General features: G+C 48.3%; 5 protein-coding genes and 1 pseudogene across 16 annotated transcripts; 5 read left to right on the plus strand and 1 right to left on the minus strand.

Annotated features, from left to right (window-relative positions):
* Positions 1–40,070: 40,070 nt before the first annotated feature.
* Positions 40,071–52,767, plus strand: KIFC1 (kinesin family member C1; the record flags this gene model as incomplete). The annotated part of the gene is given in 12 exon segments (XM_079712630.1): positions 40,071–40,086; positions 40,089–40,249; positions 44,757–44,897; positions 45,041–45,134; positions 45,657–45,710; positions 45,823–45,873; positions 46,081–46,481; positions 47,158–47,937; positions 48,736–49,026; positions 49,128–49,201; positions 49,335–49,410; positions 52,687–52,767. Coding segments are annotated over 12 exon segments (2,184 nt in total). The 3' UTR covers positions 52,732–52,767.
* Positions 52,768–54,986: 2,219 nt separating this feature from the next.
* On the plus strand, positions 54,987–59,179 carry PHF1 (PHD finger protein 1; the record flags this gene model as incomplete). Of its 3 annotated transcripts, none has more annotated exons than XM_079713864.1 (14): positions 54,987–55,157; positions 55,249–55,330; positions 55,431–55,526; positions 55,965–56,065; positions 56,161–56,309; positions 56,493–56,588; positions 56,786–56,854; positions 56,999–57,122; positions 57,233–57,300; positions 57,468–57,572; positions 57,680–57,869; positions 57,954–58,048; positions 58,321–58,401; positions 58,566–59,179. In XM_079713864.1, 14 exons carry the CDS (start codon positions 54,999–55,001, stop codon positions 58,852–58,854), a joined length of 1,704 nt encoding a protein of 567 aa, XP_079569990.1. In that variant the 3' UTR covers positions 58,855–59,179. The 3 variants fall into 3 exon arrangements, with proteins under 3 accessions (XP_079569990.1, XP_079569988.1, XP_079569989.1); XM_079713862.1 differs by having other exon boundaries at positions 54,999–55,157; positions 58,324–58,401; XM_079713863.1 differs by lacking the exon at positions 57,954–58,048 and having other exon boundaries at positions 54,999–55,157; positions 57,691–57,869; positions 58,566–58,777.
* Positions 59,180–59,302: 123 nt separating this feature from the next.
* Positions 59,303–60,799, minus strand: CUTA (cutA divalent cation tolerance homolog). 5 transcript variants are annotated; one of them, XM_079713086.1, is made up of 6 exons: positions 60,662–60,799; positions 60,187–60,395; positions 59,968–60,027; positions 59,813–59,858; positions 59,642–59,691; positions 59,303–59,524 (listed from the first exon to the last, which is right to left on the minus strand). In XM_079713086.1, exons 1-6 carry the CDS (start codon positions 60,701–60,703, stop codon positions 59,398–59,400), a joined length of 534 nt encoding a protein of 177 aa, XP_079569212.1. In that variant the 5' UTR covers positions 60,704–60,799; the 3' UTR covers positions 59,303–59,397. The 5 variants fall into 5 exon arrangements, with proteins under 5 accessions (XP_079569212.1, XP_079569215.1, XP_079569213.1 ...); XM_079713089.1 differs by having other exon boundaries at positions 60,593–60,799; XM_079713087.1 differs by having other exon boundaries at positions 60,577–60,702.
* Positions 60,800–63,056: 2,257 nt separating this feature from the next.
* SYNGAP1 (synaptic Ras GTPase activating protein 1) lies at positions 63,057–92,994 on the plus strand (the record flags this gene model as incomplete). Of its 5 annotated transcripts, none has more annotated exons than XM_079712299.1 (19): positions 63,057–63,123; positions 66,439–66,560; positions 68,679–68,784; positions 75,048–75,139; positions 75,587–75,708; positions 78,232–78,385; positions 78,611–78,709; positions 80,094–80,717; positions 80,848–80,992; positions 81,210–81,354; positions 82,896–83,132; positions 83,263–83,464; positions 83,667–83,845; positions 84,500–84,541; positions 84,914–85,988; positions 86,412–86,585; positions 87,710–87,921; positions 89,070–89,160; positions 92,848–92,994. In XM_079712299.1, 19 exons carry the CDS (start codon positions 63,057–63,059, stop codon positions 92,992–92,994), a joined length of 4,035 nt encoding a protein of 1,344 aa, XP_079568425.1. The 5 variants fall into 5 exon arrangements, with proteins under 5 accessions (XP_079568425.1, XP_079568426.1, XP_079568427.1 ...); XM_079712300.1 differs by having other exon boundaries at positions 87,716–87,921; XM_079712301.1 differs by lacking the exon at positions 84,500–84,541 and having other exon boundaries at positions 87,716–87,921; positions 92,849–92,890.
* Positions 92,995–93,970: 976 nt separating this feature from the next.
* LOC307058932 (GTP-binding nuclear protein Ran-like) lies at positions 93,971–95,723 on the plus strand (annotated as a pseudogene). The gene is made up of 2 exons: positions 93,971–93,992; positions 95,107–95,723. The product of its transcript is annotated as a GTP-binding nuclear protein Ran-like (transcript).
* Positions 95,724–97,077: 1,354 nt separating this feature from the next.
* Positions 97,078–98,490, plus strand: ZBTB9 (zinc finger and BTB domain containing 9; the record flags this gene model as incomplete). The annotated part of the gene is made up of 1 exon (XM_079713410.1): positions 97,078–98,490. The coding sequence occupies one exon, from the start codon at positions 97,078–97,080 to the stop codon at positions 98,488–98,490; it is 1,413 nt and encodes a 470-aa protein (XP_079569536.1).
* Between the last annotated feature and the right edge of the window lie 42,901 nt (positions 98,491–141,391).

Raw genomic sequence — 141,391 nt, forward strand, 5'->3', positions numbered from 1 at the left:
GCTCACTCATATGTTTGTGATCAGCAGCTGGTCAGTTGGACAGCTCTGCTTCTGAAGGTTGCCTGGGTGTTGCTGCAGTGATAAGAGGTGCCTGGGCCACAGGTCTTGTCATCCAGAAGACTAGCCTGAGGGTGTTGGCTGGCAGGGTTTTGGGATTGAGAGCAGAAGTGTACAGGGCTTTCTGAGGCCTTGGCTGGCACAAGGTTGATTCCACCTGGTTTTATTGACCTAAGCCAGTCACAAGGCCAATACAGATTCCAGGAGTGTGGCAACAAGCTCCACCTTCTGATGGAGTAGCTGCCAAGAGCACATTGCAAAGAGCTCAGATAACAGGAAGTGGGGAGAATTGCAGCCAATTCCACACCTAGATAAATGTGAAGTGTGGGATACAGAGTGCATGTGAGAGATAGCCAGCAATCATGGGGCTATACAAACCTACAAACATCCCACAGAGCAAAAGTCAATCTGAACATCTATCACAGCCAGAGGAAACCAAAACCACTTCTGGTCTGTGCTGGTTAAGTAAAGCATTTCCTCACCTGCATCTGGCACTGATGGGTATGGTGGGATGCTGCGGGAGTCTGGAAAGAAATTCACAAAGAATCCGGCGACACTGTCTTTGTTCCCCAGCACAACTTTCCAAGTCAAGCCAGTGATAGCTGGCCGAGGGAAGAAACTTAATTTAAAATGAAGTGTGCGGGCTTCCCTGGTGGCGCAGTGGTTGAGTCCGCCTGCCGATGCAGGGGACACGGGTTCGTGCCCCGGTCCGGGAAGATCCCACATGCCGCAGAGCAGCTGGACCCGTGAGCCATGGCCGCTGAGCCTGCGCGTCCGGAGCCTGTGCTCCGCAACGGGCGAGGCCACAACAGTGAGAGGCCCGCGTACCGCAAAAAAATAAAAAAATAAAATGAAGTGTGGAGGACTTTTTATAGAGAGATTGAGCAGATTCGCTCTGTGACCTTCCTGAGTATTGTTCAAAGGCAGAGAAAGAACTAGCTCCACAGGGCAGGTTACCAGGGACAATGGGGGAAAAGGATAAAGCTATTATCTGATTACAACCTACAAGCCCACAGACTCAATGTACTGCTACAGAGAGAAAAAAATTATAGATTGTAGTAAGTGATATAAAGGAAATAAACAGCGTGAGAGAGAATTAGAGCTATAGAGAGAAGGGAGGTATTGGGTTTCTTGATAGAGTGGCCTGGAAATGACTCCCTGGGGCGACTTGAAGTCGGAGAATGAACTGTCCCAGTGTTTCAGGCAGAGGGACTGGCTAGTGTCAAGTCGCAAGACAGGGAAGACCTTGGCACGTTCTTGGGCAATGACTTACTTTTTCTTTTTTAACTACAATTTATGGGATAAAAAACATTTTATTACTGCAATCCGGAACACATGCATCCAAAACAAAAATTTCATGAAATTCTCCTTCTACATAAAGTGCTAAAATGCACCCTTGTATTTTCTTTTACTTCAGGTTCATTGAGACATAATTTACATACAGTAAAATCCACCCTTGTTAGGTGTACAGTTCCATGCGTTTTGACAAATGTATGCAGTCGCAGACATCACCACAATCAAGATATAGGACATTTCCATCCACCTCAAAATTCCCTCAGGCTCCTTTGTAGTCAATCGCCTCCCCCAACATGAAGCCACTAGCAAGCACTGATCTGATTTCTGCTCCTACAGATTTTTAAAAATAGTTTTTCTTAGTGTCTGTCTATAGGTTTATTGATTTTAATGATCTTTTCAAATAACCTGCTTTTGGTATCATTGATTTTTCTCTATTTTTCTGTTCTCAATTTCATTGATTTCTGCTCTAATCTTCCTTGTTTCTTACTTATTCACTTTGAATTTAATTTGCTCTTCTTTTTTCTGGCTTCTTAAGATGGAACATAGATTAATAATTTGCAACTTTTTGTTTTCTAGTTTAATGTTTAAATTTCCATTTAGGCACCACTTTGGCTGTGTCCCACAAATTTTGATATGTTATTTTTCCATTTTTATTCAATTCAAAATATTTTCTAGTTTCCCTTGTGACTTCCTCTTTGACCCATGGGTAATTTAGAAGTGTGTTGTTTAACCTGCAAATATTTGGGAGATTTTCCAGATATCATTCTAATTTAATTCAGTTGTGGTCAGAGAACATACTTTTTATGATTTCAGTTATTTAAAATTTGTTGAGGCTTGTTTTATGGTCCAGACTATTATCTATCTTGATGAACGCTCCATGTGCCCTTGGAAAGAATGTTGTTCTTCTGTTGTTGGGTGGAATGTTCTATAAATGTCAATTAGGTCAAATCTGTTGATAGTGTGTTCAGATCTTTTTACCTTTGCTGATTTTCTGTCTACTTGTTTCATCAATTACTGAGACAGGAGTATTGAAGCCTCTAGCTATAACTGTGGATTTATCTATTTTGACTTTCAGTTCTATAAGTTTTGCTATATGTATTTTGGAGCTGTGTTCAGTGCATGAACATTTAGGACTATGATGTCTTCTTCATGAATTTTTGTTTGTTTTTGAGATTTTTTAAAACTTTTTTTAAACTTTTTTTTATTGGAGTATAATTGCTTTACAATGTTGTGTTAGTTTCTGCTGTACAATGAAGTGAATCAGCTATATATGTATACATATATCCCCTCCCGCTTGGACTTGCCTCCCATCCCCCCATCCTGCCCATCTAGGTTATCCCAGAGCACCGAGCTGAGCTCCCTGTGCTATTCCACAGGTTCCCCCTAGCTATCTATTTTACACATGGTAGTGTATTTGTGTCAAACCTAATTTCCCAATTCATCCCACCCTCCACTTCTGCCCCTGTGTCCATACATCTGTTCTCTACATCTGCATCTCTATTCTTGCCCTGGAAATAGGTTCATCTGTACTATTTTTCTAGATTCCACATATATGCATCAATATACGATATTTGTTTTTCTCTTTCTGACTTACTTCACTCTGTATGACAGACTCTAGGTCCATCCACATCTCTACAAATTACCCAATTTTGTTACTTTTTATGGCTGCATAATATTCCATTATGTATATGTACATCTTCTTTATCCATTCATCTGTTGATAGACATTTAGGTTGTTTCCATGACCTGGCTATTGTAAAGAGTGCTGCAATGAACATTGGGGTACATGTGTCTTTTTTTTTTTTTTTTTTTTTGCGGTACACGGGCCTCTCACTGTTGTGGCCTCTCCCGTTGCGGAGCACAGGCTCCGGACGCGCAGGCTCAGTGGCCATGGCTCACGGGCCTAGCTGCTCCGCAGCATGTGGGATCTTCGCAGACTGGGGCACAAACCCATGTCCCCTGCGTCGGCAGGCAGACTCTCAGCCACTGCGCCACCAGGGAAGCCTCTACATGTGTCTTTTTGAATTATGGTTTTCTCAGGGTATATGCCCAGTAGTGGGATTGCTGGGTCATATGGTAGTCCTATTTTTAGTTTTTTAAGGAACCTCCATACTGTTCTCCACAGTGGCTGTATCAGTTTTACATTCCCACCAACAGTGTAAGAGGGTTTCCTTTTCTCTGGGATGCTTGGTACGATTTCAATTTTCTTAAATTTTCCAAGGCTTGATTTGTGACCCAAGATGTGATCTATCTTGGAGAATGTTCTGTGTGCACTTGAGAAGAAAGTGTATTCGGCTGCTTTCGGGTGGAATGTCCTATAAATATCAATTAAATCTATCTGGTCTATTGTGTCATTTAAAGCTTGTGTTTTCTTATTTATTTTCTGCCTGGATGATCTGTCCATTGGTGTAAATGGGGTGTTAAATCCCCCACTATTACTGTGTTACTGTCTATTTCCCCTTTTATGGGTGTTACCATGTGCCTTATGTACTGAGGTGCTCCTATGTTGGGTGCATAAATATTTATAATTATGATACCTTTTTCTTGGGTTGATCCCTTGGTCATTATGTAGTGTCCTTCCTTATCTCTTGTAACAGTCTTTAAAGTCTACTTTATCTAATATGAGTATTGCTACTGCAGCTTTCTTTTGATTTCCATTTGCATGGAATATCTTTTTCCATCCGCTCACTTTCAGTCTGTATGTGTCCCTAGGTCTGAAGTGGGTCTCTTGTAGACAGCATATATACGGGTCTTGTTTTTGTATCCATTCAGCCAGCTTGTGTCTTTTGTTTGGAGCATTTAGTCCATTTACATTCAAGGTAATTATTATTATTATTATTATTTTTTTTTTTTTGCGGTACGCGGGCCTCTCACTGTTGTGGCCTCTCCCGTTGCGGAGCACAGGCTCTGGACGCGCAGGCTCAGTGGCCATGGCTCACGGGCCTAGCCGCTCCGTGGCATGTGGGATCTTCCCAGACCGGGGCACGAACCCGTGTCCTCTGCATCGGCAGGTGGACTCTCAACCACTGCACCACCAGGGAAGCCCTCAAGGTAATTATTGATATGCATATTCCTATTACCATTTTCTTAACTGTTTTGGGTTTGTTTTTGTGGGTCTTTTTCTTCTCTTGTGTTTTCCACCTAGAGAAATTCCTCTAGCATTTATTGTAAGGCTGGTTTGGTGGTGCTGAATTCTCTTAGCTTTTGCTTGTCTGTAAAGCTTTTGATTTCTCCGGTGAATCTGAATGAGATCCTTGATGGGTAGAGTAATCTTGGTTGTAAGTTTTTCCCTTTCATCACTTTAAATATATCCTGCCACTCCATTCTGCCTGCAGAGTTTCTGCTGAAAAATCAGCTGATAACCTTACGGGGATTCCCTTGCATGTTATTTGTTGCTTTTCCCTTGCTGCTTTTGATATTTTTTTCTTTGGATTTAATTTTTGTTAATTTGATTAATATGTGTCTTGGTGTGTTTCTCCTAGGGTTTATCCTATATGGGACTCTCACTTCCTGGACTTGGGTGGCTATTTCCTTTCCCACGTTAGGGGAGTTTTCAACTATAATCTCTTCAGATATTTTTTCAGACCCTTTCTCTTTCTCTTCTTCTGGGACCCCTATAATTCGAATGTTTGTGCATTTAATATTGTCCCAGAGGTCTCTGAGACTGTCCTCAATTCTTTTCATTCTTTTTTCTTTATTCTGCTCTTCAGCAGTTATTTCCACCATTCTATCTTTGAGGTCATTATTTGTTCTTCTGCCTCAATTATTCTGCTATTGATTCCTTCTAGAGTATTTTTCATTTCAGTTATTGTGTTGTTCATCACTGTTTGTTCTTTAGTTCTTCTAGGTCTTTGTTAAACATTTCTTGTATTTTCTCGATCCATGCCTCCATTCTATTTCTGAGATTTGGGATCATCTTTACTATCATTACTCAGAATTCTTTTTCAGGTAGGTTGCCTATTTCCTCTTCATTTATTTGGTCTTGTAGGTTTTTACCTTGCTCCTTCATCTGTAACATATTTTTTAGTCATCCCATTTTTATTGATGGGTGGGGCTGTATTCTTGTCTTACTGGTTGTTTGGCCTGAGGTGTCCAGGACTGGAGTTTGCAGGCAGTTAGGTAGAACCGGGTCTTGGTGCCAAGATGAGGACCTCCGGGAAACCTCACTCCAGTTAATATTCCCTGGGGTCTGAGGTTCTCTGTTAGTCCAGCAGTCTGGACTCGGCGCTCCCACCACAGGAGCTCAAGCCTGACCCCAGCTTGGGAGCCAAGATCCTGCAAGCCGTGAGGCACAGCAGAAAAAAAAAAAAAAAAAAGGTAGAACAATAACAAAAAACTAAAAATTTTTAAAAATTAGAAAAATAGGGACTTCCCTCATGGTGCAGTGGTTAAGAATCCACCTGCCAATGCAGGGGACACAGGTTCGCTACCGGTCTGGGAAGATCCCATGTGCTGTGGAGCAGCTAAGCCCGTGCACCACAACTACTGAGCCTGTGCTCTAGAGCCTGCAAGCCACAACTACTGAGCCTGCATACCACAACACTGAAGCCCACGTGCTGCAACTACTGAAGCCTGCGTGCCTATAGCCCATGCTCCACAACAAGAGAATCCACCGCAAGGAGAAGCCCGTGCACTGCAATGAAGAGTAGCCCCCTTGGGGCTTCCCTGGTGGCGCAGTGGTTGAGAGTCCGCCTGCCGATGCAGGGGATACGGGTTCGTGCCCCGGTCTGGGAAGATCCCACATGCCGTGGAGCGGCCAGGCCCGTGAGCCATGGCTGCTGAGCCTGCGCGTCCGGAGCCTGTGCTCCACTACGGGAGAGGCCACAGCAGTGAGAGGCCCGCGTACTGCCAAAAAAAAAAAAAAAAAAAAAGAGTAGCCCCCGATTGCTGCAATTAGAGAAAGCCCACACGCAGCAATGAAGACCCAACGAAGCCAATAAATAAATAAATAAATAAATAATTTTAAAAGGCTTTAAAAAAAAGTAAACTGCTGATCCCTACTTTTATCTCCTCTCCTGTTTAGAGGTCCCAACCTTATTTCACTTAGCTATTTATTTTGCTATTAATTTCATACTTTTATTATTTTTTAATCAAAGTTATTCATGCACATAGTCTAAAGATTCAAATAGTTGGGAAACAACATCCCTTCTCCCACCCATCTGCCCATTTCTCCAGTCCAACATAGCCCATTTTTAAAAACTATTTATTTATTTATTTATTGAATTATAATTGACATATAATATTATATCAGTTTCAGGCATACAACATAGTGACTTGATATTTTTATACATTATGAAATGATCACCATGATAAGTCTAATTATCATCTGTCACTATACAGAGTTAGTACATTATAGCTCATTTTGCTTAGATGGATATTCATCATTAACCTGTTACAACTGCACAAACATTACTCACTGAATAAGCTCTCATTTTCCCTTGACCTAATAATTGCCTTTTTGTATATTATTTCTATGTTCTTACCATTAATTCAACCCCCAAATATCTTCCAGTATGTATTTCTTCTCAATTTGTTCAAATACATCAAGTAGTCTATCACATCTTCTGAATGAAATTCCCTCTCGAAGCCTCTGATCAGCTCCAATGGGAAGTGGCTGCCCTCCAGTCCTGCCGGACAGCTCTGGTGTTTGGGGTCTCCCTTCACTGTCCTCCTAGGAATTTTCCTCCTCCCTTGTGTTTGACCTCCTGTTTCATACATATCAAGCCTTCTTTTTTGTTTATCTCCTAGTTGTGGTGGAGCACATCCTGTAAAAGTTTCCAGAGCAACGGTGCACAAGAAGTAAATACTTTGAGACTTTGTATGTCTGGAAATGTATTTATCCTATTCATACACTGATTAGTAGTTTGGTTTGGTACTGAATCTTAGATTCAGGAAAAAAAATTTCCTAAGAAATTTGAAGGCATTGCTCCACTGTGTTCTTGCTTTCAATGGATGGCATTCTTGCTCTTGATTCTTTGTATAAAACCTTTATTAGGGGACTTCCCTGGTGGTCCAGTGGTTGAGACTCTGTGCTTCCACTGCAGGGGGCGCAGGTTTGATCCCTGCTCTGGAAACTAGGATCCCTCATGCCACGTGGTGCAGCCAAACAAAACAAAACAAAACCTGTTTTATCTTCCTTTAGGAGTTGTTAGGATCTTCTCTTTTTCCTCACTGGTGAAATTTCAAAATGATATAACTCTGGAACGGGCATATTTTTGTTTAATGTGCTGGGCCCTGTCATTCTAGAAACTCATCTGCCAGTCCTGGGAAATTTCTTAAATTATTTCTTTGGTTATATCCTTCCAGCTGTTTTCCTTCTTTATATAACTCCCAGAATCAGGTACTGGATCTCTTGGACTGATTCTCTAAATTTTTTAATCCTTTTCTCCCCTCATTTTTCATATTGTTTTCCTTTTGCTCTACTTTCTGGGCAATTTCACCAAGATTATCTTTCAAATCTCTATGTTTTTCACTTCTATCATATATTTTTTTTCATTTTCAAGAGTTCTGTTTTCTGAATATTATTTTTTATAGTATTCTGTTATTGTTTCATGAATGTAATTTCTTTTCTTAACTCTCTTGAAGAAATTAATAATAGATATTTTGGCAAGTTTTCTTCCTCCTTTTTAGTCTCTGTTTCCTATGAGGTATTTTCTTATTTTGATCTCTATATTTCCAGTTAGAGATTTTTCTTAAACTTCTGATGATCCTTGGCTGTCTGCCTATATTTAAGAATGGTGGGACTTCCTTGGTGGTGCAGTGGTTAAGAACCCGCCTGCCAATGCAGGGGACACAGGTTTGATCCCTGGTCTGGGAAGATCCCACATGATGCAGAGCAACTAAGCCTGGGTGCACTAGGAGCCTGTGCACCTAGAGCCCGTGTTCTGCAACAAGAGAAGCCACTGCCTGCAGCAACTAGAGAAAGCCCATGTGCAGCAATGAAGACACAATGCAGCCAAAAATAAATAAATTTATTTTTAAATGGTGCACTAAAAAGCTGATTAGAAGATCTGTTCACTTTGCATGGGGCTTTTCAACTTTAACATGATAATCTTAGTTTGGGTTCTCCCAAAAGAGAACCGAAAGCCATGTATTCGAGTGGAAGTACTTGGTGGAAACATAGTAGGGGAGTAGGAAAGTGAGACAGGGAAGAGAAAACAGCTGTAAAGCTAACTATGATTGAGGCTGAATGCTATGGAGTAACTTTGGGAAAATGGTGTAAAACACACACCTCAATTATTGCATACAAGGGCAAGAGAGATGGAGCATTTATACATCAAATTCCGACAGTCATTGGTTGAGAGCTGCTCCTGTGGAGGAAGGTATTAATTCCCTAGAACCTCTGGCCTCTGCCTTGTACCTGGGCAAGGTCGCCTTACCTGGCTTTGGAGAGAGACTCCAGGCAAAAAGGCTCAGATTTTGGCAGCTGGAAGTCAGCAGGAGTACACTGAAGTGGGATTGCCCAGAGGATACGAGTGGGGGCAGTGATGTCTGCTGTAGTGACCTAGCTGGGCTGTTACTTGGGAACTTCCATCTGTATTTTTAGGTCTTTACTTTTGTCCTTGTCATATTTTCTGGACAATCTCTTGTCTGCAGGGTTACAGTCTGGTTGTCAGGGTCTGTGAGCCAAGTGGGGGGAAAGGCGGGGAATCTCAACTTTCATTGGGAAACTCTAAATTTTCACTTAATCCTCCTATTTCAGGATGACACCCTTGCTCTCTGATGTCCTCCAGTCTAGAGTCTCTCTAATTAGTACTGTTGACCTAAAGTAAATAGACTGCCAGATATTTCTCCAGCAAAGATAGGCTTATTAGGGATCCGCAGAGAGTTGCAGTTCGGGATCTGCAGTCTGGTGAGGCACGTGCAAGTCCCTACACAGCAAGGGAAGGAGAATTCTTTTACAGAGAGGAAAAGGAAGTTGGGAGGGCTATAGCAAACAAAGAATCCATGGCTTTTCACTGGAGGAGTCCTTGCCAGGAAAGGAGTCTTTCTTCTTCCTATTGGTCTCTGCTGTTGTCGCAGGGTGTGAGAGCTCCCCCTGCTGGTCTCCTGACTGTATTTAATTGAGGTTTCTATTTATTGATACTACTTTTTTTACATTTCTCCCTTTTGATCAAGATCATTCTCTGAAAGCATTGCAGATCCAGAGACAGGTTTTCTAGTTTCAACGGCATTTTGTCCCTCAGTATCAGGAAGGATCTTTCTTGGGTGTAGTGTCTTATGTCAGAGAGAAAATGCACAGATTGAAAACCTATCAAGGTCACATTTGAGCAACAAGGAGGGGCAGGAGGGAGAACTCTCGTGTGCCTTTTACCTAAAGTCCATATGTTATCAAGGTCATAGACACTGGATACCATCTGAAGTTTTTTTAAAATATAAATTTTATTTATTTATTTATTTATTTATTTATTTATTTTTGGCTACATTGGGTCTTCATTGCTGCTCACGGGCTTTCTCTAGTTGCGGTGAGCAGGAGCTACTCTTGATTGAGGTGCGCGGGCTTCTCATTGTGGTGGCTTCTCTTGTTGCAGAGCATGGGCTCCAGGCACGCAGGCTTCAGTAGTTGTGTCACGTGGGCTCAATAGCTGTGGCTGGCAGGCTCTAGAGTGCAGGCTCAGCAGTTGTGGAGCATGGACCCAGTTGCTCCACAGCATGTGGGATCTTTCCAGACCAGGGTTCGAATCCGTGTCCCCTGCATTGGCAGGCGGATTCTTAACCACCACGCCACCAGGGAAGTCCTGAAGTTTTTTTTTTTTTAATATTTACTTATTTATTTATTTGGCCATGCCAGGCCTTAGCTGCGACACATGGGATCTTTTAGTTGCGGCATGTGGGACCTTTAGATGCAGCATGTGAACTCTTAGCTGTGGCATGTTGAATCTAGTTCCCTGACCAGGGATCGAACCTGGGCCCTCTGCATTGGGAGCATGGAGTCTTAGCCACTGGACCACCAGGGAAGTCCCTATCTGAAGTATTATGTCATCAAAAAGGTTTGGGGAAAATTTTTCAACAGGCCTGGTCTGGATATCTTGGGAAAGCTGTCTCATCAGATGTCATCTGCTTCAATTCTGGGAATCTTTACTTTCAGGTCACCAAATGATGTGCAGATACAGTCAGGGTTCAGTACTTTCTTTAGGTGTGTCAGGTAAATCCAAGAGTCTGTTCCTTGGAGTTTGGCAGCACAAGGGTTGGTAGAAGTACCCAGTAAAAGCCTTTCTGGAGAGACTGAAGAGAGTCCTTCTGGAGGTTTCTTTTCCAAGAGATGATGTCTCCAGGTTGCAAGGTGTGATGCTTAAGGTCTTTCTCTCCTGAGTATGCACTGTGGAAAGACTGCTCTACCAAAGCACGGTTATTTTTAATAGAAGAAATTAGGCCTTTGCAATACTGGAGTGTCTCTCCTTTTATCAGTTGTGAGTCAAAAGAAGCAGAAGCCAAGTGCATTGGGCATCCTGTGACTATCTCAAAGGGTGAGTGCTTATGAGTTCCAAAAGGGGTGGATCTGAGACTTAGAAGGACCCATGGCAATGCTTTTGGAGGGTCTCTCCAAGGTAATTGAAGGACCTCTACAAATTTTTCCAGTTAAGTCTTAATGATGCCATTAGTGCATTTGACTAAACCAGAGGATTGAGAGTAGTAAGCACAGTGAAAGCATTGTAAAACTGGCCAAACAGTACAGACTTGTTGAGGTATCTGGCCAATATAGTGGGTTCCTTGATCACTAATGAAGTTTGAGAGGAGTTTCCTCAGGTAGGGATAATCTTTTCCAAATGGATTTTAGTCACAATAGAGGCAGTAGCTCATCTGCAAGGGAAGGCTTTGGTCCAGAGTGAAAACATACAGACCATGACTAAAACATATATCCATGAGATGGAGGAAGTTGTTTGAAATCCATTTGCCAGATCTTGAATGGTCCATTAGGCAGTTTAAGTGTAGGAGAAGTATGAATAGGCTTCCATGGGTTATACTTCTGACAAGTGGGACAAGTGAAGTGGGCACTTTTTGTGGCCTTGTTAATGCTTCCTCACCAATATTGATTCGTGAATGCTATCATTTTGTCAGTAGCCCAATGGGTTAATCCATGTACAGTGGTGAGGAGTGGGAATTTTAGAGTCAAAGCAACAACTGTTGAATTCCTAATCTTATTTTTCCTTTTCTGAGGCCAATTGGTTGGGCTTCTCTAGCCAGTTTTTCTAAGTTATCATTTGGGAGAAATATCCCTTTGGACTGTGACAGAAGTTTGGCTGCTGGTAGTCCCTTTAAGGGCAGCATTTCTTGCGGAAGTATCAGCAAGGTGGTTTCCCTTAGCTTCCAGAGAGTCAAGTTCAGAATGCCCCAGAATTTTACCAATAGTTAAAGTGGCAGGTAAAAGTATTGCACCTAATAATTTCTGAACATAGGGGCCATTTTAAATTTTATTTCCACTGGAAGTAAGGAAGCCACAGTGCTTCCACAACATTCCAAAATCATGAACTACTCTGAAAACATATCTACTATTAGTATAAATATTGGCAGTTTTGTCCTTGGCTGAAGTACAAGCCCATGTAAAAACATAAAATTCAGCCTGTTGGCCATAGGTAAAGATGCTGCCTCAACATCAAAAGGAGTTGTAGTAGCATACCCAGAACAATATTTACTGCTGTCACCTTTTAAATAAGAACCATCAGTAAACCATAAGAAATCAGAATTACCCAGAGGAATTTCCTCAAGATCATCAAGAGGAATCACAAGGTGGTCCATCAGCATTAAGCAGTTGTGAGGGATTTCATTGGTGAAAAGGGGAGAAGAGTAGCAGGGTTAAGATTACTAGAACATAAATGAGTTACATGAGACCATTTAACAAAAGGACTTCATAGGAGGTGAGGCATCTGGCTGAGAAATGTTCAATGTAATGAGAATTCAGGGGCGCTTCTACTGCATGAGGTATAAATGACTAAAGGGGATCCACAACAATTTTCTCAGTGGCTTCAACCTAAAGGGCAGTGACCATAATGGCTCTAAGGCAAGGGGCATGATGGGTCAATGGTGGTCCCCATGTTTTGGGGTGAATATCCCAAGGACATTCCCTTAGTTTTCATATACAAAAAGGAAAAAGGGAATCTGATAATTGGGATGCCTAACGGTGTGTGGGTTCATTACACTCTCCTTTAAAGCCTTAAATCTAAGTCCTCCAGTTCTTTCCATAAAATTGGGTTGGGGTTGTTATTATTGAGTAAAACATACTGAGGTTTGGCCATAAGAGAGAAATTTGGAACCAATTTTGGCAATAACCAATTATCCAGAGAAAACCTCACAGTTGGCACTTAGTTTTGGGTTTTGGGAAACTTAGGATACCATGAAGTCTAACTGGATCTAGGTGTAGCCCTTGTTCTGATAGCAGATGCCCGGATATCAAATCCAGGTTTGGGCAAACTGCATTTTCTCTTTGGCAACCTCATGTCCCTTTAAGGCTGAAAGCTTTAGCAAACTGGATGCTGTCTCCCTGGGAGGAGCCTTGAGAAAGAGAGCGAAGAAGCAAACCATTTATGTATTGCAACAAAGTCGAACCTCTAGGGAACTTTCTGTCATCTAGATAAGCCTTCAGGATTTGTGATAAATAAGGACTCTCAGTGAAACCCTGAGGCATTACTGTCCAGGTGAATTGTTTTTCTTCACAAGGGAAGGCAAAAAGACATTGGCTAGTTCATCAGGAATGCATTGCATGAACCAATTATAGTAAAGAATTTACTTCCAGTGGGAATGGATGTTAGTGAGATATGAGGGTTAGAAAGCAAAACTTCCTTGAGTGGTTCTGAGAACTGTGGGCATTGAAGCAGAATAGAAGAGGAAGAACATGGCAGATGCTTCAAGGTGGCCACAGCTGATGTTTATGAACACATGTAAGGCCTCTTGTGGGCTCATCTAGAAATACCGGGAGAGGGAATTGTTTGCAGGACTGGCCGATGCAGGTTGAGACCTGTGGTGGTCTGTGACATAGGTGATCTCCAGTGGATGCCTCCCAATATTCACAACCTCGTGTAGTTCCCTCTCCTTGAATCTATGCTGGCCCTGTGGCCTAATTTAATAGAGCACAGTGGGCGTGACTATGTGCCCGTTCTGAGCCTAAGCCTTCAGAAACCTGATAGTTTCTATTTTTCCTCTCTGGGAACTCTGAATCTCCAGGTAAGAAGTCTGTCTACCCTGTTGGAGTGACTGCACGGAGAGGCCACACGGAAAGGGAGAGACCCTGAGATTTCATGACAAAGTACTGAGAACTGAGGCCTCAGAAGTGTAACCACAGTTGAACAGTTCTAGTCATCCCCTGGCCACTGGGAGCCCTCCGACCTGAGGCTCTAGACACATGACTGAAGACATCCTCATGGACCTTCCAGCCCCAGTGGACACTACAGGGCTCAGAGGCGAGCTGTGACCTGCCAGAATTCCTGACCCACTGAATTGTGAGAAACAATAAAATGGTTACTGTTTTAAGACACCATGTTTTGGGGCAGTTTGTTATATATCAACAGATAGCCAAAACTGAACCAGAAGAGGAACTTTGAGTTCTCAGTGTTTGAGAGACTTCCTCTACAGACCAAGAAGGTCTGACAACATTTAGACTGTACTTGAAAAGAGCCAAACATACAAGGCAGCTAAAAGCATATGCTGGTCTGGAAGAAAAAATACATTTTAGAATTTTAAAAAATCTTTAAGAAGAATGAACCATGGGTATTGTTTTCTTCACCCACAGTTATATGCTTCAAAAGCCTAAGTTTAAAGAGAAGAATAGGAAATTCTCCCAAAAGTACCTCCAGACAGGGTGACTTTTGGACCCATCCTAGTATGAGCTCCTTCTAACACATGGCAAGGGAGCTGGGACCTCCCTCTCCACTTGTGATTTTTTTTTTTCAGTGGCTTAAATCTGATCCCTTTAGTTTAAAACCAGATTAGGTATACTTACTTTTATGCTTGTTTAAAAAATAAACTTCTACAAGGAAGAAAATACTCACCTATTTTTTTAAAAAAATTTATTTATTTGGTTGCACTGGGTGTTAGTTGTGGCAGGCAGGCTCCTTAGTTGTGGCATGTGAACTCTTAGTTGCGGCATGCATATGGGATCTAGTTCCCTGACCAGGGATTGAACCTGGGCCCCCTGCATTGGGAGCGTGGAGTCTTATCCAATGCGCCAACAGGGAAGTCCTGAAAATACTCATCTTTATAGAGTCCTCCCCATGTAGTGCCAGCACATTCTCTCAAGAGGCACCTTAACATAGGGAAAGGATGGTGAGGTTAGTAGTCACAGTGGATAGGGTTTGAATCCCACCTCTTTCATGTTTTAGCTGTGAGGCTTTGGAGAATTTATTCAACCTCTTTCAGGCTGTGCTCCCTCACCATTAAAAAGTAAGAATGAGGGCTTCCCTGGTTGTGCAGTGGTTGAGAGTCCGCCTGTCGATGCAGGGGACACGGGCTCGTGCCCCGGACCGGGAGGATCCCACATGCCGTGGAGTGGCTGGGCCCGTGAGCCATGGCAGCTGAGCCTGCCGCGTCCAGAGCCTGTGCTCCGCAACGGGAGAGGCCACAACAGTGAGAGGCCCGCGTACGGCAAAAAAAAAAAAAAAAGTAAGAATGATAATACCTACTGAAACCAAGCAGGACCCTGCAGGGCCTTCCTGGGGATAGACCTTCCCCCCACCACCCACTGTGTCCCCTGCCTCTTGTTTGTAAAAAAAAAGCCATAGCCTCCTAGGCCTTCCCCAAGTTTCAAAGAGCAAATTTCATCAGAGAAGTAAAAAAAAATGCAGAAACAAAGGAAAACAGTCAAGCAAGACAAAGTGATAATACTTTAGTCATAAAACAAACTCAAGGACATTTAGCTCCTCATGAGCTACAGATCATATCCTGAGCCATATCCTTGAGTTGTTTTGCAGATACTAAACCCCCCACCAGGTGGAAGACGTTAACTGCATTCTGACCACCAGCACAGAGACGGTTGGAAGATCCCACATGCCGAGGAGCAACTAAGCCCGTGAGCCACAACAACTGAGCCTGCGCTCCAGAGCCCATGAGCCACAACTACTGAAGCCCACACACCTAGAGCCCGTGCTCCACAACAAGAGAAGCCACCGCAATGAGAAGACCACGTACCACAACGAAGAGTAGCCCACGCGCACCGCAACTAGAGAAAGCCCACGCACAGCAACAAAGACCAATGCAGCCAAAAATAAATAAATAAAATAAATACATTTATATAAAAGAAACAGTTTTAGAAGAATAATTAGTTCATTTTTCTCAACACTGTCACACATTCGATGCATTCACACACATACATACGCACATATTGACACACGTGTGCATGCACACAATCAGAGGACTAGATAAAAATTCATTAGACTTTGGAGAAGGGAAGTCAGGTAGAAACAGGGAGCTGGAATGAGTAATGTATGGAGAAACTATACATGTGCTTTTCTCTTTGCTCTTAGCAACTAAATGACCTCCTTCTTATTTGGTAGTGGCGTCAATCTGCTTGTGAGAAGATTAGGATTGTTTCAGAAGGAATATAAAGAGAAGAAAAGAGCTAATATGCATCTTTTGAGACTCAAAATAGGATTGTTCAGCAAGACAGTAGACTTGAAATTGGACTCAGAGAGAAATCATTTTCTTTATTCATTTAGCTCCCATTTAACATAATCAAGATCCAGATCTAGATCCAAGTTTCTACCAAAGGAAGAGTTAATTTAATCTCTCGTCTCTGATTGCCTCATCTGTCCATAATGACAATCATAACATCTACCTCAAAGGATTGCTTCCAAAAGGAATTCCAGTCCTCTGAAGTGGCGACTAGAGCCAGGAAACCAAGGATATGGTATGAAAGGAATAAAAGAGAAGCCTGCCCCTTCCTGTCTTGGGGACTGAAGAAGAAAGCGGGAGGTGACAATGAGGTAGACATCAAAGAGGCTTACCTTGGAATTGGGGAAATGACTTCAAAAACAGCTAGAAAATAGAAGAAATCACTGAAGTTGGTACAAACTTGTGTCCAATATAGATACATGGGCAAACCAGGGTGAACAAGAGGGAGAGAGGTTCTAGTTTTCACTTTTAGTTCTTCCCTCAGTGGGTATTGTGTTGAGAGCCATGGGCGTGGTGTGGAAGGAAGGTGGTGAATGGGCAACAGAGGTGTGCAGTTTGGACAGCTTGGGTCAGGGGCTAGATTGGGGACATGGTAGATATTCAGGGGGTCCACTGGGCTCTCCAGAGCCACAGGGAGGTTGAGTCAGCCAGGGAGTACCAGTGAGATCAGGCCCAGCCATGAGAGACCCTTGAGATACTCTACGTGCTGACATTAGCCAAAGACCAACAGGGTGAACATGACCAAGTACATATTGACCCATACACCAGAGGAGCCAAAGGACGCAGTGAGAGCACGAGGACCCTGATTCTCCTCCTACACCTGTCCCCCACAAGAGAATTTAAGCCTCTTCTCTCTCTTTATGCACTCCCAACAGCTACTTGGCAAGAAGCCTGGGAGGAGGGAGGACTTCTGAGAAATCTGAGATTCTGAGCATTTTTACCTAGAGAGACTAAGAAGTATCTGAACAGCATGTTTATTCTATGGCATTGTACTGAAACAGCTCCAGCTTTTACTGCTACCAAGTAGATGAGGGTTGTAAGAAAGGCCACATTGCTTATAGATAAACTTCATTTCCTCACACCTCTGAGTTTTGATGTAAGATAATTGATCCTGATAAAGAGCTTAGACATTGGTAGGGCCCCCCAAATGGCCTGCAATAGTTAGTTTTTGCTGCGTAAACAAACATCTCCAAGATATCAATGACTTACCATAACAACCATTTATTTTTATGTTCATAGTGCTGGAAGTTGGCTGTGGTTTGGCTGATCCAAGTTGGGCTTGATCAGGATGGATAAGGCTCCAGGCTTCTGGTTGTGTTTAGTTCTGGTCCAGGGTCTTTATTCTGGGGCCCAAGCTGAAGGGACAGTAGAGGCCTGGATTTTACTTTTCTCTTGTCACATCACAGGAGTGTAAGAGGCCAAGTCAAATTACAAAAACACATCTGCTTATATCATGTCTTCTGACATTCTGTTGGCCCAAGCAAGTCATGCAGCAAAGGACAGGGATGTATACTTAAATGATAAGGGAACAAATAACTGGGAATAATAATCCAAATCACCATAAGGCCATTGTCCCCTGCCCACCCCCCAAGAAGTAATACTCCCAAATTGATCTGGGAAATCCAGGGGCAAAGTTTCTCATGTGCCAAGAGAATCGTGGAGTATCACAGGTGTCCCAAAAGCCAGCACACCAAGGGTGATGGAGCAGGATGAGGAGAGCCTAGGTCTTGTTGGATGATATATGTGAGGGGCTTTACCAGCTGCCTACCTCCAGACCTTTCTGTAAAATGAAACAATTTAATGTCTTCATTATTAGCTGAGTTTTCTGTTGCTTACAGCTGAATGCATCCTAACTGAGACAAGACTCTTATTAGCCCTATTTTTCCATGAGGTCCAGAGAAGTAAGTGCTGGAGGTTGGATTTGAACGCAGGATTTGTCTCTAGCGCACATGCTTTTACCTACTATGATAACCTGCCTTCCAAATCTTGTGTGAGGCCTTCAAGTCTACTCTATAGATCAACATTTCTGAGCCACATGGAAATAGCTCTCTAAGTAGATACCAGAGACTGACCCAACCATGGTTTCCCATAGAGGAGGTGCTCAGGCAGGGTTAATTGGATGAAGGAACAAATGGTCTAGGAGCAGGGCCTAATGAGCCTCATGGCAAGTCTAAAGGTCCATTTGCCAGTGTACTCAGTTATCGAAGCTCAAGGGGCTAACGGATGCTAGTCAAAGTCACATGAGACAGATAAGCTAGGACACCCGGATATCATGTCTTTCCACTGACAGAATTTCTTGTACCTTTGTACAAGAAATTACTGGTACTGAGGTGCAGGTGTAGAATAAACATAATAGTTACTGAGCATGAGTCAGTGGGGTCAGGACATGATGAGGGAGGGTTCTCTAGGGGTCCACAGAAGCCGTTGAGCCATCTCTGCCTTGAGTAGACTTGTGGATTTTTTTAAATTTTATTTTAGATTTTTTTAATAGAGGTAAGTTTCATGTGTACAACATTATATTTCTACTTCTGTTTACACTAAAGCGTGTTCACCACCATGGACTTGGGAATTTAAAAGATATAACCTAATTTCTGAGGTTTGGATATAATTTGGTCATACAGTACAAAAATATTTTTAAAAAACTTTTAAAAAATGTATTTTTATTGAAGTATAGTTGATTTACAATGTTGTGTTAGTTTCAGGTATACAGCAAAGTGATTCAGTTATATATTTTTCAGATTCTTTTCCCAATAGGTTATTACAAAATATTGAGTATAGTTCCCTGTGCTATATAATAGGACTTTGTTGCTTATCTATTTCATATATAGTAGTGTTATATGTTACTCCCAAATTCCTAATTTATCCCTTCCCCCCACCTTTCCCCTTTGGTAACCGTAAGTCTGTTTTCTTTGTCTGTGAGTGTTTCTGTTTTATAAATAAGTTCATTTGTATCTTTTTTTTTTAGATTCCACATATAAGTGATATCATATGATATTTGTCTTTGTCTGACTTACTTCACTTGGTATGATAATCTTTAGGTCCATCCACATTGCTGCAAATGGCATTATTTCATCCTTTTTTACGGCTGAGTAGTATTCCACTGTGTATATGTACCACATCTTCTTTATCCATTCATCTGTTGATGGACATTTAGGTTGCTTCCACGTCTTGGCTATTGTAAATAGTTCTGCTATGAACACTGTGGTGCATGTATCTTTTCTAATTATGGTTTTCTCTGGATATATGCCCAGGAGTGGGATTGCAGAATCATTTTTAGTTTTTTAAGGGGCCTCCATACTGTTCTCCATAGTGGCTGTACCAAATTACATTCCCGCCAACAGTGTAGGAGGGTTCCATCTTCTCCACACACTCTCCAGCATTTATTATTTGTAGACTTTTTGATGATGGCCATTCTGACTGGTGTGAGGTGATACCTCACTGTAGTTTTGATTTGCATTTTTCTAATAATTAGTGATGTTGAGCATCTTTTCAAATGGCTTTTGGTCATCTGTATGTCTTCTTTGGAGAAATGTCTCTTTAGATCATCTGCCCATTTTTTATTGGGTTAAAAAAAACAAGAAACTTTAACTGATATCTGGGGGACTCTGCCTGCAGTAATAAGAGAAATCTAATCCTGTCCAAGCCCCTCCCTCTGTCTGTGAGAGAATCTCGAGGAATCTCTGCTGTCATCCCCATGATCCTGCATAGCACTTGGCTCTCAGGTGGCATAATGACCCTCCCAGAACCTCTAAGTGTCCAGGGCCATCTTTGGTGGAACCCTGGGGTTCTAGCAGGCCTCCAGTAATGGTGGGGTCCCTGGTGCTGCCATGTCTCTGCCCCCCATCACTGTCTTTTCATACTGAGCTTCTGCACAGAAGGATCTGGATGGTGCCTCCACCTCCTTCCATTTCTCTGCTCCCACAGCTGGGGCTGCAGTCTTTCTTGGTTCTTATCTTCTCCCTTGTTCTAAAGCAGAAGCTCTTCACAGGCAGCTCAAATTTTCCCATATACAGGGATAACTTGATTCATGTCCCATTTTGTGGCTGTTTCTTTCACTCATTCATTTAATCAAACAGTCAACATACATTTATTGATGGGTAATGTTGTGCCATCCATGTGCCAAACACTGGAGTAGTAGTGAACAAAAATGAGGTCGCAGGGAATTCCCTGGCAGTCCAGTTAGGACTCCGCACTGTCACTGCCAAGGGCTTGGGTTCAGTCCCGGGTCAGGGAACTAAGATCCCATAAGCCATGTGGTGTATCCAAAAAAAAAAAAATGAGGTTGCAGCTTGTGGTCCAGCTGAGAATACTAACATTCAGTGAGACATTACAGTGAAATGTGAAGGGAGTTATGATAGAGGAAATAAAGTGTGCTATGAGAGGCGTGGAACACAGACATCTAACCTAGTGTGGGAGGCAACAAAGAGCTTTCTAAGGATGTGAAGTTCACGATGAGAACCGAAGGGTAAGTAGAAGTGAACCCAGTAAAAGAGTGGGAGGCTGAGTGGCTCACTGTTTTGTTTTGTTTTTTTTTAAAGATTTTATGAGCATGGCTTTTAATTTATTTATTTACTTATTTATTTTTGGGTGTGTTAGGTCTTCGTTTCTATGCGAGGGCTTTCTCTAGTTGCGGCGAGCGGGGGCCACTCTTCATCGCGGTGCGCGGGCCTCTCACTGTCACAGCTTCTCTTTTTGCAGAGCACAGGCTCCAGACGCGAAGGCTCAGTAGCTGTGGCTCACGGGCCTCGCTGCTCCGTGGCATGTGGGATCTTCCTGGACCAGGGCTCGAACCCGTGTCCCCTGCATTGGCAGGCAGATTCTCAACCACTGCACCACCAGGGAAGCCCGGGCTCACTGTTTTTTACAAGTTGTTTCTGATGGTAGAGGAACACTTCATCAGATTATTATTACCTGCATACAGAGAGTTACAACCAACATTAACAATAACAACAACATACACCTTTCCAGAGAAGAGATAAAAGAGTATATACTTTGGGCTTCCCTGGTGGCGCAGTGGTTGAGAGTCCGCCTGCCGATGCAGGGGACGCGGGTTTGTGCCCCGGTCCGGGAGGATCCCACATGCTGCGGAGCAGCTGGGCCCGTGAGCCATGGCCACCGAGCCTGCGCATCCGGAGCCCGTGCTCCGCAACGGGAGAGGCCACAATAGTGAGAGGCCTGCGTACCGCAAAAAAAAAAAAAAAAAAAAAAGAGTATATACTTTAAAACTCTTTGGGGGAATTCCCCTGCGGTCCAGTGATTAGGACTCAGCGCTTTCACTGCAAAGGGCCTGGGTTCAATCCCTGGTTGGGGAACTGAGATTGCACAAGCTGCGTGGCGCAGCCAAAAAAAAAAAAAAAACTATTTCATGAAACTCACTGACAAACATAGTGGGCAAAATCCTAAACAAAAGTTTTGCAAATCAAACCAAGCAGTGTGTGTGTGTGTGTGTGTGTGTGTGTGTGTATACTATCAATACTAACTTGACAATTTTAAAAAAACCATAAATAATGAGTATGTTGTTTATAAGGATTTGATTATCTACATAGAAAACTCAACACATGGACTTCCCTGATGGCGCAGTGGTTAAGAATCCGCCTGCCAGTGCAGGGGACACGGGTTCAAGCCCTGGTCCGGGAAGATCCCACGTGCAGCGGAGCAAGTCCCTGTGTCACAACTACTGAGCCTGTGCTCTAGAGCCCGCGAGCCACAACTACTGAAGCCCACGCACCCTAGAGCCCACGCTCCGCAGCAAAAGAAGCCACCGCAATGAGAAGCCCGCGCACCGCAATGAAGAGCACCCCCCGCTCACCGCAACTAGAGAAAGCCTGCGCGCAGCAATGAAGACCCAATGCAGCCAAAAATAAATAAATAAATAAAATAAAACCCAACAAATAAATAAATTAATAAATAAAAGAAAACCCAACACATTATTAGAATTTACAGGGAAGCTTAGAAACATTACTGAATAGAGATTAATAAGTAAAACAATTAGTTTCCTTTATAGCAGTAGCAGATAGAAAGAAAACATAATTTAATAAAATACAATACAATAAACATTTTAAGATAACTAGGAATAAATCAAAAAAAATTTCAAGAAATTTCTGAGAAAAATTACCGTATTTTATTGCAGACCTAAATAAATAGACATACGTGATAATGGATAAAAAGACATAATATAACAATGACGTCAACTCTTCCCAAATTAATCGATAAATCTAAAGCAATTCTAATAAAACTTCTCAGTAATATTTTTTCTGGACTTCATGAGCTGATTCCAAAATTTATATGGATGAACAAAGGGCCAAGAATAACCAAGAAAATAAGTTTGAGGGTTTGCCTTACCATATATTCCCTTGACCCCAACCTCTAATCTGATCTATATCTATGGATTTGCCTATTCTGTATATACTATATAAAAGTAATGATACAACATGTGACCTTTTGTGTCTGGCTTCTTACACTTACCGTAATGTTTTTGAGGTTCATCAAAGTTGTAGCACATATCAGTATTACATTCCTTTTTATGGCTGAATAATAGTCCATTCTATGTATAAATCACAATTTGTTTATCCACTTAACCAGCTGATGGACATTTGGGCTTTTTCCACCTTTTGGCTATCATTAAACGACGCTGCTGTAAACATTCTTGTACGAGTTTCTGTGTGGACATATGTTTTCATTTCTCTTGGGTATATGCCTAGGAGTAGAATTGCTGGGTTATTCAAAAATAAAAAAAGTTGGACACTAGTTAATATGGTAAGGACAGATTGTAGTCAGTAGTATACTAATGCATTAGGGGAAAGAGTCCACCATGAACATAACTCAACTTGGATTTGTACAGAGGTAACTGGGCATTTTAAAAGGAGAATGAGGGAATAGAGAGGGGGGTGAGTGGGAGCTCAGTAGAGTCAGAGAAGTGAAAAATTACAAAAAGCAGGAAGTGGGGGTTTGGTCCGTGTGAAATCCATTTGGGTTTGTTAACTGGTGCTTATCCAATTTAGACTCCTACCCTCCCAGAGAGGCCAGGAGACAGGGGCCCTATCTTCAGGTGTTGACTGGAACAAACAGAAAATTATTTTGGCAGTTTTGTGTTTTCTCAGGCAGACACTTTAAGGGGGGGCAAAAGTCATCCTGGGGATGTGGCCTTGAGCTGTTAGAAATTATGTTCATGTTTAAGTCTTTTTTAAAAAAACATTTATCTATGTGGTTGTGCTGGGTCTTATTTGTGACAGGCGGGCTCCTTAGTTGCACCTTCAGGGCTCCTTAGTTGTGGGATGCATGTGGGATCTAGTTCCCTGACCAGGGATCAAACCCAGGCCTCCTGCATTGGGAGCACAGAGTCTTACCCACTGTGCCACCAGGGAAGTCCTCTGTTTAAGTCTTTGCAGGCCAAAGTAGAAAAAGAGCTTAGAGGAACATGGCTAGAGTTTGGTCAAGGAGAGAATATTTTTCAGTCAACCCTAGTTATCATTGTGTACCTTTTGGAATACATGTGAATTATTGCTATTCCAAAAATTAAATGAATAATAAAAAGAACATTATAGTAGATGTCATATATAGGCATATAACCAAGAAAGAATTACCATCTAGAATTTATGGAGAACTTCCACAAATCAGTATGAAAAAGACAATCAGCCCAAGAGAAAAATGAAGACAGTATGAAAGACAATTCCTCAAAGAAGAAACAGAAAATGCAATTTAAAATAACAGTGAGGGACTTCCCTGGTGGCCCAGTGGGTAAGACTCCGAGCTCCCAGTGCACGGGGAGCTGGATCCCACATGCATGCTGCAACTAAGATTTCACATGCCGCAACTAAGAGTCTGCACGCCACAACTAAGAAGTCCGCATGCTGCAACTAAAAAAGATCCTGCATGCCACAACAAAGACCCAGCGCAGCCTAAATAAATAAATATTTAAAATAAAATAAAATAACAATGAGATAACATTTGACATCGATCATATTGGCAAAGATAAGTCTGGTAATATCAAGTGTTGCTGAGGTTATGGGGAGATTGGGACCCTCTTACATTGTGTAAGAGTGTAAACTGGAAAAACCACTGTGGAAACCATTTGGCAATATTTAGTAGAGTTGACAATATAATTCCACTTATAAACTTATATCCAAATTCTCCCATATTTGCATAAGAAGGCATAGAGAAGTATGTTCATTGAAGCATTTTCTTATATAGCAGTAATTTGGAAATAACTTCAATATCCATAAATAAAAGAATGGAAAAATTATTTGTGGTCTATTTATATAAGTGCATGTTACAGAGCTGTGCTGTCCAATATGGTAGCCATCAGCCACATGTGCCTATTTAAACTTAAATTTAAATTAATTAAAATTAATTCTAGGGGAATTCCCTGGCAGTCCAGTGGTTAGGACTCGGTGCTTTTACTACCTCCCGGCTCGCGGCAACTAGAGAAAGCCCGCGCACAGCAACGAAGACCCAACGCAGCCAAAGATAAAGAAAGAAAGAAAAGAAAACCCAACACATTATTAGAATTTATAGGGAAACTTAGAAACATTACTGAATAGAGATTAATAAGTAAAACAATTAGTTTCCTTTATAGCAGTGGCAGATAGTAAGAAAACATAATTTAATAAAAAGCCCTTTACAATACAATAAACATTTTAAGATAACTAGAAATAAACCAAAAAAATGTTCAAGAAATTTCTGAGAAAAATTACCGTATTTTATTGAAAGATGCTAAAGAAGACCTAAATAAATAGACATACGTGTTAATGGATAAAAAGACAATATAACAGGGCTTCCCTGGTGGCGCAGTGGTTGAGAGTCCACCTGCCGATGCAGGGGACACGGGTTCGTGCCCCGGTCCGGGAGGATCCCACGTGCCGCGGAGCGGCTGGGCCCGTGGGCCGTGGCTGCTGAGCCTGCGCGTCCGGAGCCTGTGCTCCGCAACGGGAGAGGCCACAACAGTGAGAGGCCCGCGTACCGCAAAAAAAAAAAAAAAAAGACAATATAACAATGGTGTAAACTAAAAAAAATTTTTTTAAGATAAAATATCAATTTGTGATTATGGTGTTAAAAGACATCTCATTATATATTTTTATTTTATTTTATTTTAAATTTATTTATTTTATTTATTTACTTTTGGCTGTGTTGGGTCTTCATTGCTGCGCGCGGGCTTTCTCTAGTTGCGGGGAGCGGGGGCTACTCTTCGTTGCAGTGCGCGGCCTGCTCATTGCGATGGCTTCTCTCGCTGTGGAGCATGGGCTCTAGGCGTGCGGGCTTCAGTAGTTGCGGCACACAGGCTCAGTAGTTGTGCTTCATGGGCTCTAGAGCACAGGCTCAGTAGTTGTGGCACACGGGCTTAGTTGCTCCGCGGCATGTGGGATCTTCCCGGACCAGGGATCGAACCCGTGTCCCCTGCATTGGCAGGCGGATTCTCAACCACTGTGCCACCAGAGAAGTCCCCAGGAGTTTGCAATTTAGACTTCAGCAATGAGAGGCAATGCTTCTTAATCCAGGGAGTGACGTGATGGTATTTGCACTTTTGAAAGATCACCCTGACTGCAAAGTGGAGAAAGAGTCAGCGGGAATTAGGAGAGGGTGGGCGAGGCAGTTGGATGCAGCTGTAGTAGTCCAAGGGAGAGGTGAGAGGTTGGAGATATGGAAGGATGCGCAGCAGGTAGAATCTGGAGGACTCGGAGGTGGGTGAGATAGGAGGCTCGCAGTAATTGTGGAGAGAGGGTAGTTGGAGGGAGAATGTTAGATTTCCGGCAAGACTGGTCAGAAAATGGGAGACAGGCACAAAATGAGGAGCAGTTGCTGGGGAAGCTGTGTTTGGTCATGTCGAGGCAGGGTCCCACCTACGGTGTGTGGCCAAAATCTATAAACAAATTGATTGTAAAATATACTACAAAATACATTAAAAAAATAAAAATAAAGGGCTTCCCTGGTGGCACAGTGGTTAAGAATCCGCCTGTCAATGTAGGGGACACGGGTTCGAGCCCTGGTCCGGGAGATCCCACATGCCGCGAAGCAACTAAGCCCGTGCGCCACAACTAATGGGCCTGCGCTCTAAAGCCTGCAAGCCACAACTACTGCGCCCACGTGCCACAACTACTGAAGCTCGTGTGCCTAGAGCCCATGCTCCACAATAAGAGAAGCCACTGCAATGAGAAGCCCGTGCACCACACCGAAGAGTAGCCCCCCGCTCGCTGCAACTAGAGAAAGCCCGCACGCAGCAACGAAGACACAACACAGCCAAAAATTAATTAATTAATTAATTAATAAAAAATAAATAAATAAAAATACTACAAAATACATAGGCCCAAGTGAAGTATAGTGATATATTGGTGAAATTTTATATTAATGGGTAAAATATGTACTTACATATTTTTTTAACTGTCTGATCTGTGCATATGAAGATTTTTTGTGGTTTCCAGGCATCATCTCTTCCCATTCAGGTCCAGGAACCATTGTTTCTTGTTCTTTACTGTTCAATGTACCGTTCCTGGATAATTTCATACCTCACGCCTTGAGGAAATACAATGTCATGGCTCTTTGGAATATGTTTGTATTGGAACAACATAGATCTCTCGCCTTTGACCTTCCCTCATATTTTTTACTTAATACTGGAACATCATTACCTGGGATGCTGTGTCACGTATGAATCCTGGCTTCCGACAACTCTCTCAACAGTTGTTACATAGCTTCACTGATTATGACCACAAACGCAAGACTTAGAGTACACAGGAAAAGGTAAAGGATCATTTGTTTTCTGGTCATGTTAAACTGATAGTTTGGAATTTGATAATCCACACATACGTCAACCCATGTTTCAACCATATATTCTCTCCGCCTCTCTAGGACACAATCGCTGTCTTCCTGGAATGTGATGGTTTTCAAGGATGTGGCACCTCTGCCTTTTACACACAGCCACCAGCAGGGGGCAGCAAGAAGAGCAGTCTCATTTATATGAGGTCCGTCCATCCCTTTGAGCTGCATGACTAGAGACTAACCTCGGACACCGCCACATCAGCTGAAGAGAAGTGCCGGCCTGCTTGCAGAGCTGAGGTCTTGAAAGCCTGAGGAGGAGCTAGGCAGAGCCACGCCCAAGGGACAACCTGGAGTAAGGTGCAGACTGTAGAGTAAGCGGCTGACTTTCCTGGGGGCCAGTGGAGCCAGTGGAGCAGTGCCAACAGCCAGGGACACACACAAGGTGAAGGACACCTTTGACCACCTTGCACCTTTTCCAGCCTCATCTCCCCAGATTGTTCTGTGCTCCAGCCCTTTTCAGTTCTGCTCACTTGAAGAGCCTGGCTCTGGCCTTCCATGCCCAGTGATGCAGTAACTCATAGTGTTGTACGTGCTGTGCTAAGTATGTCACATTCATGATCTCTTAGTTTTTGTCATTGCCTATCTGCTCATCTGTTTGTACTCCTCGCTGGCAAGAACTTCAGAAAAGTCAGGGACCATGTCTGTCCCATTCACTGCTGCATTCCTAGCACCCAGCACAGTGTGGCATGTTGGAGGAGCCCCAGGCTTCATGCTACAATTGGCCCAGGATCAAGAGTTTTTTGTTTTTTTTTTTTTTTTTTGCGGTACGCGGGCCTCTCACTGTTGTGGCCTCTCCCGTTGCGGAGCACAGGCTCCGGACGCGCAGGCTCAGCGGCCATGGCTCACGGGCCCAGCCGCTCCGCGGCACATGGGATCCTCCCAGACCGGGGCACGAACCCGTATCCCCTGCATCGGCAGGCGGACTCTCAACCACTGCGCCACCAGGGAGGCCCCAGGATCAAGAGTTTTTTACACTGAATTTGAGTCTTGCAAAAAATGAAGCAAGATGTTAACACTGATTTTCTTTAATAACTCAGTTTTTCTGAGGAGCAGTGACCAAACAAAGGAAGATGATTCCCTAGACTTACTTTAAAGGGCGTATCTTGCCTGGACCTTTGACCCCGCTTTTTGGAGTGGCTGTCTTCTGGGATGCCTGTCCATGCAGATGGAGGGTATGACAGTGGTGAGTGATGCCTCCTTGGCAACTGTTCCTGGAGACTGGAGGTGGATGTCTTCATGTCTAAGGCAGGGATCTTGAGGCAGGAGAGTGTGTGCAGAGACTCCCTGGTTTATTCAACACCTTCCATTTCCCATTAAAGACATGACAGTAGGATATAGAAAACCACATTTCTTTCTTCTAACCAAACTTCTAGCCCACTTAAATGACCACTTATTTCTAAGTCCAGATATGAACATTTCCAGCATGAGAAACTCTTCAGGACCTTCATTCATTACGGTTTGTCATAGTGGAATTTTGTGACACATGGTTAGAAATAAGATTCCCGTGCAGCTTGAGATGAAGCACGGATGACACCTGGTTCTGAAGATGCCCTAAAGCCCAGTGCCACACGGCCGTTCTCAGCCACAGTCTTGCTTCCCCTCCTATTCTAGATCTGTGCCTTTCGCTGGACTTGGGTAGTTTGGGAGAGCAGGGAGAGGAAGGAAGAGATGGCAAAAGCAACTCCAGCTGTCTGTTTGGAGTTAATGTCAGGAGGTCTCTTATCTTTCTGAAAACTGGAAAGCCACTGGGGAAGTTACCACATGGACTAAATATCTCTATTAGTCTTTGGGTAGAAAAATGCAAATTGAAATTTTCCAGCGTCCTCTGTCTGACTTTTGTGTCCTCAAAAACGTCAATTGATATCAATTGGGAGAGGTATCGTCAGTCTCAGGGAAGCTTTTTTAAAGTACTTTTTTCATATCTAGGTATGATAACCATGTTACATGACATATGTAAACATGGTGAAAAGTTTAGCATTTTTATTATTTTTCCCCACTCTTTTTTTTATGCATCCTTTGTTTTTTCTAAATATAATTTTGGATGTAGTGTATATACAAGATGGTGGTCTTTTTCACTTACCTTACATTATAAATGCTTTCCTTTGTGGAAGATCAAGATACAGTGATGTTGGGCTTCCCTGGTGGCGCAGTGGTTAAAAGTCCGCCTGCCGATGCAGGGGACACGGGTTCGTGCCCCGGTCTGGGAAGATCCCACATGCCGCGGAGTGGCTGGGCCCGTGAGCCATGGCCGCTGAGCCTGCGCGTCTGGAGCCTGTGCTCCGCAACGGGAGAGGCCACAGCAGTGAGAGGCCCTCGTACCGCAAAAAAAAAAAAAAAAAGATATAGTGAGGTCTATAAAACTCTTAGAGGAAAACATAGGCAAAACACTCCATGATGTAAATCACAGCAAGATCCTTTTTGATCCACCTCCTAGAGAAATGGAAATAAAAACAAAAATAAACAAATGGGACCTAATGAAACTTAAAAGCTTTTGCACAGCAAAGGAAACCATAAACAAGATGAAAAGACAACCCCCAGAATGGGAGAAAATATTTGCAAATGAACCAACTGACAATGGATTAATCTCTAAAATATACAAGCAGCTCACGCAGCTCAATATCAAAAAAACAAACAACCCAATCCAAAAATGGGCAAAAGACCTAAATAGACATTTCTCCAAAGAAGATATACAGGTTGCCAGAAAACACATGAAAGGATGCTCAACATCACTAATCATTAGAGAAATGCAAATCAAAACTACAATGAGGTATCATCTCACACCGGTCAGAATGGCCATCATCAAAAAATCTAGAAAGAGTAAATGCTGGAGAGGGTGTGGAGAAAAGGGAACCCTCTTGCACTGTTGCTGAGAATGTAAATTGATACAGCCACTATGGAGAACAGTACGGAGGTTCTTCAAAAAACTAAAAATAGAACTACCATACGACCCAGCAATCCCACTACTGGACATATACCCTGAGAAAACCATAATTCAAAAAGAGTCATGTACCACAATGTTCATTGCAGCTCTATTTACAATAGCCAGGACATGGAAGCAACCTAAGTGTCTATTGACAGACGAATGGATAAAGAAGATGTGGAACATATAAACAATGGAATATTACTCAGCTATAAAAAGAAATGAAATTGAGTTATTTGTAGTGAGGTGGATGGATCTAGAGACTGTCATACAAAGTGAAGTAAGTCAGAACGAGAAAAACAAATATCGTATGCTAACACATATATATGGAATCTAAAAAAAAAAAAAAAGATTCTGAAGAACCTAGGGGCAGGACAGGAATAAAGACGCAGACATAGAGAATGGACTTGAGGACACAGGGAGGGGGAAGTGTAGCTGGGACAAAGTGAAAAAGTGGCATGGCATGGACATATATACACTACCAAATGTAAAATAGATAGCTAGTGGGAAGCAGCTGCATAGCACAGGGAGATCAGCTCAGTGCTTTGTGTCCACCTAGAGGGGTGGAATAGGGAGGGTGGGAGGGAGACGCAAGAGGGAGGAGATATGGGGATATATGTATATGTATAGCTGACTCACTTTGTTATACAGCAGAAACTAACACACCATTGTAAAGCAATTATACTCCAATAAAGATGTTAAGGGCTTCCCTGGTGGCGCAGTGGTTGAGAGTCCGCCTGCCGATGCAGGGGACATGGGTTCGTGCCCCGGTCCAGGAAGATCCCACATGCCGCGGAGCGGCTGGGCCTGTGAGCCATGGCCACTGAGCCTGTGCATCCGGAGCCTGTGCTCCGCAACGGGAGAGACCACAACAGTGAGAGGCCCGCGTACCACAAAAAAAAAAAAAAAAAAAAAAAAAAAAAAGATGTTAAAAAAAAGATATAGTGATGTGTTTTTTGAAAGCAAATGTGTTATGAGATTTTTTTTTAACTTATACAGCCCACAAGGAGAGAAACTCGAGATTTGGAATCTAACTTGGCAAGATAATACACAGATATGATTAATTATAACAAAATCAGCAAGTTCCTGGCTGGGTTAACAATGGGATAAACAATGGGTTATCAATATAAGGTCTCTATACAAATGTAACTTCATATAATAAATATAACCTTAGCTCGAAATGAACAAACATAATTTGCTATAACAAACATTCTGACAAGTGCAATTTTCTGTAACATATAATTAGAGCTTTCAATTTTAGGTTATAATTTCTGGAGTTAGAAGTAGCTTAGCACAGGCCTACCAGACTTTATCCCACTTTTTAAAATGGAATGGTAGTTACCTTTACTAGAGACAGAGCATAGATAAAAATCTTAAAAAACCTTCTTCCCCTTGCCAAATATTGGTTGATTGTGACCTGGAGTCTGCCAGGATACTACTTACACCTGTACCTGTACCAATCCTGCACTGAAAAACCTCATGTCAACAAGTTCTTTTCTTGCAATATTTCCCATTATATATCACCATGACTTGTGTTACTGATTTGAACCAAGATTGAATGAGTTACAGTCTTTTTAAATTTGTAAAAATTTTTATGCCACACCTGTTACTGTCGAGTCTTCAAAATCACAATTTTCAGTGGCTACGTCATGTGCCACGTGTTCTCAAACGCCTTTCTTTCATTGATCCATCTCGCTTTACAGTCGTACACTGATATGGCTCTGTGTTTCATGTCTGTCCTTCCATTTGACTATAAATTCTCTAAGGGCAGGGCTGTGTCACTTTTTGGGTTTTTTACTTTTTATTGAAGTATGGTTGATTTACAATGTTGTGTTAGTTTCCAGTGTACAGCAACGTGATTCAGTTTTATATATATATATATATTTCTTCTATATGGTTTATTACAGGATATTGAATATAGTCCCCTATGCTATACAGTAGGATCTTGTTGTTTATCTATTTTATATATGGTAGTGTGTATTTGTTAATCCCAAACCTCTAATTTATCCCTCCCCACCTCCTTTCCCCTTCGGTAACCATAAGTTTGTTTTCTATAAGTCTGTTTCTGTTTTGTAAATAAGTTCATTTGTCATATTTAGATTCCACATATAAGTGATATCACATGGTATTTGTCTTTCTCTTCTGACTTACTTAACTTAGTATGATAATCTCTAGATCCATCCTTGTTGCTGCACATGGCATTATTTCATTCTTTTTTTTTTTTTTTTTTTTTTTTTTTTTGCGTTACACGGGCTTCTCACTGCCGTGGCCTCTCCCATTGCGGAGCACAGGCTCCTGGATGCGCAGGCTCAGCGGCCATGGCGCACGGACCCAGCCGCTCCGCGGCATGCGGGATCCTCCCAGACCGGGGCACGAACCCGCATCCTCTGCATCGGCAGGCGGACTCTCAACCACTGCGCCACCAGGGAAGCCCTATTTCATTCTTTTTTATGGCTGAGTAGTATTCTATTGCATATATATATATATATATATATATATATATATATATATGCAACATATCTTCTTTATCCATTCATCTGTCGACAGGCATTTAGGTTGCTTCCATGTCTTGCCTGTTGTAAACAGTGCTGCAATGAACACTGGGGTGCCTGTATCTTTTCAAATTAGAGTTTTCCCCCAGATATATGCCTAGGAGTATGAATGCTGGATCTCACGGGGCTGTGTCAGTTTTGGCTCCAGGTTGAATCAACCAACAGCAGCCCACACAGTAGATGTGTTGTCCCTAGTGTGTGTATAGATTGAATTTGTATTATGCCATATAGTTTTATCATCTTCTATTTAAAAATTGTCCATGGGTGAAATTTTTGGTTGTTTTTAGTACTTTGCTTTCATAAATTTTTTTCTTGAAGTATAGTTGATTTACAACGTTGTGTTAGTTTTAGATGTACAACAAAGTGATTCAGGTATACATATATACATGCTTTTGTAAATTTTTGTGCATGTTTCCGATTATTTCCTTAAAGTAAACTCTTAAATTGGAATGCTACATTAAGAGGTTTTGGTACTATCAAGTTTCCTGAACTTGTCAGAAAGAAGTACCAATTTATACTCCCAGCAATAATGTATGGGATTATCGATTTGACAGGAAAACATATTTCATTATTCTCATTTTCTTTTCATTCTATTTATCTTATTGTGTAACATATTCATATGGTTCAAAGTGCAAAAGCACTGCCCCCTGCCCCAGCACACTTTGAGTTGCCTGGTCATTATGTCATCTTGGTCTTCACTTCCTACTCAGCCTAGGAAATATGCGGGCTTTTTTCTCACCCCAAACGCTTCTTTCCTTGGGGGATGAAAGGCTGATGGTGCACCTCAGGCCTAATGGTAGTCATGTTCTTCTGCCATGAGCTACTCAAATCTGATGCCTGGAGAGATCTCCATAATGGTCACTTGTGGATTTGGGGCAAATGGTCTGGAGTAGGGCTCCTCCTCTGCTCACTGTGTTTCCAGAAGGTGAGTGTGTGAGGGTCCCTGGAGAGCCCCTCTGTGCCTTTTTCCCTAGAGCCTTCAGACAAGGACCAGGGGGTCACTGCAGCATTGGAATATTCCAGGATGAGCTGGAAGCCTTCCTCTCCAGAATAAATCACAAGGTCCACTCCTCCCTGGGACTGTCTGTGGAAGCGAGTGGGTCTCTCCCTCACAGGAGTGGTATCTACCTATGCCTTGGTTGTGTTATCAAATGGAACTCTGGGATACAGGGAGAACAACTTGTGGGAAATCAACCACCTCTGGCTGGGGACCTCAGCTCCTGTCCTGCACCCACATGTCTCCACCTCTGTGAAATGGAAGCTGCTTTTTCTCTTTACTTTTACTTATCTTGCTGCTCCCAGATGAGATGAGAACTTCCTCTGGAAATATTTCTCTCACTCCTCACCTCTGAGCAAGGTGATCTGACTCTAGCACCTGTCTTCCTTCTGCCATAATGGTAACATTTTATTGTCTGTGTCCCCTTCACTACCAAAATGGAAGCTTTGGGAGGAAAGAGATGTTTATCTCCTTCATCAGTGTAGCCCAAGAGCCTAGCACAATGCATGACAGAGTGGGCACTTAAGAAATGATGAATTGTACTTGAAAACTGAGTGACATTTTTATAACAATTTTGAGAAATACAATTCATTCTTTTAAAATGTACAATCCATTGGCTTTTAGTATATTCACAGAGTTGGTCAACCATCACCACTATCTAGTTTTGGAACACTTTTTATCAATCCAAAAAGAAACCCGTACCCATTAGCCAATCACCATTCCTCCCTCCCCGGTCCCTGGAACCATTAATTTACTTCCTGTCTCTATGGATTTGCCTATTCTGGACATTTCAGATAAATGGATTCACACAATATGTGGCCTTTTGTGTCTGGCTTCTTTCATTCAGCATAATGTTTTCAAGATTCATCCATGTTGTAGCATGTATGAGTACTTTCTTTTTATGGTTGAATAATAGTCCATTTTATGGATATATTAAATTTTGTTTATCTAAAGAGTCTTTCACATTTTTTGGTTTGTTTCTCTGTTTGGTTTTTATCTTTGGAATTTCAACTAGGCAACAACATGTATGGAAAAAAGGCTGCAAGGCAGTACAACAATACGAACAGTGGTTTCCGTGGCTAGAAGAATGATGGATTTGTTTTCCTCTAAATATTTTCGTTTTTCTTTAAATTTCTTTTTTTACTTAAGTATAGTTGATTTACAATGTGTTAATTACTGCTGTACAGCAAAGTGATTCAGTTATACATATGTATACATTTTTTATATATTCTTTTCCATTATGGTTTATCATAGGATATTGAATATATAGTTGCCTATGCTATACAGTAGGACCTTGTTGTTTAGCTATTTTATATATAGTAGTGTGTATATGTTACTCCCAAATTCCTAACTTATCCTTCCCCCCAGACCTTTTCCCTTTGGTAATCATAAGATAACTTTACTGCACACTTTGCCATCTGTGGAGAGGCCTACAAAGGGCTGGGCAGGGAGAAGGGAATCCGCCAGAGAAACAAGGAAGAGAAGCAGTGGAAGAGGGGACACAGGGTTCAGGAATGTGATTTCCAAGGTAAGAAATCCTCCTCAGCTTGCAGGAGGGATCTCTGGCGAGGGGGAAAGGACCACCAAGGGCAGTCCCACTCAGCCTGCTCCTGAGATAGGCAGATGAGAGAGACTCTAGCAGGACCAGGCATTACGGACTCTATCATCCCCCTTAGCCCAACACCAAGGCCTTGGAGAGAACTGACATCTTTACATCAAGTCTTTCTCTGCAAGTACATAGTATATCTTTTCATTAATTTAGATTTTCTTGAACATCTTCCAGTAAGTTTTATCATTTTCTCCACAAAGGGTTTACATTCCAGTTGTTAAATTTATTCCTAAGTAATTTGTATTTTTATTGCTATTGGAAATGGTTTTTTTTTTTTTTTTCGGTATGCGGGCCTCTCACTGTTGTGGCCTCTCCCGTTGCGGAGCACAGGCTCCGGATGCGCAGGCTCAGCGGCCATGGCTCACGGGCCCAGCTGCTCCGCGGCATATGGGATCCTCCCGTACCGGGGCACGAACCCGTATCCCCTGCATCGGCAGGCGGACTCTCAACCACTGCGCCACCAGGGAGGCCCTACGGAAATGGTATTTTTTAATTAAAATTTTTATTGCAGTATAACATAAAGTGCAAAAATCAAGTGCATAGCTTGACTTTTATATATGTATATAGTTATGTAACCAAATGGTACATTTTAAAAGTTACACTTTCTGACTGATAGCTGCTGATGATAGAAATGAAATAGATTTTATATATTGATTTTTTTTCTATATTGATTTCCCACCCAGCAACTTTACTAAACTCACTTATTAATTTCACCTGAATTTTCTTTTGGGGTTGCTACACATGCAAATATTGTATATTCCATCTGCAAATACTGAAATTCTTGTTTCTTCCCAACGTCTATATATTTGCTGTTTATTGGACTGGCTAAAACTTCCATTATTGTATTGACTAGGATTACTGAGAGCAGGTTTCCTTGCCTTGTCTCTCATCTTAATAGGAAGGCTTTTGGGCTTCCGTGGTGGAGCAGTGGTTGAGAATCTGCCTGCCAATGCAGAGGACACAGGTTCGAGCCCTGGTCCCAGAAGATCCCACATGCCGCGAAGCAACTAAGCCCGTGTGCCACAACTATTAAGCCTGCACTCTAGAGCTGGCGAGCCACAACTACTGAAGCCCGTGCACCTACAGCCCGTACTTCGTGACAAGAGAAGCCACCGCAATGAAAAGCCCACCCACCGCAATAAATAAAAAGAGGAAGGCTTTCAACACGTCACCATTATTGTGACGTGTGCTGTTGGATTTTTGAAGATGTCCTTTAACAGGTTATGTTCATTTTTCTTCAGTATCAATGGATGTTGAATATTTTGAGTAGTTTTTCTGCATCTATTAAGATGAATAAACTTTTTCCTCTTTTTTTTTTTTTTTTTTTGCGGTACGCGGGCCTCTCACGGTTGTGGCCTCTCCCGTTGCAGAGCACAGGCTCCGGACGCGCAGGCTCAGCGGCCATGGCTCACGGGCCCAGCTGCTCCGCAGCATGTGGGATCTTCCCGGACCGGGGCACGAACCCGTGTCCCCTGCATCGGCAGGCGGACTCTCAACCACTGCGCCACCAGGGAAGCCCAACTCTTTAATGTCCTTATTTCTCCTAGTCTAACATTTGTTTGATAAATGATAAAAACTTTGATAAATGTCTTCTGATGTACATTTCTTCTCATGTTTCCCTTCTCAGTTCTCTTTACCCATCCAGGGTTGGTCTTTTCCAGTTTCCTCCATCACTACTCACTCTTCAAGCTCCTGCTCCGTGTACTTTCCTAGGATTTCAAAGGTTGGGGGATGATGACAGGGTTTTTAGACACTGTGTCTCCCCACAGTCTGCTCCCCACCACAAGCACGTTTGAATTCAAGTCAAAGCACTGGATTAGAAGATATGTGGCTTGAGTTCCAGTTCGGTCAATCTCCAATTATGCACCAAGACAAATCCCTTAAGTCCCCTGCCTTTCAGTCTCATAAATAAAATCCCTGCCCTGCCTATCTCCAGGATGGTTGGTAACTAAGAGTAGTAGAACAACTCTGCAAATTATTCACAGGTAAGAGGTTGTTGTTTTTGTTACTAAGGTTATTAGAAGTAGTGTGAGATAACCGATATAGCTTGGTGGGGTTTTTTGTTTTGTTTTGTTTGGCCACGCCTTGCAGCATGTGGGATCTTTGTTCCCCAACCAGGAATCAAACCCGTTCCCCCTGCAGTGGAAGCGCAGAGTCCTAACCACTGGGCCGCCAGGGAAGGCCCATAGTTTGTATTTCGAAACTAGTGGAATCTAGATCCACTCCCAATCAGCAGTGTGACTTTGTACTTGTTACTTCACCTTTCTGAACCTGGCTCCTTCATCTAGCTTGCAAATAAGAAATGCAAAGCACTTGACACATAGTAAGAGCCCAGTGAATTGAGGGATCATTAAAAGGGATAATGCACGGGTACAGTTAGTCTGAAAAGCATAAAAAATATTCCATAAACGTAAGCAGTAAGGCCTCCATGGGCTCTAGGCTTGGAAAGACTCAAGCCAGTTCTCCAGCACCAGTAACAGCGCCCAGGTACGTAGGAGGTAAAGCGAGGAGGCTGACTGGAGAGAAAAATCCTCCTCTCCTGGACCTCGAATTCCCACCGTCGGGCTTCCATGGAGCGCCAAGCTGTACTCAAGGTCCTTAAGTTTCGTGATAAATGCCAAAGAGACCCGGGAATGGGCAGACTCAGCCACTCTGACATCCGCATAAGGGCTCCAGCATCAACTTCCGGGATCAGTTCTAAGCATATGGGAGACGTCGCGCACCATCCGCAATCACATCGATCCAGTCGGGGCTAACGAGTGCGCTTCCTACTCCCGCCGCTAGGGGGCACTAGTCGCGCCCCGCGCCCCGCACGGGTTCTGTTTGCGCACGCGTGATTCCTTTCCTCCAGCGTCCCCGCCCCCATACGAGTTACGTTAGGGCGGCGTGTTCCCTGCAATTTCTGACGCAGCGAGCGGCGGCCGGGAGCCGAGCGGAAGTCCAGCGCGACTCCCGCTAGAGGAGGGGTGGGGAGAGAAAAGAAACAGTGAGGCCGGAAGTGTGACTAACCCGCCTGCCTCCCTGTGCAGGGGAAGCAGGAACGGGAAGGCGGTGGCCTGGCGGGGTGTGGCCTCGGGAGGTGGAGGGCGCTGCGATTGGCCCTCGGCTGTGGCGGCGGCGACGATTGGCCCCTGAGTGCGGAGCGAGGTAAGCAGGGTGGCGGCCGTTGAAATTCAAAAGTGGCGGGTGTGGCGCCGGGCTGGCAGCGCTGGAGCCCGGAACGCGCGTGTTCTGTGTCGCGAGCGCGCGAGAGAACGCGGTTCCCTGGAGCCCCGGCGCCCTGTCCTCTTCCATTGCGCTTCCCTGCCGTGTGTGGCACGGAGCTGGACATGGAGCCGCAGGTGAGTAGGGGTCGGCGCGGGGACGACAGCTGGCCGCCCCACCCCCCAGTGCTGACGTGCCGGCGGCCTCAGTTCTGCCTGCCTGCAGGGCCAAGGTCTTGCGCCCCCCCACAGTGGAAAGGGATGAGGGGTGGAGAGTGGAGAAGGCAGGGAGCAGCCCCAAGAGTGGGAGTGTGGGGAGTCTGCCTGCCTTCCCGCAGCTTCAGGGAGTCCCCCACGCCCTTGCTCACTTTCATGTTTCCAGGATTTCCCATTTCGAATTCTCAGGCTTGTCTGAACACGTTCCCACCTGTCCATTCCTACTCACTATTGCAGTGTGAGTTCTGAGATGACCACTAGCTCTAGGGAAGTGGTGTCTGAGGCGAAATCCCTGCTGATGTCCTTTCGTGTCCTCTCTCCTCTTTGCGGCCTCTTGGGGGTGTAGGAAGGGGAGAGGGGGAATGGAGTACTCTGAACTGAAGGACTCCTCATTATCTCTTCTTCCCCAGGTTTTGCAGAGATCTCTGCTCAGTGGGACTGGTTAACTTAATTTTTTCTCTCATCAGTGCCCTGCCGCCCCTCACAACCACCTGCAGCGTCCCCTCTCCAGTGGAGAGAGGTGTGTTTGTGACAGTGAGAGTGGGTTGACTTCTGGTGCCAGAAAAGGCCTCCTGCCTGAATCCTCTGTTTACTAGTGTTTCACAGTCAGATTTACCCAAAGTCAGGTTTCAACTTGAAGAGATACTCTTTGTATCCTGCCAGCCAGAGAGCAGAGCGGTGTGATGTGACGGTGAAAAAGAATAGAAGCCTTCTCATATTTATTCATCACATATTTACTGAGCACCTATTTTGTGCTTGGGATGCGGCAATGAGCAAGCAGAGATCCCTGTCATCATGGAGCTGCCATTCCTTGGGGAGACAGGCAATATGTGATAAGTAAATTATATAATGCTGTTAAGAAGGTGATAAGGGCTATGGAGAAAAGGAAATTTTTGAGCAGATTAAGAGAGGGAGGGGAGGTCAGCTGACAAGATAGACTGTTAAATTGGGTTGTCTTAGTAAGCTCCGTTAAGAAGGTGAGAGTTGAATAAAGACTTGAAAGAGGGGCTTCCCTGGTGGCGCAGTGGTTGAGAGTCCGCCTGCCGATGCAGGGGACACCGGTTCGTGCCCCGGTCCGGGAGGATCCCACATGCCGCGGAGCGGCTGGGCCCGTGAGCCATGGCCGCTGGGCCTGTGCGTCCGGAGCCTGTGCTCCGCAAGGGGAGAGGCCACAGCAGTGAGAGGCCCGCGTAACAAAAAAAAAAAAAAAAAAAAAAAAAGACTTGAAAGAGGTGAGGGAAACAGGCAAGTAATTATTAAGACCATTCCAGGCAGAGGGAATCCGCTAGAGCAAAGCCGCTAGAACTGTGTAGCAAACCCGAAATGGGATGAGCAACGGGGAAGGTTGTGGGAAGGGATGGGATGTCAGGTAACAGAGAGGGGGGTGTTGAACGCATTGCTCCTCGCAGGGGCCGTTGTGAAGACTTGGATTTTTTTTTTTTTTTTTTTTTTTTTTTTTTGCGGTATGTGGGCCTCTCACTGTTGTGGCCTCTCCCGTTGCGGAGCACAGGCTCCGGACACGCAGGCTCAATGGCCATGGCTCATGGGCCAAGCCGCTCCGCGGCATGTGGGATCCTCCCAGACCGGGGCACGAACCCGTGTCCCCTGCATCGGCAGGCGGACTCTCAACCACTGCGCCACCAGGGAAGCCCAAGACTTGGATTTTTTTCTCTGAGTGAGATGGGGAATCACTGGATGGTTTTAAGCAAAGAGAGACAAGATCTGTCTTACAACTTAAGAGGACCACTCTAACAGCTGCACTGAGATTAGACTGTAAGGGAGAAAGGATAGAAACAAGGAGACTTTTAGGAATGGGGCAGGTTTTCTCAACTTTCACATTATTGACTTCTTATGGGGGGGCGGGGGGGATTGTCCTATAAGTTGTCTGTTGTTTAGCAGCATTCCTGGCTTCTACCCACTAGATGACAGTAGCAACCCCCACCTAATCATGACAGAGTGTCTCCAGACATTGTCAAACGTCCCCTGGGGAGTAAAGTCATCCCTAGTTGAGAACCATCCCTAGTTGAGAACCAGTAGAGTGATAATCCAGGTGACAGATGATGGTAACTTGGATCATTGTAGTAGCAGGGGAGGTGGTTACAAGTGGTCCGATTCTGGATCTATTTGGAAGATAGAGTTGGCCATGTTTGCTGATGTTAAGACTTTGTGGTATGTAAGAGAATGAGAGGACTTTAGGTGTATTTGCTTGAGCAGCTGAAAGATGGATTTATATCAACTGAGATGGAGGAAGCTGCAAGAGAGCAAGGTTGAAGGAGGGTTGGACGTCAGGAGGTTAAGATTTGGATGCTTTAAGTTTGATGTGTATTAGGCTTCCAAGTGGAGACATTGAGAAGGTTAGTTCCTTATGACTTCAGGGTCAAAATCTGGAGGTTAAGATTTGGATGCTTTAAGTTTGATGTGTTTTAGGCTTCCAAGTGGAGACATTGAGAAGGTTAGTTCCATATGACTTCAGGGTCAAAGTCTGGGCTGGAGACAATAGTTTGGGAGTTGTCAGCATATGAATGGTGTTTAAAGCCATAGGAGTGGCCTAGAGTGTAGATAGAGAATAGAAAGACCACTGTTAAAGTTTGGGGAGTTGAAGAGGATCTACCAGCGAGGTAGGAAAACCAGGAGAGGATGGTCTCCCAGGAGCTAAATGAAGCGAGTGTATTAAGGAAGAGAGAGTGATCAGTTGTATCACACACTGCTGATGGGTCAAGAAACAAAAAGATGAAGAATTGGTTTAGCAACACAAGCAGACTTGTGACCTTGAGGGCAGTTTTGGTGGAATGGTGGGAGTGAAAGCCTGACTGGGACGGGGTTAGGAGAGAAAAACTCCTTTTGGTTGGAAGTAATAGCATGTATTATACACTGATTGGAATGATCCAGGAGAGAGTGAAAATGATGGTGCAGAGGAGAGAAGGAAGGCTTGCTGGAGTGCTGTTCCTGTGTGGGTGAGGGTGGGAGCGGATGCTCATGTGCAGGAGATTCCTTAGCAGCAGGGCATCCATCTCTGATCCTGGGAAGTGGGTATAGGAGGGGTTCCATGAAAATCTGTTTTTATAGAAGGTTAAGTGCATATGCTTATTGTGGAAAGTTGGGAGTCATCCTGTCTAGCTTTATAGATGGGAGAGAAATAAATACTGTACTCTTAGGAGTTGTCCTGTATAAACAAACCTTTGAGCACATTTTCTGAACCCACACAAATTCCAGGGAGGTAGGTCTTTAGTTGATCCACTATGGTAGTGTAGGGAGAACGAAGGGCACAGGTAATTAAAAAATTGAGTGTTTGACCTTGAAATACTTAAAAGAAAAATTTAGTTTTCATACTACATTTGATTAAAGTGAATTAAAATCAGCAGTCTTTGCGCACATCTCTGCAGGTGGCAGGAAAAGAGAACACCACCTCCTTTTTTTTTCTTTTTTATTTGTATAGGAGCCAATGGTTTGGATGTATTGCAGTTTATTTGAGCATTTCCATACTGGTGGACATCTAATTTCATTCCCTGAAAAATGTATTGAGGGAATGCCCTGGCAGTCCGATGGTTAGGACTCCGTGCTTTCACTGCCAAGGGCGCAGGTTCGATCCCGCAAGCTGTTCGGCGCTGCCAAAAATTTAAAAAAAAAAGTATTCAGTCCTACCATGTAGCAGACATTGTACTGGGCACTCTGGTTCTATAGTTGTGAACAAAACAGGCATGTTCTTGTGATGCTCACAGTCTAATGTTAGGAAAGACAATAAACCAATAAACTAAAAATTTAAAAACCAGGATATCAAATTGTTTCAGAGTTTTCTCTTTAGTGATGTTCTGTGAACATCCTCAACCTCACTTTCCCAAAGTTGAACTTAGCATCTCTTAAAAATTAGCCCTTCAGGCACTCTCAGATCTCTCCATATTATTTCTTACAACTGCATGTGAATCTACAATGGTTTTAAAATGAGAAATTTAATTAAAAAACAAACAAACCCAGATTTTCCTTCTGTGATCTTGGGAACCAGGGCAAGCTTCTTGGAGTCAGCCTGGACTCCATCTCCTTCACTGCCTGACCTCTAGCTACTCCCCCCCACCCCCTCGCCAGCTCTGCTTAGCCAACAAACTCTTAGAACATCCGCTCTCAACTGAGTTCCATGAGAATTAAGATCTAATGCCCTAAGGCATCCTTTGTGTCTAGTGCATTAACTTCTCTCTGAGGCACCTAGAATGGTAAGAGCTGTTTTTTATATTCTTGGGAGAATTGAGAAAACAGATCATTTTCTGTAGAGCTTAATTCTCTTGTACCCCAGTTTGGAAAGGCTGCCCTAGAAAGTAAGCTCTGGGCAGGCAGGGACTTTACATTCATTACTCTCACCCCAGAGCCTAGAAGAGCAGTCATTCAACAAATCTAGTGCAACAAATCCTTGTTGAATGGATGAATGAAGGAATTATGTCATCCCTCTGCTGTGATAACCCTCATCTTCTATTTCCGTTCATTCTTTGCATTGCGCACAGTTCACTTTTTCAGTAAAGATCCAGTCATACTATTCTCATGTTTAAAAATCATCAGTGTCCCTCTTGTCTTCAGTAGACCCCGGATTCCTTATCACGGCATACCACTGCCACGGTCTTTCCCTTCTACCTCTCTTCTCCTCTCCCCACTTTCTATGCACATCCCTGTGTTCACTTGAACAGAATAATTTGTCATTCCTTACAAGTCCCTCTCCTTGCTTTCTGCTTGGAATGCTCCTCCTTGGCCCAAGCCCATCAAGCCAACTCTTCCTCATCTTCAAGGCTTGGCCTAAAAATACTTTGTAGAATTGTGTCTGACACTCTCCCCATCTAAACTGGATGCCTACCCCCTCCTTTGGGATCCTTTTATGATAGCACTTGGTAGAGATTTAATCATCTCTTTAAATGCTTTGCTTGCCTACTGTCCTGTCCCAATCTTGAGGGCAGGGACCACGTCTTTTACTCCAGAATCCAGATCATTTCCTGGCATGTAATAGGCACTTTGTAAATATTGAATGAATGAAGTAAACTGAAGGGCAGAGAGAGATTAGCCTTGGAATTAATAGTTACCTATAGTGAAAATCAGAAGTTGATCTATACATGGTACTTTCCTGATGGTGGGATAGGAGTAGGGTGACCACATGTCCTGGTTTGCATAGAAATGACCTGGTTTTAGCACTGAAATGCTGTGTCCCAAGAAACCTCTCAGTTCTTGGCAAACCAGAATAGTTGGTCATCCTACATAGGAGTAACCATAGGGTGGGCATGATCCCCAGGCACTGAACTGGGCTGCTTAGAGGAGAGGATCTTTCTTTCCCACGCCCCTACCTTATACCTGTACTCGGTGGTCTCCAGACTGGTCATGCCCCTGCTTCCTCGTCTTCCCCATGCAAGTCAGCCTACTTATACCTCATTATTATTTATTTATAAATTTATTTATTTATTTATTTTTGGCTGCGTTGGGTCTTTGTTGCAGCACGTGGGCTTTCTCTAGTTGTAGTGACCGGGGGCTACTCTTCGTTGCTGTGCGCGGGCTTCTCGTTGCAGTGGTTTCTCTTGTTGCAGAGCACGGTCTCTAGGTGCACAGGCTTCAGTAGTTGTGGCTCGTGGGCTCTAGAGCACAGGCTCAGTAGTTGTGGCTCATGGACTTAGTTGTTCCGCTGCATGTGGGATCTTCCTGGACCAGGGCTCGAACCCGTGTCCCCTGCATTGGCAGGTGGATTCTTAACCAGTGTGCCACCAGGGAAATCCCTATTATTATTTATAATAGGCTCTTTTGTATGTTTTTCACATGCCTGATCAGAAACTGTATCTGGCTATCCATATATGCAGGGCTAAAGCCTAAATTCCTTAGCTTGGCATCAATGCCCTATGAGACAGTGTGGTCAAGTGGTTACAGACATGGCCTCCAGAAGCAGACTGTCTAGATTCTAACCCTGGCTTTGCTTTTTATTCACTGATGACTTTAGACCAGCTAGTTTACCTCTCAGCCTTCCTTCCCCCATCTGCAAAATGAGGCTAATAACAGCTCCTCCTCAGTGGGCTGGGAGGTTTAAGTCAGTTGATACAGATAAAGCATTTGAAACAGTTCCTAATAAATGTTACCTGCTCCTCCTACCCAGTCTTCAACCTTATTCTTCCAACTCTCTCCCTTGTTTATGATCTCAGCTTTCCCTAAAAGGGCGTAGTGGTTTCCCAGCTGTACCATGTGCAAGCTTAAGGTTTTGCCTTCCGAAAGGAGTGTTCCTTTTCCCTGCTTTTTTAAGTACTGCCCTTAAACTTAGCTGAAATTCAGCATCTGTCCAGCTATTCCCTTAGGGATTGTGTTACGTCCCACCTCTCTCCATGGTTTTTAGACAGCACATCATCTGTGAGCCACAGTTTGTGGCACAAGAGGTACTCATATAATGTTTGTTGGTGGTGATGAGAATTAGGCTGGGGGGCCATAAACAGGAGTTCTTGGGACATTTGGGCCACAGGGTGTTGTCTGAAGGGTCTCTCTCTTCCCAGCAGAGGTCCCCCTTGTTGGAAGTGAAGGGAAACATAGAGCTGAAGAGAGCCCTGGCCAAGACCCCTTCCCGGCTCCCTCTCCCGGGAAGCAGGCTGAAGAGGGGTCCCGACCAGATGGAGGAGGACTTGGAGCCTGAGAAGGTGAGCTGGGTTTGGAAATCCGTGTGTGTGTGTGTGTGTGTGTGTGTGTGTGTGTGTGTGTGTGTGTGTGTGTGTGTGTGTGTGTGTAAAACCATCAGAGAGGGTAACTGTGGACTCCACCCCCCATCCTTGTCTTTCCCCAGAAAAGGACACGAGGCCTGGGCACCAAAGTTGCCACGTCCCGCCCCAGAGCAATGGCCCTCACCACTGTGCCACAGACACAAGGCCAGACCGCAGGTGGGCTCCAGGGCACAAAGTCCAGTTCTCTTCAACTCATTTCTTTCTTTTTCTTTTTCTTTTCTTTCAATCTTAGCTTATTTTGAATAGGTAATATGTTTCACTTGTTTCAAAATTCCAAAGGCACGTAAGTTGTTATACAGTGGAAAGTCTCCCTCCTGCCCATGTTCCCCAGGCACCCAGTCCCCCAACCAGGGGCAACTGTGAGTCCTTCCAGGGATGTTCTGTGGGTTTGCAAGCAAATATGGGCGTGTTCCCCGACATGTTTTACACACATGCTAGCATACTTTACACCTGGTTTTGCCCCCTTGCTCTTTTTGCTTGTCTTGGTCCAACTTGTTTCTTGGCTTGTTGGTCCTAGGAAGGATATCTCTAGGAGTTGGTCAGATTTAAGGGAAGAAGGAAGTTATCTTATTTCTTCTAATCCTCTGAAAAAGCAGCTCCTCTGCCTTCGGCCCAGCCAGAGTACATGCCACCCTGAGAATCATGACTCTGCTTTTCCTCTCTCCAATCTCCCGACAGTGCCGAAAGTTCCCAGGAAGACAGGCCCCCGATGTTCCACAGCTATTGCCACAGGTAACAGTGCTTAAGAGCTGGGGCCGAGAAGGGATTGGGGGTAAAGGGAGAAGGATGGAGGTGGAGGGACCCTGATGCTATAATTCCTTATGTCACCTCCCCAATTCTCTAGTGCTGAAGAATCAGAAGCCAGGCCCTGCTGTTCCTGCCCAGAAGCCTGGCAGTAGGTGACAAATATAATCCTTGGGTGAGAGGCTGGGATAGGGAAGAGGAGGTGGTGAGTACCCAGAAAAATCCTTTTGGTCACTTCCCTGTCTGAAGAAGAAGGAGATGGAGGGTCAGGTGTGGAGGCCCTAAAGGCTAGGAGGGAGGAGAGAGCGAGACAGAGCCAAGAGTTCCCTGACCTTTGTCTTTTCTGTGCCCATCTTAGCAACAGCTGCTCCTCCTGTGGTGGGAAGGAAGAAACCCAGCAAACGTCCAGCCTGGGACTTAAAGGGTCAGTTATGTGACCTAAACGCAGAGCTGAAATGCTGCCGTGAGAGGACCCAGATGTTGGACCAGGAGAACCAACAGCTGCAGAACCAGCTCAGGGAGGCCCAGCAACAGGCCACGGCCCTGGGGGCAGAGCGCAGGACACTGGAAGAGGAGTTGGCCAGGATGCGGGCCCAGGCTGAGCAGGACCAACGGGAGCTGGGGAACCTGAGTGCCCGGGTCCTGGAGCTGGAAGAGCGGCTGGGCACGCAGGAGGGCTTAGTGCAAGAGCTCCAAAAAGAACAGCTGGAACTGCAGGAGGAGCGGAGGGGACTGGCTGCCCGGCTGGAGGAGCAGGAGGTAAGGGCCAGCTTCTCGCCAAATGCTGACCCTTCTTTCTAGGTTGCCCAGAAGTCACTTTGGGCTTCGAATCCATGACCACCTCTCTCTGGCAGTACACCTCCGTCCCCTACCCTGCTCCCCCGTCGCCCCCACCCCCTGCTCACTTCTGACTCTGTCTTGCTTTCTGCCCCGCTTCACCCTATCCTGACTCTGTTTCCATATCTTCCCCGGGTCTGTGTCGCCTCTACTTCTCCGCCCCCTTTCTTCTTTCTCTGTTTTCCTGATAAAAATTCCCACGCGTTCTCTCTCCTTCTCATCCATTTGACTCCTTGGCGAGCACCAACTAGATTGCATTACTTGTAGTCTCTCAAATGACTCGATTCTCAATTCAGGGCATTTTGCATATACACGTCCCTCTTTGTGGAGTATTCTTTCTGCACTCCATCCTTCCCTTGGTCCACTCCCATACTTTTTGGGTGTCAGCCTAGATATCATCCTCCTTATGCCCCTTCTGGATGCTCCCATAGCACTCCCTATTCTAGTACTATGATTCCTATTTCCTTATCTCTTTCTTTACCAGACTGTGAAGTCCTTGGGGGCAGGGCCCAGCCCACCTCCCACCCCCACGTCCCATCATGACTTGTTCTTGTTCTTGGTTGCATCTCACCCTCTGTGTCTGCTCTGTTCTGGACAGAGGAGGCTACAGGCATCAGAAGCTGCTCTGTCGGGCAGCCAAGCGGAGGTGGCATCCCTGCGCCAGGAGGCTGCAGCCCAGGCGGACTTACTGACTAAGCGGGAAGAACGTCTCCATGGGCTCGAGATGGAGCGCCGGCGGCTACACAACCAGCTGCAGGAACTCAAAGGCAATGTCCGTGTCTTCTGCCGGGTCCGCCCTGTCCTTCCAGGGGAGTCCACCCCACCCCCTGGCTTCCTGCTATTTCCCTCTGGCCCCTGCGGGCCCTCCGACCCTCCAACCCGACTCAGCCTCTCCCGGTCTGACGAGCGGCGTGGGACCCTGAGTGGGGCGCCAGCCGCCCCCACCCGCCATGACTTCTCCTTTGACCGGGTATTCCCACCAGGGAGTGGACAGGACGAAGTGTTTGAAGAGATTTCCATGCTTGTCCAGTCAGCCCTGGATGGCTACCCAGTATGCATCTTTGCCTACGGCCAGACAGGCAGTGGCAAGACCTTCACCATGGAGGGTGGGCCTGGGGGAGACCCCCAGGTGGAGGGGCTGATCCCTCGGGCCCTGCGACACCTCTTCTCTGTGGCCCAGGAGCTAAGTGGCCAGGGCTGGACCTACAGCTTTGTGGCAAGTTACGTAGAGATATACAACGAGACTGTCCGAGACCTGCTGGCCACTGGGACCCGGAAGGGCCATGGGGGTGAGTGTGAGATTCGCCGGGCAGGGCCAGGGAGCGAGGAGCTTACTGTCACCAACGCCCGATATGTTCCTGTCTCCTGTGAGAGAGAGGTAAGTGCTATGGGGCACTAGGCCTGGACACTGGGGAGGCATGGGCAGGGTGACAAGGATGGAGGTGGACGATCAGGGGCAGGAAAACGCTGAGGATGAGGAAGGGTGAGTGGTGAGGGTAGGTTGCACATTCAGTTTTGGCTGGTGGGCTATGAGGTGCATCCACCTTTGTGGAACCAAGGAGTGGAGAGAAGTGATGGGCCTGCTGAAGCGGGTGCCACTGGGCCCTGCCCGTCAATCTCAGGTCTCACCTCTGCCCACTCTTCTTGCTCAGTTCATGACATCCATGCTGGCCTCCCGGCTGTTCCTCAGCCTGCTCGTCACACCCTCAGATCAGGGTCTTTGCACGTGCTGTCTCCTTTGCCTGAACATTCCTGCTCCTCTCCTGGAAGGGCTTGCTCCCTCGCTTAAGATTTTAAGGCATTGAGGCCATCCCTGGCCATCCTTTTTTTTTTTCCCTAACTTTTGGCCGCACTGCACAGCTTGTTAGATCTTAGTTCCCCAACCGGGGATTGAACCCGGACCCTGGCAGTGAAAGCACAGAGTCCTAACCACTAGACCGCCAGGGAATTCCCGCTGGCCAACCTTGCTAAAATTGCAACCCTCACCCTCGCACACTATTTTTCTGTTTTATTTTACTCCTTAGTACTCTCGGACACACTGTATTTTACTTATTCTTTTGCGGGCTAGAAAGAAAGCATCAGGAGGGCAGGAGCTGAGTCTTGCTCATCGCCTTACCTGACCTAGCTATGTACTGACTTCTGCCTGCCTTTGCCTCTTGCTGCTCTCCATCCCCAGGTGGAGGCCCTGCTCCATCTGGCCCGCCAGAACCGGGCTGTGGCCCGCACAGCCCAGAATGAGCGATCGTCACGAAGTCACAGTGTGTTCCAGCTGCAGATCTCTGGGGAGCATGCTGGTCGAGGCCTGCAGTGCGCGGCCCCCCTCAGCCTTGTGGACCTGGCTGGGAGTGAGCGGCTAGACCCCGGCTTGGCCCTCGGCCCTGGGGAGCGGGAACGCCTTCGGGAAACGCAGGCCATTAACAGCAGCCTGTCCACGCTGGGCCTGGTCATCATGGCCTTGAGCAACAAGGTAGTAACGGGGGTGGGGGCAGGCAGACCCCAGGGAGAGGTTGGGGCTGGCCATGCTGAACCCAGCCCTGTCCTAACCACCTATGCCCCCCAACCCTCTAGGAGTCCCATGTGCCTTACCGGAACAGCAAGCTGACCTACCTGCTGCAGAACTCTCTGGGCGGCAGCGCTAAGATGTGAGGGGAAGGGGTGGGCTGGGAACCACAATGTTGGGGTCAGGGCTGGGGAGGCAACACCGTGAAGACCTGGTCCAGGCTCTGCCCAGCCACTCACTGACGCTGGGGCTTGGCCCCCTCTCTCTCTCCACAGGCTCATGTTTGTGAACATTTCCCCCCTAGAAGAGAACGTCTCTGAGTCCCTCAACTCCCTACGCTTTGCCTCCAAGGTGCGGTCACTACCAGTCCCATCCCTGTCAGGCCTCCTGGGGATTATAGGCTTCTCCACCCCTACCCTGCTGTCCCTCAGGCCAGGGGGCACACTTCATTCAGAATGGATGTACATTTGCCAGGCATCTGGGGCACTACCTACCTGGATCCTTTTTTTTTTTTTTTTTTTAAACTATTGACTTTTGGGGGTTTTTAATTAAGTTTTTAAAAATAGGTAGTTGAAAGGTCAAAACTATATCAATAGAAAGCTATATATAACAAGTGAGATTTAACCACTGCCCCTGTCCCCATTCTCCGCACTTGCCCTAGTAATCATTTTCATCATTTATCATTTTACTTATCCTTCCAATGTTTCCTTTTGCAAATACAAGCAACATGCATGGGATTTCCCTCCTTATATAAGACGTCTCTTCTCCCCCTCTCATATATTATGTTGTCCCGTGCTTTTTTTTTTTTTTTTTTTTTTTTTTTGATTAACAAGACAGCCCCAGGATTCCCCACCAGCACGGAGATGATCCCATTATTATTTTTTTTTTTTTTTTTTTGCGGTACACGGGCCTCTCACTGCTGTGGCCTCTCCCGCTGCGGAGCACTGGCTCACGGGCCCAGCCGCTCCGTGGCACGTGGGATCCTCCGGGACCGGGGCACGAACCCGCGCCCCCTGCATCGGCAGGCGGACTCTCAACCACTGTGCCACCAGGTGGGGCCGCCCCCCCCCCCCCCCCCCATTATTTTTACATCTGCCTAGGACTCCACTGTGTAGATGCACCAAAGTTTATCCACCAGTTCCCTCTACTGGACACTTGGATTATTTCCACCCTTTTACTATTACATACAAGGCCATGTTGGTTAACCTTGTACATTATCATTTTATATTTGTTTAGTTACATGTAACTATCTAGGGAGAGATTCCTTGAAATGGAATTCCTGGATCAAAGACGTACAGGTTTTTCAGACTATTCCAAACAGTGTGAATTCAGGCTCCAATCCCCACGAAGATCAGCTGTGTCCATGGCCATGAATTCTCTAGGATACTTAAGCTCCCTCTACTAGAGTTAAGTCAGGATGTTTCTTTACTGTCTGCCTCCAGAGGGTAATTTTTTCCTCTGGTTACTTGTTTTCCTGAGGGTATAGTCAGTCCTACGATGTGTTCTGGCTTTATTCAGGGTCTCTGATCTTGTGTGCCCTTCTGCACTCTTGCTGCCATGGTAGTAGTCACCCACCTTAGCACCCTGCCCTGGTCAACTTTAATCAGGATTTCCCTTGCAATCTTGCAAGTTCAAGTAAAGTTCTTTTTTTTTTTTTAGTTTATTTATTTTTGGCTGCTTTGGGTCTTCATTGCTGCACGTGGGCTTTCTCTGGTTGCAGGAAGCGGGGGCTGCGCAGGCTTCTTATTGCGGTGGCTTCTCGTTGTGGGAGCCTGGGCTGTAGGCGCACGGGCTTCAGTAGTTGTGGCTCACAGGCTCTAGGCACACAGGCTTCAGTAGTTGTGGTGCAGGGGCTTAGTTGCTTTGTGGCAAGTGGGATCTGCCCGGACCAGGCCTCAAACCCGTGTCCCCTGCGTTGGCAGGTGGATTCTTAACCTTTGCGCCACCAGGGAAGTCCCCAAGTAAAGTTCTATCAACATCATTAACACCCAAGAACATGAACTCTTTAATATCCTCTAATACCCAATTGATGTTGAATTTCCTTATTGTCTCAGAAATGCTTTTTATACATTAGTTTTGCTCTGTTCCGGATCAAAGCAAGGGCCGCCCATTTCATTTGGTTGAAATTGTCTCGAGTTTCTTTTTAAATTTTTATTTATTTATTTATGGCTGCATTCATTGGGTCTTCGTTGCTGTGCGCGGGCTTTCTCTAGCTGTGGCGAGCCGGGGCTACTCTTCATTGCCGTGCGTGGGCTTCTCACTGTGGTGGCTTCTCTTGTTGCGGAGCACGGGATCTAGGTGCGTGGGCTTCAGTAGTTGTGGCACATGGGCTTAGTTGCTCCACAGCACGTGGGATCTTCCCGGGGAGTAGGGCTTGAACCCGTGTGCCCTGCATTGGTAGGCGGATTCTTAACCACTGCGCCACCAGGGAAGTCCGAGTTTCTTTTAATCTATAATAATCTCATCCCCTTTTATAGCATTTATTTGTTGAAGAAGTAGGGTCATTTGTCCTATAGAATATACCGTATTCTAGATTTTGGCTGGTTGCTTCCTCTTTCCTTCATAATTTTTGTAGATTTAGAGGCTTGATTTGAATCAGGTTTAAATTTCTTGGGAAAAAAACTTCTATGGTGTGATACACTTTCTATTGCATCATATCAGGAGGCACCTAGTATCTAGTTGTTGCACTTTTTTCCCCCTCCCCCTAATTGTTCCACTTTTAATGATATAAAAATTGATCATTGGATTTGGGTATTGTCAGCCTGATCTATCCATTTAAAAACTCCCTATCAACTTTTTCCCCTAATGATTTTATCAGTGACGCTATCTAGATCTATTATTAGGGAGTTTTTAAATGGTGATTTTTTTTTTAAATGGTGATTTTCTAATTTTCTCAGTTCTACATTTATTAATCACAATTCTTCTATAAATAACTCCCCTTTGCCATCTATTTGGTTATTCTGAAATTCAGTCCATATAGGTAATATGGGATAAATGCTAGATTCTTTATCAATTTTCAGTATTATAAGTTGGTATCCTGGCAGCTTTCAAAGGTGAACAGTGAGTTTTTGTCCAGGAGGTGACATCTTACAGATACTTGTACTTTTGGTATATATCCTTTGCAGTCATTATTCTTTCTGATGCTCAAATTGCCCATCTTTGGCCAGTGGAAGCTCCAACTTGGCTCCTGTGTCCTTTAGATAGGTCCCCAGTAGTCTTTACTCCAGATCCATCTTGTACATTTCCTCCCCTAGGCTTGGAATCATTAATTTTCCAAATAGCCTTGGTTCCTAAATTTGTGTTGTTCTTGTTTTATCTAGCTTATTAAGCATTCGTGTTGGGAGGGCTTTGGGGGTGTCTAGTCCGAGGTACTGCTAGAAACAGAAGCTCCTCTCTCTGCTCCTGTGTGGGGCTTTTGTCCCTTCTCAGGCCTTTCCTCCTTTTCCAGACCTAGAATACCTAGTGGGCATGGGAGAACTGAGACCAGCCTGAACCTCCTTTCAGAGCCCTTATTTTAGGATTCTCTGAGGGCAGCCCTAATATTGGGGGTTGGGAGGTGATTTGGAGAAAACTGTTCTTTTGGTTACTCTGAAAACGTTTTTTATTGTCTAAACCCCCTGCCCGCAGGTGAACCAGTGTGTTATTGGTACTGCCCAGGCCAATAGGAAATGAAGACGGATCTAGATTGTGTGTGTGTGTGAGAGAGAGACACGGGGAAGGGGGGGCGGTGAGGGGTGCTTTATTGGGAGGGGGGCACTGTGATACCTGGGCCTATCAAATAAAGAAGAGGGTTTTTTGTTGTTTTTTTAAATAAAGGTTTTATTAGCGGTTGCCCAATAAGGCAGATATTTTTCATACCTGTGAAGATGGGAACTGTGGATCTTCCATTCTGCCAAGCATTTGTGTGTGTTTCACGGGGTTAGGGCTTCGGCTTTTCTCCCTAACAGACCATCCCCGGAGTCGGGTGGCTTCCAGCTCCCATACCCTGCCCCCGTCGTCCACGTCTAGGAGTTGCCCACTAGGTATCCACAGTCACTAGTTCTGTTTCCCCTTTGCCACAGGCCACCCCAGCCCGGGGCAGGAACTCCTCTGGCAAGTGTGGGAAGGTAGGAACCCGAGCCCAGGGGCGGGGCTGGCGCTCCCTCCCACAAACTGCTGGCTCTTTCCTCCCGCTCTTTCCCTGCCTTCCCGTTCGAACCACTGGGGCTGGCCCCGCCCGCTGCCCATTGGCTGGCTCTCGGCGGCGTCACCGCCTCGCTACTAGCCCTCCCGGTCCGTGGACCCGCCTTGGAAGCGCGGGGCGGGACGCAAGCCCCGACTCCCTCGCGCCAACCGCCGAGGGCCACCGCCCCGTAAAGGAGGGGCTGGGTCCTCCCAGGTGCCGCGCGCGCGGGAGGGGTCACGCGTGCGCAGAAGCGCGGCGACGGTGGGCGGGGGGGCAGCTAGGCACAGCGAGGGCGGGGCCGGGGCAAAGGTGGGGGGGGGAGGGCGGGGCACTCGAGGGAGGAGGGCGTGGCGGGGGCAATGAGAAGGGTGAGAGGGTGAGTGGAGGGCGGGGTCGTGAACTGGGGCTGGGGGGTGGGACTTGGAATGACCCCGAAGGTTGGGGGGGCAGTTAACGGATGTGGCTTGGGGTGAGGGCCCGGCCGGAGGCCGGCGGCCGGGAGGGGGGATTTCCTCCTGCCCCGAGGGCAGGTCTCCCTTTGGAGGATAGGGCTGCGGGGATTCCCTCTCCCGCCGGGCCCGACAGTCCGCCCGCCCCATCCGCGGAGAAGGCGCCTCTTGCTCTGCACCCTCCAGGCCTGCTGGAGGTGAGGGAGGTGGGGTGAGGTGGGGCCCGCCCCCCTACCCCCGGCTCCTCCTTCCCCCCAGTCCTCCCCTCCCACCATCCTCCCCCCGAGCCGGTTTGTCCCTCCCCTCCCCTTTCCTCCCCTTCCCTTCCCTTCCCTCCCCTCTCCTCCCCTCCCCTCCCCTCCTTCCCCCCGCCGCCGCCTCCTCCTGCCGCTGCCGCTGCTTTGGCTGCTGCGTCATACGCCCCAGAGCCGCCGGGACGGAGGGGCTGGGCCTGGGGACCCCCCGGTCTCTGCCTGCACGCCCCCCGACGCCCAGACGTGCCCTCCCCGCGCGGGGGGTTCGCCTCGGTCTCCCACGTCTGCCTCTGCCCGGCTCCCGGCGGCCCCAGCTGTCACTGGTAAGGAGGCGGCGGGAGGCGCCCGTGGGGGGGCAGGGAGCCGGGGGTCGGCGCGCAGGGCGCGGGCGGGAGAGCCGCGCCGCCCGGGCATCGGATCGGGTCGGGCCGACTCAAGTCCCCTCTCGGACTCGCCGTCATGGGGAGTAGAGACCGAGACTGGGACACGCCCCCCTCCCGGGGCACTCAGGGAAGTTATCTAACCCGGGGGCGGGAGCCCCGAATTTAAGGGTAACCTGACATAACCTGGCATCAAGATGATTGTTCTGAATGAGACACGCGGGCCCGGGAGGCAACCGTTTCCACTCTGGAAAGCATCTCCAGAAAAAGCTCCTAAAACACATCTCTGGGAAACAGTACCCCGATTATGATCCCTCTAAACAGCAGTAGAAGGTGGTAGTAGAAATTGAGTGGTAACCTTTGCCTCTGCAACCATCGTTTCTGCTAAAATCTCAAGGCCAGCATATAACATCCCAGGGGAGCTCTGGAAGCTGGGAAACTAGAGAACTAGGTTGGTAGGGGGAGTAGGGAGAAGAGAGCCAGTGGTGACTGTGTTGGGAGAGTTGGAGTCAAGAAGCTCGGGAGGGGGGCCCAGTGGTTTCCCATCCAGGTGTCTCAGGGAAATGGAGACTGGGGGCACACCTGCTTGAGTCCTTGACAGAAAAATAGGCAAAGAAAATGGGGACCAATTCCTCAGTATTCATAACTTTCTCCTCCCATCCCACTTCTAGCTAGGCCCCCCCAGGATGCAATGGCACAGCCCCCCCGGCTGAGCCGCTCTGGTGCCCCCCCACTTTGGGACCCAGCTTCCCCTGCTCCCACCTCAGGCTCCAGGCCTCGACTTTGGGAGGGTCAAGATGTGCTGGCCAGATGGACAGATGGGCTTCTATACTTGGGGACCATCAAAAAGGTAAGACCTTTGATCTCTGATTTGTCACCTCTTCTCATTTCCCTTATCTAGTTCTGACTTCCATTTGATCTTCTGTGCCCACCCATTCCAGGTGGACAGTGCTCGGGAGGTGTGTCTGGTCCAGTTTGAGGATGATTCCCAGTTTCTGGTTCTATGGAAAGACATCAGCCCTGGTGAGAGGCCTGAGGGTGTGCATCCCGTGGAAAACAGAAACCTGATGTGGGGGCCAGAAAGGGCTTAAGGACAGGCCTTCTGACACTGTGTTCTTCACAGCTGCCCTCCCTGGGGAGGAACTCCTCTGCTGTGTATGTCGCTCTGAGACTGTGGTCCCTGGGAACCGGCTGGTCAGCTGTGAGAAGTGTCGCCACGGTGAGAGAGCAGGACACCTGAATGGTCCAGCTTGCCCTGGGCCTTCCAGGCTGCCTCTCACCCTTCCCTCTAGCACTGGTCCTTATACCACCTGTCCTGGCCTGAGTCCCCAAGTCACTGCTCTGGCCCATCTCCTCAACCCTGTAACCTCACTCCCTTCCAGCACAGGGAGCGGCAAACATGGGATGGGACGTGTGAGCTCTGCAGACAGAAAGTAGTTCAAATACACTCTTTTCTACCCATATGACCTTGGGCAAGTCCCTAAACTTCTAAAAACCACAGCTGCCTCACCTGCTATTAAAATAAAGGTAACACGCCCACCCCAGCAGGACCACAGTCAAGAATGAAATGAGATGGGTAAGACTCCTCCTGTCCCAACACCTAGTGCAGACAGGTATGCAACGCAATGAGTGGTCTATCAATATTATCGTTATTCAGCTTATCACCAGGACTGCCACGTTCCAAGGGCCCCAGCCCCCGGAGAGGGAGAGGGCACATCCTGGGTCTGCCGCCAGTGCGTCTTTGCCATCGCTACCAAGGTAAAGGCACCTTCCTATGGGAGCCTCCCACCCCCAGCCTCTCCTGAGTCCTTTCTTCCCCCACCCCTGAGGCCGCCTGCCTGTTCCACCTGCAGAGGGGAGGTGCGCTGAAGAAGGGCCCCTATGCCCGGGCCATGCTGGGCATGAAGCTCTCCCTGCCGTACGGACTAAAGGGGTTGGACTGGGACGCTGGGCATCTGAGCAACCGGCAGCAGAGCTACTGTTACTGTGGTGGCCCTGGGGAGTGAGTAGTGAGGGGCGGGGGTTAGGGAATAAGTTGTGGGGGGCGGTGGTGGATGCAGGGAACGAAGGAGAAAGAACAGGGTGGCTGGCTGGAGTGTTGAAGGTGTGGGAGAAGGTGGTGAGCTGGGTTTGGGGCAGTTAAGGAGGGGTATTGGGGGGTCACTCGTCCTGTGTTTCCCCTCAGGTGGAACCTGAAGATGCTGCAGTGCAGGAGTTGCCTACAGTGGTTCCATGAGGCCTGCACCCAGTGTCTGAGCAAGCCTCTCCTCTACGGGGACAGGTGAGCCTGGCTGGGCTCTCCAAGAGCTCTGCTCCATCACCTCCGTCCCCCACCCTCCCATCCCAGACCTGGTCTCTTCCCAACCTCTGCAGCTTTGCTTACCTGTTGACCCGGTCCTTGCTTCGGAGCCCCCCCTCCCCCCAGCATGGTGTAGTTTTCCTGTAAAAAGTATTTTTCTCCCTCTTGCCCATGTCCAGGTTCTATGAGTTTGAATGCTGTGTGTGTCGGGGGGGCCCTGAGAAGGTCCGGAGGCTACAGCTTCGCTGGTGAGCTGGATGGGGCACGGCCTCAGCGTAACTCCTCCCTCAACACCCCCAGTTTTTCACCTTACAGTCCCCAGCCCCCCGCCTTGGGACACCCCCTGGGTTTTGTAACCCTTCTACCACCTTGACAAGTTAATGTTTCTCCAGGGTGGACGTGGCTCATCTTGTCCTGTACCACCTCAGCGTTTGCTGTAAGAAAAAATACTTTGATTTTGACCGTGAGATCCTCCCCTTCACCTCTGAGAATTGGGACAGTTTGCTTCTTGGGGAGGTAAGGGGTAGTGCAGCTCTGGGGGTCAGGGTGGACCAGGGAGATGTGGAGAAAAGGGGGAGGGAGGGAATCACTGCTCCCCTGACCCCATTTTCCTTCCCCTCCCCCAGCTCTCAGACACCCCCAAGGGAGAACGTTCTTCCAGGCTCCTCTCTGCTCTCAATAGCCACAAGGACCGGTGAGTTGGAGGGAGGCTCAGAAAGAGATGGAGATATGGTATGGCAGCCTGGGAGGGGAGGGGCTGCAGCCCACCTGGAAGATCACCTCTGAAAAGGACTGAGTAATGGCATAGGAGGGTCCCTCTTCTACGGCACTGACCTTATATTATTTCTCCCCTTACCCCAGTTTCATTTCAGGGAGGGAGATTAAGAAGAGGAAATGCTTGTTTGGTCTCCATGCTCGGATCCCTCCCCCTGTGGAGGCCCCTACTGGAGATGGAGCCCCCACCAGGTCACTGGTCCAGGGGGGATGGGGAAGTTCTCAGGGTGTATGTATGGAAACGGGGAGGTCTTGGGGTGTCCGGGAGGGGGCTGGGGGGATAAGGAGGCCTCTTACAGCTTCCCTTCAGGGCAGGGCCCTGGGGGAGGGGTCTCACGTCCCCTGGGGAAGCGCCGGAGGCCGGAGCCAGAGCCCCTGAGGAGGAGGCAGAAGGGGAAAATGGAGGAGCTGGGGCCACCCTCAGCAGTGCGCAACCAGCCCGAGCTCCAGGAGCAGAGGGAGCGGGCTCGTCTGCAGAGGGCACTGCAGGTACAAGGGCAGGGGCACCCCGTGGGGCAAATGGTGGTGTGGGAAGAAACCAAGGATTATCTCTCAGTCCTTTGCTCCTTCTAGGCCTCAGTGTCTCCACCACCCTCCAGCCCTAACCAGAATTACCAGGGCAGCAGCGGCTACAACTTCCGGCCCACAGATGCCCGCTGCCTGCCCAGGTCAGTGCACCTCCTGCCTCCAGCCAGGTGTGCTCCCTTGGAACCTCTCTTCCAGTCGTCTACATCTTCTGGACTTTCTCACCCAGAATTCTTTCCCCTCTCTCCCTTGGCTGCCCACTTCTTTTCCTAGAGACACTTAGAGCCAATGTCTGCTTCCCAGTATTCTGGGGACAGGGGTTCCTTGAGGGTAGTGTTTGAGCTCTGCCCTTCTCAGGGGAGAGGGTCCTGTTCCCCTGCTTCGGGTCCTGACTTTCCCCCTCCCCCAACCCCAGCAGTCCCATCCGGATGTTCGCTTCCTTCCACCCCTCTGCCAGCACCGCAGGGACCTCTGGGGATGGTGAACCCCCAGACAGGTGAGATTCTACTCCTTTACCTGTGATACCTGTGTTCTTCACCTCTGTGCTCTTAAGTTCCTTGGTCTCTAACCGTTTTTTTTGTTTCTCTAATCCACATACGACCTCCATTTCTGGTCAGTCCTTAATTTCCATCTGGACTGACAACTGCCTTCTCTCCCTAGGTCACCCCTGGAACTTCACATTGGTTTCCCCACAGACCTCCCTAAAAGTGCCCCCCACTCGATGACTGCCTCATCTTCCTCAGTCCCAGCCCCCTCCCCAGGTCTTCCTAGACGCTCAGCACCCCCTTCTCCCCTGTGCCGTAGTTTGTCTCCTGGAACTGGGGGAGGAGTCCGAGGTGGGGTCGGCTACCTGTCCCGAGGGGACCCCGTCCGGGTGCTTGCTCGGAGAGTACGGCCTGATGGCTCTGTGCAGTACCTGGTTGAGTGGGGAGGAGGGGGCATCTTCTGAACAGCCTGCCTCTGCCCACTTACTTCCCCATTCACATACACCGGCACTTTCATACCCTGACCTCTGACCTCACCTACAGCTGGGATGTACCTGGGGCAGTAGGGGGGTACTTCACCCTACTGCCCAGGCTGGAATCCAGGTGGGGGGTTGGGGAAGAGGCTCTCTCTTCTCTACTCCCTTCATGATTCCTGACCCTTCCCCCATTCCTCTTCCCATTTCCTTTGATGTTATTTTGTTACAGCTTTTTAAATATTTTTAAAAATTATTTAACCCCTGGGGACGGAGACTGAGGAGGGGAGGATGATAAAGGATCCTGGGCTCTGTATCATTGAAATAAAGATAAATAAACTTAGCAGCTCTGAGTCATTCTGAAAGATGAGAACAAAAGGACTAGAAGCACTTCTGATCTTCCCAACCAAATTCACTTTTTGACGAGGAAAAAGGAAAATGACAGAACTAAAGCTTTATTAAGGGTCCAGTCATCACCTGGAAGGCAGGGGACATTGAAGTATATGAAGGGAACGTGGCAAAAACAAAGGCTCATCACGGTGGGGCTGTGCCGGACTCAGGAACTGACCCTGTAACCTGGAGCACCCAATGCAGGTACGGGGAGTTCCCCTGTTCCACAGGCAATGCAATCACCTCGGCCACTTCGTAAGGGTGCACAGAACTGGGAAAAAGATGGGGGATCACTCAAAGATTTACCCGAAGAAGCCCACCCCCTTAGACTGCCCAGCAAGTCTCACCCCACAGGGCACACCCTCATCTCTACCCATAAAGTTCTCACCGAACAAAATCTGTCAAAGCTGGAACCAAGGAACTTTGGGTTTTAATCATCTAAGGGGGGGAAGACAGTTGAATCAAAGGGTGAAATTGATTTCAGGATCTCAGAGGAGGGACAGGGATCAAAGTGAGTGGTCAGGGAATTGTTTTTGTTGGGTGAGGGAACGTTTCTCACCATCAGCACTTCACTGTCCTCCTCAATCTTTCCTTTCCACTCATAGCTGAAAAGGTCAGGAAGAGAGCGTTGTGGCAGCAAAGATTTCCCCCAAGGAAAAAAGACTGCCAGTCAGACCCGAGAGGTAGGTTAACCCCCCAACTTCTGTGACTCACATGGATGTAATCTGAGGAATGAGGCTGACGCAGGCTGCCAGGTGCTTCTCCACCACAGCCCTGAAGGTGAAGAGACAGCCCCATTTAGAGACCCCGTGACCCGGATTTTTGCACTGGCAGCCCAGAGACAGGCAGGAAGCAGCGGGAGGGCACTCTTCTCCCCCACCTCCAACTCTCCCTTCCTAAGCATCCTTCCTCGCTCCACACTGAGGTCCCCACCTGGCGATATCCTTGGCGACCTTCTCGTTGGGGCAGGTGACAAAGGCTGCAGAGACCGAGCCGGCAGCGTAGGCGGAGCCCGAGGCCGGCGAGGGCTGGGACGGGGGGCTTCCTGAAGCCATGGACAGCAGGGCTCGGGGTAGCAACAGAAGGCGGGAGACTACAGGCAGCAGGGCCGGCATCCAAAGAAGTGAGAGGAGCAGAGCGGCCTGAGAGCGGGAAGTGAATTCTGTGTCTCCCCATAAATACCCCAGGAAATTGCACCCCGGGAACCCTTTGCTTGGACAGACACTCAGGCTCTGCCTTCCCTCTTCTGCACCCCGAAGGAAAAGGTCCCTGAAGCTGAGAGAGAAACTTGGAAAATTAAGACAAAGACTCGGTTTTCACTACCTCCTCCCGGGCCAACCTCTGGGATTTGGGGTCCGGGTGGTGGGCGAAGCTTCGAGGACCGGAAGAGGCGGGGCCGGTCACTCACCCCTCCGCCGAGCAGGAATGCGGGAGCCCGCCCCCCCCTCATGCAGCCTATGCTGGTAGAGGAGAGTTGAATATCAAAGGCCACACGTTACGACGAGAAAGGGCCCCGAAGCTAGGAAGAGCGGCCTCTTCTTACCTGGGCAGCAGCCACGTGATAAGAAAACAGCGCTGACCACGTGACAGTAGAAGCCGGACCACCCTAACCCCCAGAGCCAGCCAATCCTTGCCCTCACGTGGCCCAGTTTGTCCCGCCTCCCAGTGAGGGAGGGGCGAAGAGGGATCCAACCAATCAACAGCCGGATCTGCAGACGTGCACGGAAATGGGACACCCGTTTCCGTGTAAACCGGAAACGACCTATTGCAGGCTGAGGAGAGCCGCAGCGGCGTTCCACTGTCACGTGAGGGGGCCGGTCCCCTCAGGTGGCGGTACCTCAATGAGCTACGCGAAGAGACCAATCGCGGGACAGCCTCGCAGGCCACGTGATGAGAGACCTGGCGCAAGGAAAGGGGGTCTGGAGACCCCGCAGAGTCGATGCGTCAGGTTGTGGAGTGGGGTGTCATCCTTAAACCCCAGAATGTGCCTAGTAACAGCCCCTACACTGTTCCCGAGGCCTTAAGGAGTGGGAGGGTCTTAGGAGATTGAACCTCAGGGGGTGGAGAGAACGCCCCCTGCCATTTTGGTTAGGAGTGACAGATGCCTGAATTGGGGAATGCACAAGTATAACCTGAGGAACCAGCTGTCCCTGGGTAGGGGGGAGTGATTAGGCAGACACGGCATGGCAAGACCATGCCTAGGTGAGGAAAGATGCATTTTAAAAAAGGGACAGAGTGAGACCCTGTAAATGGGATAGAAGATGATTAAAATCGGGCTGAGGGCGCTCAGCTCTCTTAACTGAAACCCCAAAGCTGGAGACAGACTGGTGAATCGGTGTGGGGTGTGGGGGAAGGGCTGCAGGTTGGGGATATGGAGAGGACACCAGGAAGTAGTGATGGTCCTTTTGTCCCTTATCCCCTTGCTGTTTCACTCTCCGGGACAGGTCTACCTCTCAGTCTTGGGTCTCCTTCCCTTAACCCATCCCCCTAGGAGCCAGGACCTGTCCTACATATCCTCCCTGGGGCCCAAGCACATCCTGTGACCCAAAAATGGAGACAGGGGCCGATGAGAGGAGAAATAGGTGGGAGGAGGCAGGGAGAAAAACGCTCTTGCGTCACCCCCTACCCAGTATTCCCTCTCCCTCCTAGGTCTGGGGTCTCTGGTCTGCTCTGTGGGTATGACTGGGCATTTCCCAGGATGAGTTCTTTCATACCTGCCTTTCTGGGGCTGGGCTCTCCCTGAGATCTCTGTCTTTGGGTTTGGAGTTTGTCTCTGAGATAGATCTCTGTGGGGTCTTTCAGTATTTGCATTGGCATCTTTCTCAGGACTGAGTTTCATTGTTTTTTGTTTAGGGGGTTTCTGGGTCCGCGATCACCCTCTCTCAGAGATCTTGGAAACTCTTCTTTATGAGTCTGGGGTCTCTGAGTTCTGCATCTCCGGGCTAGCTGAGTGTCTCTTCTGGCCCCGCCCCCACCGCCCCCAGGGTCTGGAGTTTCTGTGTCTCTCGAGTTGTCGGTCTCCGAGTCTGCAGTTTCTTTTCTCTGAGATCTAAGTCTGGGGTCTCATATCTCTCTCTGGGTCTGAGTTCTCAAAGACCTAATTCTAGGTCTGGGTTCTTTCTGAATCTGGGTCTCATCTGTTTCTTTGAGTCTAGTTCTTAGGTCTCAGTCCCTGAGATCACCGTCTGAGTCTTGAGTCTAAGATTTCTGTGGCTATGGAGAACCTGAGACTGGATGCTCAGATTTTGACCTTTGACCCATCTCTCAGAGTGGGGGCGGAGGGGTCTGGGGTCTTTTTTCTGAGACTGGGGTCTCTTTTCCTCTAGACTTTGGGTTTGTGCCTCAGATTATCCCCCGCCCTCCCACCACCCCGGGTGGCAAGGTATCTTTCTCTGTGGGTCTGGGGTCTCCCCATCTCAGGGTCTGGGGTCTGCATCTTTCGAACTGCTCCCTCTCTGGTGTGTTTTTGAGTCAGGGGTCTCTCCCTCTCTGGTTCTCACTGAGTAGGGGTGGGGGCTGCAGAGACTCTCTCCTCCTCCTCCTCCTCCTGCTCTTTCCTCTCGCGCTCGCTCCCCCGCCCCCCTCTCTCTCTCTCTCTCTCTCCCTCTCCCTGCTGCCGCTGCTGCCGTTGGCTCCTATTCTCCTCCTCCTCCTCCTCTCTCCTCCTCTCTGCTCCTCTCCGCTCCTCTCCGCTCCTCTCTCCTCCTCCTCCTCCACCTCCTCCTCCTTCTCCCCCTCTCTCTCCCCCTCTTTCTCTCCTCTCTTTCTCCCCCGGCCCCCCCGCCCCCTCCCCCCCAGGCCTGATGAGCAGGTCTCGCGCCTCCATCCATCGGGGGAGCATCCCCGCGATGTCCTATGCCCCCTTCAGAGGTACGGTGGTGAGGGGAGGGGGAGGGCCAGTTGGGGGGGGGGAGAAGGGGGGAGGGGCTGGGGGGCTGGGCAGAGCTGGGGCCAGGGAGGGGAGCAGCTGAAATGGAAGGGGAGAGGAGGACCGAGAAGGCGGGGATGGGAGCAATGGGGAAGGAGGGATTGGAGGTCAGAGAATAGGGGTAGATAGGGGCCGGAGGGGCCAAGAAACAGGCCTTGAAGGGGGGCTGAGGGGAAAATGATGAAGGGGAAAGAGATCGCCAGAAAGGGTGGGAAGATAGAAGGACAGGGTTGGGGGAAGAGCTGCAGAAATAATTTGGAGGTGGGAGCTGAGAGATGAGGAAAATATCAAGGAAATAGAAGGACAGAGTTTTAGGAGAGGGGCTAGGAGGGGAAGATGAAGAAAATGAAAACATAGGGGTGAAAAGAGAAGCCAAGAAGATGGGAAGAATATGGTGGGGGGCTCAGAGTATGGTAGGGGGTAGAAAAAGATAGGAGATGGAGGGAGAGAAGAAGGGGCCAGATGGAGAGAGAGGGAGGCAGTGGGGGGAGGGGGAAGAGGAATGGAGGGTCCAGATGGAGGGAAGAGAGGAGAGAGAGAATGGGGAATGGGTTGGGGGAGGAGAGACCAGGGCAGGGGGAGGGCCAAATTCAGTGTGTGTTTGTTGGGGCGGGGGGGGGGGCAATACACGTAAGACTGAGTGATGGGAGTAGGGGGCGGGTTAGGACCCTGCCCCACACTCTGACCCCCATCAAGGCCCTTGACCATTGAAATGTAATCCCTGGGGTCTTATCCACTTCCTTCACTTCACCACTTTTACCCCCCTCCCCCACCTCCAATCCTTATTTCCACTCCCCCTCCCTCCTTTGGTGTCCATCACCTATATCTTTCCCCCCATATGGTGTCCGTTCCTTATATGAGTCCCCCTTCTGTCCTTCCCCTATATCAGTGCCTTCTCTGGTGTCCATTCTCTTTCTCCCTCACTTCTATCTGGTAGCTCCCTTATATCTCTACCACCTCTTCGCCCCCTCCTTCTTGACCCCCTTGTCCTAGTACTCCTATGAGGTCCACCTCATTTCCTCTGCCCCATGTCCATTTGGGCCCTTCTGGTATATTCCCTTGTCCCTAAAGATTTACCATCATTCCTGTCTGCTTTTCTCTTAGATCCATCCCTGTTATTTCTTCTCCACCCCATCCTCTCTTCTCCACCCCATTCCCCATCTTATCACCACTAGTCTGTGCCTACTCACTCTCCCCTAAGACCCCAGCTCTTATCACCCATTCCTCTTTTCTTGGCCCCTCTACTTCCTGGGGTGTTGGAGATTTGGGGAGCAAAGACACAGGTTTTGGTGGTTGGAACAGGACCTACAGAGATTCCCATCTGAGCCCTGTGGAATTGCTCATCCTAGTAAACCTTTCCCCTTTCTCAACTGTGTTTCTCTGTCTCTTGCATCTGCTTCCCAGAATCATCCTTACTTAAGTCCAGACAATATTTGTGTGCGTGTATTTCTAGTGTTGCTCCTAAGCTAAGTTCCCCATGTCCTTCCCCGCTCCCGGAAGGTGTCCCCTGAAGTCTAACCTGCCTCCCTGTGGCTGCAGCCTGAACCAGTCCCTCCCATAATGATGATATGTATCAACAGATGTCTCCTCTGGGGGTCCTCAGGGTCTGATTGCAGTGGGCATGCTTCCTGCAGTGTCTGCAGTCCCAGAGCCTGGGTTTTGGTAACCTCTGTATCTAGAGGATATTGGTTAGAATCTCTGAGGTGGCATTGAGATAGTGAGAGTTTCAAAGTATTGGGGTTTCTAGATACCTGTATTCTGGGGGTTCATCTCTGACTCTGACCTGCAGATTGGGTAAATTTGAAACATGTTTATAGACAGAAAGGGGCTAGATTTTTCAAAACTCCTATTCAGAGCTTTCAGTTGGAATGAAGTTCAAAGACCAGTTCTTTTCCTGCAATATACCCATGATTAATTATCCTGTAAAGGTAACAGAATTGTTCTTCCTCTAAACTCTGACTCTGATTCCTTAAGCCTATTTTCTATCACTTTGATGTCACCAATTTGATTTCTGTCTTCTATAGGGCCTGTCCCCTACGTCCCTGTGATGGTGTGTGGCATTGGGGTTTAAAGGGGAAGCAGTTTGCAGGGATGGGGGCATGGGAAGAGGAACAGCAAAGTTGGGGAAGGGGGACCCTGGGTGGGGGGGTGGTTCTCTGAGCAGGGGTGACCCTTAGTCTACCGTTCTTCTTTTTTTAGAAGTTTTGTCCCCAACCCCAGCTTTAGTCTTGGGAGACCCGCTCTACGTCACGTGCCTGGATCTTCCATTCTTCCCTCCCCTCTTTCTTCCTCAAGCTCCTCACTGAGCCTTGGGGAGGTTCCTAACTTGTAGAGTTGGCTCCCATCCTGTCTGTGGAGATGCGGTGGGGGGGGAGGGGGTGGCGTAGGGGGACAGTGTTGAATCTTCGACCTCCGACCTCTGGGCATGGAGTAGGGGAAGACATCAATCCAGTATTCATTCAAACAGCATATTTCCTACCTCCTCACTCCCCATCCCCTCCACAGCCAGATGCCTACAAGACCCATCCTCCCCCCCCACCACTAGCAGAACCAGATCTTTCCCCAAAGGATGAGCAGGGTTGGGCTAGGGGAGGAGGGAGTGGAGGAAAGAGGAGCGGCAGGAGGGGAGGCCCTCTCTTGACTCTGACTCTGGGAACAGGTAAGTTCCCTCACACCCTCTCTTTTCCAGATGTTTAGTTCTCAGAGTCTCATGACCCAAATGTCCCTACACCCCCATCCTTCTTTCCCACAGCTCTGTAGTCTTCCTCTTACTCTCTTGCAGATGGGTGGTGCCACGTCCAAATCCTTGTCTTCTGCAGCTACCTGGATGCCCTCCCTCTTCCCAGACACTTGCCACCAACCTCCCTGTGTTTTTCTTCTGCCAGTTTTGCTGCACCCTCCACCTTTTTATTTTTCTGAAGTGGTTGGAGAGCTCCTTCACCTTTCTCTGCCTCCAAACGTGTAACTTCTCTGTCATGATATAATTCCCCTCTCTGAACCACTCCTCTGTATTTCTTCTGCCGAGTCTCCAGAGCCCCCTGTGATGTGATTCCCCTCACCTCTTTTTCCCCAGATAGAGCAGCTTATCTTCTGTTCCTGTAAAGTTACTGGGGGCCTCACCCCCATCTGTGATCTCCTCAAGGCGGGTGGGTTCCCCTTCTGCCCCTTTATGGACTCTCTTCTTGCCATTTTAGACACCTCTGTCTCCCAAATACATAGAGCCTCCCTTACCATTTCTGTGTGTCTCTGCCGCCTAGATGTACGGGGACCCCCTATGCACCGAACCCAATACGTTCATTCCCCATATGATCGTCCTGGTTGGAACCCTCGGTTCTGCATCATCTCGGGGAACCAGCTTCTCATGCTGGATGAGGACGAGGTGAGCAGGGTGGGAAGGCTGGGAAAAGACCTCTGGGTAGTGTGGGAAAATGTGGAGAGAAGGATGGGGAGAATCCTCATTAGAGAAGGGACGCGAGACACAAAGAAGGCAAAGAGAGAAACACTGGCAAGTGGTGGGAGGAGGGTGGCCACTGAGATTGGGGTTGGGATGTCAGAAGGGGCAGGTGTTCTCTCCCCTTGGCCAGGGGGTCTTTGAGGGCCATGTACAGTGATGGGGAGGAGATATGGTTCTAAAGATTTGTGGGTGCCTCCTGTTTTCACCCTGCTCATATTGTGGGATAGGTTAGGCTAGGAAAGGGAAACTAAGGGGCTTGGAGGAGGGGTAAAGACATGGGGATCACTTTGGAGGGATTGTCTCCAAAGCAATCCTCGGGACCCTCTCCTCTCCCCAACTCAGTAAGCCCCATCACTGACCAGTCCCTGTCCTTTCCCTGGCATGGGGCAGAGTACAGGACTCAGAGAGTGGGGTCTCTGAGGGGGGAAACTAGGAAGGGGCTGCAGGGTGCCAGGAGAGATGACAGAGGTCAGTAGGTCTGGGTGTGGTGGGCGGTGAAGATGGGGAAGGCTGAGATCAGGGTTTAGAGAGACACTGGGAGGGCTTTCGCCAGGGACATGGGGAAGGAATATAAGGAAAGAGATGCCTGGGGGTGAGGGGAACTGGGAGTATGGGAAGTTGTCTAAAGGAGTAAGAGTGGGATAGGGGCAGGGACTAGCCAGAGTGAAAGATGTGAAATGAACAGAGCATCCTTGTGGGAGGTGGCGGCCATGCAGGGTGGTTAGAGTGTGGGTTCTGATTTTGGAGCTGGGTCAGCAGTGGAGGGTCCATCGGAGGAAACAAGATGTGAATATGAAGGGTGGACGCCCAGAGGTGTGATTGGGAGTGGGGGTGATTTGGGGACCAGCTTTAGAGAGTGATAGGGCAGCCTGCAAGACCAGAGGGGTGGTGAGAGATGCGCCCCGAAAGCTGTCAGGGAGGGTGTTGCGAGGCAGGGTTAGAACTGGAGTTGAGGTTAACCAGGGTTTCAAGGGATCTGGGGGGCAAGTAAGTGTGGAGAGATGGCTGGGTAGAGAGCTTCCAAGGCACAGAGTCAAGTCCAAGTGTCCAGGGGAGGACACGGTGACTCAAGGGAGAGGTGGTTTGGGGAGTCAAGTTTTAGGCCCTGAGGGGCATTTGAGTGATTCACTAGTGGTCACCGGTCTTGACCAAGGGTTTGAGGTCTGTAGGATGAACTGGGGAAACTGGAGACTGTGTGAGGATGAAGAGGGAGGACAGTGGGTGGGGGGGGGGGTGAAGGAATGACAGAGATGGGGACAGACAGGTCCAGGGGACCAGTGGCCAGAGACTGAAATAGGAAGGGTGCGGAGGGAGGGAGTGGGAAATGACAGAGTGTAGGGCCACAGGGAGCTGGAATTGACTGAGTTGTGGAGCCCAGGCTGGGGACTAGTGGGGTGGGTGGTTCTTGGAGGGGTGGAGGTTAGGAAGGAGGTGGCAAGGGCGAGCTGGGGATGAGGCTTAGGGAGAGATGATGGCTAAAGGGAAGTGAGAGGGGCGATGGAAGGAGATGAAGGGTGGGGGGAGGTGACCAAGCCCTCTGGGGGGTGGGGAGGTTGGGTCCCATTCTGGCCGCAAGCCTGGCCGTGGGAGGGAGACAAGCTGTGGATCCTGATTATAAATGCAGCTTCTGCTACCCCCGTGACAGCCACGGAGGGAGGGAAGGGGGTGAGGGAGGTGGGAGGTTGGGAGGAAAACAGGGAGAATGGAGGAACTGAAGGTCAAGGGGAAAGTGGATTCAGGGAGCAGCGAAGGCCAGAGGGGTTGTGGGAATTCCCTGGAGGGTGTTTCAAAAGAAATGGTGGAAGAAAAGAGGAGGGTGGGACGGGAGGGAATGAGGGAGACAGACTCGGAGGGAGAAGGGAACGAGAAATCGCGAAATCCACTCACCCCGAGACACTTAAAAGAGTATAGAGGGGCGGGGGCAGAAGGTGGTCAGGCCTGGTTTAAAGGCAGGCTCATCCTTCCTTGGTGGGGGAGGGGAAGAGGAGGGACGGCCTGGACCAGCGAGGTCTGACACCCACCCCCCCCCCCCGCATCGCCTAGATACACCCCCTTCTGATCCGGGACCGGAGGAGCGAGTCCAGTCGCAACAAACTGCTGAGACGCACAGTCTCCGTGCCGGTGGAGGGGCGGCCCCACGGCGAGCATGGTACGGCGGCCGAGCAGGCTCGAGCAGGCTCTCGTGCCCCGGACAGTCGCGGGGAGAGGGCTGAAGGTGGACACGGTTGCATGGGAGGGGGAGTCCGGGAACCGAGGAGCTGTCAGGGGCCCGGAGGAGGCGGAGACAAAGTCTCGAATTCTGCGAGTGGGAACCTGGGCGGAGCAGGCGCCCTCCTCTGGGATCTGAGCGGGACGGAGGCTGTGGGTGAGAGGCCCCAGCGGTCCTTGCTGTTTCGCTCCCTTTTTCCTCTCCAGCAGCGAAGTTTGACTCTTTCCCCGGTGCTTGCAAAAATAGTCTCCTTAGATCTTTAGCTTCCTGTCCGAGTGTAGTTGCCCGTGCCCCTCCCAGCCCCAGGTCTGGGATCTTGGAAAGAATGACCTAGTTCCTGCCCTGCCCCCAGACCTCAGCCCCACCCCCACGCTCCTGATTCTTCTTCCAGACCTTATGGCCTGTGGACCCTCCCTGTTTTCTTTCCCCCTTTCCCCTCTTCTCATCAGCTGTTTCTGTTTTCTGCAATTCTATCACCTTCTTTCTCTTTCCTCCCCGATTTATTTTCTCTATCCCTCTTGATTCCTCTGCCTCTCCCCTCTGCTCCCGGTGGATCTCCATCAGACCCCCATCTCATCTCCTTTCTGCCTGTCTGCGGAGCTATGTGCTCAGTCTGTCTCTCCAACTCTCCCTCTCTCCATCTGTCTCTTCCCCTCCCTCTTTCTGCCCCCCCTCCACCCACCTCTTTAGTCATTTAAAAAAAGATTTTTGTCTTCCTCAGAAGTTCGCTTAAAAGGTTTCCATGGGAACAGTGAGGGGAGATGAAGGCAGAGAACAGAGATCTGCAGCCAAGGTGCAGAGAGACGCCCTCAGCCCCCCGGAAACCCCCTTGTCACTGCCCCCTACCACTCTGTTCCCCTTCCAGGACCAAGCGTCCAGGTCCTTCATCCCCTCAACCCCTTGTGACCCCTTTCTTCCACCAGCTACCCCTCCCCTCAGGGATCCAGGCTTCCAGTTTCTCTTCCTTGGAGAGAGCCAGTGGCCTGTCTCCATCCCTTGGCTCCCTTCAGCCCTCTTCTCATAGGCCCAGGCCTTACTGCCCTTGGGGGCCAGCTCTGGGACCCTGGGTGGATGGGTGGCCAGGGGTGTGTGTCATTGTCATGGAAACTTCTGACCATGGGGGTGTGTGGGTAGCACATCTCTGTGAGGCAAAGCCAGGTGGTGGTGGTGGAGTGTGTACAGTTAGAATGTGTGTGATGTCTGTCACATCTGTGTGTGTGTGAGAGGGAGTCAGTCATGTCCATGTCTGGGAAAGGTTTGTGTACATGTGTGCATACCTGTGTGTCGAGGCCAGAATGGTCACATGCTTGTGGAGCATCTTTATCATATATCCGGTGGTTGGCATCTCAGCCCACATATTCGCCTTCTTTCTCCTTACCCTCAGTCCTCAGGGTCTGGGGTCTCTGGTGTGGGTCTCCTGTGTGTTTAGGGGGAGGGCACCCATGTGTGTTTGGGGTTGGAGGACGGTATGTGGAGGTGTTTGTGTTGGAGGTTCAATAGGCGTTGGGAGGGGGTCCAGGGGTATATATATTTAGGGGGAGGGTTTAGCGAAAGAGTTGATAGCTGGTGAACGTTTGGGGTTCTCAGGTGGACGTGGAATGTGTAAAGGGCATGGAGGATGTGCTGCAGGGAACATAGGAGTCTTTGGGGACCTGGGGACCTGGGTCTGAAAAGGTCTGTGCAGAGGCTGTGGACTCTCGAGCCCAGGAGAGGTCGCCGGACCTTTGAGGGGCATTGGCATCCAGGGCTCCTCCTCTGCTGGGTGGAGCCGCCGCCCCTCGTTCCCTGCGAGGTTTTGATGGGGGGTCCTGCTCTGGAGGATGGTGGGAGGCCCGGTTGGTTTTGGGGGTCCCCTCGTCCCCCTCCCGCGTCTCTCTCGCGCTGTCTCCGGGCGACGGGGCTCGTGACAGAGGCGGCCACGGCAGCAGCGGTCGCCTAGCAACGGCGGCGGGGCCCGGGCAACGGCGGCAGCGGCGGGAGCGGCGGCGGAGGGAGCCGTTCCCGCGGCCGTCACCGCTCGGCCGTCCCGGCCGTCCCGGGCCCCGCCGCCGCCCCCACCGCGCCGGGCGGCGCGAGCCGGGCCGCGCCGCCCCCTCTACCGCTGCACCCCGCCCCTCCCCCGCGCAGGGGCGGGGCCCCTCCCCCACCGGGGACATTCCCCCCCGACCCCCCCGGGGGGCGGTGCGAGGTAAGGGCGGGGCCGGGCGGACGAGGAGCGCGCGCGTGGGGGGGCGCCGCGCTCTTGGGGGCGGGGGCGCGTGTGTGCGTGGGCGCCGGGAGGGGGGTGGGGAGGCCGCGGCGGCGGCGGCGGCGGCGGCGGCGGCAGCTGCTCCCTCCGCATGTTCTCGCTGCATCTTCCGAGTGGGGGGAGTTATGGTAACTGGAGGGGGACAGCGGAGGTCGGGGGGTCGGGGACAGGCCTCGTGGGGCCAGGGTCTCGAGTGCGCGGGGGCGGCCGGTGTGGGGTGGTCTTGGAGACCCTCGGTGGAGGTGGCAGCCCTGGTGTGCGCGTGTGTGTCGCTGTCCAGGCTCGTGTCCCCTGTGTGTCGGTGCCATGTGCACACGGGGGCCCAGTTCCTCGTGCACACATGTGCAGCCAGCGGTTTTCAAGTCTGTCCTGTCGTATCCTGCCTCTGCCGGCTTCCTGCCTAGGGGGCTGCTGGGCTGACCACTGGCTTGTGGGGCAGCTTTTGGCCATACTGGTACCTGTCACCTCTGACCCTGAGAATGCATGTTTCCTTGCTGTGGCTCACCTCCTGTCAGCCTCCTGTGTGTGGGGATGTGTGGCTGCATGAGAAGGATTTTCTGTGTCCCTGGTGGCAAGTGTGTGTCTTTGCATGTGTGTTCCATCATTGGCCTGGGTATCTGTGTCAGTCCCAGCATGGGTGTCCAGGGCGTGTCTGGATGTGGGTGGTGTGCAAGTGGGGGGAGAGAGTAAGTGTGTGAGCGTGTTCCTTGGAATCCTACCATGTATGAAACACCTTTGGGCTAGCAGGTGTAAGCCCCTGCTCGGTTAGAGAGTGGGGACAAAAAGGCTGAAAAGGGAAAGAGAGGGGTAAAGAGGAAAAGTGGGGAGTTGGGGGAGAGGAGGAATGAGAGAGACTTGCAGAGGAGAGAGAGCCTGGGAGAGAGAATAGCTGGAGAATAGCTGGGAAGGTGGGAGATAGTGGAGCCAGATTTAGACGAGAGGAGAGGAGAAGAGGTTTTAAGATGGGGAACTGGTTGAAGACAGCGGAGAAGGGGCCTGGAAGCTGGGGAGACAGCTTGTGGGGCGGAGAGAGTCAGGCCTTCGGTAAAGTGATCTCAGAGGAGAAAGGGCAAGACGGGGTTGGGATTTGTGTAGGCCGTGTAGGATCAGGCTTGGTTGGATCAGGGGAGGCCATCATAGAGGCTGGCTCACAGTGAGGCCTGGCACGGCAGGAACTGCTGTTAGAGGTTCCTGTTCCCAGCACAGAGTTTGCCCCTCATTTCTCTGCTCTCTGTCCAACTCTGTTCCTCCACCAGCTTTGGCAGCCTCCCTTTGTGGCTCCCCTTGCGAGCTGCCAGCTGGGTGTGACAGGGAAGAAGGGCCAAAGGGAAGGTTAGGGATTTGGGGGATTGGAGGGCAAGGGGAGATTCTGTGGGTGATGGCAAGATTAGAGAGGTTGGAGAGGCGGGAGTCTAAGCCCTCGCTGTGTGTGTGTGTGTGTGAGTGCAATTGTGTGTGTGTGTATACAGGGTGTGTACATGTGTGGGTGTGTGCACAATGCCTGTGTTACGGGTCTGTGTAGGTGGCTGTTATGCGTGTGCATGCGTGTATACATCGTGCAGGGATGGGACATGGAGACCCAGGATCGTGGTGTATGCTTATCAGGTTTGCTCTGTGTGTGGACATGGGCGTGTGCCTGTTTTCTGCACATGTCACTGCATGCAGCACTAATAACAGGATGTCCTGTGATTCTGTCACTCCGTCCCTTTTCCCTCTGTGTTTCTGCTCTTTTTTTCACTGTGGCAGTGAGGGTCTTTGTAAGTGTATGTGTATGTGGCCTCCGTGTACCTCTGACTTATATGTGAGTTCTTGGATCTTAGTGCTTGGTTGTATGTGTAAGGTTATATTACTTCAAGAACCAAGCAAACCAATTAGCAAATCCGTTCTCCTTCTGTTAATTCTTTAGTTCCAAAATGTAATTTTAGTGGATTTGAAGTTAGACTTTCTGCCTTTATTACAGGAGCTTGCAAATGAAAATAGTGGCTGAGCTACATTCCATGGCATGAGACAGGCAGCTAGACCTGAGAAAGGCAAAGACTAGGAAGGAGATATTCTGAACCCTTAGATGCATTGTTGAGTGTGTTACAGAAGGGTAATTAACACGTTTGCTCCTTGGTCTGTCTGTATTCTGGTAGCAACCAGGGATTCATGTGTTGGAGTCAGGGAAGGGCTGGGGGAGAAGAAGGGGTTGTCCTGAGACAGTGGTTGTGGTTGTACTTCTCATGTGAATGAAGGATGTTTGTGCTTTGGGGATACGGGGATACCTTGATGTGGTCAGGATCATGGTATACTCAAACATGTGTTTTAGAGGTTAAAGTGGCTTCCCCTGTGTGGGGGCCCTGTGTGTGTCTCTGGGTTAAATGTCCCCTTCTGTTACGTGCTGCCCACATGACTGCCCGAGGGACTCGGGCCCCACGTCCACACTAGCAGCTCTCATGTGAGTGTCTGGGTCCAAGTATGTACTCCCCTGTTGCAGTGCTCACATATGTCTAAGCATGTATCCTGTGGGGTATGTGGGCCCCAGGGTCTCAGAATGTGGACCCGTGGCACCCCCCCCCCCCATTCTCACAGCTGCCTGTATGTCTCATAAGCACCTAGATCCCTTTTTATTTTTTGTATCATGGGTCTTATGTGCACGTACCCCCCACAGCTCGGTGTATGTTTTTGTGCTTTACACATGTGTTCCTGAGGGACTGACAAGGGTTCCTGTGTCATGGGAGCCACATTTTTGTGTGCACATCTCCTAACACCCAGGTTTTAGAGGCCTAGGGAAGCTGGAGACTGATTCTAGGGCAATTTGCAGGCGATTTGCAATTCAGGAAGCCGACAATGAACGTGTAGCTGTGGCCCTCCCTTGTTTTGGAAACTAGAGGGTTAACAGGCAGCTCTTCCGGTCCACCCCCCCCCCAGCATGTAGCTTCTTGTTGCCATGGAGATGGTAGCCCCGCCCCTGATGCAGCACCTGCCCCCCCATTGGCTGCAGTGGTGACTGTGGGGCTGAGGGGGGAGCCCAGGCCTGGGCAGCCATTCTGGAGCTGGAGCCCGAGCTTGGCATCCCCCCACTTTCATTCTCCTCTAGCCACTTGGCCCCTCTAAATTCCCTGGCAGCAGAGCCTCAGCTTTCCTCCTCCCAGCTGCCACCCTTCTTGACTCTGAGCAGTCTGAGCTTCATCGGCATTCATCTCCCCTCCTCCTCCTCCTCTCCCTGCCCTCACTTGGGAGTCCCCCGAGTCCTCACTGCCCATCTTCCCCACTCCCTGCCCGTTCCCCTGCATTCTTTTCTTCTCCCCTTTCCCCCTTCACTTGAGTCCCTGCCACTGCAGTGCACGTGGAACCAGCCCCTTCTCCCCTCCCCCCCACCCCTTCCTTGAATTTTCTGTCCCCAGGCTTTTTCCGCTTCCAGTCCTCACAGGTCCCTTCCAAGACTTCCCCCTCCAGTCCAGGGAGGGGGTCATGGGAGGTAGCTCTGGCCCTCCAGACAGACAGGGGTTCCAGGAGTGGGGGCCAGGTGGAAGTTGTGCCCAGCTGAGGGAGGAGGAAGGCCTGCCTCTGCTCAATGACCTTTAACCCGACTTTCCCCACCAGCTCGCCCCTTCCTGGGGGGGTGGGCACCAAGGACCTAGGTTCTGTGGATCTTCGGTGTCCTTTATTCCTGGAGTTTTACTGACCCTCTCAGCCATGCCCCTTTGCTGACTGCCAGGCCCAGCCCCAGTCATGGGCCTAAGGCCTCCCACCCCGTCCCCCTCCGGGGGCTCCGGCTCGGGTTCCTTGCCCCCTCCTTCCCGCCGCCAGCTTCTCAGCCGCCGCTGCTCTTCCTGCTGCTTTCCGGGGGGTAGGTGAGGCTGGAGCTAAGGGGCAGAGGGAGGTGGGCGAGTGTGCTGGGGCCAGGGGTGGAAACCTGGGCTAACGGCGACCCCCTCCCCAACTTCCGTTCCGGCCCTTTTCTCCCCTCCAGAATACCACTTGGGTCGCTCGAGGAGGAAGAGCGTCCCAGGGGGGAAGCAGTACAGCATGGAGGCCGCCCCCGCTGCACCCTTTCGGCCCTCGGTGAGTGAAGGCGCCTGCCAGATGTGGCTCAGCTGGGTCCCCTCCCCCTCCAGCCCCAGCTGGAGCCTGAGGATTATGAGAAAGGGGGAAGGAGGGGAGAGAGAGAGAGTGTATGTGTGTGTGTGCCCCCACCTCTTTGGTTTCCCCCTTCTTGGCTCTGCCCCCCTGCTTCTCAGACCAGCCCTCCCACCTTCTCCAGGCTGGGGTGTGTGTGTGTGTGTGTGTGTGTGTGTGTGTGTGTGTGTGTGTTTGTGTGTACACTCGCATCCGTGAGAGCACAGGAAGACAAGCTGGTAGCAGGGCTCCTATCCCCCTTTCCTCGCCTCTAGAGATTTCCCTTTTCCCCCCATCCCACCTTCATCCAGGGACTCTTTACCAGCTGAGCGGTGAGGAGGTAGAACTGACCCTACCCCAAAACACACCTATCCCCATTTCCCCCCCACCCAGCAAGGCTTTCTGAGCCGGAGGCTAAAAAGCTCCATCAAACGTACGAAGTCACAACCCAAACTTGACCGGACCAGCAGCTTTCGCCAGATCCTGCCTCGCTTCCGAAGTGCTGACCATGACCGGTACAGGGCCTGGAGCGGTGGGCTAGAGCGGGGTGGGATGAGTTGGATGCAGTGTAGGGGCCTCCAGAGTGAGGTTGGAGGGGTGGGGGTTCTCAGAGTGTAGAGCTTGACGGCTTCAGATTGATTGAGAGGTGTGGTGGGGCAGGGGTCAGAACAGAGGAGCAGCAGGAGAGGGGCGGGGCGCAGGGTGCCCGAGAGGGTGAGCAGCGGGGCAGGAAAGGGGGTGAAGGTGAAGCCAAGGAGGGGTGGGCTCTTCTGACCGACAGAAGGATGGGCTCCAGCCCAGGATGGAAGAAGCTGTACAGAAGGACAGAGAAGGAGTGACAGAGCCTGGGAGGAACATTTAAGGAATCCAGGGAAGGGGCGGTGGGCTGGTTGGTAGGAGGAGAGAGTGTGATCCAGGTAGATGGTATGAGGGAAGGGTGGCAGGGTGGGGTGGGGCTGGCAGGTATTATGGAGGAGAGAAGGTGCAGCGTAGAGCGTGACAGAGAAGGGGAGGTGGCACAGGTATGCAGGTCAACAGACTGGGGAGGGGAGGTTGGAGGGTTAATCCATGGACTGAAGCCTGAGGAAGAAGCCCGCAGAGAAGTCCAGAGTGCACTGTCTCTGAGGCTGGGCTTGAAGGAAATCTTGTTTGCTCCTGTGGTCTGCTCTTCGGGGTCCCTCTTTGGGTTTCCCCCTCACCCAGTCCGCCCCCGCCGCCCCAGGGAGAACCCTGTCCTTCCTTTCCCCCATGTCTGGCCGCCCCCGGGATGGGGCAGGTAGGGGAGGTTGGGGTAGGTGAGTCACACCTTCCCCTCCCCCCTCCCATGTCACCGGAGCTGGATTTGGGGAGGGGGGTGGTGTGAGGGCCTGGTATTCCTGGCCACGGGGGCGGGGGGCCGGGGGAGCGTCGTGCTGACGGCAACAGAGCCCAAGATGACGGGGCTGCTATAAATAGCTCCATGGAGGCTCCCACACCCGAGCTCCCCCTCCCGCTTCCCTACTGCTCTCTACTCTTCATCCCCTAGCCGGCTCCGAGCAAACTGTCCTGTGGTCCCGGCCTCCACTCCCCTCAGTGCCTTTCACCTTCTGCCTTCCCTGTGGTCCCGGCCTCCACTCCCCTCAGTGCCTTTCACCTTCTGCCCTCCCTGTGGTCCCGGCCTCCACTCCCCTCAGTGCCTTTCACCTTCTGCCCTCCCTGGGGTCCCGGCCTCCACTCCCCTCAGTGCCTTTCACCTTCTGCCTTCCCTGGGGTCCCGGCCTCCACTCCCCTCAGTGCCTTTCACCTTCTGCCCTCCCTGGGGTCCCGGCCTCCACTCCCCTCAGTGCCTTTCACCTTCTGCCTTCCCTGGGGTCCCGGCCTCCACTCCCCTCAGTGCCTTTCACCTTCTGCCCTCCCGCACTGATTTTCCCAAGTTCATTCCCCCACCCCACCCCCGTCCCCCACCTCTGTTCCCACGTCCAGCTCTCCAGTGGCCTCTCCTCATCTTCTCGATCCTGTCTTTCTGCACACACCTTTCCCTCCTCTTTTTCTCCTTCTCGCCCTACCTGTTCTTCCCCAGTCCCCATTTTCAGTCCCTTATCTCCATTGTCACTCTTCTGCCCAGAATCCTTCTTCTATTTCTTATGATTTTCCCTCACTCTTTCCCCCGATTCTGCTAAAACTTGTCCTCTTAGGTCGTTCATTTTTGGATTTATTAAGTGCTTTTTAGGCACTACCTGTGTGCCAAGGCCCAGAGCAACATCTTTGAACTTCTGTTTCTTTCTTTTTTAAATTTATTTATTTTATTTATTTATTTTTGGCTGCACTGGATCCCCGTTGCAGTGCACGGGCTTTCTCTAGTTGCGGAGAGTGGGGGCTGCTCTTCATTGCGGTGTGCCGGCTTCTCATTGCGGTGGCTTCTCTGTTGCAGAGCACAGGCTCTAGAGCACAGGCTCAGTAATTGTGGCACATGGGCTCAGTTGTTGTGGCTCACGGGCTCTAGAGCGCAGGCTCAGTAGTTGTGGCACACAGGCTTAGTTGCTCCGCAGCATGTGGGATCTTCCTGGACCAGGACTCCAACCCGTGTCCCCCGCGTTGGCAGGCGGATTCTTAACCACTGCGCCACCAGGGAAGCCCCTGTACTTCTGGTTCTTTACTCCCACCTTTTTCCCCTTATATTGAAGCTGTGGTTTTGGCGGGGGAGGTGTCACATAGAAGTCCCACCTAGAAGTGTCCAAGGCCCACCTGTTCTTTTTTTTTCTTCAATGGTCCCTTTCTGGGTTGAGATATTTCTAGGTGTCCCCAGTCCTCACAACCCATTAGGTGGTGGATTGAGGGGAGGGGATTTCTTAAAGGGTTCTCATTTCTCTCACATCCTTCATGTCCTTCCCTGGGGACAGGCTGGGTTTCTTTCTGTCTGTGTCTGTGTCCATGTGGGAAGTGGGTTTAGGAGCTCCTTTCCCCAGGTCTCCATCCTAGAGCCAGGTTGGCGATGCAGGCCTGTGTATGTGTAAGCAGAGTGGGGCCCTGACTCTCCCTCCTGGACCCCCGCCTGCCAGGGCCCGGCTGATGCAGAGCTTTAAGGAGTCGCACTCTCACGAGTCCTTGCTGAGTCCTAGCAGTGCGGCCGAGGCCTTGGAGCTCAACCTGGATGAAGATTCCATTATCAAGCCAGTGCACAGCTCCATCCTGGGCCAGGAGTTCTGTTTTGAGGTACTGGGTGTAGGGGGCTGGGGAGGGCCAAAGGGCAGGGGTCACGGAGGGGGAGGGCAGAGAGTCCTGGAGAAAGCGGCAGAGGTGGGGACATCAAGGAAACAGAAGCCTCTGGGGCTGAGAGAAAGGAGGATAGGCCAGGAAGTAAGAGATGGTGGTGGACTCTCAGTCCTTGGGAGTCATCACCCCTCTAGAGCCCCAACTGACCTCCACAACCCACTCTAGGTAACAACATCATCAGGAACAAAATGTTTTGCCTGTCGTTCTGCGGCCGAAAGGGACAAATGGATCGAGAATCTACAGCGGGCGGTAAAACCCAACAAGGTATTGGGAGTACAGGGTACACAGACAGCATGGGCAAGGCAAAGGTCAAGCTGCAGGGGAAACTGGGGGCCTAGGGGAGAAGGGGACCGAGGAGGAGGGGACCCCATTTTCCTCTGAGTCCCTCATTTCTTTTTCCTTTCTTTCTACCTTATGATGTTTCCCTACCATAAAAATCGTAGACTTATGGAACTGATGGGGCTCTGGGAGTCCTCTGGTGCATCTTCCCTGCAAGCAGGGATGTCCCACTAATACCCTGACAGGTGGGCGCCAGGCCCCCGCTTGCAGTGTTTCTGCAGGACACATAGATTTGTCAGGTAGATGAGTCTTTAGACCTTGGTTTCCTCTCTGTATGGTAGGAATGGGGTTGAACTACATAATCTATAAGGTCCCTCTGGCTCAAAAATTCTGAGTTTGTGTTCTTCCCAGGAGAAATGCTCCCAGTTCCGTGAGCTGTTCTCTGTTTCCCAGTTTCCAGTGAGCTCACAGTCCTCGTGGCCTCCTCTGTGGGAACCCTTGTTTGTCAATGTCCTTCTTAAAAACTAGACCCAAAATGCTGGATGTGATCTGCCCCATGCAGAGTACAAACACCAGGCGTTTTTCACACTGTGGCATCACCTGAGCCTCACTGGTCAATTGTCATCCTCCAGGCCCTTTTCACACTAACTATATAGTCTCAGCTGCTGCATTTATGCATTTTTTGCAATTACCTCCCGATTGTCTTTGAAGGACTCCTCAGTTCTCCTGTTCAAATTCCACCTTAATATTTTGGGTTTATTATTCTAGCTTTTAAAATCTTTTCTCAGTATGAATTCTGTCATCTGATGTATGAGCTCCCTCTGTATCAGTTTCCTGTGGCTGCTGTAACAAATTACCACTCTCTGGACTGCTTAACACAACAGAAATTTATTCTCTGACAGTTCAGGAGATTGGAAGTCAAAAATCAAGGTGTCAGCAGGGCCTTGCTCCCTCGGAAGCTCTAGGAAGAATTCTCCCTTGTCCCTTCATACCTTCTGGTGGTTGCCGGCAGTCTCAGGCATCCCTTGACTTCTTGCTGCATCTCTGCACTTTCTGCCTCCATCTTCATGTGGTCATCTCCCCTCAGTGTGTCTCTGGTCTCCAAATCTCCCTCTCCATATAGACCCCAGTCATTGGATTTAGGGTCCACCCTCATCCAGTACGACCACGTCTCAAGTGACTATAGTCACTTAATGTGACTATAAGATATGAATTCCGGGGTGACACGGTTTAATCCCGCACACGCCTTCTCAGCCCTGTGATTGCTGGTGTCGGAGACTGTCTGGCTTTTTCACCGTCTCTCCTCTTTTGATGTCTCTGTCTCTCTGTCCCTTCCCCTTCATCTGCCGCGCCCGCCCTACCCTGCCAGGACAACAGCCGCCGGGTGGACAACGTGTTGAAGCTGTGGATCATAGAGGCGCGGGAACTGCCCCCCAAGAAGCGGTACTATTGTGAGCTCTGCCTGGATGATATGCTGTATGCACGCACCACCTCCAAGCCCCGCTCGGCCTCGGGGGACACTGTCTTCTGGGGCGAGCACTTCGAATTCAACAACCTGCCAGCCGTCCGGGCCCTGCGGCTGCACCTGTACCGTGACTCAGACAAAAAGCGCAAGAAGGACAAGGCGGGCTATGTCGGCCTGGTGACTGTGCCTGTGGCCACCCTGGCTGGGCGCCACTTCACAGAGCAGTGGTACCCCGTGACCCTGCCGACAGGCAGTGGGGGCTCCGGGGGTATGGGGGGCTCGGGAGGGGGAGGGGGCTCGGGTGGCTCAGGGGGCAAGGGCAAAGGAGGTTGCCCGGCTGTGCGGCTGAAAGCGCGTTACCAGACAATGAGCATCCTGCCCATGGAGCTGTATAAGGAGTTTGCAGAGTACGTCACCAACCATTATCGGATGCTGTGTGCGGTGTTGGAGCCCGCCCTGAATGTCAAGGGCAAGGAGGAGGTCGCCAGCGCACTGGTTCACATCCTGCAGAGTACGGGCAAGGCCAAGGTGAGTACTGGGCCCTCAGGACAAGGTGACCTGGGAGTGCACACTCGCGGGGATAGTAAGGGTAGGGCACATCGGTCTTCATCAGCTTGGGTTGGACAGAGGCTGACCCTTGGCTTTTCCTGGCCCCCAGGACTTCCTTTCAGACATGGCCATGTCCGAGGTGGACCGGTTCATGGAACGGGAGCACCTCATATTCCGCGAGAACACACTCGCCACTAAAGCCATAGAAGAGTACATGAGACTGATTGGTCAGAAATACCTCAAGGATGCCATCGGTATGGCCCACCCACAGGTGTTCTTCCCAAACCTGCCAGATGCCCACCCCAGCCCTAAATGTAGCTACTCCAGACCCCAAGTCCACCCTGCCTCAGCTTGATGCTTCTGGGCCCAGAGTCCCCTCTAACCTGATTCCAAGATTCCCCAAACCCTGGCAGCCCCTGTCCCTGCCCTTTGAAAGTGTGACCGTCTTCCACTGTGCCCCCACCTCCACAGGGGAATTCATCCGTGCTCTGTATGAATCTGAGGAGAACTGTGAGGTGGACCCCATCAAGTGCACGGCGTCCAGTCTGGCAGAGCACCAGGCCAACCTGCGGATGTGCTGTGAGTTGGCCCTGTGCAAGGTGGTCAACTCCCATTGGTGAGACTGGGAACCCTGGGTTGGGGGGCCAGGGTTGGGGGAGTCGTGTGTTCATCTCTTCATCCATCTGTCCATCTTCAAAGAGGACTGAGAACCAGTTATGGGCAAAGCATTGTGCTTGGTGCTGTAGAGCAGACAGAGAGCCATGAGGCTTGGCCCCTGCCCTCAGAGGACCTGCACCAGAATGAGTAGGGGACAGATTAGATATGCAGAAAGCCACAGAACGGTACAGTATGTGTTAAGTTCCAAGTGAGGGTACCCCCTCCCCTTTGCCTCCACAATGCAACATAAGGTCAGAGAAGGCAGATCTTTGACTGAGATAAGCAGGGAAGTCTTCATGGAGGAGGTGCCCCCAGGGCTGTGCTTGGAAGACTGGGTCAGGTTCTGATGTATAGATATGGTGGGCTGAGAAGACGTTTCGGGAGAAGGCTGTGGAACAGGCCCACACGTGAAGGTGAGAGGTCCTGGGACAGCAGGCAGAGGTAGTTTAGTGGAGCGTGTGGCTCACAGTGGAGAGTGATGGGAGCCGTGTCTGGACAGGGCGAGGAGAGTTAGAATCTGAAGGCCTCCGCTGCCAGGTAAAGGAGTTGGAGCTCATTGGTAGGTCATGGGATGCCAAGCAGTATCATGATTGAGAAGGTTAATTCTTAAATGGAGGTGGGTGTGGCGGGTGGCTGGAGTAGGGAGAATGAAGTCCAGGCTAGTTGGGGACTGTTGTTAATGGTTCAGGCATGGAAATCATAGCCTGAGTCAGGATGGTAGCAGGAAAAGTAGAAAGGGGCTACTGTAAGGACCCTCTGCGGAAAGGATCAACAGGAGTCATTGGCTAAGTGGAAAGGAGGGGGCATGTCTGTGGGGAGCAAGGACGACTCCCAAGGCCACGAGGCTGGTGGTTGGGAGACCGGTGGCCTCACTGACAGAACTGGGGAGTCAGGAGGGAGAGCCCAGTGGCAGTTGGAGGTGTGGGGGGCGATGCTGAGCTCCACTTTACACCAGTTAGAGTTTAAGGTGTCAATGGGACATTGAAGAGGAGGACCGGGGAGGTGGGGAGAGTGAGCTCTGAGCCATTCCAGGGACTGGGGATCATGCCTGGGACACCTCCATCCCCATTTCCCTGGAATCCAGAAGAGTTGGGGGGTCCGAGCTCCCTGTACCTCGAGTGACCCTCCATCTCTCTCCCATTTCTGTCTCTCCCTGGTGTCTTTCTTCTCCTCCTCTCCTTGTCTCTCTCACACTTGCCCCTGTCTCTCTCCCGCGTGTCCCTCTCCCCTCACCTCCTCTCCCCTCCATTCTCTCTCCCTATCCTGTCTGTCCCCTCTGTCCCCTCTGCCATAGCCCTCTTCCTCCAGCAGCCTCCTGTCCTCCTCCTGCACTCCCTCCCTCCCTCCCTCCCTGTCGCTCTCACCTCTGTGAGGGTTCCACACCCTCACCTCCTTCCACCCCCCTCAGCATGTTCCGTGGAAGCTGAGGGTCTCTGGGGCTCAGTCCCGGTCTCTCTCTTTCTCTCTCTCTCTCTCTGTCTCCCCACCCCGTCCCCTCAGCGTGTTCCCGAGGGAGCTGAAGGAGGTGTTTGCATCTTGGCGGCTGCGCTGTGCAGAGAGGGGCCGGGAGGACATCGCAGACCGGCTGATCAGCGCCTCGCTCTTCCTGCGCTTCCTCTGCCCGGCCATCATGTCACCCAGTCTCTTTGGGCTCATGCAGGAGTACCCAGATGAGCAGACCTCGCGAACCCTCACCCTCATCGCCAAGGTCATCCAGAACCTGGCCAACTTTTCCAAGTGAGGGAAGCCTCAGGCTGGGTGCCAGACGGGGCTGGAGTGGGCAGGAAGGGTCTCCCGAGTCCCTAGAGACAGGTGTGGGTTGGAGGCCTTCCGGGTGTGACCTGTACCTTCTGGATGCTTTGGCCAGGTTTACCTCAAAGGAGGACTTTCTGGGCTTCATGAACGAGTTTCTGGAGCTGGAGTGGGGTTCCATGCAGCAGTTCCTGTACGAGATCTCCAACCTGGACACACTGACCAATAGCAGTAGCTTTGAGGGTTACATCGACCTGGGCCGAGAGCTCTCCACGCTGCACGCCCTGCTCTGGGAGGTGCTGCCCCAGCTCAGCAAGGTGAGCATAGGCCCCTTGGCCCGTCCTCAGGTCACCAGAGGCTCCTGTGGCCCGGAGACCACCCCCTGCGCAGATTCTTCCCGCCTCCTGTCCCCAGACATGTCACTGCCACTTCCCCAGCTCAGACTCCTTCTACCTGAACTCTCTGAGACCCCCTTAAAGCTGGGCTCTTAGCCCCCGGGTAATAGCCTCCCCATTCCAGGAAGCCCTCCTGAAGCTGGGCCCACTGCCCCGGCTCCTCAACGACATCAGCACAGCTCTGAGGAACCCCAACATCCAACGGCAGCCGAGCCGTCAGAGCGAGCGGCCCCGGCCTCAGCCTGTGGTGCTGCGGGGCCCTTCGGCCGAGATGCAGGGCTACGTGATGCGGGACCTCAACAGGTGAGCTCCCAGGACCCCAGGCCTGTGCCCTAGGCGCCCTTATGCTTCTGTCCTGGATACACTCCGCTGGGCCCCATGTGCCTTTCTCGAGGGCTTGAAAGAAAGGAAAGAGAAGAGTTTTCTCAGAGACAACGGTAAGGAGACAGGTCCAGTCAGTAGTTAGCTGCAAGCCAGAGGGAGCAAGGAATGTAGAGCCCCCGCCAAAACATGCTGAGATTCCGCCAGCTCCAGCCTGGCGTAAGCCTAGGAGGCCTTTCTCCCTGCTCAGAGCTGGGGTTCAGCCCGTACACTTGGACTAGCCACCTGGTGTCAGAACATTGAGATAGCTCTGTATTAGTTGGTAAAGCAGCACCATCCCCAGCCCCGCCACCAGGACCCCTCAGACCTTGCCCCGATTCAGCACTAGAGCAGTAGCCCCTGGACCCCACCCCGCAGAGCCTCCCCACCGCAGCCTCCAGGCTGGGAGGCGCACAGAGCCGCAGCTGCCGCTCGTTGTTTTGATGACCATCCTGCTCGTTCCTCTGCCCGCATCTCTCCCTCCATGATACCATACCCATCCCACCATCCCCGCCTCTCCTTCCACACATCCCCAACTTCCACCTGCCTCTCTCCTTCTCTCTGTCTGTGCTCGTCCCTCTTCCCATCTCTCTCCAGCTCCATCGACCTTCAGTCCTTCATGGCTCGAGGCCTCAACAGGTGAGGGGCTCTCCCCTCCCCCGCCAACCCCGACTCCAGTGGCCATCACCTCCCTCCGCTCCTCTTCTCCTCCATGCGCCCTCATCTCCTCCACATCTGCCCAGACCTGCCCCTCATGCCTCCTCCTGCTGCCCCATCTCCCCTTCTCCAGGCCTCCCTCCCTTCCCGGAGGGGCCCTGTCCCATCCTATTTCCTTCACATCCCCTCCCATCCCCCCAGCCTGCCTGCCCTCTCCCGAGCTGCAAACGTCAGCTCTCAGCCCTTCCCTGCGGGTCCCGCTCTTCACCCCAGGCCTATGCTGGACCACAGAGGCTCTACTGCCAGTAGTCTGGGTCTTACCTCCCACTCGTGTGCCCGCTTCCCTTCCTGCAGCTCTATGGACATGGCTCGCCTCCCCTCCCCAACCAAGGAAAAGCCCCCCCCACCGCCGCCTGGTGGGGGGAAAGACCTGTTCTATGTCAGCCGCCCACCCCTGGCCCGGTCCTCACCCGCGTACTGCACGAGCAGCTCGGACATCACAGAACCGGAGCAGAAGATGCTGAGTGTCAACAAGAGCGTCTCCATGCTGGACCTGCAGGGTGACGGGCCTGGTGGCCGCCTCAACAGCAGCAGTGTGTCCAACCTGGCAGCCGTCGGGGACCTGCTGCACTCGAGCCAGGCCTCCCTGACTGCGGCCTTGGGGCTGCGGCCCGCGCCTCCTGGCCGCCTCTCCCAGGGGAGTGGCTCATCCATCACGGCAGCCGGCATGCGTCTCAGCCAGATGGGCGTCACCACGGACGGTGTCCCTGCCCAGCAACTGCGCATACCCCTCTCCTTCCAGAATCCTCTCTTCCACATGGCTGCTGATGGGCCAGGCCCCCCAGGGGGCCATGGAGGGGGCGGAGGCCACGGTCCACCCTCCTCCCATCACCACCATCACCACCATCACCACCACCGAGGTGGAGAGCCCCCAGGGGACACCTTCGCCCCATTCCATGGCTATAGCAAGAGTGAGGACCTCTCCTCAGGGGTCCCCAAGCCCCCCGCTGCTTCCATCCTCCACAGCCACAGCTACAGTGATGAGTTTGGACCCTCTGGCACTGACTTCACCCGTCGGCAGCTCTCACTCCAGGACAACCTGCAGCACATGCTGTCTCCTCCCCAGATCACCATTGGTCCCCAGAGGCCCGTTCCCCCAGGCCCTGGAGGTGGGAGCGGCGGTGGGGGCAGCGGTGGGGGTGGCGGGGGCCAGCCGCCTCCGTTGCAGAGGGGCAAGTCTCAGCAGTTGACAGTCAGCGCTGCCCAGAAACCCCGTCCGTCCAGCGGGAACCTGTTGCAGTCGCCGGAGCCAAGTTATGGCCCTGCCCGTCCGCGGCAGCAGAGCCTCAGCAAAGAGGGCAGCATTGGGGGCAGCGGGGGCAGCGGCGGCGGAGGGGGTGGGGGGCTCAAGCCCTCCATCACCAAGCAGGTAGGTGGGGGTGGGAGGAAGGCCGGAGGGGTGAAGAGCAGGGAGGGAAGAAGGAAACGGGTTGGGGGGGTGGTAGAGTCTGTGGTTTGAAGTTACAATTTTCTCACTTCCTTTCATTCATTAAACAAATGTTCGTAGAGGGCTTGCTTTGCGCCACGTGCTGTTCTAGGCACTGTGCACTTGGCAGTGAACGACAGACAAAACTCCCTGCCCTCATGGGGCTCCTGAGGGGAGATATGATGAATAACTAATATAGCTTTCACGAGGTGATGGGTGCTAGCGCAGGGGACAGGCTGGGGACTCTCATCTAGTGCGGGGGACAGGAAGGGGACCCTCGTCTCTTTGGGCAGTGCTCCCTCCCTAAGCACTCCGCCTCCTCCCACCTTCCCTCTCTCCTTCTGCCCCCACCTCTCTCTGCCCCAGCATTCTCAGACGCCATCCACACTGAACCCCACGATGCCGGCCTCCGAGCGGACGGTGGCCTGGGTCTCCAACATGCCTCATCTGTCAGCTGACATCGAGAGCGCCCACATCGAGCGGGAAGAGTACAAGCTCAAGGAATACTCGAAGTCCATGGACGAGAGCCGGCTGGATAGGGTACGCAGGGCCCTCCCTGCCCCAAACCCCATCTTACCCTTTACCCACAGGGCAGGCTTCTAGTCCCTTCCAAGGGCAACGTCTGTGGTCAGGTAGTTACGATAAAAAAAAAGGACAAAGACCCCGATGTCTTCTCCTGAGAAGCCCTCAGTCTGTCAGGGAAGGCCAGATACAGTCCACTGAAAAACCCATTTCAACTCTGTTATTTTGGGTTACACACATCATAGACTGTCTGGGGAAAAGCATGCTCTATATTAGGCTGCCTCCGTGTTCTTCCCCGGGGAGAACATGTTGAAGCCCTGGCTCCTGTGAGTTCTCAGGAAAGGGGAAATTACTTCACTAGCAGTGGGAGCTGTACGTTGGGCGAGGGGCAGAATGGTCGTCCCAGGACCCATGCACGGCTTACCCAGTCACTGTCCCGTAGGCCTCAGTGACAGAGGGTTGGCGGTCAGGGGGAGGGTGGTGTGTATTGGCCCACGTGTGGAAAGACTGTTCAGACTCTCAGCTGGTGGTGGTCCCAAGCAAAAGTCAGCAGGAGCTCTGGCCTTCACACACTTAGCAGAAAGTTCCTTGGGAGCCGTTGCTGCGAGGACCCTGAAGAAGAGGGTAGCTACAGCGTTAGATTATATATACAGAATACGTGACTGCAACTTGGGGCAGCAGAGAGGCTTTTGGGGAGAAGTGGTCTCTGAGCAAAGGAAAATGTTGGGATTGATGTAGATGGACCTGAGCTAAGAGAATATCTTCAGGCCTTATAATAAATTATTTCTAGCACCATTTAACAAGCTGAGGCCAAAATGCATTCCACGTGTGTCAGTGAGTCTGTCCAGGCTCCTGTATGGGTCCTCCGTGTCCAGATGCACATGTGAGGTCATGTGTGTACCTCTAGGGTGGGGGAGTCCACCATTTTGCTCCATCTTGAGGGAGCCTCAGCCCCACGGAAGGGCCTTCTTAAAGGCCAGTTGTGTGTGTGTGTATGACCAACAGACAGAGAAGGGCTGGAGGAGGCTGGTGGGGTGTCCCTCACCACACGGCGGCTGTGCTTGGCAGTCAAGGGTAGAGGCTGGGTGGTGGGGTCAGGCACAGTCCCCCTCACAGTGCGGGGTCGTGTGCCCGGCGGGCAGGTGAAGGAGTATGAGGAGGAGATCCACTCGCTGAAGGAGCGGCTGCACATGTCCAACCGGAAGCTGGAAGAGTATGAGCGGAGGCTGCTGTCCCAGGAAGAACAGACCAGCAAAATCCTGATGCAGTATCAGGCCCGGCTGGAACAGAGCGAGAAGAGGCTAAGGCAGCAGCAGGCAGAGAAGGACTCACAGATCAAGAGCATCATTGGCAGGTGAGGGGCGGCCCGGGGAGGAGTGGCAAGGGAGAGCCTGAGGCTGAAGAGGGCCAGCGAGCTCCCCCCAGCCCCCAACCACCATCCCCCATCCCCCAACGCAGGACACCAGGAGGAAAGCCCACCACCCTCCTCCCAGGGATGCCACCCACTCCGTCATCACCAGATGAGAGAAACCTCCCGCTTAGTGCATTAAATGTCCCTTTACTAAACCCTGATCTCTCTCCTAGTAGAGTAACTTCTGAAGCCCTTGGAAAATGTACCTCTTACTGTCCAACCATCTCTCTGTGTCTGGACCTGGCCTAGCCTGGGACTCCCCACTGGTTATTCTCAACTCAGCCTGTGATGTTCACCCCAAGTCTAAGCAGGGGTCCCTTGGCCATAGTAGCCCCTGACCATCCCATCCTGGGCCCACCCTCCTCTGCAGCCGTGGAAAGGTACTCCATCAGAAAGTAAATGACGCTTGTTTTAGCCTATGCTCTGTCAAGCCCTGGGCTCCAAAGAGGTGTCTCAACAAGGGGATCAGTTAGCTTGAGAACTGGGTAGGACCCCCACTCCAACCAGAGCCAGCTCCATTTCCACCCATTCTAAATGTATTTTTGAGTAAGATTAATTAGAAGAAAAAGGTTTGACTGGAAACCTTTTTGAAAACCACTGCTTTGATATCCTTTATGAGAAGTCACCTTGAGAATCTTCACCGAAGGCAGGGAGAGTCCGGGAATGATGACTGTAGAGACCCCTCTTGGGCGAGGGGTGTCTAGGGGCTGCCCTGGAGATGGCCTAGTTTCGGTGAGGTGGGGCGGGGGATGGAGAAGCCAGGTCTTCAGCCACAGGGTCTGAGGAACGGCACTGTCCTGAGTGGGAGCGTGGAGGGCCGGGGTGCCTGGTGGTAGGTAGGGGGTCTCTGAGGCACAGAAACCCGTCCTTAGCAGGGAGATGGTCTTTAGCAGGGAGATGCGAGCGTCCCTGAAAGGAAGGTGAATGACAGGGCGTCTTTTGGAGTCAGAACAATGGAGGGATTCTGAGCGCGGGGGAGAAGGATGCCCAAGGCTTTTCCAGAGAGCTGTGGGGTTCCCCGGGATCGTGAGCTCCCAGGCAGGCTCCGCGCCTGTGCCCGCCACTAACCCCACTGAAGCCCGTCCCTTCAGGCTGATGCTGGTGGAGGAGGAGCTGCGCCGGGAGCACCCCGCCATGGCTGAGCCGCTGCCCGAACCCAAGAAGAGGCTGCTCGACGCTCAGGTGGAAATTACAATGTCATTTATCTTCTCCGTGTCCCATCCCCATCCATCCCACTGTCCTTCGTGCAGTCACTGCACCAGCCACCCCAGCCCCATCTCCATCTGTCTCTCCCATTGTTCTCCGTTTGTCCACTGGCTGCTCCCGGCAGCCCCCAAGCGACCCCATTTTCATCCCATCGTCTGTGCCTTTGTCACTCCCAGCAGTGTCAGCCCCCCTCCCCTGCTGTGCCTCCCCACCTTGCCTTTCCCACTTCTGTTTGCATTTCAGGACCTCCTACCAGAACCTCAGACCCCACCAAGTTCCTGGACCCCTGCCCCTGCTGGGCCGCCCCTGTGTGAGTCAGGGAGTTTGGCCTCCTCTGAGCTCCTCTCGGGACAGGAGGGCCAGAGGCTGCAGTTTGCTAGAACAGAGCCCAGGGCAGTAGGAGTGCTAGTGTCCCCAGGCTCCGGCTGGTGCCCTGGGGACTTGGGGTACTCATCACTGCTGTTCTCTGGGCCACCCAATCCCCATCACTCCTTGACAGCCACTGCTGGGCCTCCTCTTCCCGACTCCTCAGATCCTGAAAGCCCCCTGCCCTGTAAGCTCTCCCTTCCTTCGCTCAGTGTTGAAGCCTTAGCCGCCACCTTTGGCCTGCCTCTCCCTGTGGTCCTCACTCCTGACTGGCCTCTCCAGCTCCCGGCTGCTCTCCCTCTCTCTCACCAGCCAACCTTTAGGACCTCCCTCCTGCCCCCTTAACCCCTCGTTCTCCCCCAGTTCTGCTCACTTCCCACCCCTGCTCCTCTTTCCTCTGCTCTGACCTCCAGACTTCCCCCCCAGCACCACCAAGGCTCCTGACCCCATGACCCCACTCTCTCCCCCTGCAGCTCCTCATCAGGTAATTCTCCTGGTTCCGCTTTGACCACGGGCGGAGGACACAGGGGGAGGTGACTCCGGACCACTGCAGGTTGGTCGTGAAGCCCACTCCCCTCTGACTCTCCGGAGCCTCTCCCCCGCTCACTGCTGCCCCCCACGCCCGAGGACCTCTACAGGCCCGACCCTCCGGACACCTCCTGCACAGACCTGTCTCCCCAGGCGTTGTCCCAAGAGCACTTCCTGCCGCCTCCCAGAACTGTTCAGCGACACCTGACCAGTACAAAGCACCTTACCCTAGATGGCCTGCACATCCCCCAGATCACACTCCCCTTCCTACACACCTCCCCGCGGCCTCCTCCTGACTCTCAGTCCTCCTCCTCTACCTCTCCAGTGTATGTCTGTCACCCCCCATTTCACCAAAGCGTCCTTGGGGGTTGGGATGTTGGGGTCAGGGTTTGTTAAAGGGGTGGTGGTGATGCTGGGTTGGGGGCCCCTTGGCTAAAGGGGCTGTGCTGGCTGCAGCAGGTAGGCTGGGGTTTCCTCTTCCTTCTCCCACACCTTGGTTCTGTAGAGAGCCCTCCTTCCTCCCAGCCCTCACCTGTTTCTCTCTCTTTCTCCTTCCTTATATCTGTGAGGTAGAAGGCATCTGGGGTTCCTATTCAGCCCCATTGGGTGGGAATTAAGAGTGGGTAATTAATTAAGGGAGACTTTGGGGTGCCGGGAAGGGATGCTGTTCAGATGTCGGGACAGTAAGGGTGAGTGGAGCAAGGAGGAGCGAGAAAGGAACCTTGACAGGTGTTAGCATGTGGACTGGTGCGTGTGGCATTGGGAGTTGGAAGTGGGGGGTGGTGTCCTCCTAAATAAAATCGTGGGCTCTGTAGCCATGTTGATTCCGGGCAGAGATGCCAGAACCAGCAGATTAAATGACCTCTCGTCAGTGCTCACAGCCCTGGGCTGCTAATGCCACTCACTCCCCCTCTCCCGCCACCCAGTGGCCTTGCTGGACACAGAATCCTACCTGAAAAGCCAGTAAATGGGAACCAGTCAGCCACTGACATCACTTCTGAGATGCTTTATTTTCTGCGGGATTGATCTGCAGTGGGCAGTGTTTTCTCACACTGTAATTTTAACTCTCTGCCTGCCCGGCCTCTCTGTCAAAGTAGTTGGTGAGGCACCAGGGGACCTCACCATTTAAAGGACTCCTGTGGTGAATTCTTTTGTAAAATGAATAATGGCACCCTAATTTATCTCCTTTCTAAATTTGGGTCCATGGGGGTGTTGGGGGCATGCCTGTGTGCCGTTGCCAGCAGACAAGCAGAGGGAAGGGAATCTGAGGTTTCCTTCCCCTGCTCTCCTGCCACACTCAGGATACCCTACCAGACAGGATTTCCTCTCTCGCTGGCTGTGGAAAGTGTGGGAGAGGCAAGCTAAGAGGGTGGCTTTGCTTAAATCTTGGGTTTGGGTGACCTTCTGAGAGATGAGAAGAGGTGACCTGGGAGCCTCTGCTTGGAGTGTTTTTATATCTTTTAGAGATTCTGTCAGACACAGCTAGGTTGCCAGTATTCAATGCCCTATGGTCCAGGAAATAATTGGGACACTTTCTCTAAACCCCTTTCAGGTATTGGTCCCTCTGCAACTCAGCCATTAACATAAAAATTAATTATGTGCCTGTATTTTTAAAAGCCTAAGCAAGCAACCCAAAGTGTAGAACACATGGCTTTCTTCTCCTCTCCCAGCAGAGGAGCAGCAGCCAGAGCTGAGGGGAGGAGCCAGGAGTTGGTCCAGGAGGTGTAGGAAGGGGTAGAATAGGACCAGGGGTGGGAGTAGGGTTTGGTACCCCTCACCCTCTAACTGGGAGCCCAGGGTGAGGGAATGAAAGGAGAGTGGGGGTGGAAAGGAATGAAGCCCTTCTGTTTCCTGGGGATGCAGAGCTTGGGGCATGCTGCGTCTCTGCAGAAGCTCCTAGGCCTTTCCTTCCTGCCGTTATTGTGAGCAAGAGGCGGCCCCTCCCACAGTGTTTTCTCCTTCCCACATCACTTCACTGAATCCCCTTCCTTTCCGCCCAGTACAGTTAAACCTCCCTAATTTGGAATGTTATATTTGAGAAGCTGGCCACTCTGAATAAGTGACAAAACTGAATGACAGTGTCTATTTAATGAAATGCATGTCTTCATACTATATACAGTAAGTGGAACTCAATGAACGAGGCTTTCCCACTCGAGGCCCTCAGGGAGCATGTGTTAATGAGTAGATAGGATTGAAAAGTCTGTTTTCTGGTATAGGTTAAATATTCCCTCCCACAGACACGTTTCCACTATTAATTTTGCTTAGCACACCCTTTCTTTACAGATAAAGGAAAACTCAAGCCCAGTTTTTGTTCAAATTATGAAAAAAATCCCAAATCCATGGGGGTTTGGATTAATGAGGTTTTGCTGTACTGCTTCCCCTTGTTCCCTCTACACAAAGTTCCCACCTCTGATTGGGGGTGGCCTGGGATGGGGGGCACTGGATAGGGGAAGATGCAAGGGTTAGGCTGGGGGTGAGATAGGAACCTTACTTCTTGTGAACTGGGTTCCTGATGTGACTCCCTGGGTTGAAGGCCCCTGTTAGGAGTCAGGGATGAGATTCTCTTCTCCCTGATCCCAGAAGATGTAACTTCTCCTACAGGTGAGAAACAAAGGAGGAGGATGCGGGTGGGGGTGTCCTGGGGGAAGGGGGTGGGACGTGGTTTGTGGAGTGGGCCATCTCTGGGGGAGGCCACTGCTAGGGGGCTGGCACCCAGGCCCCCGCGAAGCGTCTCAATAAGTCCGCGCTCTCCTCTTTGGTGTCTTGCAGGAGAGGCAGCTTCCCCCCTTGGGTCCAGCAAACCCGCGTGTGACGCTGGCCCCACCTTGGAACGGCCTGGCCCCCCCAGCCCCACCTCCCCCACCCCGGCTGCAGATCACCGAGAACGGCGAGTTCCGAAACACCGCAGACCACTAGCCCACCCTGCATCACAGACCTCCTTCTCCCTCCCTGTGCACCCCACCTTGGAACGGCACCAACCACCAGGACTGGACGTCGCCGAGGGACAGCGGGATTGCCTCCCTGAATGCCTCGCTGGGGGCACCAGTCCCCCACCCCCACTGCACCATTTCCAGGAGGGAGAGCAGGGACCCTCAGCTGCTCCCTTTTCCTTCCTGTTGGGGTGCTTCCCCCGTGACCCCCAGGAACCCTTGCCCCAGGACACCACCTACCCCACACAGACCCCTTCACTCCGGGGTGCTATCCCCATCCTCTGCCTCATCGTTCCCCTGAGCACTGGGGGACAGACCCTCACCCCACCGTGGGGGTGCGGCACCTCCAAACTTTCAACTTCAGGGTGATTTTTTAGCAGTAACCAGAGCTGACAATCTAACTCCCCTCCACCGCCCCATTTTGGCCTCCCCTGTCCCCCTTGTTATGGGGAGGGGACCCCAGGTGAGGGGGCCCTATTACCCCTTGATTTCTCAGGAGCGTCTGGGGGGGCTCAGCACGCACAAACTCCTTCTCCTCCTACCACTCTTAAATTTACTCCCTCCCCACCCAGAACTCAGATGGGGTGGAGGGGCCACCGGGGCAGGGAGGGGGCGGCAAGGGGGGAATGGGAGTTGTCTCCCCTTCTTCCCATACCTGATCTGCTCTTGGCTGGTCCCAGAGCGGGGTGAGGGGGCTTGTGCCCCCCCCTCCCCCAGTGTGTTGGGTGGGGCGGAATTGAGGTTTGGGGGAGGGGTTAGGGTTTAGGAGCAGGTGTATGTTGGGGAGGACAGACTAGTTGATCTGCCCTATCCTGATACACACAGCCCCGCTGGCCCTCCCCTCTCTTTTCTTGGTCTCTACTCCCAGGGGGAGGGGGGAACTTACTCTAGGAAAAGCCATGTCTCTCTCCCCCAGGGTGGGGGGACCTGTGTTGGAGGAGGGGTGTTGGGGGCCCCCTTCCATGACTCTGTCCCCCGGGGGAGGTAGGACAGGGCTGGGCTTCCCTCTCATCCTCCCCGCCCTCCCCAATCTCCCTCCACCTTCCTCCCTCCCGCCAGGTCCACAATTTTTCGGTGTTTCTCTGTACATAGCTCTCTGGCGGGATAGGGGAGGTAGGATGGATGGGGTTTGGTGTGGGTAGGTCACAGGAGGGGAGAAGCCCCTCCTTGGCACCCCGTCTTCCCTGACTGCTGTCCCCTACCCAGCCTTGCCCCCTCATCCCTTCTTGCGTTTGGTATTGAGACTCTTCCCAGACTCCACCCTTCTTTCTTTTGTATGGACAGTTCCCCTTCAGTCCCATCCCACTACACACATACACCCAGCCGGGGCCAAATTTATACTTATATAAAAGTTGTAAATATGTGAAATTTTATCCCTGTGCCCTTTCCTTGCTTTCCCAACCTCAGACCCTACCCCTGGACTCCCTTTCTTCTCTTCTTTGGCTGTTGTAATTATCTGGGGTTTGTACTGTACATATCCAGGGTGTGTGTGTGGGGGCTGGGGGCAACCCCTCTGTACAGAGCTTCCTGGCCCCCTCCCCCCCACGCTTCCCTCCCCCGGCCACCACCTTAAGGGTAGGGAGATGTTCTTCCTACCTGTTTTATTTTGTTTTCACGTTCTCCCTCCCCACCCTACCCCACTCCCAGCCTACTCTATTCCCAGCCACTGTCCCTTTTTCTCCACTCCCAGCCCCATTTCCTTTTTTTCTGGAGTGTGTGGTGAAACAGAAAAATCATGTTTAATAAACGGAGATTGTTCTTTTATCGCTGTGCTTACTTTCCTAGGCTGGGACCTCCAGGAGGACCAGCAGGGTGACGAGCTGCTTTTTGAGAGGAAGCTGACAGCCTAGGAGAAACTGTATATCCTTGTGTGGTGCCATAGTCTTCACCCTAGAATATCGCTGTCCCGACCAGCGAGATTTATTGTTTTAGAGTAGGGGTTTTGCACTGGCCAAACTTACTCCGTCTATCTCTCCCCGCACCACTGCACCACTTAACCCGAAGGAGTAAAGAGGTCAAGGAACAGCAGCATTAAATAAATAAATAAAACATTAAAAAAAAAAAAAAAGAAAAGCATTCTCTGATAAAAGATTCCAAGTATACATCTACGTGTACCTTAAAAATAATTACCTAACTGGTAAAACTATATTTGTGAAGCATCATCTGACTGGTGAATTTGAGAAGTATGTAGCTACCTTGGGTGTTGAGGTCCATCCCCTTGTGTTCCATACCGACAGAGGACCTATTAAGTTCAATGTATGGGATACAGCTGGTCAGGAGAAACTTGGTGGACTGAGAAATGGCTATTATATCCAAGCTCTGTGCCATTATAATGTTTGATGTAATATCGAGAGTTACAAGAACGTGCGTAACTGGCATAGAGATCTGGTACGAGTGTGTGAGAACATCCCCATCGTGTTGTGTGGCAACAAGGTGGTTATTAAGGACAGAAAGGTTAAGGCAAAGTCAACCGTCTTCCGCCGAAAGAAGAATCTTCAGTACTATGACATTGCTGCCAAAAGTAACTACAACTTTGAAAAGCCCTTCCTCTGTCTTGCTAGAAAACTGATCGGAGACCCTAACTTGGAGTTCGTCGCCATGCCTGCTCTTACCCCACCAGAGGTGGTCATGGATCCAGCGTTGGCAGCGCAGTACGAGCACGATCTAGAGGCTGCTCAGACAACTGCCCTCCCGGATGAACTTGATGACCTGTGAGAAAGTGAAGCTGGAGCCCAGAGTCAGAAGTCTAGTTTTATAGGCAACTGTCCTGTGATGTCGGTGGTGCAGGGTGTTTGCCACTTTATTATATAGCTAAGTAGAACATGTGCTTAATCTTTGGGATGCTGAAGGAGATGAATGGGCTTCGGAGTGAATGTGGCAGTTAAAAAAAAAAACTTTTTTTTGGACCTGCATATTTGTGTTTTGGAACACAGTTGTTTCCTCCTTGAGTTTCAAATATAAGACTGCTACAGTCACATCACAATATTCAGTGGTGGAATCTTGTTTGTCACTGTCATTCCCATTCCTTTTCGTTTAGAATCAGAATAAAGTTGTATTTCAAATATCTTTAAAAAAATTACCTAGAAATGAAGTTTATTTAATTGCTAGTTAGAGGAAAAATAAAAATTAGTTTAAATGCTCCCGTGCGGAATGGAGGAAAGAACATGGTGCCTCAGCGATGTGGGGTCCAGCCCCAGGGCCACCACTTGCCAGCCTCGGTTTCCCCCGAGGAAACGGGATGGAAACACCTACCTCGCTGGTGGCGGAGCCCGAGGGATACAAGGTGATGCGGTCAATACGTAGCCCATACAGTAAGTGCCCGCTTAATCTCGCCCTCTCAGCACCTACCAGAGGCGGGGGCTAAGTTTAATCACCGGAGCGCACGCCCACCCTTTCTGCGACCCGGCTGGGGCCAGCGGCCTCTCGCCAGCACCGCCTTCTCACCCGCGCAACCAATCAACATGAGGCTTGTAGGCCGGCGTCCCCCGATTGGCTGCCTCCCTGGCACCGCCCAGCGCCCCGGCGTCCGCGTCCGGCGGGGAGGCGGCGGCTTCCGGCCGGGGCGGTACGGTTGCCGCAGAGGCGCCTTGGACGCCGGGCCGCGTGTGTACTCTCGGGGGCGTGGCGGCGGGAAGAGCCGGGCGGCAGGCGCTGGCGGTCTCCGGGTGGCCGCGCCTCCCCTGGAGCCGGACTCTGCGGGCACGTGAGTGGGAGCGGAGCGGCGGGGAGAAGCCGACCCGGCCGGCGAGGTCCGGCTCGCGGCTGAAGGACCTCCTCGTCTCCACAGGCCCTGGAAGTACAAGCCTTGGTTGGTGTTTTGTTGTGGTATGTTTTCGTTTTCTCGGCGGGGGAGTGCGTGGGACTGATCTGCCCGAACTGCCGCCGACTGAAAAGTTTCCACACGTTGGGGGGCAGGGGAGGCGGGCGTTTGAGGAGACACGGTTCCCCTTATCCAGAGCTTCTCTGACCCCGTCCCTTTCCTTCACAGCCCTCTTCCCGCGCGGGCTCTACCTCACCCCTCACCTCCTGTACTCGACCCCTCTGGGGTTTCTCTCTTCCCCAGGAGGCCATGGATACCTCGACGCCTTTGCCTCCCGTAGCCCCCTCCCCGGCCTGCAACCCAGCCCCACGGACGATCCAGATCGAGTTCCCTCAGCATAGCTCGTTACTCCTGGAGGCCCTGAACCGCCACAGGCTGGAGGGAAAGTTCTGTGATGTGTCCCTCCTGGTGCAGGGCCGCGAACTTAGGGCCCACAAAGCGGTGTTGGCTGCCGCCTCTCCTTACTTCCACGACAAACTTCTTCTGGGGGATGCACCACGTCTCACCCTGCCCAGCGTCATCGAAGCCGACGCCTTCGAGGGGCTGCTCCAGCTCATTTATTCCGGGCACCTCCGTCTGCCACTGGATGCTCTCCCTGCCCACCTCCTTGTGGCCAGTGGTCTCCAGATGTGGCAAGTGGTAGATCAGTGCTCAGAGATCCTTAGAGAACTAGAAAACTCTGGTGGTGGGATTTCAACTCGGGGAGCGACCCCTTTCCACACACTTCTTTCCACCACATCCTCTCCAGGAGGCTGGTGTATCCGCTCTTCCCCTTTCCAGACTGTGGCTCAGTCTTCCGCTTCTACCCAGAGCCCCATTGGAGGGGAGGGGAGTGAACTGGGAGATATGTTACAGCTTCAAGTTGAAGAAGAAGAGGAGGAGGAGGAGGAGGAAGAAGAAGATGAGGAGGACCAGGGGTCAACAGCACCCTCTCAAACTCCTCAGCCTCAGAGAGGGTCAGGGGGCTTTCCCCGCCCTCCTGCATCCCACGCCCTGCCCACATCCACTACTCCTTGCAGGCTTCCAGAGGGCGAGAGTGCTCCACCTGAGCCTCCTGCCCCTCATACTGTACTGCCTCCCAAAATCTTCTACATTAAGCAGGAACCCTTTGAGCCCAAGGAGGAGATATCAGGAGGCGGAACTCAGTCTGGAGGAACAAAGGAGGAGACCAAAGTGTTTCCAGGAGGGGACACTGAAGAGAATGGAGAGCTAGGGTTCTTGCTGCCCTCAGGAGCAGGGCCAACATCTGGAGGAGGTGGTCCATCCTGGAAACCAGTGGATCTTCATGGGAATGAAATCCTGTCAGGGGGTGGGGGACCTGGGGGAGCAGGGCAAGCTGTGCATGGACCTGTGAAGCTAGGCGGGGCACCCCCTGCAGATGGAAAACGCTTTGGTTGTTTGTGTGGGAAGCGGTTTGCAGTGAAGCCAAAGCGTGACCGGCACATCATGCTGACCTTCAGCCTTCGGCCCTTTGGCTGTGGCATCTGCAACAAGCGCTTCAAGCTGAAGCACCATCTAACAGAGCATATGAAGACCCACGCTGGAGCCCTGCATGCCTGTCCTCACTGTGGCCGCCGGTTCCGAGTCCATGCCTGTTTCCTTCGCCACCGGGACCTGTGCAAGGGCCAGGGCTGGGCCACTGCTCATTGGACTTACAAGTGACTACTGAGGCCATACACGAATTTCCAGGACAAGGGAGCCACTGCTGCTGTTGGATACTTAACCCTCACTACCATGGCACCCCAATCCTGTATCTGGTTAATTATGCCAAGAGGATAGCGATATTATGGACCTCTTGTTTTTGGGTGTGGGCTTCAACCTGACCGATTTGGAAACTCTGATTTCTCATCTCACTCCAGGTTTTGGCTAACTACCCTACAGGAAAGTGGTTTACAGGCCATACGTAAATCGATCAGTTGCCCATAATAGATATTCTTTTCATACAGGAAACTGGAATTCAGATTAGAAGCTTATTTGATGAGAGAGGAGTTAGCAAGAAAAATTATGATAAATATTTCATTCAGTCTCTGTGAGTAGTTAAGGGAGCTGGTCTCCATCTAGAGGTATGTTTGATTCAGAGTTCTAGTAATCCAGAGACTAAGCTCTAAGCTTTACTCTCCCTCATCATTGCTGAAATTATGTGAGTAGAGGTCTTCTTATATGCTTTTGTTAAAATTTTCCAGAAACCCTTCAGATTATAAATTGCTTTCTCACTAGTAGGTAATTTTGCAACACCTTTTTTGTTGTATGTCGTAGTTGAGCACTTTAACAGATGGAGCATTCCATGTGTCACTTAGACCCCTCTTTAATAGAGGATCTTAGTTCCCGGACCAGGGGTCTAACCTACGCCCCCTGCAGTGGAAGCACGGAGTCTTAACCACTGGACTGCCCGGGAAGTCCCTCTTGTCTACCTTTGACCACCACTGATCATCCATATTGATCACACTGACTGGAATGTGACCAGTGAACTCAAGAGATGGCCACTGACCTAAAATACTCTCAGGGTAGCACCACCGCTCTGAAGAAGTGGCTATGGTCAGAGGGACTCAGGGCTGAGACGGCACATGCTGAAAACTAGAGAAATAACTGCACAGTGGGACCACACCCTCTCCCTTTCCATCCCTACCCACACTTGACAGCCCCTAGGTCGACACATAGAAGGATAGATGTTGGAATGGGGAGATTGTCGTAAGTTTCTTAATTTCTTCAAATAAACTTTGCCGTGAAAGCTAAGCTGACAGTGGACTGAATTGAGTCATTTATATGGGAGAGATGATGTGAGAAGAGAGTTGCAGAGACTTGGACATATTCCTTATGTGGCTGGGTTATGTTGATGGGGGAAGAATCGGATAGTCTCACACTGCTGCAGAGGACACTGTCCTGGATGTCAGTGGGCCAGATTCTCAGCCCTGACCTGACCCTGAATAACTTCTGGTAAGTTGCCTTATTTTTCAGAGTCCAAACTGTTTTGTTTATTTTTTTATTTTTTATTTAAAAAATTTTTTTTGGTGGTGTGGTATGTGCGTCCTAACTGGTTCTCTGTCTTCTTTTTTTTAAGGGGTTGTTCACATCTTTACCTATAATATTCCCTGACTTCATGTATTATGTTTATTGTTTGGTTTGTTCTACATTTATTGCAAAGCACTGTACTAGACCCTGACTTATACTCTACCCTCAGAGAGTTCACAGCTACTACCGAAGCTAGACATAATGACAATGTGGTATGGTAAGTCCATGATGGGAGTCAGTACAAGCTACTGTAGTGGCACAAAGGAAGCTGAGTAAAGACCTATGATGGGTCACCAGAGGTTTCACAAAGAACTCCATTGCCAGAGTGTGGCAGTGGGTGTGGGTGGCTGAAGTGATGTGGAAATGGTGAACTTGAGTTGAAGTCACAACTATAGAGCCAGGAGTGACAGCCTTTGCCAAAGCACATTCCTCAAAAGTTAATAGGTATGGAACCTAAAGGGGCTAAAAAATATGACTTTATGGCTGAGAAGGTGAGTTGTAGCTGGGATCTGTCAGCCTTTCTAAAGAGCCTTGCCATGATACCATCCCCACTGTAAGGACTGACCACATTGGATAAGGGGCAGGGATGGAGGCTGCCAACCTTAGATCTACTACCATCCCACCCACCTGTCATTCTTTTGGCACATGTTCTGTAGCTGACTATATCTGTTGGCCAGGATCCTTGGGTTTCAAGCAGTGGAAACTGGCTCTGACTAACCTTATCAACACAGGAATCTGAAGGATGTGGGGTGGCTCCTGGAATGGAAGGAAGGGCTAAAAGACCAGCCTTTGGAAGGACAAGACCTGGGTCAGCTCCAGGAGTTCAGGGAACAGGAACTGGGGAATTTTTCTGGTCATATGTTTTGGGATGATGACCCAGTCAATCTTATTTCTTCTGTCACTCATCTGAAGATAAAATTTCCCAGGAGAGAACTCTGGGCCTCAGGGCCATCCTCTGACCAGAGCACCTTGATCATATGTTCCACTGAGGCGACAAATCCTGGAATCCTCAAGGGAAATTGAAGTTCTGGGACAGAAGAGTGGGGAATGGGTGCTGGCCAGCCCACAAGAACAGAGGCCCACCCATACAATCTCCATATGTTGCCCATCTTGGGATCCGTAAAGCCTCAGGTATACCTGGCACTTAATAGGTGTCCAAACTTAGGGCAGAATTGCTTCCTCCCTCTCCTTAATCCCCATAGCACTTTACTACTTCTGTAAAGCCAATTAAGACACCATGTTAGAAGTTTGGGTTTTCTTTCCAAGTTATTAGGATTATAGGGAAATTGAGTTCCATGATGAAAGATTTTGGTTTAAACAAACATGCACCTCTCTGCTTCTGTCCTTTCCTCATAGTGGAAGAGATGTCCCTATTGTCCAAGGCTAGCCCCCTTCCCAGAGCCTTTGCTCTTTTAATTATCATTTCTGTCCTATATCTTCACTCTCTGTCTCTGTAGTTTCTCATTAGCATTTATTGTGTTCATAGGGTTGTGAGAATTAATACATGTAAAATGCTTAGAACAGTGCCTTGTACTCAGTAAACTCAATAAATGTCAACTGTTATTATGAGTGAGAACAGTAGTTCCCCACACCTTTACAGGGATCGGTTCTCTCAGGGAAGGGTCACATATATAAAGGGAAAATATTTTCAACAAAAAGGGAAATGAAGCATACAGAACTCAGTAAGGATTAGATGTTATTGTTTTAATTATTACCTTTCTCATAAATGCTAGAGTTTTTCAGGGCCCTTTCCCCCATCTTCTAACTTGATACACTCCTGGGTGATTTTTATCCACTCTTCTGAGTTAAAGCATGCATTTATTTATTTACTTACTTACGGCCGTGTTGGGTCTTCGTTGCTGTGCACAGACTTTCTCTAGTTGTGGTGAGTGAGGGCTACTCTTCGTTGCGGTGCGCAGGCTTCTCATTGTGGTGGCTTCTCTTTGTTACGGAGCACAGGCTCCAGGCACGCGGGCTGCAGTCGTTGTGGCATGCAGGCTCAGTAGTTGTGGCTCCTGAGCTCTAGAGCACAGGCTCAGTAGTTGTGGTGCACAGGCTTAGTTGCTCCGCGGCATGTGGGATCTTCCCGGACCAGGGCTTGAACCCGTGTCCCCTGCATTGGCAGGCGGATTCTTAACCACTGCACCACCAGGGAAGTCCCCTGAGTTAAAGCATTTAAATACTGATGACCCTTAGTTTTTTATCTCCAGTTTTCCTGACCCCCAGACCCACTTAGATTTCTTCCCTCTTTCCTGCCTGCCTTCAGCAATAAGTGTCTGCTGTGTACCAGGCACTGATGAAAAAAGCAGAAGGTATCACAGGGGATTGGGCCCTGGATTGTCACTTTAAGAGACAGATGTTTAAACCAGTTATGTAGGTATTTCATAGATATATCAAAAGGGAAAGGAAATAAAACAGGCAATAACGGGGAGAGTAACAGAAAAGGAAGGCGTACTGTACACATTTATCTAGTATCCAAAGGAAAAGAAAGACCCAGACATGCAAAACAGGGCAAGGAAAGTGGTTCTAGTAAAGTGTTCAGCAGATGTAAAGGCCAAGGAAGAGAAAGGGAGGTATATTTGATGAGACCAGTGGACTTGGAGAGGAATGAGATGTTGTCTTAGTCTAGTCTGGCATCTGTAACAGAATACCACAAACCGGGTGGCTTATAAACAATGGAAGTTTATTTCTCACAGTTCTGGAGGCTGAGAAGTCCAAGATGAAGCACCAGAAGATTCAGTGTCATGAAGACCTGCTGCCTGTCTCATAGACAGTCATCTTGCTGTATCTTCACATAGTGCAAAGAGAAAGTGAGCTCTCTGGAGTCTCTTTTATAAGGGCACTAATCCCATTCATGAGGTCTTCACCTTCCTGACCTAATCACCCCAAAGCCCCACCTCCTAGTAACATCACATTGGGGATTAGGATTTTAACATAATTTTGAGGGACATAAACATTCAGTTGATTGAAGAGGTGGGCTGGGCTATATAGAGCCTTGCACATCGTGATGAGGAATGTGGATTTTATTCTAACTGCAATGAGAAGAAGATAAAGAGTTTAAAGTAGGGGAGTAATGATCTTTTCACATTTTAAAGAGATTCCTATAGCTATAGATCGAATATTGGATCATTAAAGGGCAAGATTCTTGAAAGAAACAAAAGGGGGGGTGCCAAGAGTGGGAGCAGGGAAACAAATTAGACTATTTCATTAGTGCAGACAAGAGGTGAGTAAATGCAGCAGATACGGAGAGAAGGAGACGGATTAAAACTGTTATTATAGGGGCTTCCCTGGTGGTGCAGTGGTTGGGAGTCCACCTGCCAATGCAGGGGACACGGGTTCGTGCCCCGGTCCGGGAGGATCCCACATGCCGCGGGGCGCCACATGCCGCGGGGCGGCTGGGCCCGTGGGCCATGGCCGCTGAGCCCGCGCGTCCAGAGCCTGTGCTCTGCAACGGGAGAGGCCACAACAGTGAGAGGCCCGCTTACCACACACACACAAAAAAATTATTATATTTTGAGGTAGGACTGACAGAACGTTTTAACAGATTAATATAGAGATTGTGGGAAAGTAAAAAATCAGGGATGACTTCTAGAGTTTTGGCTTGAGCAGTTGAATTGGAGGCCAGTTAATGAGTGGGAGACAGGAATAGAACTTGGGAGTGGATCAAGGGCAGACGCATGTATTGACCAGGGTTCTTCTAGACCAGGGGTTGGCAAACTTATTCTATAAAGGATAAGATAGTAAATATTAGGCTTTGCATGCTAAGAAGCAAAATCAAGGATATTATGTAGGTACATAGAAATTAAGGAAAACAAATTTCCATGATTCCTTTGAATTTACTGACAAAATTCAAATTATAATAATTGAGCACAAATTTTTGTAGTACAGGTCTGTTGCTTAATTGGGGTTCATACTTAGTGTTTCCTATCATTAAAATCAATTGCAAATGTTCATCTGTTAGTGCTGATCTATAATAAAATTTTATGTATTTCATCTTTGAAAATGTCTTCACACAGATAGTACTGCCAAATACTGGTATCAGTCCCAAGAGCATATGATTTTAACTGAGTACATTCATCACTTGAAAGGCATTTATAGAATTCTGTAATTTATATTCTCTTCATACTCGCCTCTTAGCACATCATTACATTGTAGATCAAGCACATCCAATTGAAGGTTAGGTGGAAGTGCCACAATTGCACAGTTAAATGAAATATAGAAATTTCCTTTGCACTTGCACTGAGGTCTGAAAAACATTGCTGGAACTGTAGTTTGAGCTCAGAATATGTATCTGTTGCAAATTTGTGTGGGAATGGGGATCTTGCTTCTTGTTCTTGACTCTACATGCAATTAAAACAACTTTAATGATTTTGCTGCAATGTATGTTTCCATATAAGCTCTGTTTTGCCTTGTAATTTTTTGGCTTGTAAGAAACGGTACCACGTCTGTAGCATGTCCACTGGCCGATGTATGGATGAACAAAATGTGGTATTTATATACAATGGAGTGTTACTCAGCCTTAAAAAGGAAGGAAATTCTGACACATGCTCCAACATAGGTGAACCTTGAAGACATGCTAAGTGAAATAATCCAGGTACAAAAGGAAAAATACTGTATGATTCCGCTTATATGAGGGACTTAGAGCAGTCAAGTTCATAGAGACAGAAAGTATAATGGTGGTTGCCTAGGGGCTGGGGAGAGCAGGAAATGGGGAGTTATTGTTTAATAGGTACAGAGTTTCAGTGTGGAAAGATGAAAAAAGTTCTGCAGATGAATGGTGGTGATGGTTGCACAACAACATGAATTACTTAGTGCCACTGAACTGTACACTTAAAAATGGTTTAAAACATGCTTTAAATTGTAAATTTTGTTATGTATATTTAACCACAATAAAAAAATAAATGAACCACTAATGAGCTAATGGATCTAGGCGTTGAGCATCAGTGGCTGCTAATAGCACAAAAAAGAAACAAACAGACTTTATGTGCTTCTTATGGAAAACACCACCACCACCTATTAATTAGTCTGGCCAAAAATACTGAACTTGAATGTGATCAAGCCTCAAGATATAACTACCAATTCACAGAAGATGTAGAAGGCAGGGAAACATGTTAAACCATACCACAGTGATGCAATCAGCAAAACTGAGACTGTAAGAAATTCTGGGGAATAAATAACCAGTTTTCTTCAAAAAAAAAAAAAACTGCAAGGGGAAAAAAGCAATGGAAGGTAATCTGTAGTTTAAAAGATTTTAAAGGACATTAACCAATCATAATGCGTGGACCTTACTTGGATAAAATTTTTTTTTAAGATTTTTTTTAAATTTTATGACCTTTATGAGACAACTGACTGGACATCTGATGATATCAGGAGTTATTGTTAAAAATTTTAGTTGTGATAATGGTATTGTGAGTTAAGTTTAAAAAGAGGGGGAGCCCTTGTGTTTTCATGGCATTGGTTATTTATGGATAGATATATTTATGCATAGTTGTGGACTGAATAAAAATGCCAAATACATATATGAGCTCTAGAGAATTGTATTAATTATAATTTGAGTATTTGTATATAGTCACTTTTTTAAAAGATTGAGAAATAAATTTGGAAATAGTTATATACAGTAGGAACATCTAATCAGAAATTTTACATTAAACACTCTGGTTTGTGTTCTGGTCCAAGTTAATAAAACTTTCTACTTGAATCTTGAAAACAAAATAAGCAATTTCTTTCTGTATTGATTTAGAAAGATCTCCAGCATATATATTTTTAAAATTTATTTATTTTATTTATTTTTGGCTGCCTTGCATCTTCATTGCTGCATGCGGGCTTTCTCTATTTGCGGCGAGCGGAGGCTACTCTTCGTTGTGGTGTGCGGGCTTCTCATTGCAGTGGCTTCTCTTATTACAGAGCACGGGCTCTAGGTGCACGAGCTTCAGTAGTTGTGGCTCGCGGCCTCTAGATCAGGCTTAGTAGTTGTGACGCACGGGCTTAGTTGCTCCGTGGCATGTGGGATCTTCCTGGACCAGGGATCAAACCCGTGTCCCCTGCATTGGCAGGCGGATTCTTAACTGCTGCGCCACCACGGAAGTCCTCCAGCATATATTGTTGAGTGAAAAAAGCAAAGTGCAGAACGATATATATTACATGCTTTGTTTTGTATGAGAGACAGTAAGAGTAGGGAGGAAATAAGAAAAGTATATTTGCAAAAAGAAACACTACTGGGATAAACAAGAAACCAATAAAAATGGGAAAAGAAGTTGAGCTAAGGACAGAAACAAGACTATGTGTGCTTTAAGGCTCCTTTATGTATGTAGTGGAATTATGTAATTCCACTAACTAAGCATGGCTTCTTGGAGAAATTGCTGATTCCATGTCTAGAAGCAGACATTTTTCAAAGAGCACCTGGGATACCTTTTCGTGTTAAGAAGCAAGAAAGCTTTAGAAGATAATGTCATGTCAAAAGGACACAGGAGGGCTTCCCTGGTGGCGCAGTGGTTGAGAGTCCGCCTGCCGATGCAGGGGACACGGGTTCGTGCCCCAGTCCGGGAAGATCCCACATGCCGCGCAGCGGCTGGGCCAGTGAGCCGTGGCCGCTGAGCCTGCGCGTCCGGAGCCTGTGCTCTGCAACGGGAGAGGCCACAACAGTGAGAGGCCCGCGTACCAAAAAAAAAAAAAAAAAAAAAAGGACACAGGAGTGTTGTATGAAAGGAGAGAAGGTTAGCACTCCCCTTGACAAGGATGGAAGAGGCCTTCAGGCCTAACAACACGCATACGGTTAAGGCATTGCCACTTACTTCATGGCAGCTAACCACTGGTTTTTTGCAGCTCTATTTACAGTAGCCCAGAGATGGAAACAACCTAAGTGTCCATCGTCGGATGAATGGATAAAGAAGATGTGGCACATATATACAATGGAATATTACTCAGCCATAAAAAGAAACGAAATTGATCTATTTGTAATGAGGTGGATAGACCTAGAGTTTGTCATACAGAGTGAAGTAAGTCAGAAAGAGAAAGACAAATACCATATGCTAACACATATATATGGAATTTAAGGAAAAAAATGTCATGAAGAACCTAGGGGTAAGACAGAAATAAAGACGCAGACCTACTAGAGAATGGACTTGAGGATATGGGGAGGGGGAAGGGTAAGCTGTGACAAAGCGAGAGAGAGGCATGGACATATATACACTACCAAACGTAAAATAGATAGCTAGTGGGAAGCAGCCGCATAGCACAGGGAGATCAGCTCGGTGCTTTGTGACCACCTAGAGGGGTGGGATAGGGAAGGTGGGAGGGAGGGAGACGCAAGAGGGAAGAGATATGGGAACATATGTATATGTATAACTGATTCACTTTGTTATAAAGCAGAAACTAACACACCATTGTAGAGCAATTATACTCCAATAAAGATGTAAAAAAAAAAAAAAGACTTGAAAGCCTAGGTAAAATAAAGAGAAATTTGCAAAGAAAAAAAAAAGGACGCAGGAGCCCATATGAAAGTGTCCCAACTGAACAAAGTTGTCACAATCTTAGCAACTAAAAGAATAATGATTGAGTTTAACACTGATTCAGTGAAATTCATGATGATACTCAAAATGAGAGTAAATCAAGAAGTCTCAATGGTTACTTTTGTTACCAAAAGTTACCATTTGGGGTAACTTTTAAAACATTTACTTTGAAAATTGGTAATTAAAGGGAAAATATTAAGCGTTATTTTGCTCTTCCAGTAAAAATTTATTTTAGGATAACCAAATAGTCCTAGTTAATGAAGAAGCCTTCACAGAATTCTTGTAAACAATGTGAAAGAAACAAAATAATTAGAAAAACATAGTTTCACAAACTCCAATGAAATTATTGATTCAGGCAAGGATTATCAACTGGTGTTAAAACCAATAGTTGAGGGACTTCCCTGGTGGTGCAGTGGATAAGAATCCACCTGCCAATGCAGGGAACATGGGTTCGATCCCTGGTCCAGGAAGATCCCACATGCCATGGAGCAACTAAGCCCGCGAGACGCAACTTCTGAAGCTGGTGGCCTAGAGCCAGTGCTCCACAACAAGAGAAGCCACGGCAAGGAGAAGCCCACACATCACAATAAAGGCTAGCCCCTGCTCGCCACAACTAGAGAAAGCCCACGTGCAGCAACGAAGACCCAACACAGCCAAAAATAAATAAAAATTTTTAAAAAATCAATAGATGATTGATTGTTGTAAACATTCATATAGAGCTGAAGTAACACCACACAGATTACTTTCCAATCTGAAGAGGGAAAGCATTAACTGTAAATTGAGTCATCAATTTTAGCATCACTAGTGGTTGACCATATGTGTCCTCTAATGAAATGTAATATTCACAACAATATAATAATGATATGACTTTATTCTTTCTATTACCTCATATTCTAGTTCAGGCGTCCCTCAGAGGATTTAATCCATTCTTAAAAACATGTTGGATAGTGAATTTTTAGGTAGTAGGAGTCTGTGCATCATTATTTTAAGTAGAAAAAAGTAATATATTCCCAGCACATCTAAAAACCCCAAGCAATTTCTTTCAGTACTCGAAACACTCTAAAATATATATACACACACATATATATAAAACAATCAACGAGGTTTTTCTGCTTAAGATAAAGCCTTTAAAACACCAACTATCTAATTGTTTAACACTTAATTAACTCACTAATGACTTTATTTGTGCAGTAACCCTATAGGGTACAAATCGTGTTTTCCTTTTAACTGTAATGTAAATGAACAGTGAAATAGTATGTTAAAGACACATAATGAAGGCAAATAACACTTAGCAATAATAAAATAAACAAGGCAAGTTTTTAAACATGATTACTGAAGATTGCAGTGCTTCCTGAGTGAGGTTTGGAGATTAGAAGGGAGATATGGAGACTGTAGTCACTGTTGGTGTCTAGGGGTGGAAGAAGGTGACAAAGAACGAGCTTCAGAAGAAATGAGTGAAACAGTAAATGTCTGAGGTTCATCCATGTCAGATCCAAGAAGCTGGTGGATAGTCTGCTTTCCTTGGCAATGGAGTCGTCAGAAGTGGATGACTGTGAATCAGCTTCTGAAAGTATTGACAAAGCATGACCAGAAACTCAAAATGTACAGGTGTTACATTCCCTTTGCTTGTGTTATGCAGCTTCTGATAACCCTAGACTGTGCTGGAGATTGCATTTTTGAATGTGATTTTTCTGCACTTGTCATGATCATGATCTCTTGTAATCAACAGCAACCATTCTTGTCTACATGATCTAAACTTTCCTTTAAAGATTTATTGTCAAGTATTAGTGGCTCTTTGTATTAGTCTTCTAGGGCTGCCATGACAAAATACCACAGGCTGTTGGCTTAAACAAGAGATATTTATTTTCTCACAGTTCTGGAGACTAAGTTCAAGATTAAGATGCCAGCAGGGGGCTTCCCTGGTGGCACAGTGGTTCAGAATCCGCCTGCCAACGCAGGGGACACGGGTTCGAGCCCTGGTCCAGGAAGATCCCACATGCTGCAGAGCAACTAAGCCCATGCACCACAACTACTGAGCTTGCGCTCTAGAGCCCGTGAGCCACAACTACTGAGTCCCCGTGCCTCAACTACTGAAGCCTGCATGCCTAGAGCCCGTGCTCCGCAACAAGAGAAGCCACCACAGTGAGAAGCCTGCGCACCACAACAAAGAGCAGCCCCCTCTCGCCGCAACTAGAGAAAGCCCGCACAGCAACGAAGACCCAATGCAGCCAAAAATAATAAATAAACAAAATAAATACATTTATTTTTTAAAAAAAGATGCCAGCAGGTTTGGTTTCTCCTGAGGCCTCTCTCCTTAGCTTGCAGACTGCTGCCTTCTTACTGGGTCCTCACATGACCATTCTCTGTGCACATGCACTCCTGGTGTCTCTATTCTTGCAAAGACACCCCTCATACTGAATTGGGGCTCCACCCTTAGGACCTCATTTACCCTTAATTACTTCTTTAAAGGCTTTATCTCCAAATACAGTCACATTGAGCATTAGAGTTTCAGCATATGAATGGAGGAGGGCACAGTTCAGTCCATAACACTCTTCTTCCTCCAACTTAGTTCCTTCCAGCATTATTCCTTCCAATTGAATGTGTTTCTTGGAAGGAACATGGTAAAGTTTTCCAAATCAGCATTTTAAATAATTTGTCTTTATTTTCTCACACACAGGAAATAGGATATTCATAGTAAATGGAAAGGTATAAATGGCCATATATCCTTTTATGCTTTCACCTCTTAATATACTTTATCACTCCCAATATACATGCTTCTAAGGGTTTTATGGTTTTAGCTTTCACTTTTAGGCCTTTGATCCACTTTGAGTTAATTTTTGTGTATTATGTGGGGTAAGGCTCCACAGTCATCATTGTGCACGTAGATTGTCTAATGTCCTTTCATTTGAGCCTGAAGGGCTCCCTTAGCACTTCTTATAGAGCAGGTCTCCTAGCAGTTAACTCTGTCAGCTTTTGTTTATCTGGGAATGTCTTAATTTCTTCTGTATTCTTGAAGGATAGTTTTGCTGGATATAGAATTCTTGGTTGACAGGTTTCCTCCACCCCAACCCCAGCACTGTATTTATTTATTTACTTGGCCACACCGCTCCCCCACCAGGGATTGAACCCAGGCCCACAGCACTGAAACACTGAATCCTAACCACTGGACCACCAGGGAACCCCCTTTTTTTTTTCACCCCAGCACTTTAGTTATGTCATCCCACTGCCTTTTGGCCTCCATGGTTTCTGATTAAAAATAGGTTGTTAATACTTATTGGTAATCTCTTGCACATTATGATTCACTTCTCTCTCGCTGCTTTCAAGAGTCTCTTTATTTTTGGCTTTCAGCAGTTAGATTATATGTCTCAGTGTGGATCCCTTTGAGTTTTTCCTACTGGAAGTTCATTGAGCTTCTTGGATGTATATATTCATGTATTTTATCAAATCGGTGTGGGGGTGGGGGTTAGCCATTAATTCTTCAAAGATTTTTCCTGCCCCTTTCTCTCCTCTCCTTCTTGGGACTCATATTATGCATATGTTGGTATGTCTGATTGTGTCTCACAGATCTCTTAGGCTCTGTTCATTTTTCTTCATCCTTTTTTTTTTCCTGCTCTTCATACTGGATACTTTCAGTTGGCCTGTTTTCAAGTTCACTGATCTTTCCTCTGTCTGCTCAAATCAGCTATTGAAACCTTCTGGTGAATTTTTCATTTCATTTTTTGTACTTTTCAACTCCAGAATTTCTGTTTGGTTTGTTGTCATTTATATCTCTTTATTGATATTCTTTTTTCCCCCACGAATGGGCCATACTTTCTTGTTTCTTTGCATGCTTCATAATTTTTTGTTGAAAACTGGATATCTTGAATATTATGGGGGGAAAAACAGAAACAAAAGGAAAGGAAAATTACTCTCTAGGTCTTTCCAGATTGGCTCTGGGTTGGGAAAACTCCTTCAGTGCTTAACCAGGCCATTTACAACTCTTTTTTAGCCTGCACGTCCTACATCTGCGGCAGATGCTTTGTAAGTGATACTTGCCCTCTTCAAGATTTGCCCCCAAATTCCTCCGTGACTTCTAGGCTAATAATTTGGATCTTTTATTATGGCCCAACTGGGGAAATACTGACTCTACTTTGGGAGAAAATAAATTATTCACCAAAAGAGTTGCAGAATCTGGTTAATATGTACCAGTAGTAACTGGGAGAATGTACCAGGGGATGGGGATCTTGAGGGTGCTGGAACAAGGGGACTGGAATATAAGACCAGATAAGGAAGACATAGTAATATAAGGACACTCTTTTGTGATATAGGATTTAATATCCTGGCAAAGACACCTGGAACTGATCCTAGTACATCACTGAGAAAGCTCCTTAAAGCTTGGGAAAACAATACCCCATAGTGAGAGAGGTGGAGGTGCTGGAACTGCCTTGGAAAAGTTAAAATGTAGACATGCTAGGGACTTCCCTGGTGGTCCAGTGGTTAAGACTCCGCACTTCCAATGCAGGGGGCCTGGGTTCGATCCTTGGTCAGGGAACTAGATCCCACATGCAGCAACTAAGAGCCTGCATGCTGCAACTAAAAGATCCTGCATGCCACAATGAAGGTACCTCATGCCGCAACTAAAGATCCTGCATGCTGCAATGAAGATTCCATGTGCCACAATTAAGGCCCAATGCAGCCAAATAAATAAATAAATAAATATTTTTTTTAAAAAAGGAATAGAAGGAATTGTCTTTTAAAAAAATGTAGACATGCTAGAATAAATTTACCTTAAAATCAAAGAACTCGTCAGTTGACTGTGTTCCCTGGGAGGCCAGAGGACACTCCCCTCAATAAAACAATAAGAAATCCTCTAGAGATGAGCACCGACATTGTTGAGAATATCAGTAGTAGCTGTTCTATGAAAGCTAGGATCCATCATAGAGGAGGCTGATATGGAACTGAAGTCCATAGTGTCAATGGAGATGATAGGATTTTGAAAGAGTAGAGGCCCTGACTTACTTGTCAGGGGCAAGGCAGACATAATTACCATAATAGGCAGCAAAGCAAGAATGGCAGCTAGAGGGAAGAGACGGAGATCTGTGGCAATGGCTAATAAGCCAAGGTATTCCCAGTGCAAGGTAGATAGAAAGCCAGGTAGGATATTAACTCAACCTATATAATCAAAAAAAAAAAAAAAAAATCAAGAGTGAATGGGCCAAAGGCTGATGTTTGCTACTGAAAAGAAGAATCATATCCCTCACTCAGCTGCTAGACCAGAGCCAGTTCTCAGACCCAGAGAAGACTGAATCATCTTGAGGAAGGACTCTGTGACAGCACGGTAGAATTTCCTCTAATCCTAAAGGGACCTGTTGTACTTTACTAAGGGAACTGTACACAGGAAAAAAGAGGAACCACAAGATCTTTTGTGAGATGTGGGTTTTAGAATCCGGAATGACACTGGTATCAGGATACAAAAAGCAACATCATGGCCCCCCTATTAAATGGTATAGGGAAGGTGGGTGATAAATGGAGTTCTGACCCAAGTTTTTTTCACAGTAGGCCGTATGGGTCTGTGGAACAATCCTCTGGTAATATCCCTAATTCCCAAAAGCATAGTAAGAATGGACCTATTTAGACTCTGATAGAACCCTCCTAGTAGTTCCCTGATCTATGGAGTAAGAGCCATAATGGTAGGAAAAGACAAGTAAAAGCCCGCAAAACAGTCTCTCCTACCTCCACCAAGCCAAGATCAATTAGAAGTAGTTTTGCATCCTACATGGAATGGCAGATATTAATATCATCCTCAAATACTTAATGCAGTTGTTATATTTCCTTTTTTTTTTTTTTTCACCACTGTGGCTCCTGTAAAAACCAGATTGTTTATGGTGGATGGTGGTGGACTATTTGATAATCCAACATAGCCTCTGGCTCTTGGTATATGGCTTTTGATCTGGTAATTGTATTCTTTTCTATATCAGGAAGGAAGTTCAGAAACAGTTCACATTCACACAGAATAGACACCAGTGTACAGTCATGGTCTTTCCCGGGGCTACAACCTTGCACCCTCTCTTGCTCTCTGTCACAATATAGGCTAACATGACCTTGATCACCTGGATAGTCTCCAGAGTATTATACTGATCCACTATATTGAAAACATCTTAGACCAGAGAGCAGGAAGTAGCAAGTACCCTGGATGCTCCCATAAGACACAGGTATACCACAAGGTAAGAGTTAAACTATACACTGATTCAGGAGTATCTCATATTGGTGCAGAATTAGAAGTCCAATGATTTTGGACATGATGCACGTTACTGATGATGTGGATAAAGTTTCTGTGGTCTCAATAGATCAAACCAGCTATAACATTCCCTTAAACCAAAGCCTAATCCACAGCAAGGCCCTAACTCTTCAATTCTATGAAGGCTGAGAGAGATGAGGAAGCTGCAGAAGAAAGTTTGAAGCTAGCAGAAGTTGGTTCATGCAGTTTAAGAAAAGAAGCCATCTCCATGACACAAAAGTGCAAGGTGAAGCAGGAAGTGCTGATGTAGAAGCTGCAGGAAGTTAGCCACAGGATCTAGCTAATTCTTAAAAGTGGCTATGCTAAACAACACATTTTCAATGCAGATGAAAAAGCCTTACATTGGAAGAAGATGCCATCTAGGACTTTCATAGCTAGAGAGGAGAAGTCAATGTCTGGCTTCAAAGCTTCAAAGGACAGGCTGACTCTCTTGTTAGGGGCTGACGCAGCTGGTGACTTTAAGTTGAAGCCAGCGCTCATTTGCCCTTCCAAAAGCCCTAGGGCCCTTAAGAATTATGCTAAATCTACTCTGCTTGTGCTCTATAAATGGAATGACAAAGCCTGGATGACAGCACTTTTGTTTACAACATGGTAAAGACAAATACTGTATGATATCACTTAAATGTGGAATCTGAGAAATAAACTAGTGATTATACCAAAAAAAGAAACAGACTCACATATACAGAGAAAAAACTAGTGGTTACCAGTGGGGAGAGGGAAGGGGGTAGGGTCAAGATAGGGGTAGGGGATTAAGAGGTACAAAGTACTATTTATAAAATAAAGAAGCTACAAAGATACATAGTACAACGCAAGGAATATAGCCAATATTTTATAATAACTGTAAACGGAATATAAACTTTAAAAATTGGGAATCAGGGACTTCCCTGGTGGTCCAGCGGTTAAGACTCCATGCTCCCAATGCAGGGGGCCCGGGTTCCATCCCTGATCAGGGAACTAGATCCCGCATTCCACAACTAAAAAAAAAGATCCTGGATCCCGCAACAAAGATCCCACCTGCCACAACTAAGACCCAGCAGCAGCCAAATAAGTAAATAAATATATAAATAAAATATTTTTAAAAGAAATTGTGAATCACTATGTTGTATGCCCAAGACATGTAATATTGTACATCAACTATATACTTCAAAAAAAAAAAGACCAGGGCTTCCCTGGTGGCGCAGTGGTTGAGAGTCCGCCTGCCGATGCAGGGGACACTGGTTCGTGCCCCGGTCCGGGAAGATCCCACATATCGCGGAGCGGCTGGGCTCGTGAGCCGTGGCCGCTGAGCCTGCGCATCCGGAGCCTGTGCTCCACAACGGGAGAGGCCACAACAGTGAGAGGCCCGAGTACCGCAAAAATAAATAAATAAATAAATAAATAAATATATATATATATATATATATATAGTATAGTGTAAACATAACTTTTTTTTCCTTTTTTTTTTTTTTTTTTTGGCCACACCCTGCGGCAGCCCCTTAGTTCCCCAACCAGGGATCAAACCCATGCCCTGTGGCAGCCACTTAGTTCCCCAACCAGGGATCAAACCCGTGCTCTCGAAGATGGTTATTTTGAGACTGCCATCTTCTTGGTCTGCTGGCTTTCTGAATAAAGTCGTATACCTTGCCTCAAAAACAACAACAACAACAACAACAAAAAACCCCATGCCCTCTGCATTGGGAGTGTGAAGTCATACTGGACCACCAGGGAAGTCCCTGTAAATGTAACTTTTATATGCACTGGAAAAACAAAAAGTTTGTGTAACTTGCTCTATTGCAGTATCCGCTTTTTTGAGGTGGTCTGGAACCAAACCTGCGATATTTCCGAGGTATGCCTGTATTAGTGGGGGGATCACCCACACCTTTGAAAAGTTCTGTGGTTGCTGTCCATTGTAGGCCAGTTATGCATGTAGGAGATGCCTGATTTCAATGAAGATGATGATATTCCATTGTAGCAGAGGCCAAGTGTAAGCACTTAATCATCACCCGTAAAGGGCATCACAGGTATTTCAGTAATCAGAACATTCTGGTCTGCAGAGATCTTTAGTGATACCTAATTGATCATGGTGTCCCTAGGAACAAAATAGATAATCAGCCTACTAGAATATTGCTTGATCTATATAAAAGGAAAAGCTCTAGGTCTGGTAGCCCAAAAACTTAACTTGAGAATGATGCCCTCTCGCCCAGTCCGAGGCTTAAGTCAGTTCACAGACCCAGAGCCTTTTGAAAAGGCCAGGTTCCCTTGAGGAAGGACCTTGCACTGCTGCCACAAATAAACATCTTAATCTTCCTCCAAGCATTTCCCAAAGGGATCTATAGCCATTTACTAGATGACTGTACACTGGGGAAAAAGAAATATCCAGACCTGTGGTTATTTCCCTGGTTACTGGAAGTAAAATTGGATTAGATATATTTGGCAGCTGGATGAATCCCCACATTGCCTCTGCCCTATGGGATCATTATGGGTTCACTGTGGTAGGGAGGGCTAAGTGGAAGTCTCTGGAACTTCCACCCCTTGCCAAGATAGTGAACCAGAAGCAATACTGCATCCCTGGGGGAAATGCAGAGATTGATGCTCCCATTAAAGACCTGAAAGAGGGGCTTCCCTGGTGGCGCAGTGGTTGAGAGTCTGCCTGCCGATGCAGGGGGCACGGGTGCGTGCCCAGGTCCGGGAAGATCCCACATGCCGCGGAGCAGCTGGGCCCGTGAGCCATGGCCGCTGAGCCTGTGAGTCCGGAGCCTGTGCTCCGCAACGGGAGAGGCCACAACAGTGAGAGGCCCACGTACTGAAAAAAAAAAAAAAAAAAAAAACCTGAAAGAAGCAGGGGTCGTGATTCCTAACCCTCCCCACTTAATTCACAGTTTGGCCTCTACAAAAGTCAAGTGGATCTTAGAAAAATTACTGTGGATGATCATAAACTTAATCTGATGGTTATTCTGACTTCAGCTACTGTCCATATATAATCTCTTTACTGTAGTATCTTTTACTGGACCTGTGACTCATCTAGAAATTGTGTGTCTGTATTTCAAATTTATAAAAATATGGAGCTTTAAAAATATCTTTAAAAAATAGGTTTCTAGCTTAGTTGCTTTGTGGTCTAAGCATATGGTCTTATATGATAATAACTTTGCAATTTTTTAAGACTTATTTTGTGTCCTAATAGTGAATTTTTGCTGTTTTTGCAAATGTCCCATGTGTACTAGACAGGAATGTAAATTCTCTAATTGTATGCAAGTTTGCTAATCTATGGTGTGCTAATATATTTCTTACTTTGCTTGATCTAGAAATTTCTGAGAGATATGTTAAAAATCTCCCATTGTCGTTAGAAATTATAAATGTCTCATAATTCTGTCCATTTTTGCTTTTTATATATATAGACTGTATGATTTTGTGCATACAAATTAAGAATTATTAATTCTTCCTTATGAATTTTATCATCTGTGATTATGTAGAGATTCCCCCTTCATTTCTTTCTTTCTTTCTTTTCTTTCTTTCTTTCCTTCCTTCCTTCCTTCCTGCGCTGGGTCTCCGCAGCTGCGCGCGGGCTCCCTCCAGCTGCGGCGAGTGGGGGCCACCCCTCATTGCAATGTGCACGGGCCTCTCATCGCGTTGACCCCTCCTGCTGCAGAGCACGGGCTCTAGGCGCGTGGGCCTCAGTAGCTGTGGCACGTGGGCTCAGTAGCTGTGGCCCACGGGCACCAGAGCGCAGGCTCAGCAGCTGTGGCACACAGGCTCAGCCGCTCAGCGGCACGTGGGATCCTCCCGAACCAGGGATCGAACCTGCGTCCCCCGCATTGGCAGGCGGACTCCCAACCACTGCGCCACCAGGGAAGCCCCTCCCCTTCATTTCTAATAATGCTTTTTCTTTTGGTTAATTTTTGTCTGTTATGTCTTTTTCCATCAATTTATTTTCAACGTTTCTGTGTGTGTGTGTGTCTCTCTCTCTCTTTTTAATGTTTATTTATTTATTTATTTGGCTGTGCCAGGTCTTAGTTCAGGCATGCGGGGTGTTCGATGCCGCGTGTGGGATCTTTCTTGTATAGATCTTTGTTGCATAGATCTTTGTTGCATACGGGATCTTTAGTTGCGGCATGTGGGGTCTTTAGTTGTGGCATGTGAACTCTTAGTTGCAGCATGTGGGATGTAGTTCCCTGACCAGGGATTGAACCCAGACCCCCTGCATTGGGGCGCGGAGTCTTAGCTACTAGACCACCAGGGAAATCCCACTGTGTCTCTTTATTATTTATTTATTTATTTATTTTTAATAAATTTATTTATTTTTGGCTGCGTTGGGTCTTCGTTGCTGCAAGCGGACTTTCTCTAGTTGCTACTCTTTGTTGTGGTGCGTGGGCTTCTCATTGCAGTGGCTTCTCTTTGTTGCTGAACATGGACTCTAGGCACACGGGCTTCAGTAGTTGTGGCACGTGGGCTCAGTAGTTGTGGCTCGCGGGCTCTAGAGCACAGGCTCAGTAGTTGGGGCGCACGGGCTTAGTTGCTCCGCGGCACGTGGGATCTTCCCGGACAGGGGTCAAACCTGTGTCCCCTGCATTGGCAGGCGGATTCTTAACCACTGCGCCACCAGGGAAGTCCCTGCATTAGTTTCTTTATTGTGTCCCTTAAGCCCCTTCTAATTTTGAGCAGTCCCTTTTTTCATGACACTGATTAGCTGAATAGACAAGGCTGGTTGTCCTGTGGAATAGCCCACCTTCTGTTCTGGTCTGATTGCTTCCATGTGGTGGTGTTTAGCATGTTTCTCTTTCCTCTAGATTTCCTTTAAACTGCAAGTTAGATCCAAAGGCTTGATTAGATTTAAATCAAACTTTATTGGCTAGATCACATCACAGGTGATGCAATATTCATATCAGAAGACAGTAATATCTTACTGATCCACCTGTTATATAAGTATTCTTGTACAAAGTTATATGCTAAGATTGTGTCCTTTGTTAATAGTTTGCTTCAGATTTTTTCTAGACGGAACTTCTGTTGATAGATTCCAGTGAGGATACAATAAAAAGAGACTGGGAAGAGTGTTGGAAAAACACATGCTGAAGTTGGTGGACATATACATTTAACTTCTAACTAGGGGCTTCTAACCAGTGGGTAAGACTCCGCACTCCCAGTGCAGGGGGCCCGGGTTCTATCCCTGGTCGGGGAACTAGATCCCACATGCACACCACAACTAAGAAGTCCGCATGCTGCAACTAAGAGTCCGCATGCTGCAACTGAAAAAACATGCCACAATGAAGATCCCAAGTGCTGCAGCTATGACCCGGCAGAGCCTAAATAAATAAATAAAACAAAAAACCTTCTAACTAGCATGAGTTGAGACCACTTAGAATATGCCTCTGCACAGGTAGGAGAATTTTTCTAGGATATAAATCTAAAGAGTAGCACTGCTGGGTAGGAGGCAATTTCATCTTCAGCTTTTCCAAATTACTTGATACCAAATTACTCTCCAATTTGCCCATTTACACCTCCACCAGCAGCAGGTAGATATTTCTTTTTCCCAATGCTTGGTATTTTCAGATTTTTTTGTTTTACTTTTGCCAATATCATTATGTGAAATAATATCACATTGTGGTTTTTTAAAAGTTATTACACACATCATGACATTTCGCCCCTAAATTCTTGAGTATTCATCTTATGAAAATAAGGACATTTCTTACTTAACCACAATATCACTATCACTAATAACATAATAATTCCTTACACCATCTAATACTAAGTCTGTATTCATATTTCTCCAACTGTCTAAAAAATCAATAAGAATTTAGGTAAACCTGAACAGGAGTAGTCTGTATACTGGGGGTTTGTTCAAGTCACCTTCATTCTCGAATGATGGTTTAGCTTAGTCTAATGGTCTAAGTTGCCAGATATTTCCTCCAAGACCTATGAAGATAGTAGTGCCCTGTCTTTCGGTTTCTGTAGTTGCTGTTGAGAAATTTTCTGTTTGTCTGGGCTTCAATGCTTTGTGGAAAACATATGTTTTCTTTCTGCTTTCTTTTCAAATATTCCCCCAGTCTTTGAGTTCTTCAGTTTCTTTCTGATGTATCTGGGTGAGGATTTAGTGTATCTTGGGACTCATTTCCTGACACTGAGAATTTTTGTCCAAAATCAGTTCTGGATGATGATCAACCATGATCTGTTCTCATCATGTCATTATCTGTTTTAAGAGCCTAAAATAGTGCCTGACATACATTAGGTGCTTATAAATAGTTGTTGAATGAATCTGTAAATAAATGAGGCTTTTTCTCCACTCCCTCTCATTCTCTCTATTCTCTCCTGCTCAAAATTTTTTCAGGCATTTGTTAGAACATTTCATTCTATCCACCATGCCTCTTCCTCTCTTTTACACATTTTTCATCTCATTATCTTTCTGGTCTACATTTTAGATACTTTTGTCAGATTTATCTTTCAATGCCCAATTCTAACTTCAGCTACTTCTAATCTTCTGTTTAACCCATCCATTGAGTTTATATTTGTCATTTGTAATCATTGATACCTGGCTAATCTTTTTTATAGCATTCTGTTTATTTCATGGTTTTGATTCTTTGTTTCTTTTTTTTTTTAATTTATTTTAAATTTTTTTATTTTTGGCTGCACTGGGTCTTCATTGCTGCATGCGAGCTTTCTCTAGTTGCGGTGAGCAGGGGCTACTCTTTGTTGCGGTGCGTGGGCTTCTCATTGCGGTGGCTTGTTGCGGAGCACAGGCTCTAGTTGCCTGGGCTTCAGTACCTGTGGCGCGTGGGCTCAGTAGTTGTGGCTCGCAGGCTTAGTTGCTCCACGGCATGTGGGATCTTCCTGGACCAGGGCTCGAACCCATGTCCCCTGCATTGGCAGGTGGATTCTTAACCACTGTGCCACCAGGGAAGCATGATTCTGTGTTTTATGACTAATCATTTTTAATCATACTTATAGCTTGAATCTTGTAATTCCATTGTCTGAAGTGCTTGAGGGTCTAATTCTGCTGTTTGTTATGTAGGCAAACTCTCATTCATTGTGGATTATTTCCTTGTGGGTTTTCTGATTTTGGATTGTGAGTTCATGTTGATGGCCTTGAGACAGACCTTCATAGGCTATTGTGAAGATCAGATAAATTAACTCATATGATGATGTGTCTCAAGACCAGGTGAGAATAAAATCACATTGAAAAGAATACATGAAAGGGCCAGAATGATCCACCAGGTCATGCCATGTAAAAATAAACAAACAAAACAAAAAACCCACCAGAGTGACATGCTTAAGCCATCAAACCCTGGCAAGAATCACACAAGGGAATAAAATCAAAAACTCTCTTCCATGCACCAGGCACTTTACTCATATTATCTTTAACCTTCATAACAACTGCAAGGTAGGTGATATTCCCATTTTATGGAGTAGAAACTGCAACAGGGTCATTAATTTATAGGTAATTGGGGAACCCCAGTTAAAACCCAGGTCTGGATGATTGTAAAGTTCATGCTCTTTCACATTCACTCCATTATCCCTCAAAACTATTATTAGAAAAAAAGAATTATCATTTGGACTACATATGTATTTTTTCCCAGTTTCAATTTTAATTCAGGCCAGTTACCCCCATGGATCATAAAAACGTGTTAAATAATTAATGAAAAAGGAAAAAGAATGCATAAAACTACAAAAGAATTGCATTTTAAGTAGAGAAATTTTAGTTTTCATTTGTCCAATTTGGGATTTTGTTTATGTACAAAAAAGGCAATTAGCTTACTTATGAGAAACCCCTAGAGCTCCCAGAATCGAATAAAAATGTATCTGAGCTGAGCATTCCAAATCCAGCAAAGCAAACAAGTGTAAATTTAATTCCTTAATAAGGAATTTGCAGATGTGGCCTCAACACTGACAATTTTGCATCAATAAACCGGGAAGCATTAAAGCCAACTGGTAGCAATAAGTTTCAGTGTTTGCTACCCAGGCCCAGATAGGCTGATGGGATGGGCCCACTAGGAACATTAGGTTCTGGGCCCACCCCTCCTGCCTGTCAAGCTCTTCTGAGGGTCATCTTCCAGGGAAGAGCCGGGGATGTTCAGGAATTACCAACTGTTTTAAATATTGTCAACATAAATTGCACCCAGCATTTGGAGTTAGGGAATCTGATTTTGATAAGGTAGACTCAATTCACTATTTAAAATATATGGTATGGGCTTCCCTGGTGGCGCAGTGGTTGAGAGTCCGCCTGCCGATGCAGGGGACACGGGTTTGTGCCCCGGTCCGGGAAGATCCCACATGCTGCGGAGCGGCTAGGCCCGTGAGCCATGGCCGCTGAGCCTGTGTGTCTGGAGCCTGTGCTCTGCAACGGGAGAGGCCACAACAGTGGGAGGCCCGTGTACCGCAAAAAAATAAAAAATAAAAATAAAATATATGGTATGAGTTTATTTAAGGTGCAAGTCTGGGTCTCTTGATTTAATCAACAGTCCACCAAAAGTTGGTACTTGTCATTTGATATAAATTTAATATATAATCTTCATATCCCAGATTTGGCTGTAGGTTACATTTTATTATATGGACTTTAAACAGTTTAATGCTGTTAAATAATTAACTAAATAAAGTTAATCAACTTTGCAAATGTATCCACAGAAAATGGAAAGATGATTTTGTTAATGTATTTAACAAAAATAGATGATGCAAATAACTGGAGTCACTGGGAGATTAACTCTCTCCAGCTAATTGGTCAGATTTGCATTTTGGCTGTTTATTTTTGCCAGACTTTGTGAGAAGACCAACCACCATTACAAAAAAATACTGACGTTATAAAACTATTTTATTTTTCTAAAACAGCCATGCCATATAATCTGGATTATTTCTTCTATGACAAATGTGTACTGACTTTAACAAAACAAATTAGATGATTTTAATACTATGACAGCAATACAAGTAAAATATTTTAAAACTGAATTTTGTAATCGTCTCAACTAAAAAAAATCACCTTGGCTTCCTATTGAGTTAGAGCCCCTTAAAGATAAACCTTCTTCCTCTTTCAATTTCCACAGGCTACAGAGTGAATTATCCCAAATGAAAACCTTCTTTCCACATCTCTCTTAATAAAGCCACTGCCAGCTGCATGAGGGCCGTCATCCCAGCTGCTTGCAGCCCGTGCGAGGTTGGGATGGCGGCCCTCATAATTGTCTCTGCACAGGCCTGTGCAAGGGTTTCTCTGAGCTCTGACCCTAAGGTCAGGACTGTTAGGTTACAGGGGGTACACATGCCCCTGCACAAAAGCACTATAGGTGCCTCTCTAGAAGGTAGTACTCTATACATATCTGCAATCATTGCCCAAGGATCCCAGCTCCCTGAATCCTGCCCAATGTTGAGTATTTCCCTCCTTCTAACTTTTCTCTCTCTGATTGGTATAGTGGTTGTCTCACTGACATGAGTTTCTCATCACTTACTGCATTTATCATTTCTAGAAGTTCAATTTGGTTCTTTTTCAAACCTGCCATATTACTTTTTCTAGTTTCCTGTTTACTGCAGATATATTCAACCTATTTCTTTAAGATCATATACCTCGTTATTTTATAGTCTGTATCAGATAGTTTCAATATCTAAAGTCTTTACATGGGGCTGCCCCTAGGCCATAGGACACCTTTAAGCAAATTAGAAAAAGTGGCCCTCTTCAAGCATATTTTTGGAAAAATTAGAAGATTATCAGAAAACCTGACCAGCTGTCAGGGAGAGAACTTCCCAGCACTCTGGAGGCATACACATGCACCCACACTGTCACCCCCTCACACAGTCCCTGGGTGCTGGACACACAGCTGCTGATGGCCACGTACTCTGTGCCACCCTTGCCACCAGGTGTCAGATTTGGAGTCTAGCAGCCACAGAAATTGGGCTTCTAGGGCAGTGGGCTGGAGCCTAATTTCCTTGTGCCCCAAGTTATCTTTGACTATATGCTGGTCATTATATTTGAAAAATCGTTTGTAGGGATAATTTGAGGGCGAGGATGAAGGTAATTTCCTCCATAGAGAATTTGTTTTGCTTCTTCCAGGAGCCTGGGTACATTGTCGGTACTGAGCTACCCAAAGTCAAGTCTTGGGATACACTGGGTAACCCAGGCAAACAGAACCAGGTTGTCATTCTGGCAGGTTGGTCCACTTCCAGTTTACTCTCATCCTGGCTTATTGGGGGGAAGGCGTCTCCTGTTTGACTTCCCACCAGGGCAGGTCCTGGGCTGTGATGGAGACCCATTCATCTCAAGACGCCATCAAAAGGAAAGTTCAACCCTCCCCTAGTGGGCAAAGATCCTTCCTTAGCGGGAGAGCAGCCTCTGGGCTCCTCCCTCTTTGGTTCTGGTGACCTACAGAGTGATGCTGTCCCATCTTGTCAGTTCTTTACAGAGGATGTTTTCAACATTTTATCCAGCTAACTTAGTTGTTTTCAGCAGGAGGGTGGCTGGAGAGAGCTACCTTGCTATTATCTGAAAGAGAAGTCCTGTTGTTTTCATCTGCATTTCTTTGATTAGTTGTGAATCCCAGAATCTCTTCTGACACTGGTAGCAGTTCAAGTTTCCTTTTCTGTGAAATGCCCTCTTTTCTCATGGCCTCCTGCCTTTCTCTTGTTGATTTGCACGTGTTCCTTAAACACTGTAGGTATTAATTCCGTGCTCGTTTAATGTAATATCTTTTCGTAGTCTGCTCTCTATCCTGTCAGTACCTTGATGGTGTCCTTGATTAACAGAAATCCTGGATTTTGATGTGGGCAAATTTACTATGCTGTCCTCCTCTAGAAGGCTTGCAATGTGTCATTATCATCCTTCATGACTGTTGCTCAAACAGAGCCAGTTCTCCCAGCCTCCTTTGACCTGCACCAAGTAGAGGGGGGCCCCCCAAGCTTGCATTTTCACAGGCTAAGTCTGCAGCGTCGGCTACCTCACCACATTGCTGCTTCATTTGTTAGCTTCCCATAAAAACCCCAATCCCTCACATGTGTTCCTGTTAAACCAGATACCCCCTCATCCTGCGCTTATGAAGTTAAGTTTTAGACCTTCAGGCAGAATACAGATCTCTATTATTTTTCATCCTGATTCAGCCCACCATTCCAGGCTGCTAGGTTATTTTTGGAGCCTGATTCTGTCATCCGGTGCTTTGGCTGTCCCAGTTTTGTGCCACCTGAAACTTTGATAAATATGTCATCCATTCCCATGTCCAAGTAACTGGTAAGAATGTGGAACATGAGGGGACTTAGGCCAGAGCTCTGGACCCTGTCCCTGGAGGTCTCTTTCAGGCAGATATTGATCAATTAATGATCACATTCCACCAAGAGTGACTGAGGAGCATTTAAATGCCTGAGCCTGGGCTAAGCGCTGGGAGTACAGAGGTGGCAAATGAAGTAAGTTCTCCACCCTCAGAGGGTTCACATTCTAGTGCGGGAGACAGATGCAATTAAATATGATATAGGGACTTCCCTGGTGGCCCAGTGGTTGGTTAAGACTCTGCGCTTCCAATGCAGAGGGTGCGGTTTGATCCCTGGTTAGGGAACAAAGATCCCACATGCCATGAGGCCAAAAATAAAATAAAATAAAGCCATTAAAAACAATGATATAAATTCTAAAACACTTGTTCACTGCTTTTGTTTTTAGAAAGAACTCCCTCATGGACTATCTCTTTTGAGCCCTGTTTGGGATGGGCAGCCAACCGGGAGTAAATTTATTTAACCAAAAACTATCCTACATTTCCCAAGTTCTCCATAAGGCTGTTAGGAAATTAGTCCAACGCTTTGCTAAAGTTCAAGTGTATACAGTACTAGTAGAAGTATTCCCACCAGGACAGAGACCTGTTCCTTGTGAATGCATGCAGTGCCTCTTTATAACTGATTATTATTTGTTCATAATCCACTGCCAGTTTCCTCTGTGGCACTTCCTCAAAGGTCTCCAAGGCAAGTTCCCTCATTCTGCTGGGATGTAATTCATCAGGGCCAGGAGATTCAAGACGACCTTACAGTCCTCACATCCTCACTGTTTATCTGAGGAGGGTATTTACCCTTCAGGCCAGCAATTCAAGGGAGCCTGGCAAAGCCCTCTTCAGGGTCCACTCCAGCCCCTCTGGCTGCTGGGAGGTGGTAACACAGTGTTTCTCCAGCTGGGGGCTAGGGGTGGGGGGCTGTCCCTTTAGTGAATTATGAAATGCATTAAGCGGGTCGGGACCAGCATTTCCTTTTAAATAAAATAGAATGAATAGAATAGAAAGAATCAAGGGTACACATTTTATGAAATTTTCCTTTCAGTTATATATTATATGTATGTGCTCTGGATCTAAAATACATCCCTTACTGTGGATCTTAGTCCAAAAAGTTTGAAAGTTACTGGCATAGTTATTAAACTGGTCCTGTTGAGTCAGCGATGTGACTTTGGGCAAGTTAACCTAAGAGAATTTCCTCATTGATTAAACAAGATTGTAACCCCTATCTCCTTGGGTTGTTGTGAGGATTAAATGACATAAGAAGTGCAAATTACTTAGGTCAGCACCCGGAATGTAATGTGTCCAGAAGATGCTTCAAAGATACGCGTGCATGGCCTTGTTCCTTTCTCATCCCCAGCGCTATTAATTTCACTTCCTACTTTTTATTTTCGGCAGTTTGGAGAAGAAAGTCTGTGGCTTTCTAGCAATCCTGGATTTTATAGCTATTATCTCTGTCATCTCAGAGGGTTTCAGGGCTCATAAACCTGCTTCTCCCGCGGCTCGAGGCCGGCGCCGTCTGCAGTTTGTGCGCGGATCTGTTGGCCCCATACAACCCTCTGCCATCGAAGATCGGCCTCCCGGGCCCCTCTAGTTACGTGGGTGGGGGTGGGGATGAGGGTTTTGTTTTCAAAAGCAGGCTCTCCTTCCTTTCCCCTGCCTTGTCTTCCCAGCCTTGTAAACTTTCTCACGTCCCGGGTTCGAGGTGATTCTCCTCTTCCTTGCACTCCGGCTCCTTGGCCGAGGGGCCGAGGCGCGCTCACCCATCGCCCCGCCTCATTCTGGCGTCGCCCCCGCCGTTCTCGGGCCGAGGGTGCTGGGGCCATCTGCCCGCCTGAGTCTGGGGGGACGCCCAGCTGGTAACCCCGTCTCTGGGCCCGGGTCCAAGGGGCGGGACAGGCAGACTGCGGAGCCCACCTCCTCCCAGGAGCAGGCACCTGGTTGGCTGCTTTATGGCCACGTGAAAGCACTGCAGGCCTGGCTCAATTCACTCCTCATTCCATCAGGCCTTCACGTCAAGTGCTGAGGATACGGAGGTGATCAAGTATCGGTCCCTGCTTTCAAAAAGCTCCGTCTAGTCCTATGCCTTTAACGCCACCCCTCAAAAAATTCTGTATCAAGCAGCAGGTGTGGTGGGGAGAAACTCTAAGAAGGTTCTAACAGGGGAAATTAACCTATCTTAATAATAAAATTTAAAATCAAATATGTAATGAGTTTATAAAGTAAGGAACAGAATCAGGATCAAGGAAATTTGAGGGATGAAGCAAAGTTTGATTTTAAAAAAGACTTCCCATTTCAAGGGTTTTCCTCTTAAATTGTCTATAAAACAGGAACCATCCTCATTTTTATTTTCAGATTACATATTTGGTGCCATGTGTCGAGAGGGTAGCAGGATACTGGGACATCACTCTGAGGCCGTGCTGAATGCAGCATCACACCAACAAAACCCTGGGTTATAAAGAAGTCCACTCCACTTGTGGAGACAGGTCCCTAAGTGACTGTGGGACGTTCCCCTCTCTCCACAGCTAGCAAAGAAACATCACTTAGAAAAAACTTTGCAATTGGTACATCAGTAGGCAATGAAATGGATACTTCTCAAATATTCCAAGGTTATACACCCTCTTCAGCAATCCCATTAGAACTAGGCTTTAATCTTTTTTTAAAAATTAATTAATTTTTGGCTGCGTTGGGTCTTTGTTACTGCACGCGAGCTTTCTCTAGTTGCAGCAAGCAGGGGCTACTCCTCGTTGCAGTGCAGGCTTCTCATTGCGGTGGCTTCTCTTGTTGCAGAGCACGGGCTCTAGGCGTGCGGGCTTCAGCAGTTGTGGCAGGTGGGCTCAGTAGTTGTGGCTCGTGGGCTCTAGAGCACAGTCTCAGTAGTTGTGGCACACGGGCTTAGTTGCTCTGCAGCATGTGGGATCTTCCTGGACCAGGGATCGAACCTGTATCCCCTGCGTTGGCAGGCGGATTCTTAACCACTGTGCCACCAGGGAAGTCCCTTTAATTTTTAAAAATGACTATTTGATTAGATAGAAACTATTTTTCCACAACCCTCCTTTAGCCAAAAATAGGTTATAAATTTTTTTAAACCTGTGCTTTACAAACCATGTGGACTTTGTGTGTCAAATTCAATTCCAAAAGAAATTGATGTTAAAAAAAAAAAAAAGAAAGTGATGTTATGGGAAGATCAGTTGAGCAGAGCCCTAACCCTGAAAACATTGCAGTTGAGTGTCCGGCCCATCTATGCGCAGTGAGAAGTGTATGTAAAACAAGCAGAAATGTTTGCTTCCATCATATGGTTTGAAGTACCTCTGACAATAGGAGGATGGGAGGAGATACGGGGCTCCTGCTGGTGTTGGGGGTGACACTGCCAGCCCCCGCAGCATTTCTTCAGCTAGGGTTGGCTGAAAGAGACAGAAGGGAAAACGGGGTGGGGGGGGTGACTCAACACTTTGAAACGCTTCGATTTGGCATTCCTCAGTCTGGGAATGAGGACAGAGAAGGGGAAGAGCTGGGAGGTGGTGAGCAATTGCTGGGGTGACGATAGAGGCCAGCGAGGCAAACCTATGGAGGGAGGGTTGCATGCAGTCCAGGAGAGGGCCAGGCACCCTCCCTCTGCACCCCTCCCCCACCCAGTGCTGTGCAGGGGGCAGAGCTCAGGGAACAGCTCCTGCAGGTAGCAGGCAGCAGTGGTCCTCCTAGACATCACCTAGCAACTGCTCAGAACGAAGATGCAGGAGATAGCTGATTATTTCTCCCTCCCCTTCTCCTCCAGTTCATTCCATCAGCTGCATTAGACAGGATGCTAGCTAGTCCCTGTCATTGTGGAGCTACCTTCGTAAACTGATGACCCTGAACAAGTGAGCTGAAAGAATAGGGCACCCAACTTCTTTAGGGTGCCTTGGAAAACCTTTTTGAAAAAGTTATGTTTCAACTAACCTGAAATACATCCTGCCCCCCAAGCCATCTCCCTCCAGGTGCTATCCCTTTCCAGTGAGTCATTTCATCCTGGCATCACCATCTTTTGTCTGCACATCAAAATCTGACCTACTCTGGCCAAGGCCCCTTCTCTTTTGTTCAAGGCTGAGATTGCCTCACCCTACCATTCCCCAGAGCACACCACTTTTTGTGTCCCTGTCTAAGCAATCCTATGGAAAAGAGCTGGGGCGGACTTTTGCCATTCATTGGAGAACTGGGCACTGGCCTTAATGCCAAGCATAATGTAGGTGTCCTGCATGTAAGACCGCTTCTTTCTCCTGGAAGCTGGGGGATTGGATTTAGTCTGTGAGGACAAGTCTCTCATGGCTGCAGGAGGACATGCAATTTATTTTATGGATGGCTGCCTCAGTACCAAAGGTAGCCCGGTCTCTGAAAGCCTTCAGCGTAGGCTTCAGGGCTTCCAGAGGTGCCCACAGGAGCTCGGGCCATTATAAATTTGTTCTCTTCTAGCTCCTGCCCACCTGCTTTGGCAATGCTGTCCCCCCAACCCCCAGTCAAGCTTGTGTTGCTTCCAGGCATCTAGAGACCTGACGCCCACTGCAGTGGCTGATTCCAGAAAGGCCATGGCTGTGTAACAGGAATGCTGTGATACAACTCCTTCCCCACCTCCTCCATCTCCTCCTCCTGGAACGTGTGTGTGGGGGCGCTGCATCCGACACGGAGAGTTGGGTATAACAGGATCCTTGCTTTCATCAGGCAAGTGTGACTCAGTCTTACCCTCTAGCTCTACACATGCTTGCCGTCTGCACTCCCTCTGCCCCCGTTCTCTCCAGAACCGGCTCACATGCTTCCTTACCGTCCCTCCACCGATTAAACCTGTAGTGAGTGGGTTGATTGGTGCCCCACAAAAGATATGTCCACATCCCAACCCCAGGAACCTATGAAAGTTAACTGATTTAGAAAAAAAGGTGTTTGCAGATGTAATTAAGAATCTTGAGATCGTCCTGGATCATCGGGCGATCCCTAAATCCAATGGCGAGTGTCCTGAGAGACACATAAGGAGAGATACAGACAGAATAGAGGGCCCTGTGAAGAAGGAGGCAGAGAATGGAGCACTACAGCCACAAACCAAGGAACATCTGGAGCCTCCAGGTGCTGGAGGAGGCAAAGAGTGATCCCCTAGAGCCCTTGGAAGGAGCCCAGCCCTGCTGGTACCTTGGTTTTAGACATCTGGCCTCCAGAATTGTGAGGATAAATTCCTGCTGTTTTAAGCCACCAGCTGGTCGTCATTTGTTATGGTGGCCCCAGGGGACTAATACACCACTCTTGGACAAACCCAGTGTCCCATTCCTAGTCCCGCTCTTGAAACGGAACAGGACCCTATGGTCTATGCCCCCCATATCCTCAGCTTGCCTTTTGTTCGTGGAAAAACTTTTGCCAAAGAATAAGTTTAATCAGAGAAGTGAGACAATGCAGAAACAAAGGAAAACAGTCAAAGGAGACCAAATAATAATAGTTTAGTCATTAAGCATAGTCAAGGACTTATAATGCCTTCTTAAGGGCTACAGATAATATCCTGAGCCATATCCTGTGAGCTGTCTTACAGATACTGAAACCACCACCAGGTTGAAGAAGTTTGGCTGCGTTGGGTCTTCGTTGCTGTGCACGGGCTTTCTCTAGTTGTGGCTCGCGGGGGCTACTCTTCATTGCGGTACGCGGGCTTCTCATTGCAGTGGCTTCTCTTGTTGCGGAGCATGGGCTCTAGGGTGCATGGCCTTCAGTAGTTGCGGCGCATGGGCTCAGTAGTTGTGGCACACGGGCTTAGTTGCTCTGCGGCATGTGGGATCTTCCCGGACCAGGGATTGAACCCGTGTCCCCTGCATTGGCAGGAGGATTCTTAACCACTGCGCCACCAGGGAAGTCCATGGGTGGACTCCTTGATGGACCCTGAGAGTCCACTTTTGGCTGAAGGCTTTTCCACACAGTTCTTAAGCCTTCTTCACAGTATAAATATGCTGATGGACAGTGACATGGGGCCGATCCCTGAAGGCTTTTCCGCACTTGCCACACGTTCAAGGCTTTCCCCAGAGTGACTACTCAGAAGAACCAAGTGTTGGGAGCTTTTGTACCCATGGGGCTTCTCTCTGGTGTGAACTCTGCAGTGAATAGAGGTTACTGTGATATACACGACAGCTCTTCCGCACTTGTGGTGTGCACATGGCCTACTTGGGATGTGAACTCTGGTGTGTAATGAGATGTGACTCGTCTCTGAAATCTCTCCTGTATTCTTTACATTCTATACAGCTTCTCTCTAGTGTGGACTCTTTGACCAACAATAACAGTGGCCTCCTGGGGACTTCTCTGGAGGTCCCTGGTTAAAACTTCGCCTTCCAATGCAGGCGGTGCAGGTTTGATCCCCGGTCGGGGAGCTAAGATTCCACATGCCTCACTGCCAAAAAAACCAACATAAAACAGAAGCAATATTGTAACACATTCGATAAAGTCTTTAAAAATGGTCCACATCAAAAAAATCTTTAGGGCTTCCCTGGTGGCGCGGTGGTTGAGGGTCCGCCTGCCGATGCAGGGGATACGGGTTCGTGCCCCGGTCCGGGAAGATCCCGCATGCCGCGGAGCGGCTGGGCCCGTGAGCCATGGCCGCTGAGCCTGCGCATCCGGAGCCTGTGCTCCGCGGCAGGAGAGGCCGCGGCGGTGAGAGGCCCGCGTACCACACACACACACACAAAAAAGCCTTTAAAAAAACAAGCAGACAGTAACAGTGGCCTCCTGAGAAAAGGCCTCTCTGCACTCCTTACAGATATATTCCTTCCCATTCTGTATGCTCATTGATGGGAAGAAAGGGCCTCACATCTCAGAAAGTTCTTCCATGCTTGTGACACCCATGGAGCTTTCTCTATTATGAAGCACTGATGAGCTTGAGCGGTGATTCTGATCCTTTCTTCACACCCTCGGCACTCAGACTTCTCCCCACATGGTGTAAGCTGGGGACTAGGGCTATGATTCTGCTACATTGCTCACACTCTTGGGCCTTCTCTCCACAGGGGACGGTCACAGCACTAGACTCGAAGAATTCCCCATACCCGCTGTGAGTGTGGGGTTTCCCTCTGGCGTGAGTGCCCTGATGTATGAGAACATGTATCTGTTTCTCAGCGCTTTCTCACACACCTTACATCTACGAGATTCTTTGCCAGTGGAATTCCTCCGGGCTACAGGAACAGGTGAGAGCAAACCTTTCTCCAGCGAGGATTCTCTGCCAGGCAGCAAGTTGTGACTTCCTGGTGGATCCCTTACTGCACGCACTATACTTGCAGGATCCTTTCTTCTAAGACCTTTTGTGGTTTCTTGGGATCCACGAGATTCTACAAAATTAGATCTCTGGAGCCTAACCTTTGGGAGTCCTCACAATGCCTTCCCTCCATACTTCATGTCCTCAGAAAGGCCCTGCCTTATAGAGTTGATTCCTGGTTCTGCTCTCACCATCTGACAAATAACACATGACTTGATCCGCATCCTGAGCAAAAATTAACCTGAGAAGAACAGAATAATCAAGTGCAACAAAGAGAATGACAGCATCCAGCACTTATCTTCACAACCCTGAACAGTAAGGACCGGGAAGGGGACCAAAACAGAAACCTCCAAGAGCCAGCAGACAAAGAGTGTACTGGTGCTACGTGGAGAATAAAAGGGAGGGAACAAAAGACAGGACAAAACACTGGGGAAGAAACAGGGATGTAGGGCCCCAGCCAGAAAGGGGTGACAAAGCAAAGCAGCAGGTAAAGGGGAACGGCTGAGGGCCGAAGGTCTTTGGTGTCTTCACCACACACAGACTGACCAGGCGTTGGGCCACTGTCCCCTCTGTGCAGGCGGCTCACCCAGGCGAGGGGAATGCACGGCGAGGTGTCAATGTGGAGGTGTCCATCAGATTCTCACGTAGTGGCTTAGGGACCAAGCGAAGACAAGGACTCATCTGAATCAGCGCTCCACCTCGGGTTCTTCAACATTGTAAATGGCACAAGGGAAGGAGCTGTAACAAGGTGGGGGGTGGGGGGCGCTAGTGGACTCCCCCCATCACCTGTGAGTGAGTCTTCTGTCCTCATCTGCCTGCAGTTGTGGTACCCAGGATGCTTCCCTTGTTCCAGGAGGATGATCAGATTAGGTTGGAAAAGTGAAATTCTGTTCATAGCACCGAAAACAGGAAAGGGGAGATAATAGACCAAAACCAGCCTTAACCCTTCTGTCAGTGGGAACCAGATATGGCTGGAGACACAACTGGAGAGCTTGCTGGGAAGCACAGACATGCAGGATGACCATCTCAGGACAGAAGTAAAACTCCCACAGGCAGGGCCTTCAATACAAAGGCAGATGACCCAGGTGCCAGGGAGGTGAGGGTAGACTCAGAGCACAGGAAAGCTGCCCATTTCCAGTGAGGAAAACATCAGAACTGAATATTAAGGAGAAGCAGAAATAGCCCATTTTTCATCAAAAGGGACCATACAGCTTGCAAGGAATCAGAAACTAAAACCAACTAAATGGAAACCTTCAGACCACATCACTAACACATGGGTGGCAGCAATGACTTGGTTAGCAAGGAATGAACTGAGTCAGATCACATTCCCCAGATTCCCCATCACATCCTAATGGAGATTCCTCTCGGAGGGGTCAACGCCGTTCCCCATGGGTGAAGGGTATGGTCACAGCCTCACTCATCCTCAAAGATGATCCTGAAGATTTCTACCTCATCAGGAGAATAATCCCTGAGGGGCACAGAAAGATTCAGCAGGGTAAGGGGGAGGCTTTGAGTCTTGTGTTTATGTCTGATGAGCAAGAAGAGCTCTCCAACAAGAGGCCAGGGGTCAAGTCTAGGGAAACTCTTAGCAGGGAAGGGCATGGTCATGTCTGTGTGGTCAGCAAATGTCTGAGCAAAGGAAGTGCAAGAGGAAAATTCTACTTTCCTCCTCTACTCTCAATACTTCTGGTCACCAAGTGCATGTGGGGGAGGGGGCGTGGGGGCTGAGGATTGGGTGGAGTAGGGTGTTCCTACACCAAGCAGTTCTCACCCCACAATTTACTTCATTTCAGACACTCTCTACCTGGAGTGTCGGACCCCACAGGTCAAGGGCTTGGTCCCAGAAGACCGCCCCCATTTCTGACAACAATCTCAAGTCCAGGTTGTCTGTCATCTGGTTGTCTGACTGACCAGCTTTAAACCAGAGGTTCCCACGACCCCCTCTCAGGTTGGGTTAATTTGCTAGAGTGGTTCTCAGAACTCAGGAAAACAGTGTACTCACTCCGGCCAGTTTATGACAAAGGATATTAAAGGATACGAGTAAACAGCCAGATGAAGAGCGCTTCTGCCCTGTGTGGACCTTGGCTGTGCCACCCTCCTGGCATGCGGGCGCATTCTTTTTTTTTTTTTTTTAATATATTTATTTATTTATTTTTGGCGGCCTTGAGTCTTCATTCCTTGGGCTTTCTCTAGTTGCGGCGAGCGGGGGCTACTCTTCGACGGGTTTCTCATTGCAGTGGCTTCTCTTGTTGCAGAGCATGGGCTCTAGGCGCGTGGGCGTCAGTAGTTGTGGCACGCAGGCTCAGTAGTTCTGAGCTCACAGGCTCTAGAGTGCAGGCTCAGTAGTTGTGGCACACAGGCTTAGTTGCTCCGTGGCATGTGGGGTCTTCCCAGACCAGGGCTTGAACCTGTGTCCCCTGCATTGGCAGGTGGATTCTTAACCACTGTGCCACCAGGGAAGCCCTGGATGCATTCTTGTTCACCAACCCCGAAGAGCTCATCAAATCTCATTGTCCAAGAGTTTTTTTTTTTTTTTTTTTTTTTTGCAGTATGCAGGCCTCTCACTGTTGTGGCCTCTCCCATTGCGGAGCACAGGCTCTGGACACACAGGCTCAGTGGCCATGGCTCACAGGCCCAGCCGCTCCGCTGCATGTGGGATCTTCCCAGACCGGGGCACAAACCCGTGTCCCCTGCATCGGCAGGCGGACTCTCAACCACTGCGCCACCAGGGAAGCCCTGTCCAAGGGTTTTTTAATAGAGCCTAAAATCCAGCACCACCCCCTTCCCAGAGGTCGGAAGGTGGGACTGAAAGTTCCAGTCCTCCAATCACTTGGTCTTTCTGGTGTCCAGCCCCATCCTGAGGCCATCTAGGGCCCCACCCTAAGTCACCTCATTAGCATAAACTCCAGTGTGCTCAAAAGGGGCTCCTTACGGCTAACAAAAGACACTGCTATCATTCAGGGAATTCCAGGGGTTTGGGGAACTCTGTGCCAGGAAATGGGGACAAAGACCAAATATATTTATCATACCACAGGAAGGAATGCAAACCTTGTTTGAGTGGCAAGGCAAGGTCTTGGGAAAGAAGCAAACGGAAGCAGGCTTACCAGACCCAAGTGCTAGGGCTAGAGTGGCCATGACCAGAGGGCGGATACTTTGGGGTCACAACTGGCAGAAGCTAGGGCAAAAGTTTGAATTTGGACAAAAAAAAAAAAAAGACAGGGCTTCCCTGGTGGCGCAGTGGTTGAGAGTCCGCCTGCCGATGCAGGGGACACGGGTTCGTGCCCCGGTCCGGGAAGATCCCACATGCTGTGGAGCGGCTGGGCCCGTGAGCCATGGCTTCTGAGCCTGCGCGTCTGGAGCCTGTGCTCCGCAACGGGAGAGGCCATAACAGTGAGAGGCCCGCGTACCACAAAAAAAAAAAAAAAAAAAAAAAAAGACAGTCCCCCTGCTTTGTGCCCAGACCAACTCCCATGACCAGGGAGGGACCACACACACAAGGCAGGAATATTTGCAAAGGGAGGAGTGTGCACAGCCCCGCAGTTCTGAACCTGCACCCAAATCCACTTCAGAAACCAGACTCTAAGAGTAATAATGCATCCCACCTCTCTCAAGTGGGAGAGTAAGCCAGGTAGTCTTCACTTTTAAGAATTTCAAAATCTACCCATGCATACCCTAACCTTTTTTTTTTTTTTTTTTTTGGCTGCACCAGGTCTTAGTTGCGGCAAACGGGATCTTTAGTTGAGGCATGTGGGAATCTAGTTCCCTGACCAGGGATTGAACCTGGACCCCCTGCATTGGGAGTGTGGCGTCTTAACCACTGGACCACCAGGGAAGTCCACCCTAACCATCTTAACTTGGGCTGCTAAACAAGTAAACAAAAGTATCATAAATGATAAATCTCCATTGGCCAAAAAGATACGGCATATCTATTGTACATAGTGAAATACCACGCACTGTAAAGTAGATCTATATAGAAAGACTTGGAGATGTCTTCATGATGCAGGAAGTTGCTGTAAGTGGAACAAGGTTCAGCTTGATCCTTTTTAAAACATATATTCATACATAAAATCTGGACAAATTTATTCTAAACTCTTGAAGGAAAGGATTGAGAGAGGTATTCACTTTCCACATTTTTTTTAACATAAAGAACCTGTATTACTTTCATAATCAAAAAAAGTTTTTCAAATATTTTTATTATGGTAAAATATAAAGATAAAGTGTATTCATTTTTTAAACAACAGCAGAGATTGATTTGTCACTCATGTTACATGAGGGCTGTAATTGGCTATGGCTTTGCTCCAATGCATCCAGGCCAAAAGAACAATCCCGAATAAGACTTTCTCATGGCTGAACCCAACCAGCAATCACTCTTTTTAAAAAGGTTGTGGCAAAATGTGTGTAACATAAAATATATCACTTTAATAATTTTTAAGTGTACAGTTCAGTGGCGTTAGGTACATGCACCCTGCTAGGGAACCATCACCACCATCCATCTCTCGTAGAACTTGCTTCATCTTCCCAAACTGAAACTCCATACTCATTAACCTTAACTCCTCATCCCTCTTTCCTCCTCGGCCCTGGCAACCACCATTCTACTTTCTGTCTCTAAGAACTTGATTCCTCTAGGTACCTCATATAAGTGGAATCAAACAGGATTTGTCCTTTTGTGATTGTCTTATTTCATGAGCATAATGTCCTCAAAGTTCATCCATGTTGTAGCATGTGGCAGACTTTCCTTCATTTTAAGCCCAAGTAACATTCCATTGTGTGTGTATATATATATACAGTATATATATATATATACTCACTATATATATATATATATATATACACACACACACCCACGTGATATCTATCTATCTATATATATATCTATATATATCACAATATACATATATCGATATATACCACACTGTTTATCCAGTCATCCACTGAATATCTGGGTTGCTTCCACCTTTTGGCCATTGTGAATAATGCTGCTATGAATATGGGTGTGTAAATATCTACTGAAGTTTTCAATTCTTTTGGGTATATACCAAGAAGTGGAATTGCTGGATCATATGGTAGTTCTATCTTTAATTTTTTAGAGGAACTGCCATAACATTTTCCATAGCAGCTGCACCAGCAATGCACAAGGTTCCAATTTCTCCTTAGCCTCACCAACACTTGTTATTTTCTGTTTTTTTCATAACTAGCCATCCTAATGGATGTTAAGCGGTATCTCACTGTGGTTTTGATTTGCACTCCCCTAATGATTAGTGATGTTGGGCTTCTTTTCATGTGCTTATTAGTTATTTGCGTAACTTCTTTTAGAGAAATGTCTATTCAAGTCCTTTGCCCATTTTTTAATGGAGTTTTTTGCTGTTGTTGAATTGTAGGAGTACTTTATATGTTCTGGATATCTTTCAATTTTTAAAAACTTTCTTAAAAAGCTTTTTGCCTGGAAAATTTTTAAGATTCAGGAAAGTATAAAGAGTAAACTGCAGCCATAAACATTCTGCCATTCTTGTTTCACCTGCTAGATCTTGATGACCCAGAATATCTCAAAAATATTTCATACAGTTGGATCAGAATCTGCGAGACTTTTTTTTGCGGTACGCGGGCCTCTCACTCTTGTGGCCTCTTCGGTTGCGGAGCACAGGCTCCGTACGCGCAGGCTCAGCGGCCATGGCTCACGGGCCCAGCCACTCCATGGCATATGGGATCTTCCCGGACAGGGGCACGAACCCGTGTCCCCTGCATCGGCAGGCAGACTCTCAACCACTGCGCCACCAGGGAAGCCCAGGATCTTGGAGATTTTTTAGCTCTTTATTTTGACATAGTGATAGATCTACAGGATATTAGATCTTTGTATCTGGAGTTAAAACAGCACACAGGCTGAATGCAAAAGGTGAGTACTTTTTAAGCAAAGGCATGCAGGAGAGCTGGTGTCTCTGAGCTCATCTCAGCCCTTCCCCAAAACCACTTATTTCACATACCAGAATGGGAAACTATAGGAGAGAGAATTTGTAGCCAGGAAGAATGACAAGGTCCATCACTTCATAATATTACAGTTATTTTGGTTTCACAGAAAACATCCTTGGGAAAACATTTCTATACAGGGTAGGCAGTGGAAATCACACTTCTACCAAAAATGAACTGTAACTATTAATGGGACAGATTTTTTAAAAAGTTTCCAATGTGATCAGAGTCACCTACTAACACCATTCTCTTCTTTCCTACTAACATAGACACATTGTATTCAGGGTGACAAAGTGCTCAGCTAAAAAGACCATGTCTCCCAGGCTTTCCTGCACCAGGGCTGGTTCCAGGATACAGTTCTGGCCAATGAAATGGAAACAGGAGTCACTGGACAGCTTGCAGAAAGCTCTGTAAAGCCTTTGAAGTGTGATACTTTGTTAGAAATGCAGAATCCTAGGGTAAATGCCAGCTCTTCACCTGAAAACTATCTACTTATGTGGCAGGAAGAAAAACCCATGTACTGGTCAGTATAGGTGTGGATAAGGAGACCCTGACATGTATGGTCTTTGATGTAACTTGGAAGACTGCAATGCAGACATTCTTATCCAAACAGGTTTTAACAGGCTACCACCTACCTTGCGGACCCCACTTATTAAGATCAAAGCCCCTTTTTTGAATTCTGTGATATAGTTTGATTTTCCACATACTTTCTTAGAGGGAAAAGATGTGTGACCAACTTGCAGAAATAGTCTTGTTGGCTTGCCAGATATATTTCTTGTTGTAAATCTGCATGCTGGTTAACTATAACAGCTTGGAAGTTACATAAATGTCCAACAATAGGGAATCAGTTAAGAACAAAATTCATTATAGAACATATGTAGAAGACGATGCAGGCATTAAAAAACATGACGTAAAAGAGCAGATACTGCCATGGGAAAAAGTTCACAATTGAGGACATTTTAAAAATCAGGTTATAAAACAGATGTACTAAATGATTCCAGCTATGTTTAAAAATATATATACTCAGGGGAAAAAAAAAACCTGGCAGAACCTTACTAAACATGGGATTTATGTCTCAGGGTGCAATTGGAGATTTGTGTTATTTTGTAATTTTATAAATTTATGTCTTTATTTTTCTGTATTTTCCACATTTTCTGTCATGAACAATAATTACTACTATAATTGGAAAATGAGAAGCAATGAGTTTTTAAAAAATTATCACTCAGATTACCTTAGGCAAGTTAATCAACCTCTCTGTACCAGTTTCTTCACCTATAAAATAGGGATAAAAGCATCTCCCCCTTAAGGTTACCAAGACAGGTAAACCCTCAGAACAGGCCCAGGCAGGTGGGAGTTGCTCAGTGAAGGTCAGCTATTAGCACGGAAATGAAAATAGCATAGTTTTGCAAACATGGGTGTGAGCCTAAGGGGCCAGGTTTATCTCACCTGTGGTGACCCCACTTGCCAAGCCAGCCTGAGAGGCCAGCACGCTTTTCCCTCCTGTTCCAATGTGAACAACAGGTAACAAAGACAGAAAAGGAAACTTAGAGCTGAGTTCACAAACTCACAAGTCTTGTGAGTTTTGAACTGGCAAAACTGGCACCAGGTAGGAAAGGTAAACGTGAGAGAAGCAGCTGGAATCGGACAAAAGGGTGGGGGGCTATGGCTCCCTGGAGAGGGGGGACTCCCCAGAAGTACTTCAATTCAACTTATTTTATTTATTTAATTTTTAAATTCAGATATAATTGATTTACAATGTTGTGTTATAATTCAACTTATTTTAAAACCCTGCACTGGCCTAACAGCCCACACCTACCCTGGAGCTGCCCTAATTTGTGCATTAGTCACAGAAAAGAACAATTTAAAGTGGTCTGAACTTTACAGGTTTTTGCATAGGACACGCCAGTCAATGCTCCAGTTTCTTCAGGGTGTTTACAACTGGGTTTCAAATATTTCTCAGCCTTTGGATGAGCTGTTGTTAAAGCAGACAGCAAATGAACAGTTTGCATCCTCACATAACATCAGTGGCCACAGCAACAACAGAAACCAATTGCATGACCAACCTGTGGGGAAAAAGGATTCCTGGGTTGCACAGTTCAGGGGACCAGGAGGCAAGTTAGTCTGACTGGTTCCATTCAGAAAGAATGACTGGGGAGGGAATTTAGCGTAGGAACTGATACTGGAGAAATGTGATCTGTCCTAGAATTCCAGGGACTATATGATTTATTGTTGCAATGGGAATTCTTCTTACTTCAGACAGTGAAAGGGAATGCTATTAATAATTGCACCAGGCCATTGGGTCTTAACTGGAATTGCCTCAAGCAAATTGGGACATACGGCCACCTACTAAAATGGAAGTTGTCCCTAAGGTCTAGGGTAAATTCCAGCTCTTCACCTGAAAATTATCTATTTATGTGGCAGGAAGAAATCTCTTCAAACTGAGGCAGGAGGTAAATGGGCCCCAGGCTGAACAGCTGGAGTCTGACCCTATGGACAGATACTCCAAGACGAAGAGGAGGAGGGGCTAAGCCCTGCCCAGGGCTGGGCACATGTTTCTCATTCTCAAGGTCAAGGAGACCTTCCTGACTACACATGCACAGAAAGGCTCCTTGAAGGTCAAAAAGGGAGGGGGTGCCACCCCATAGTTGGTGATGTCAAGCTACCCATAGGCCTCTTCACTGGAATCCACCTTGGCTAAGAGGTGTGTGCGCACACATGGGAGGACCCTTAGATAAATCAAATACAGACTCAGAATCAGGCAAAGCAAGATGAATGGCCAAAGGAAACCCGGAAGAAATGCCCCATATAAGTGATTCAAACTACTACGAGGGCGTGACTCTCTGAGCCCTCCTGTGTGTCGATCCACACGTACTCTTTTTCCTCCTAATAAACACTTTACTTGTTTCACTACTTTCCATCTTTGTGGGAATTCATTTCTGCAAAGCCGAAGGGCCAGAGCCTTGTCACTGGTCACTGGTTTACTGGCTAGGATTCAGCGCTCTCACTGCCGTGGCCTGACTTCAGTCTCTGGCTGGGAACTGAAATCCTGCTTCAAGCCGCTGCAGGCTGAGGCCACCTGAGATCAAAACGACTGTGTCCTAAGTAAATAATTCAGAAGACCTATTTCAAGGGCTGACTACACAAGAGTTTGGGGTCTTCCTCTCTGGACATCCTGGACGAAACAAAAGGCAGCAGAGATGAGCTGATCTCTGACTCTCAACCCCCTGGTCCCTCCTGAGATTCCTGATACCACACCAGCCTGGGAAGGGGAGGGGAATCTGAGCAGAAGCTCTACATGGACTCAGCAGGGTCAGGGGCCATCCCACCAGCCACCCTCTGCTCCCCTTTCCTCACTAGACCCCAGGGGTTACGGATCGGC

This window comes from Hyperoodon ampullatus (assembly GCF_949752795.1).
Source record: "Hyperoodon ampullatus genome assembly, chromosome: 10".
NCBI classification, from domain to species: Eukaryota; Metazoa; Chordata; class Mammalia; order Artiodactyla; family Ziphiidae; genus Hyperoodon; species Hyperoodon ampullatus.

Excerpts from the sequence above, each read along its gene's own strand:
- CUTA (XM_079713089.1), bottom strand. The coding sequence starts at position 60,703 with ATGAGGGGGGGGCGGGCTCCCGCATTCCTGCTCGGCGGAGGGGTGAGT. Across the intron at positions 60,396-60,592 it reads CCGGACCCCAAATCCCAGAG|GCCGCTCTGCTCCTCTCACT; the intron begins GTTGGCCCGGGA and ends TCCCGCTCTCAG. Across the intron at positions 59,525-59,641 it reads GCTTTGACAGATTTTGTTCG|TTCTGTGCACCCTTACGAAG; the intron begins GTGAGAACTTTA and ends TCTTTTTCCCAG.